This window comes from Marmota flaviventris, chromosome 7 (genome assembly GCF_047511675.1).
Source record: "Marmota flaviventris isolate mMarFla1 chromosome 7, mMarFla1.hap1, whole genome shotgun sequence".
Classification (NCBI taxonomy): Eukaryota; Metazoa; Chordata; class Mammalia; order Rodentia; family Sciuridae; genus Marmota; species Marmota flaviventris.
Genome location: NC_092504.1, coordinates 31904927 through 32031199, shown reverse-complemented (window position 1 = coordinate 32031199; position 126273 = coordinate 31904927). Strand labels below are relative to the sequence as shown.

The 126273-nt window shown below is 36.6% G+C and overlaps 1 protein-coding gene, 1 non-coding gene and 2 pseudogenes across 8 annotated transcripts; 2 read left to right on the top strand and 2 right to left on the bottom strand.

Moving 5' to 3' along the window:
• Positions 1 to 30151: 30151 nt before the first annotated feature.
• N4bp2 (NEDD4 binding protein 2) lies at positions 30152 to 104424 on the bottom strand. Of its 7 annotated transcripts, none has more exons than XM_071614229.1 (20): positions 104339 to 104424; positions 99658 to 99721; positions 97000 to 97099; positions 85534 to 85612; positions 83511 to 83857; positions 78557 to 79718; positions 74755 to 74879; positions 69366 to 69454; positions 64866 to 64942; positions 60397 to 60552; positions 55586 to 57954; positions 54872 to 54957; positions 54288 to 54333; positions 52423 to 52619; positions 51054 to 51172; positions 48296 to 48434; positions 44166 to 44354; positions 42885 to 43053; positions 38428 to 38551; positions 30152 to 37206 (listed from the first exon to the last, which is right to left on the bottom strand). In XM_071614229.1, exons 5-20 carry the CDS (start codon positions 83737 to 83739, stop codon positions 37161 to 37163), a joined length of 5322 nt encoding a protein of 1773 aa, XP_071470330.1. In that variant the 5' UTR covers positions 83740 to 83857; positions 85534 to 85612; positions 97000 to 97099; positions 99658 to 99721; positions 104339 to 104424; the 3' UTR covers positions 30152 to 37160. The 7 variants fall into 7 exon arrangements, with proteins under 7 accessions (XP_071470330.1, XP_071470333.1, XP_071470331.1 ...); XM_071614232.1 differs by having other exon boundaries at positions 30152 to 31394; XM_071614230.1 differs by having other exon boundaries at positions 83511 to 83766.
• LOC114101081 (small nucleolar RNA SNORA73 family) lies at positions 96411 to 96596 on the bottom strand. Its single transcript, XR_003584219.1, has one exon. It is a non-coding gene; the product is annotated as a small nucleolar RNA SNORA73 family (small nucleolar RNA).
• Positions 104425 to 108953: 4529 nt separating the features above from the next.
• LOC114093150 (cytochrome b-c1 complex subunit 7 pseudogene) lies at positions 108954 to 109228 on the top strand (annotated as a pseudogene).
• Positions 109229 to 115737: 6509 nt separating this feature from the next.
• On the top strand, positions 115738 to 116229 carry LOC114093181 (large ribosomal subunit protein uL11-like; annotated as a pseudogene).
• Positions 116230 to 126273: the final 10044 nt, after the last annotated feature.

Below are 126273 nucleotides of genomic sequence, written 5' to 3'. Positions count from 1 at the left end.
CTCCCATTTTATAAATGCTTTATTTATTTTCTTCTTTTCCTTTACCATGCATATGTTTTATAATTTGATGACATTGTACTTATCAATTCTTGGTTTTATTTCTTAAGCTTTAGGAGTCTTATTAAGGAAGTTGATGTCATTGCTGATATGTTGAAGTCTTTTTTTTTTTTTTTAAGAGAGAGAGAGAGAGAGAGAATTTCTTCAATATTTATTTTTCAGTTCTCGGCGGACACAATATCTTTGTTTGTATGTGGTGCTGAGGATCGAACCCGGGCCGCACACATGCCAGGCGAGCGCGCTACCGCTTGAGCCATCCCCAGCCCTTAAGTCAAATTGTTAATGACACTATTTCTTATGCATAATCTGAGCACCACATAAACTTCAGAAATGCCTCCTGAGCTCATCTACTACCACACTATAAATACCTTAAGATAACTGAGAATTTATCCTTTCTTTTCATTTTGCAAATATTAAACAGTTACAATACTATTTACTAAGCATTGTGGTAGGTACTAAAAGATAGCAGGCAAAACAAGAACAAGAAGAGTCTACTTTTATTAGTTTGCACTTACCAGGAAGATAAGAAACATGCGCAATTTAGTAATGCATTGTGTTCCAATGTGCTCAAGGAAAATAAAGCAGAGAAGGGAGATAGGAAGCTTGAAGATGTACATGTTTAAATAGGGTGGTCATGCTGGGCATGCTGGTGCACACCTGTAATCCCAGAAGTTCTGGAGGCCAAGGCAGGAGGATCGGGAGTTCAAAGCCAGCCTCAGCAAATTAATGAGGTCTTAAGCAACTCAGCAAGACCCTGTCTCTAAATAAAATATTAAAAAGGGATGAGGGTGTGGCTCAGTGGTTAAGCACCCCTGAGTTCAATCTTCAGTACCAAAATAAAAATAATTTTTAAATAATAAACAAGGTCTTGGTGGAAAAAAGAGGTAAGGTCTTTTTAAATCATCCAATGATCATCTTAAAGGTTAATGGTTCTTACCATTGGCATGAATCCCTAGGTTTCATGATCATGTTCATCACCATGATCGGCCTTCCCCTGGGTCATGGGAGCCCTGCCTCCTCTCTGGATGTACCTAGAAGGGAGAGATGCGGACCACACAGCTCTGTATGGTAGCTCTTCCCCAATGGGCAGGGGACCAAGTTCATGCTCACCTCTCAACCCCATACCTCCACTGAACTGCTTACCCCTTCACTTTTCTGGTCCTTTGGGTCTCTCCTCCAAATCCCTGTACCTGTTTTCATATTGGATTGCTAACTGACACCTAGAGAAAAATACGGCCAGAGCTCAGGGACTGAGTGGAAAATTCCCCCTAGTTCCACAGTGCTGCTTTCTTCCTCAGTTTGCTGGTCTCTGCTCTGTTCATCTTTTTAACCAAATTCTAAGAATAACTTAATAATAATGGTCAGACTGGTTTACCATTTATTGTATACCTAACATGTGCCAGTTAAGCAGTGTCTAGGCATTTCCTCACTTAATGATCCCCACAAATTATGAGGAAGGTACCAGATCAGACTTATCTCTCTTTGCAAAGAAGGAAATTGAGGCGCAGAGAGCTTAAATATTATGCTTAGGGCTACAAACACAACAAATGGCACAGCCTGATTCCATAGTACCTCTTTATGCTTTTTTCTAGCCAGTTGAATTTAACTAGTATTTTTGGTACCCTTGAATATAGGATAGATCTAAACCATTTAAATATTATTTGCAAGTACTCTCACACAGGTGGGTAGTCAACCTCTCAAGTTGTTTTCCTCCATCCTGATTCCAAATGGCTTATTTGGTGAAGATCTATTTTAAACTTCAAAAATTACCACTATTGGGGCTGGGGTTGTAGCTCAATGGCAGAGAGTTTGTTTAGCATGTGTGAGGCACTGGGTTCAATCCTAAGCACCACATAAAAAATAAATAAAGTTATTGTGTCCATCTACAACTAAAAATTATTTTTTAAAAAAATTATCATTTTTCTCATCAAGAAAAGAGAAGCATTTTCCTTTGCTCTCTCTCTCTGTTCCTTGCACTTTTAAAGAATAGTTCTTTGCCTCTTTTCATATTGTTTATTTTCCTAAGAAGCCTCTCGTTCCCTGCTTTGGTATCTAGGGCACAACTTTCAGTCACATTCATTTTTAGACACCGTATTTTATTAATTATTACCATGATACAAATAAACATGTACTACTAAACAGTTCTGCTGGCAATGAGAAGGACTTGTGAAAATAAATTTTATTTGCTCTCCTGAAAAAGCTCTGGAACTGCTACAGACACGCATTGATTCATGGGTTAGGTGTGTCATTCTCGTCTGAAAACCACACAACTCTAGATAGAATTACTATGGATTGTCAGTTCATGATTTGAACAGGAAGGTCTCTTAAGTGAATAAAATGCATCTTATGGAAACATAAAACCAGCACAAGGAAATCAGGGTACATTCTGAGTTGAAAATAGAAAGACCAATGGTTTTAATTACATGTAGCTCTTTAAAAAAAAAAAAAAATTTTTTTACCCAAATGCCCAGAATATTTATAGATTTTTGGCTTTGAATGGATGCAGATTTTGCTTGTTTTAAAAATTCCTTTTATAGTGTTAAAAATGGTTGAAAAGGGCTGGGGTTGTAGTTCAGTGGGAGTGTATTTACGTAGCATGTGCAAGGCCCTGGGTTTAGTCACTAGTCCCCCCCAAAATTTAAAAAGCAAAAAGTAAACATTTTAAAACACTGCATCAAATCAAATAAAAAACAGCAACAACAACAAATTGTTTACCAGATTGGGTGTGGTGGCGCACACCTGTAATCCTAGAGGCTTGCGGAGGCAGAAGAATTGCGAGTTCAAAGCCAGCCTCAGCGAAAGCAAAGTGCTAAGCAACTCAGTGAGACCCTGTCTCTAACTAGAATACAAAATAGGGCTGGGATGTGGCTCAGTGGTTGAGTGCCACTGAGTTCAATCCCCAAACCCACCTCCCCCCCAAAAAAAAAAAAAATGGTTTACCAAAAAGTAGCAAGCTTTCTTCACTTCAAGAGGTAATTTATATCTTACCTTTTGGTAAATCTGCAACAATTTGGCTAGAGCTTTGGGAAGTATTCCCCCTTCTTTTTTATAAATTAACTTTTTGTCTTGGAAATATTCCCTTATTCAATATAAGTGAAAAATGTCAGATCATCTAAGTAAAAATATGAATTCCATTCACTTTATCACTGAAGCAAATTTCATGGAAACTATCAGTTTGAAATACCTGTTTGAAAGTTTGTGTTTATTTGTAAATTCTAATTAAGCCCATAGATAGAATAAGAAAATAGATAATAAAAAATATCATGTCATCCAGCTGAGACCTGGTGCCATTTGGCAATGCATATCAGAAACAGTTATGGACTCAATGGAAAAGATATAGGTGTGGGCAGTAGAGGCCACCACTGTTCTCTAAGAGGCCCAACTCTCTACTGCTGGTGGCTCAGTCCTAAGAAGCAGACATATTGGCTCTCACTATAAATCAAAGAATCCTCAATGACACAGGAGTATGTTTACAATTTGCTATTAAGTGGGGGTAGGGAGAAGCCTGTTATAAAGCTTGAATTTGGCTGGGAATTGTGGTGCATAATAACAGCTATTACAGAGGCCGAAACAGGAGGATCAGAAGTTTTAGGCCGGCCCAGGCAGCTTTAGCAAGATCTTGTCTCAAAATAAAATAAGAAGGGCTGGGGATATAGCTCAGTGGTAGATAACTCTTGGATTCAACCCCCAGTAGCACAAAACATATGTGCATATATAACATACATACCTAAATAAATAAATAAAAACAAAATTTGAATTTAAGTTGTTATTACATACAAGTATCCCTACGTGCCAGGTCATAAGTGATTTTTATGTTTTTCTTTCTGTTTTTCTGTATTTCCCCAATTTTTTTTTTTATTATACCATCTATTATTTATCTGAACCAGATGAAAAAATTCATTGTTCTTTTTTTTTTTCCTTCTAACTGCATTGAGCAAGTTTACCTAAGTTTTCTCTATAAAGCTTAGTCATTGCTTCAGTTGCAACATTTTACATAACAACCAGTGATTTATAGCACTTCTCAGAGGAGACTCACTGGACCACAGCCAAGTACAGCAAAACTATCTTCCTCATTATTCAGCCTCTACAGGGTCACATGTAGATGATCCCAACCAGGCGCAAATTCCAACCTCTGTAAAGACTCCTAAAACAGGGATTCCACAGGTTTTTGCATTAGACCACATAGAAGACCTGTCTTAACTTTCCCTTAAAATAGAAATCATAGCTGGAAAAGATATCCCGTACTAGCTGAATCTTCTCAGGGGAAGATAAAGAAGTATTCAGAAATAAGGCAGTGAGGTTTCCGTGAAATTAATTCAGTGTCTGAACTCAAAAAGAAAGAGGTAGTGGGAAATGCTTGATGCTTATTTGAAGAAAACATGTTTGCGACAAGTGCAGCCAACGATTACAAGATCTGGTTTCAAACTAAACCTGCTGTTTTCTTCTTATTGTTATTACCTAAATTATTGTGCCTGGGCATATTTTTAATCATTTAGAAGAAAAGGAAGTAGTCTTGTGTATTCTCTTTAATGAGCACTTTCTGCTTAAATTCATTTAAAATTATACATAAAATTTCAATATTAGGGGCTCAGTGGTAGAGCATTCGCCTAGTACGTGAGAGGCCCTGGGTTTGATCCTCAGCACCACATAAAAATAAATAAAATAAAGGCATTATGTTCAACTACAACTAAAAAATAAATATTTTTTAAAAGATAAATAAATTCAATATTAGTTATAAACAAATGTATGTTCTTTTTACTGTTTTACCACACAAATCTTTTAAAAAGCAAAATTCCTATTAAGACACTTTTTTCTAAATAAAATTTTGATTTCTCATGTTTATCAAAAACATCAATTTTTACAATTTTGAGCAAACCTATCTCTACAGAAAATATTTGTTATGCAAAATATAGAATTTTTGCTCCCTAATTCCTGTCTTTTAAATTAGTCTTCTAAATACAAAATGCTTTGAAATTTTTAAAAATATTTTGAAAGAATGTTAACATTACTAAGTTTTATTTTAACTTTGAATTTATATTCAATTTTAAAATTTGATGTCCAAAAGATCACTATAACATAGCAAAACATTATTATTATTATTATTATTATTATTATTATTATTATTATTATTATCAGAATCTTCATTTTATAAATGAAACTCCAAAATTTGAACAACTTATATAAGGGCACAAAGCTAATGAATGAGAGAACTCTCTGGATCAGTGTACTTCTGTAGCATTTTTCCTCCCAGGAAACAAATGACTTTTCCAAATTAATTATTTGTAGTTCAAGAATTACATATAGAATGAAAGAGGGAGATGTAAAAAAGTGGAGAAAATGTCTTACTTTTTTTTTTTTTTCTTAATCCTCTGGACATTTTTTTTTTTTACATGTTGATGGACTTTTATTTTACTCATTTATTTATATATGGTGCTGAGAATCAAACCCAGTGCCTCACACATGCTAGGCAAGTGCTCTACCACTGAGCCACAACCCCAGCCCAATGCCTTACTTTTAAATAACCATAGACTTATTAGTAGTATTAAGGATAAGTTATAAAACTAAACTACTTATACAGTAAAATCCCAATTTTATGTGAAAAAATAATCATACCTGAAAGACCAAAAATAATTATCCCAAACAGTAACAATGTCTTTGAATAGTGTAGTAGAAAATATATTTTTCATTTAATGTTTTTACTAAGCAGATTTTTGATAGTCAATAAAAATTAACTCTGTAATCAGAAGGATAAACATTATAATCAGTGTTGGTTGTTTTTTATTTTGTTCTGTTTCTTTTTTTTTTAAGTACAGGTTTACTAAGTTTAATTCAACTGACAATTTGTGTTTTTAAAAGTATTTAAGTGTTTTATATGCTCAGCTTATTCTCTATTTTCTTCTGTGATTCTCTAATGCATTTGGTTTCACTTCAGGTTTTTGTTTTTTTTGGTTTGCTGGGAATTTTTTTTTTTTTTAATATAACAAAAAGGCTGATGTGGTTTCAGTGTTTAAAAAGCAATGTGGAATCACAGTGCTGTATTTGGGGGGCCTGTTTCTCCATTCTGGCCCATGCAGCATGTAGGGCAGGCTTTGAGAACTCAACCTGAAAACCCATTTCTGTGGTTTTTACATGTCTCCTCAATAAGTCTCTAGGTTTAATATAAATAACTACCTGCATAATAGTCATTTCTTCTTCTTCTTTTGCTAAAAGAACATCTATCTGGAGATGGACAAAATGTCCTGTACCAGAGGATGAATCATGATGTCTGGTGGAAGACAGAGATAAAGAATCTTCTGTTTCTTGGCTTCCTACCTTCCCCTGCATCTGTGAATGGCCGTGGGGCCCAGGCACAAACTCCAGCCTTCCCTTCCTGCTTTGCTCTGGGGGCTTCCAGCAGCTACCTCAGGAAGAACACCAAGAAAACTGCAGAGACAGAGCCAGAAGCCCAACCGTGCTGACCCACCTCCACCTCAATTTTAGTATTTTAGTGAGATAATAAAATGCCTTCATTATCTAAGTCACAATTCATTGTTCTAAAACTTGAAACTGAGGGGTTTTTAATGATGCAGCAACGAATAATGAAAATCTGAAGCCAAAGCTATCAACATCTTGTGCAATATAAAAGAACTTCATTAACCCACCACCTAAATGGCCAGCAATGTAGAATGATATATAGAAATGACTGATAGATTATTTTATTGGGGAATTTCACAGGCATTTAAAAAATAACATCTAGGAAGATCCTGTGGCCATAAGAGCAGATACCAATGATGTAAGGAAAAGAAGAACAGAACTTAGGATGGTGTACACTACAATGACATCCATGCCAAGCCCCAAACAGGAACTGTCTTAGGCGACAGGATGGTCCATGGGTGCTTTAATCCTTTCCTCTCTTTTCTAAATCTTAGCCTTTGTGAGTTACCATTTTTATATTACAAAAAATATCTAACAGCAGGGCATAGTGGGGGGCACATACCTATAATGGCAGTGACTAGGGAAGCTAAGGCAGAAAAATCTCAAGTTCGAGGCCAGCCTGGAAATTTAGTGAGACTCTGTGTCAAAATAAGAGCTGGGGATGTAGTTCCATGGTAGGGTGCTTGCCTAGCATACACAGGCCTTGGGTTCAATCCCCAGCACTATAACACCAAACAAAAAATCAAAGTAGCTCAAATAGGCCATCAGCTTAAATCTCTGGAAGAGTGTGTATCAAATATAAGAATACATTTGGCTTCCTACTGCCTACATGGCAAAATCACATTTCTCAGACTGACATTCAGAGCCTTCCTAACATGGCCTCTGCCTGTCTTTTCAGGCTCCTCTCCCACCACATACCTCACTGTAAACAGTGAACATTCTTGTGTCTCTGTGCGTGTTCTTGCCACAACTTAAAAAGCCTAACCTTATCTGCAAAACTCAAAAGCTAGAAGGGATTTTGAAATTTTTCACCATAAAGAAATGATAGCCAGGCACGATGGTTCATGCTTGTGATCCCACTAATGGAGGGCACGGGGTGCTGAGGCAGGGGGATCACAAGCTCAAGGCCAGCCTCAGCAACTTAGTGAAACTCCATCTAAAAATAAAAAATACAAAGGGCTGGGGATGTCGCTGTAGAGCGCCTCTGGGTTCAATCCCCAGCATGGAGAAAAAGAAAAGAGAAGAAATAATAAATGTTATCACAAAAGGACGGAGCCAGGCACAAACTTCACAGATCAGCAAAAGCCTTTATTCACCAACAGAATCACTCCATTTTCCTGGTAGAAAAGTAGCCACTGGCCAAAGGGGGAGTCTGTGCTTATGTAGGTCACACTGAAAGGTGACTTAATTAATGAGCATGTCAGTTTGGGCACACAGGAATTTGGGGTCTGTTTTCCCAGGCCAGATGGAGGGTCTGGGGTCAGCAGTCAGTATCTGGAAAAGGATTTGTTTGGGGAAGGAGCAATGCTTTGGTCTCTTCCCAGAGACTGTCATTCCAGACTTGATGGATATCTCCTCCCCAGGGCCTATCTTGTCACTGGGAAAGAATGTATTGGGAAAGGGATCAATGCTATCAATGTATTGCCTTCTTTCTCACTCCCTCTCCCCAGGCCACACTTAGGGTTTGTCATTTTCCATATCCATCAATAAAGTCTTGAGAAAATGAACATGTGGAACACAATGTATACCTGTATTGAAACATTACCACATTAATATGTACAATTGAAGTTAAAAAATAAAAACAAATTATTTTGAAAAGTTAGAAAACATAGTTTGAGGCTGGGTGAGATGGCACATGCATGTGATCCCAGTGGCTGGGGAGGCTGATCCTGGAGGATCAAGAGTTCAAAGCCAGCCTCAGCAAAAGCAAGGCACTAAACAACTCAGTGAGACCCTGTCTCTGAATGAAATACAAAATAGAACCGTGGATGTGGCTTAGTGGTGAGGTGCCTCTGAGTTCCATCCCTAGTACTCAAAAAAAAAAAAAAAAAAGAAAGAAAGAAAACATAATTTGATATGGTGGAGATACTAAGTTATGCCCCCAAATCCCACTCCTTAGACATAACACATATTTTTTAACTAGTACATGGTAGCTCAGAATAAGGCTATTTTTTTTTTCCCATCTTCCTTTCAGCTAGCTGTTACCCTATGGCTGAGTTCTGGCTAATGGGATATAAAGCAAAACCCCCAGCACCCTTCAGGAGTGTTCCTGATGAGAGCAGTTGCTCTCTCCTTTGTCTCTCCTTCTTGATGCTCAAGTCTGAGCAGCCATCTTGGACCATGAAGTAAAAGTCATGAGTTCAGCTTAGAGGAACAAGAAAGAAGAACAGAGAGCCCCTGATGCTGGTGTTGCTGCCATACCCACCTTGGACATCTACCTCTGGGCTCCATTTGCATAGAGAAGAGAAATCAGCTTCCCGCTTGCTTGGCCCACCATTGGTTTGGGGTATATGTTACACACAATGCAGTCCTAATTGAAATATTAGTTTACTAGATGAACTAATAGCAAAAATGCTTTTAGAAGAGGGGTAACAACCGTATCCCTGAACTGCTATTGAGGAGAAATGAACTAGCCTTGGGACTAGCTTGCAAAGGAATACAGAGGCTGAAGAGGAAGGGCTGGCAACGCAGTGAGAAGCCAGGGCCCAGAGGAGTATTGGAGGATTGGAGGATGGAGGCAAAGATTTGTCAGAGAATTTTTAAGAATGAGAAAGCTAGGGCTAGGGTTGTGGTTCAGTGGTAGAGCACTCGCCTAGCACGTGTGAGGCCTTGGGTTCAATTCTCAGCACCACATATAAATAAATAAAATAAGTGTATGGTGTCCACCTACAACTAATAAATAAACATTTAAAAAAAAGAATGAGAAGGCTAATGTTAAATATTCTGATCTGTTGAACTCTACTACAGTGTAATTCCCTAGTTTATCCTCAAGTTCCCAGCAGAACTCTAGTACACACAGTCGTCTGGCTAGGGTGAGCGGGCAGTTTTAGAAAATCAAGGAAAAGGCAGAGTGAAACAATAAGAGAAGTGAAACATAAAAAAGCTGCACATTTTGGGGAAGCAGGAAATCACAGCTTCTAATAAACAAGAGCTTCCCTGAAAGCACATGGAAGGGAATACAAAAAGAAAAAGAAAAATGAGGCAGAGCTCATGGACCAGTGATGCTTTATTCAGCACTGGAGGGGCACATCTTTAGGGGCAAAATGGCAGCGGGACACCACAAAGGTCTGGGTTTTACAGCAGAACAAGGTCATGGGAGGAGTTAGTGACTTTGGTGGGCCCTTTTGATGGGCAGGGGACAGAGCCAGGTCATGGGAGGGGTTTTGGTGGCCGGATCATTTAGGGTAGGGGAGGAGGCCAGGTAGGGGAACAGGAATGTAATCTTTTTGGGGCCTATTGTCCGAAAATTCTTCATTTCCCACAATCTCTAGAGGAAAAAAAATGGGTAGAAATGCAATATTGGCCACTCAAGATGAAATGCAGTTCAGAGTCAGTATGTTACATATATTTGCATTTTTTGATAATATATTTACATATGCTATGCCCTAGTTTGTAATGGTAGAGGTTGCTTAGAAAGAACTTACCTGTCCAAAATGCAAACAATATTTTCCTACAATTATGTTTTATCATTCTTTCAAAATTACCCAGCAATGACACAACAGTTTAGATTCTAGTCTCTGGTATCAATTTGCCTGCTTTCAAATTAGGAATCTAAGAATTTGCTTTTGGAAATAATGAGAAATAAGGATAGATGTTCATCATATTATCAGTGATGAAGACTGATCAGCCTGAATGTCCAACAATAGAAAAACAAATCATATGTTACATATTACGGAGTATGTTTGTAACAATTATAATTAATTTTAAACACATGTAAAATATGATCCCACCTCTATTAATTTTGAAGGACATGGAGAATAAGCCCAAGGGCATTTCCCCTATCTGCAGCTACTCTCCCACCCACCTTCCTGCCACTTGTGTGGAGATGTCTATTGTGAAGGATACAGAAAATAACATCCCCCAAGAAAGAGGAACAGCACCCAGGGAGAAAAGGAGGACAGTGTGATCCGGAGGGAAGGAGGGGAAGGCAAACAACAGGCCCTGGCTCTGGCCTTTCATCCAGTAACAATGGGTTTCAAGCTTTTACAACTGTTTTCCTGAGTTAGATTTTTAACCTGCACAACTAGTTTCCTAATGGCCCAACTGGCACTTTGTCCTCAGTCTCTAATGATTAAGTCACACTAAACATTCGGCTATGATTAACTCTCATTAAGACCTAGGAAAAACAGACTCCTCTTGTAACCAGTCACCAATTTCCCCCCTGAAGATGTGCCCTTCCACCGCTGACTAATAAAGACAGCCCGCCTCAGCCAGAGAGAAGGCAGGAAGGGAAAATGGGGAGAAGACAAAAGCAACTCACTCCTGACTGAACTGACTGTCCCCACTGCAATAGGCCCCAGAAAACTTCCCTACCTGTCCTCCTCTCCCACCCTAAATGAGCACGCCAAAAGTAGCTGACCAACTCGTTCCATGACATGGCTCTGCTAAATCCTATAAAACTCAGACCCTTGTCGTAGCCCATCGCCATTTTCTCTCCTGAAAATATACCTTTTCCTTGCTTAATAAAAAGCATAGCTGACCCGTTGAAGTTGACCTCCATTTTAATTATTTTTGCTTTCAAGTTTTATATATACAGAAAGGCTGGACAGGAAAATTACCAAAATGTCAACTCATAAACATGCCATAGATTAGCTCTTTAGCTTCATCCTATAATATCTATTGCTTTGCATCCTTTAGTCTGTATCTCCCTATTCCCTCCCCATCCCTCCCTCAACTCATCCTAATAACAGTTTAATTCTTCATCTCTATAAACTTAATTTTTTTCTTTTTCTTTTTTAATAAATTTCACATATAGGCAATATCATGCAGTATTTTTCTTTCTGTATCTGGTTTATTTCACTTAGCATAAGGACCTCCAGGCTCATCCAGGTTGTAACAAATGGCGGAGTCTCTGTTTTTAAATGCCATATAATATTCCATGGTATATACACAACACACCATTGTTTCTTTATGCACTTGCCTGTTGAAGATTATTTCTGTGTCTTGGCTATCGTACAGAACACTGCAGTGAACGTGGGGGTGCAGAGATTTTTATGAAGTAGTGATTTCATTTCCTTTGGGCAAATCCTCAGAAGAGGGTCCCTGAGGCATCCATTAGTAATGAGTGTAATTTCTCTAGGAGCCTCCAGAAGTCTTCTGTTGTTGCTGCACCAACCTGAACGCCCTCTGGCAGGTGCATAGTTGATCTCTTCTCCACACCCTCCTCAACTCTTGTCACCCCTTGTTTCTTGATAATAACTCGACTTGTTTTGAATGAGGTTAATGAAGACTTCTTTTCTTCTTCTTTTTATTTTAGTTGCAGTTGGACACAATACCTTTATTTTATTTATTTTATGTGGTTCTGAGGATCGAACCCAGCGCATCATACATGCTAGGCAAGCTATCTACCACTGAGCCACAACCCCAGCCCACTTCTTCTTTATACTTCTTTTCGTATTTTCAGTGTTTTCTCACAAGCATTGTTTTTATCATCAGAAATAAGTCAAGGAAAGTTTTGGTTCAAAACCTAAAATCCAAACTCTCTGTTCTTGTTGAAGGATATAGAAAATGACAAACCCCAGGACAGGGAAATGACAACAACCACGCCCCCCCCCCCCCACACACACACACACACTGAAACTGTCTGACCTGGAGGAAGATGGAGGAGAAAGGAAATCATGAATCCTCTCCCAGTAAATCCTTTCCCAGAAAAATGGCCTCCAGGGGAAAAAGCAAACTTTCATCCTTTCCTGGGGTTCATCCCCAGAATTTCCACCAAAAGCAACATCCATCCCTTCCTAACCACAATGGGTCCTAGGGAGGAGGTGGATAATGAAATGCTGGGCTCTGAACTTTTACCCTTTCTTCCCATTGCAGATGAGTCCTGGAAGGAGAATAGCAAATAGTGAAGCTCTGGGTAACAATGGGTCCCAGAGGAAGGAGATAGTAATGAACATTGAGTTCTGAGCTTTTCCCAGGGACAATGAGTTTCAGACTTTTTACAACATTTTTCCTGACTGCTCAAACCAATACATTCTGCCTCAATAACTAATTCACCCTCATTGTAAACTATAACACTCAGGCCCCTTCTGTAATCGGGGGCCATTTTCCACTCCAAAAATGAGCCCCACAGCGTCAGATTGATTGACTCCGCTGCTGATCCATTGAGGTCTGCTTCCATCTCGGTTATTTGTGTTTTCATAATGGTACCAAAATTGTATTGGTTATTTTTTCTTACACTTGTACTTACTTCTGGAGACAGAAAAAAAAACGAGAGAAGAAAAAAGATAGGGAAGAGAGGAGAGGATAGGTGAGGAGAGAGAGAGTTACAATGCAAAGAAAACAAATATAGCTGGTTTGCCAGCAGGGGCAACACACAAACTAATTAATTGACCAGCCCAGGCTCCGCGCAGCAAACACACAGTGGAAATGTGACCAGCTGGTTGACTCGCCCTGGTGTATCCCCACCAATGTCAGCCTGCTTGTTTCCAGGCTTCCTGTGTTAAGGAGAATGCTAGTGGGAATATCTGGACCACAGCTTTACGTTTTCTGTACACTGTCTCCTTCTACAGGGTACATTTCCCTCTATCTCCTTCCATAATTTTTCACTGTGAAGTCTTTCCTGGCTGCCCCAGTCAAAACCGTCTTCTTCCTGTTTCCCCCACATCTCTACTATAGGATTTATCATCAATGCTGTCTCATAGGATAGCCATGTATGTTCTTTGTCTCTGCTGCTATTGCATATATCCTGGAGGGCAGGGACTGTGTCCTCCACACAGCAGAGTTTCACACTGAAATCCTCATCCAGAGTACTCTTTGTCATCGTAGGGTGCTTTCCAGAAAGCCCCTGGGGTTAGGGCAGTCAGTTGGCTTTTGCAACTTTGAGTTGCCAGTTAGCTCACAGTTCTGAGCAATGGAGTGAGGTGTGAAAACAGAGGTTTCCTAACCCAGCTCCTCGGTGGAGACGAGAGGTTCTAGGAGAAGTTGGCCTGATGTGCATGCAATGCCCTCTACTGCTGGCAGGAGTAGAGTTAGATGTAGGTAAAGACCTTCCTTTTTTTCTGGGCTGGAGGATGGGAGGATGAGGAGAATGGGGAGGGGAATAGAGGAGCAAACTGTCAGCATCGAGGGGGTGTCAACTGAACATGTTCTCAGAGATCCCTACAGGGAATACTAGGTGGTGTTTTGCAAAAGACAAAAAAAAAAAAAAGTTCGTAGAGGCAATATAATCAATCATTCAGCAAACATTAATACTTCTTCAGCTAGAAATGTGCTAGATATCAGGAGATTTTAAGAAAAAAATAATACATATTGTTAGGAAAGTTACAGTGAAATACTCTCACAGATTGAAACCCACATTGCAGAATTGAATGGAGTTAGAACTTTAACGTATGAATTTGTGGTGGGGGGGGGGCCTAATTCTACTGAAAACACCCACCAGCATCTTAGGAGATAATCCAAAGCTAAACCCAAATGTCATCAGATCACATTAAACAGCTTCCCTGACCAGGTTGCACATGAACTACTGCCCCCATCGTCCCTGGGAGCAAAAGCAGTGGGGAGGGAGCAGGGCAGTGGAAGGTCAGCAGCTGGAAGAGACCTGGCAGTCTTCCCTGGAGCCTGGCCCCTGCTTTTCTAGCTCACTCCTGCCAGAGGGAATGGGCGCATGGCAAACAGCGAAGGGGACAGCATGCCCTGCCAATTCAGTTTGGAGGAATTTGCCAAGGGCGGAAGGCAGCCCGAGAAAAGTAGAAGCCCTGTCCTTTAAATCTGCAACCCAGCAAGACGGGCTAAAAACATCCAAATGCTTCTTCCAAATTCTAGTATACTGACAACACTGGGGACTAACTAAAACACGCCAATCTGCTTTCACTGAAATACTAAAGCTGAATTCTTAAACAGGTTGCCAGGAAAGCAAATAGATCTTCCAATTGTAAGCAGAAAATGCATTTCAGATCACCAGCTTCTTGCCCCAGTTTCAATCACACCAAGAGGGACTAAGGCAAAAAAGACCCTTGAGCAATCTGGGGATACTGGCAATACAACTGCACTCTTAAATGGCCCATGACATACTAACCCAATTATTTAAGTTAATGTGCAACCTGATACAGATATTGAACAAGAGATTATCTCATTTTGCAGCATCTGGCCAAAAGACACAGCTGGAAAAAATATATATCGTCAACAATTTCTAATTAGAACACAAAAATGGATCAAGTTTGCTGAGTTTATGCAGATGTTCTTAGGAGACATCTACGAGTTCATTTCCTTTTGTATTTGTAATCTTTAGAGAAATTGTCTCATGAACACTTAGGTTGGGAAGTGGAGTGAAGAGGCAAAACACATGGAGGTTTATGATGGGGGATGGACTCAAGGCAAACTCCAAGTAATCCAGTTCTAAATTGTGGTATAAAAAAGCTACAGGGAGCTGGGTGCAGGGGTGCACACTTATAATCCCAGTGGCTTGGGAGGCTGAGGCAGGAGGATCATGAGTTCAAAGCCAGCCTCAGCACAGCAAGGCGCTAAGCAACTCTGTGAGACCCTGTCTCTAAATAAAATACAAAATAGGGCCGGGATGTGACTTAATGGTTGAGTGCCCCTGAGTTCAATCCCTGGTACCTCCCACTCCAAAAAAAAAAAAAAAAAAGCTACAGGGAATCCTAATTCTAAAGCCAATTGGTAAATTCTCTGAACCTCACCAGAAATATGAACCAAATTTTAAAATCATAAAGCATCTAGTCACACAGAAAAATGAAAAGGTAACCCTCTCCTCACCTCCAAGCCACACAGCATTCACTGGCTAATCTCTGACCTCTGGCAAAGTTATGAGGTTCCCAAATATATATACTCAAGTCTAAATTATTGCTGTCAATGGGAAAAGAACACATGGATTACAAAGAAAAGAGTCATCCAGAGAAAACTGGTCTCGTCAACCCTTGCCGGTTCTGGGGACATTAGTGAATTCTGTGACCACACAGTGAGCACATTGTGCAAATGTGACTAACTGGTCTACCTCGTAAGTCTATATCCCCACTGATGCCAGCCTCTTTGTTTTCGGGCTCCTTTTACAAAGGAGAGTATTCATGGGAATATCTTTAACACTACTTTCAAGCATCATGCGAGCAATTCTTGTCCAAAACCTCCAAATTAATAATCCTTGGGATAGTTTTCAGACTCCCTTCTGCTCCTTTCCCCAAATTCATCATAGTGAAATCAGTCTTGAAAATCAGGATCGGGTCCTTGTTCTCTGGGTGTTGGAGATTAAACACCCAAGAAACACCAAGGCAAGAGCAAAACAAATTTATTTAAGAAATAGAACAGAGACAGAGAGAGAAAGAGACTCCTCTGGAGAGGAGGGGGTTCAGAGCTGGTTCCTGAGGGAGTGAAGGGGCTTGCCCCTTTATAGATTTCAGGTTTCCTTTCTTCTCCTGCCCCCTCCTCCTCTTATCTTGCCCATGTGACCAAGAAGTGCTATCTACCCATTTCCTTTTCTTTGATACTCAGCTACCTCTCCTTTGCCCCCATCTCAAGAGTACTAGTGATCAGTAGAAAACCCAAAAGCAATGAAAGCAAGGAAGACAAAATATGGATAATTGGTCCCCATGTAAGTGCCAGGGAGTGCAGAGATGTTACTTTATCACTCATAATAGTTTCCAAAAGCATAAGCAATATTAATACGTCAAGAGGAATGTAACATTTAGACCTCAGAAAGTAATCTTCCCACTATCATTTATAACTTGTCAGACTTAAAACTTAGAAATCACAGAATGGATGTAACCCACTCAGACACTGGCCTAGTTTAGTCCTTTAGAATTCACATGATATGCAACACGGTCACATGCATTCCCTGTGTTTTTCTCACACCGGTGTCATTTTTTTTTTAAGAGACAGAGAGAGAGAGAATTTTTTAATATTTATTTTTCAGTTTTTGTGGACACATCTTTATTTTTATTTTTATGTGGTGCTGAGGATCGAACCCAGCGCCCCGCACATGCCAGGCGAGCGCATTACCACTTGAGCCACATCCCCAGCCCGGTGTCTTCTTTCATTGCATGGAAGATGCTGGACATGAGTGTTTTTATCTTCTTGTTTTCCTCCACCCTTCACCCAAAACACTCTTAATGAAAGCGAGTTACCTGCTGGTTATTTTTACACAACCTTCTGCCTTTATGAAATCACATAGACACCTATTTCCATTGGCTGTGCTACAAAATAGAATTAGATACACTTTGGAGTTTTTTGTCTGTTTGTTGGCTTATTGAAAAATAAAACATCATGAGTGTCCTCTGAGTTAACTGGTATGGATCTGTGGTAGATTGTATTACCCAAAATAGCCACAATATATCTTGTTCCACAGGTTTTTCTAGAACCTGCCACGTTCCTGTAAAAATATGGAATCTATTTCCCCTTTTCTTGAACCTGGGAGTGTGAGAAATACAAAGTCCGGGGGCCCAATTTCAGAAGATGGTATTTAGTCTTAAATGTAGACTTATGGAGGATATAAGAAAATCAGCAGAAAAGGAAATAGAACAATGTTTACCAGCAGTTAACACCTGAGTGTGACAGCTTCACAGCCCCTTGACAAACAGGAGGTGAGGGGGAAGGAGTGCCAAAATGCTTTCTGCCACCAGAGGACAAAGGGAGGTGGAAATGACTAAAGGTCTATTTTTCCCCCCTTGATATTGGGGATTTAACCCAGTGATACTTTACCACTGAGCCACATCCCCAGCCCTTTTTTTAATTTTTAAATTTTGAGACAGGGTCTCACTAAGTTGCTTGGGGCCTTGCTAACTTGCTGAGGCTGACCTTAAACTTGGAATCCTTCTGCCTCAACCTCCCGAGTTGCTGCGATTACAGGCATGTACCACTGCACCCAGCTTAAAGTATAGTTCTTTAAACAACCTAATAGGAGACAATAAAACCTAGGTGACATTTGGGGAGATTGTGCACCACCTAATACTCAGCCAATGAGGAACCAAAGGAGGGACCTTTCTCCTTAGGGGATAAAAGGCTGATAGTGACAGCCGCATGTGCCTTCTCTCCCAGACACTCCATCTGGCAAAACCATCATAAAAGTAGAGCCTGGCTTTCTCTGTACCTTTGCCTCTCAGTCCATTCTTTGGGTTTGGATAGGTGAGCATGTTTCCCACAGGAGAACCTGTCTCTGTCCTGACAAACAGACTGTGACAGCGGTGATATTGTGTGAGCAGGTTGAGAAAGACAGTCCTCCTCTTCCTTCTCCTCCCAGATGCCACAGTGTGAGGCCAAACTGCCTCAGATGATTCTAGCACCTACCACTGATTCCTTTTCAAGCCCCAAGACACCATGAGGAAGAAGCCATTCCATTGTGCTTTCAGTGTCTCTGTGGTGCCTTGTCCAAATTCCTGACCCACAGGATCCATGAGCATACTAAGTTTTTTTGTTTTGTCAGTAAGCTGCGAGGGAACTTTGTTACATGGTGATAGGTGACTGGAACCTAGTGGCTAACTTTCACAGTATGGCTGCAGCAACCTGCTCGATTACCCTTTTGTCGTTGTAATTAGTTATCCATGACACCAGAATGCATTTCGATTCATTGTACGCAAAAGGAGCACAACTTTTCATCTCTCTGGCTGCACTCCATGTAGAGTCACACCATTCGTGCAATCATAAATGTGCCTAGGGTAATGATGTCTGTCTCAACCCACCATCTTTCCCACCCTCGCACCCCCAGCCCTCCCCTCACTCCCCTTCATCCCATCCAAAGTTCCTCCATTCTTCCCTTGCCACCCATTATCAATTTTTCGTGAACGCTAAAGTAAAGGAAACTGCAGACCTCGATGGATTAGTGATGTTATATGAAGCAGCTGAGGAGCACATTTTCAGGAGGAAAAATGGCAACTGGTTACAATAGTGGTCTGAGTTTTATATGGTTCCGCTAGACTTGAATGTGTTGGCTGAGCAGTTTGGAAAGTTCAAAACTCCTTGTTGCTGGGAAATGGTGGAAGTCCAGAGCCCGTGGTTTTCCTTCTCTCCCTGGGACCCATCTTTCTCCTTCTCCTCCTGGGGGTTGTTGATTCCTGCATCCTTCCATTCTCTTTGAGGGCATATTAGTTTATTTCCAGTTTTTGCCACTAAACAGAACTGCAGTAAACAATCTTGTATGTTGAGATTTAAGTCTTATTTCATGAGAATTATAAAGTAGAATTGCTGAGTTTAAGGTGTTTTTTTTTTTTTCCAATGATTTTTTTTTTCAGCCCTGAGGTTTGTAAGGGTTTTATCTTTCTTGGGAGAGGAGCTTTTTGATTTGTCTTTCTCACTGTGTTTACATGTCATTAATATAAGTCTTTATTTTTACTGATTCCTTCCACTATTTTCTCTTCCGGCTCTTTTTCTAACTGTTTGGGATGAGCACTGAGTTCTTGTGTACATCTTTTGTTGGCTCTTGTAGTTTGGGTATATTGGGCTTTCCATTTTATCTTTTACAGGGTTTACAATTTCAATTCTGTTTCTAGTTTGATCCAAGTATTATTTAGAAGGTTGATATTACATTATAATTAATAAATAATTAATTTTTTAAACATTTATTCCTAATTTTGTAATGGCTTTATATATCCCTTGTTGCTTTGAAACTTACATGGTTTTTTTTTTCTTTTTCCCAAACTTCTTCTCCCTGATCTTCTTTTCCCTAACCTTCTCCTTCCTGATCTCTTCTCCCTAATCTCATTTTCTCTGAATCACCTCTTTAAATGCCCCCCACCCCCGTTCCTGCTGATGGGCAGAATCACAGCCTTTGGGATATCTCCTGTATTTCTCCTTTGCTAGCAAAGCAATAAACCTTATTTTTCTTTTTTCTCAAAATCGTGTCCTTGTTATTGGATTGTCAATGGGGACAAGGACCAAGCTTTCAGCAACAATTTCATTGATTTACCTCAAATTTCATCAGATAATGTGACCTGCAAATATATCATTTACGTTTTTTTTTTTTTTTAAAAACTGTTTGCATGTGTGAGTGTGTGTGTGTGTATGTCTCTCCAAGTTCATGATGTTTTTATAAATAGCCAATGGCCAATTAGAAAAACCTGTCTATTCTGTACTTCTCAGAAGAGGATATACAATCAATCAACAAATACATGAAAAAATACTCACCATCTCTAGCAATCAGAGAAATGCAAATTAAAACTACTCTAAGATACCATCTCACTCCAATAAGAATGGCAGCCATTATGAAGTCAAACAACAATAAGTGCTGGCGAGGATGTGGGAAAAAGGTACACTCATACACTGCTGGTGGGACTGCAAATTGGTTCAGCCAATTTGGAGAGCAGTATGGAGATTCCTTGGAAAGCTGGGAATGGAACCACCATTTGACCCAGCTATTCCCCTTCTCAGACTATACCCAAAAGACCTAAAAAGAGCATACTACAGGGACACAGCCACATCAATGTTTATAGCAGCACAATGCACAATAGCTAGATTGTGGAACAACCTAGATGCCCTTCAATAGATGAATGGATAAAAAAAAATGTGGCATTAATACACAATGGAATATTACTCAGCACTAAAAAATAACAAGATCATGGCATTTTCAGGGAAATGGATGGCATTAGAGCAGATTATGCTAAGTGAAGTTAGCCAATCCCTAAAAAACAAATGCCGAATGTCTTCTCTGAAATAAGGGGGGTGACTCAAAATGGGATAGGGAGGAAGAGCATGAGAAGAAGATTACCACTAAATAGGGAAGAGAGATGGGAGGGAAAAGGAGGGAGAAGGGGAATTGCATGGAAGATGGAAGGAGACCCTCATCGTTATACAGAATACACATATGATGTTGTGAGGAGGAAAAAAAAAAAGAAGAAGAAATGTGTCACATTAGATTGGATAGAGAGATGTGATGGGAGGGGAGGGGGGAAGGGAGGGGGGTAGGAAGGAGAGCAGAATGAAATAGACATTACTATGGCTGTATGTATATAGGTGACTGTATGACCAATGTGATTCTGCAACCTGTACAATCAGAAAAAAAAAGAGAAATTATACCCCATTTGATTCAAATGTATGAATTGTCAAGATCATTGTACTGACATGTGTAACTAATAAAAAAAGAAAAAGAAAAAACTGTCTATTCTGTTTGAAGGATGTATTATTCTATACATACTTGTTAAAGCAAATGCACGGATTATACTTCTGTAACAGTATACTTCTGTTGCCAAAAGCTCAGTTCTTGTCCTCAATGCCAATCTAATAATGAGGACACCATTTTGAGAAAGAAGAAAAAGAAGTTTTATTTCTTTGCTAGCAAAGGAGAAACACAGGGGACTCCTGTCCCAGAGGCTGCAATTCTGCCCATTGGAGGGAACATGGAGCTGTTAAAGAAGTGATTCAAAGTCTACATTCCACGTGCTCTCTGTCTGTCCGGGTGGTGACGCACTTGTGAATTGGGGAGATAGTCATTTCTTAGATCTTTTGCTGCTATCCTCAAAGTCTGAATTACTTTGTTCCTGTGGTGGGTGTGTGCTCAAGGACAAATTACTCTGCCTATGCTGGGAAGAAAGGTAAGAAAGGTAATCCTGTCCCCCAGATTAGGGAGAGGAAGATTAGGGAGGGGAAGCCATTAGGAAGGAGGGAGAGAATAAAACAAACATGTCCACTTAAAAAATAAGTCACAGTGGCAGAGCAGCAAGGGCTCTCTATATTCAAAGCATAAAGTGGACCACTGTTACACTTCTATGGTCTTTCTTATTTTTTTGTCTACTAGATCTATCTAGTTCTGAAAGATGTATAGTAAAATCTAATTTCCTTTTTATGAAGTTAAACTTACATTTATAATTCCCTTTTGATTTATTTATCTTTGGTCATTAGGTTGTTTGATGTGTATCTTCATGTAGATCTTAACCCCTCCCCCAACCCCATCTCCTGGGTTTTCTGAGAAATTTTGCAGCATTGACTCCCTTCTCATCAAGCACGTCTCCTTTCTCTTTAGTCTTAATTATCATGTAGAGTGCATATTTCCAGAGAGTCCATCTTCAATCATATTTACAATAAGTGTCATTGTTCACTCATCATTTTTTTTCCTTTCTTGCAATCTCTCTTGTCATTCATTTGCTGAGTCCTATTTTCATTTCTACTGATGGGATTATATGAATGAGATTTTCTTGGAATTACAATGGTGCCACCTCTTTCACTCTGGCCAGTGAATGGTATCCACAGCCCAATTCTTTTCCACTTGTAAATAATTTATTTCTGTCTGGAAGCATGTAAGGCCTTTCTCTTTAACCTTGAGTTGCAGGAATTCTGTCAGAGTATGTTTAGGCATGTGCCTTTTTTCATCAATCCTGCCTAGAATTTATTGAGCACTTTTGGCCTGCAAATATAAGACTTCAGTCAGCTCAGAAAATTTGCTTCTATTAAATTTGACTTTTCCCTTTTTCACTGTTATTACTCACATATTAGATCTCCTGGATCTGTCCTCCCTCTTCCAGTAGTTACAGTGTCCAGGGAAGATTTTGAAAAGGTGGATTAATGCCTTTCCTAAAAGTATTGGACCATCACAGATACCAGCTCAATTTGCTACTGTAGCCCTTGCTGATCTGCCACAGCAACTGAATTTTAAAATGGGCATGTTTCTTTCTCTTCCTCTCCCCCACTCCTCCCTAATCTCTCCCTGTCTGTAATCACAGGGGAAACGTGATTACCTTTCTTCCCATCCTAGGCAGAGTTATCTGTCTCTGAGTACACACCCACCATAGCAATGAAGAAATCCAGACTTTGGGGATGGTACTGAAAAACCAGCCTCTACCTCAGAGCAAAGCCTGTCCAAGGAAGGGGGCGTGACCCTTGTCCTTGGAAAGACCCACAGAGCACTCCTAGGCACATACCCACCCTGCTGAGTTGTTTATCTACAAATAACAGGAGAGATCTGCGGAGTCAGGTGTCCCTGACTCAGTCAGGCTAGGTGAGGACCCATAGCAACCCCCTAGCAACCACCAATCAGCATGAAACAGAGAAAATACCTGGGATGCCAGATGACACCCCAGTAGTTTATGGTGGTCGATAACATGTTGGGAAACCATATAGTTCAGCATGTACTCTCCTCATGGCTTAAACCAATCAGTTCAAATTAATCCCCCTCTTGTACTAACCAATCACCCTTACCCAACTTGTTCTCACCAGTGAATGTGCTAATCATGTTTTAGAGTTGTTTTATGATTTTCCTGAGGTGTGTGATGATTTGCTAAGAGATGCTATGATGTATGTGAAGTCCCTGCCTTCCCCAAAGAGAGAATAAAACTGCTGCAAACCCTGGGCTCGGGGCCTCTCAGTGTCACCAGTTGCTGTGTGCACAGAAGACCGAGCTAGTTCGCAATAAACATCTTTTTGCTGCTTACATCGATCTTGGTCTCTGGTGGTCTTTTGGGGGTCCCGAATTCGAGCATAACAGTACCAGAAGATCTCAGAAATGTCTGTCTCCCAAATTAACAAGTGAATTACAACTCCAACAGAAAACACGTGGAATGTAGCCTTTGAGTCACCTCTTTAAAAGCCCCCTGTTCCTGCTGATGGGCAGAATCACAGCCTTTGGGACAGGAGTCCTCTGTGTTTCTTCTTTGCTAGGAAAGCAATAAACTTCTTTTTCCTTTTCTCAAAACCATGTTCTCATTATTTGATTGGCATCGGAGACAAGGACCAAGCTTTCAGCAACAGTACTAAAAACAACCTACATGGAAATATAATAAAATATCATAATTTATTCTGACCTTGTAACAGTGGTCCACTTTATGCTTTGAATATAGCCCTTACTGTTCTGCCAATTGTGACTTATTTTTAAAACAGGCATGTTTATTTCCCTTAGTCTTTCCCTCCCCCTCTCCAATTTTCTCCTCCCGTATCTGGGTGTGGGAGACAGGATTACTTTTCTCCCCATCCTAGGTAACAATCTGATCACTACACATTGTATACATGTATTGAAATGTCACTGTACTATATGCCAATTAAAAATAAAAATATATTAAGGGCTGGGGTTGTGGCTCAAGTGGTAGAGCGCTCGCCTAGCACACGTGAGACACTGAGTTCGATCCTTAGCACCACATAAAAATAAAATAAAGATATTATGTTCAACTAAAACTAAAAAAAAAATTTAAAAAATAAAAGTATATTTAAAAGAAAAATACATACAATTTGCAGACTAGATAATGCTAGTTATCAAGTATGATTTTTTATTATATTTAAAAATATGCATCTATTGTCTCTTTTTTTAATGTTTTCTAAAAGTGATAGTTAAAAAAAAATTTTAAGACAAAGAAAGTAAAATCTCCCACTCCTCCCTCTGACTCCCCAAGCCTATCCCCATGATAATCTGCTCTTATGTTTCTCATAGAATCTTTCAGAAATTCTTCATGTGTAACAGGAACAAAAATTATTACTGTGGGAGTATTCATGGCTTCCTTCTTCCCCTTACTAAAAATTTCTGACATTTGCTCCCTGACCACTTCCTACCCACTATTCCTTACCTCCCCATTGTCTTATTACACAAATGGGATAAATGGGGAGGGAGAAAAGATATTATAAGTATCAAAGACATTGATATGAGAAATTTACATCCAAAAGGCCCAGAGCTATTCACTACAAGAAAAAAAAAGGAAGGAAGGAAGGAAGGAAGGAAGGAAGGAGGGAGGGAGGGAGGGAGGGAGGGAGGAAGGAAGGAAGGAAGGAAGGAGGAAGGAAGGAAGGAAGGAAGGAAGGAAGGAAGGAAGGAAGGAAGGAAGGAAGGAAGGAAGGAAGGAGGAAGGAAGAGTAACAGTTGAGCCCTAGCACTGGCAAAGGTATAAAAGAGAGTTTTGGTGAAAGGGACAGAGAAGGAAATATGGAGTCAGAGGCTTTGGGGTATCCACAGGATATGAGAGAGGGAGAGACAGAAAAATACCAGGAAAGACAGATTTACAGTAAGTGTTCATACAAGTTACATCTATATAACTTGTTACATAAAACACAGGGGTTTCATTCAAGTTCTTTGAGGAACACAAATAAAGATTACAATTACTTTTATGGTCTTCTGAACATGACACTCTCTAAAGCCAAATCATTAGGGACCCAGAATCTATTCACTCTATGTGAAAGTCTGTACTATGTGTATGTACACATATATACATATGTGTGCACATATCTATAGATACATAAACACACATAGTATTTATATATTTGTACTTAAGATTTACAGTATAGGCAAACAGACATGAGCAGTGGGAACATGAAGTTAACGGGATGATTCTGTGCTGGCTCTGTCATATGCTTTCTTTTAAGAAGTAACTTAACTAAGGCCATTTGGCCCTGCTATTGCTTAAGTCAACAGGATATGTTACTTGTGATGTTGGAGAAATGCAGGCCTAAGACTCTTCTCTGCTAAGAATACAAGCTACCCTGAAGGGAGAACTTCTGTGACCTTTATACAGACCCAAGATTCCAGGACTCAGGAAGACAAGATAATTAAAAGCAAAGCCCCCCAACCATAAAATGTCTAAGAACAATTTCCAGTTAGAAACCAGTGCAGCCAGGCACAGTGGCACATGCCTTTAACCCAGAAGATCTGAATGCTGAGACAGGAGGATCGCAGGTTCAAAGCCAGCCTCAGCAATGGTGAAGTGCTAAGCAACTCAGTGAGACCCTGTCTCTAAATAAAATACAAAATAGGGCTGAACCCCCTCCATGGGTTTCATTTGGGTATCTGCGGTTAAGATCTTGCCCAGTAAGGACTTTAAACATATGATGCAATCTTACTGTCAGTCAAAAGTTGTGATGTGGTTGAAGAGAAAGTAAGGACCAAGAGACGGGTAAGTGAGAAATGAAAGACGGAGACCAGGCTGAGATACACACTAGAGTTTATTTTTCAGAGCTGACAAATAAAGGCACATCTCTCCATAGATGGAGAGAGGCAAAACAGGCTTGGGGTTTGGGACTTTGATGGGGCAGGCTCAGGAATTAGAGACTTAATGTGGGCAGTTAAGGGTTGGGTTGGTATGAGAGAGTGGTGAGCCTTTCTCAGAAAGGCCCTTGGGAGGGATGATGAAACTTTTTCCTTAAAATGGTGACTGTCACTTAAGATGGGTGTCCAGATGCTAAGCAAGGACCTTATAGTGGTACCTGGGTGGAACTCTCTTGTCCCAAGCTACCCTGAAGTTCTCGCTTCAGGGTAGCTTGGGACAAAGGGTACCACGTTACTCTTACAAACAACCTGCTCCCTCCCTCCCTCCCTCACTCTGTAAGGTGCTTTCTTTCCTAATAAACTTTGCTATTACCTTTACCACTTTTCATGTCTTGCCTGAAATTTTCTCCTGCAAGAACACAAGAGTCAAGAAATACACCTTAATCCTGAACCACCACCATTAATTTATCTACCTATATCCTTTCCTTTTAAAAATCATGAATGATGTTATCTCATGAGAGTTCTTTTGTGTCTTACTTTTTTTTCCCTTAAGAATAGATTGATTTTTACCCTGCCTACTTCCAAAAAAGGACTGAATTAGCTTAAATAAAATCACAGGCACAAGACCTAAAATTGTTAACTATGACTCAAGGACAGAAACCAATAAATACAGGAGCCAAGGGAGAAACTATATTCAGAAATTATAGCTAACAATTTAATTGAATATAATACAAAATTAATAAGGTTTTTTAAAAATAGACTCCTAAGTAACCAATGGCCAGAAGTTATTTTTGAAGGGAAAAAATTAATTTTACCTAAGAAGAGACACAGTAATGAAAAGAAAAACAGTCTAGAGCTTAAAAAGATAGTGAACTGTTCTTGCTTTTTTAAAATTAGAGCTTTATAGTTATATGTCTCTTGTTGCTTTACAGTCTCATCCATGTCAGAGTTTTAGCAAAAAGATGCAGAAGAGTTGCCATCAATCCTCAGGCCTTTCTCTAAATAATGAAACTGCAACAATCCAAGATAGGGGATAATTTTAGAGTATATTTTATTGGTTTTTATAAATTCACATGAATAAACAGGAAAGAGGAAACTTCAGACAAAACAGTGATGTCCCACTGCAAAGAACTGATCCAAAAAGACCTGGGAAAATCACTATCTCACCATCCTGTGGGTTCCTCTAGTGACGTTATCCATCTCATCTCTCCAGGTTGTACAAAACAGCAGACTAAAGAATAATAATCCTTATAAATCTTTCCTTAAAGTGTGGCTGCACTGAGTCAGATCCTATCAGTATGAAGGATGGGGACCATGCAAATAAAGAAAACAATTTTAATTCACCCACACTACCAGCGACTGGCTTTCAATCTTCCTCTCTCTTCCATTGCCCGTCACCTTCCTGGGTAATGTGTACACAAAGTGAATGATCCAGAAATTTTATATCATTTGGTGACCTTCTTCACTCTGATGACCATCATCTCTAATATTTGAACTCCGAAATTCTCTCCCTTCTGTTACACCTCTTTCCACTTTCCTTCTGCCTCAAATTTTCTGAATCTGTTTTTTCCTTCAACTATACTGTCACAGTTCACCTCCATTTTCCCAGTCTATCAGTCCTCTTCAGACAGATTCCACTTGAGTCCTTACCCAGGCCATATCTCACTGACAATCACTTCACCCTCCTACACAGAGCACCCTGAATTCCTCCTCTCCTCCCGCATTGACCCTGTCCATACTTGGTTGCCAGTCTATGTCCCTAATAAACTCAGTGATGTCTCTGTTCCTCCTCCCTGACTCCTGAAAATTGCTGGAGAAAAGCCACTTGATATAAAAAGCAAGTCCCAAGAGTTTAGGACACACAGATTTCAGTCTGCATCTGACTCTTGCTATTTATTAGCCAGGAAAATTGGAACAAAATTATATAACCTCTCTGAACATGTTTCCTAATTTGTAAAATAGGGTATATCCTTTATAATATTTTCAGTTGTTATAGAAAGACCAAACAAAAGTAGCTTATTGTCTCCCAAAACAAGGCAGCTCAAGATTGGTTCTAGAGGTCTCTCTCTGTCACCAAGAACAGAAATAGTTTTCTTCTTATGTTCCTCATTCCTCGGTCCATTGATTTGGACCTTTGATTTGTTTCTTCATGATTTCAACATGGTGACTACAATTCCAGGCTTCACACATAGCCCTGAAGCATAGCTGAAAACTGCATTTCCCGCCCCATGCTTCTCTATCCTAGGGAAGAAAACCATTCTATTAGAATTCTTTGGCAAGGTTAGGTATCTACCCTTTAGCCATTCACTAGCAAAGGGAAATAGGATTGCCACAGTTGGCTTGTGACTAATCATAATTCACTCTCTGGGGCTAAGCAGGGTGCATCTTCCCTGAGCACACTTATCACTATACTCGAAAAAATCTGTCGAGTAGGCCAACACTTTCTGCCACGTGAGCAATAACACACACTCCAATGGGCAGTTATGAAGATTATATTGAATACATTTGCAAAGTTTACTTGGTGCTCCCTGGCACACAGTAGGCAGTGATTTTCAAATATGCTTACAAATTCTTTCATACTCTCTCCTTCAAACATGTACAGCTAGCCCTGCTAAGTGGCACATGCCTGTAATTCCAGTAACTCAGGAGGCTGAGGCAGGAGGATCACAAGTTTGAGACAAGCCTGGGCAATTCAGTAAGGCTGTCTCAAAATTTTAAAAAATGTAACAATCAAAAAAGTGTTGGAGATGTAGCTCAGTGGTACAGTGCCACTGGGTTCAGTCCCCACTACTGAAACAAAACACAAGGGTAAAGCTAATGCCCTTACCCTTGAATATGGGCCAAACTTAATGACTTACTTCTAACAAAACTAATTAGGCATATAATGGTGTGAGACCACCACCATCAGGTCATAAAAGATTTGAGCTTGTTTTCCTCTCCTAGATGGCCCACTCAGGAAAGAGAACAAACATGTTTTTGAAAAATCAGCCCCTACCTCAGAGCAAAGCCTGTCCAAGGAAGGGGGCGTGACCCTTGTCCTTGGAAAGACTCACAGAGCACTCCTAGGCACATACTCACCCTGCTGAGTTGTTTATCTACAAATAACAGGAGAGATCTGTGGCGCCAGGTGTCCCTGACTTAGTTAGGCTAGGTGGGGACCCATAGCAACCCCCTAGCAACCACCAATCAGCATGAGACAGGGAAAATACCTGGGATGCCAGATGACCCCTCAGTAGTTTATGGTGGTTGATAACATGTTGGGAAACCATGTAGTTCAGCATGTACTCCCCTCATGGCTTAAACCAATCAGTTCAAACGAATCCCCCTCTTGTACTAACCAATCACCCCTACCCAACTTGTTCCCACCAGTGAATGTGCTTATCATGTTTTAGAGTTGTTTTATGATTTTCCCGAGGTGTGTGATGATTTGCTAAGAGATGCTATGATGTAGGTGAAGTCCCTGCCTTCCCCAAAGAGTGTATAAAACTGCTGCAAACCCTGGGCTCGGGGCCTCTCAGCGTCACCAGTGGCTGTGTGCACAGAGGACCAGGCTAGCTCCAATAAACACCACTTTGCTGCTTACATCGATCTTGGTCTCTGGTGGTCTTTGGGGGGTCCCGAATTCAAACATAACAGTTTTAAGGACAGCCTTTGTAGGGGCCCACATAGGGGGAAATTAGGATTCCCACCAGCAACAAGCAACAACTTCCAAGCCAGGTGAGTGAGCTGTCACCTTGAAAGTGAATTCTCCAGCCCCACGAAACCCTTTACATGATTGATCTCCACGCAACATCTTGGCTGATCCTCATGAAAGATTCAAGTGAGAAGCTCTCAGTAAGGTCACTCCAGAATCCCCGGAAACTCTGAGGAAATATATATATATTTTTTTTAAGCCAACAAATTTTTGGGTAACTCTTTATACAGCAATAGATACAACAGATTTGATGCCAAATAGAGGGTTCTGCTACTTGAAAAAAAATTAATGTGGAAGGTTTGGAACTGAGAAGCTGTAAAAACTTGGAAGAATTAGTGAAAATGGGAAAGCCCTGAAGGGACTGTTTATGTCAGTCTTTGAGAAAACTGCCAGGAAAACCAGTAAAATTTTATAGCTTCCTCAGACAATCTGAGTAAAATGTGCCTTGATTTTCTTTAATAAATTCTAAGTCTAGGCAAATGCCTTAATGAGCCTTTCTGTACTGCAGAGGGTAGAAAGTATAAAACTACATTTCCCAGGCCCCTCCTGCAGGTACGATTTATATAAAAGATAGATTTCACCAATTAGATACACCCTCAGGAGAGGTGGGAGGCAGCAGTAAGTGAAGGTCATCTACCTAGGGCTATGACTCACTCTGCTAATAAGTCACATTGTGGAGATTTTAGGTTTTTCTGAATAACCATCTTCAGCATCTACCATAAGTATGGCCAGTCTTGTTTCAGTAAGTAGCACCATCTACTTTAGCCATCTTATTTTGAAGTAAATCCCAACAATGTCATTTTATGGACATGCTTCGGCATCTCCTTTTTTAAAAGTAAATTCTTTAAAAAATAGAAAACCACATCATCATTCCTAAAAAAATGGGGAAAAAAAGCAATAGTTCTTTAATATAATAAAGCATCCAGTCAATGTTCACATTGCCAATTATCTTTTATTGATACACAGGGGTTTTGGTTTTGGTTTTGCTGAGGCAATACCCAAATAAGATCCACAAATCGCAAATGGTTGATATGCTTCTCAAGTCTTAATGTGCGAGTTCTTCCTTCATCTGTGTGATTTTATTTTCTTCGCAATTGTTTTTGAAGAAAGCAAGTTGTCTAGTTTCCCAGTCTGTGACTGTATCCTGATGAGAGTGTTTGTCTGACATTTTCCGTACTTCTGTCTTCTGGAATTTCTACAAAGTGGTTGTTAATCTGGAGTCTTGATCAGATTTAATTCTCCAAGACAAAGGTGCATTATCTCTGAGAAGACTTGCATCTGTCTCTATCAGGCTGCTAATGGTGACACTATCAGGCTGGGACCCTCTTTTAATGCATTTCATGGCTTGCAGGGTTTTTTGGTCTCCCCTAGTGATATGACTTTAAGCTGTTAATCTGTGAGGACTAGTTATGTTACAACTTTTCAGGATCATTTTATTAATTTATTGGTCTCTTTGTTTATCTTCCTTGGAGTCTTCTGGGAACAGAAAGGAGGGCAAAATTATCTGATCCATCCCCATCACCACAAAGGCAAAGCCTTTTAGTGTACTAGCTTTGTGGGGTGTCTCTTACTAGTATCCAAGTTGCACAGCACCTTTAAGGGCTTTCACTTAGACTTCTCCCATAAGCCCCTACTAACTGGCCAACTATGAAATGTTTTTAGGGTGTTTTTAATTTCCCCCCAACTTTCTTAGTGGGAGGGTCAGCCTTAGTATGTAACTATGAAACACACATGAAATACACATATCCTATACTAAATTGAGACAACAGTGCCAGAAACACACTTTGACTTACATACCTCCTTCCAGGTTCAGCCTCTTATGTCACTTAGTTCCTTTCCTAAGAATCTAAGATCTATGACTAGATCAAGGCTATGATCCTCCCAAATAAAGTTCTCATGCTGTGAGCATGACCTGCCTCAAGTCATTAGATATTGCCAATGCTATTTTCCTTAGAGGGCATAATAATTTCACAAGTAAGGACAACGTTTTAGAACCTCGTTTTTAATAAAACTTCATTTATTCTACCACTAGTATAACAAAACACAACCTATAAGCCTAAGCCAGGTTTAAAATTATTTAGACATATTTTCATACCTTCTTGTTGAAAGAATATTTTCACCAAATGACTTTAAATCCACAGGAAAGAAAGCATATTCAGTTCTGCATTGTGAGACCTGTGGATAAGCATTCAACTTCATCACCCCATTTCTTTGTCCCGTTTTCACACCCTGCAGCCTCTTCTGCATATGACCAGAGATACAACTATTGATGGGTCACATACTCTGTCATTTCTCTACCCCAAAATGTAGTCAGTCCCAAAGTTGAGGAATTTGTTTACATTTTGACTTCACTAGTATTAAAATGCTAATATTTCATTAGTTTAATTCAAACTGAATAACCTCTAACAGAATAAGTCAAGATTAGCATGAAGAGTGCTCCAGAACCTACAAGTACCAAGATTATACCTTTAGTGATGCACAAAAGCCATGAACTTGAAGTGTTTAATCTTTTTCCTACAGAAAGTCATTTCAATACTTTAAGCAGGAGAAAAAAGTTCAGATTCACCACCTCCAAAAGAATTATTCCTCCTCACTTAGTGCATGACAGTTCTGACTCATAGACATAAATGTATTCAATTCTAGTCCATTTTACTAGCTTTAAATATCATGCACCAAGTACTAAGCTTTTGGACATAGTCACAATTAAAAGAGTTTTAAAGGAAAACAAGCCAATATGCAAATACATTTTCCAAGGAGTATCACCAGGAATAACTTAAAAGCCTCATCTAATTGCCACAATTAAATTATCACATCAAAGGTGAACCCACCTGCAATTAAGTCATCAACTGAAAGCCCATGTCATCTATCCCATTGTTTGCTAAGATTGTTTGAATATTTAAAGTTAAAACATATACAGCTGTGATTTCCTTGTCATTATTCCTCATATATGGAAGTCATCAACAAAGATCTATTGAAGAAATGCAACAAGAACTAATTTTCAGTCAAGCATGGTGGCACACACTTGTAATTCCAGTGACTCAGGAGGCTGAGGCAGGAGGATCACAAATTTAAGGCCACTCTCAGCAACTTACAGGGACCCTGTCTCAAAATAAAAAATAAAAAAAGGTGCCTACAGATATAGCTCAGTTGATAGAGTGCTTGCCCAGGGTTCAATCCCCAGCACCACAAAAAAAAAAAAAGAAGAAGAAGAAGAAGAAAGAAAAAAGGGGCTGGAGTTGTGGCTCAGTGTTAGAGCACTCAACTGGCACAAGTGAGACACTGGGTATGATCCTCAGCACCACATAAAAAAATAAATAAAGTAAATGTATGTCTCCATTTACAAGTAAAGAAAAAAAATATTAAAAACCAAACCCAAAAAACTAATTTTCACATTATTTGCATAACATGATAAAAAAAACTAATAAGGTAGACACTGTTATTCATTCTTCTTTTCCGTTTTCTTTCCTTCAAGGACGCCCGACATATAGCTGAACATGTGGCAGTTTGAAATAGACCATTTCCCAGCTTTCCTTGCAGCTAGATGTAACCACATCACTAACCTCCAGCCAACAGGATGGAAGTATAAGTGTCCTATGGCAGCTTCCAAAAATCTTTAAGACCACTGGTACTTTCTCTTTGCTCCCTCCTTCTTTGTCCATTCTTTAATAGAATATAGTTAGGATAGTTGGGGTTCAGTCACCATCCTGGCCTAGGAAAATGAGTGCCATATCCTGGCTATGGCAGCGTAGTGAGCTATAAGGGCCCTAGATCCCCAAACTTCATGGAAAAGAGCACTTCCATCAGTCCTTGGACCCTGGGATTTTCTATTAAGGGAGAAGTAAACCTTTCTTTTGCCATTGACATTGGGCTTTTCACAAAATACCAGCTTTCTTTGGATAAAGGAAGAAGGCAGTTTCATAAATGGCAGGTTTTTATAGACCTATACTGTGTAGCCACATCTCTCTCAGGAGGAGGTATTATATCTTTTGAAGTAATTATCCTAACACTTATGACAGATGCAGCTGCTCTATCCTAGGAATCAGAGAACTGAGGCTGGAGTTGTATCTCTGTCATTAACTGGCAAATCAGTTAACTTCTCTAATCCTATCTCTTTATCCATTAAATTGGGATAGCACCATCTATGTAATAAGATTCTCTTGAGATTTAAAATATAACATATGAAAGTGTTCCAGAGTATAAATCACTATACACATAACTGTTGGTGAGAATAATTGTAAGATTCCTGTGAAGAGAAGCTATCTTACACTATATTCTCAGTAATAAGTGCTCAATAAATATTTATTGAATAAATATTGTAAGTCCCTGTTAATGAGTAAATTATTCTGCTTTCCTGAAGTTCAAAAGTCCTTTCTGCTATTTAAAGTATTATTCGAGTTCCTAACAGACATAATTCTTCATTTGATGTCAATCAAAAGATACAAGGGTGTGAAGAAAAAAAGCCTTACCTAATCCATTTTTCTGGTTCAAAAGTGGATCCCTACTTATTATACCAAAATCAACTAGAAGAAAAACTGTGGTACAGAAATGAAACTTTTATGACCCTTTCCCCCTGAAATTACAAAGTTACACACAAAAATATTCTGTAATATTTAAGTTACTAAACCTACCACATCAAACGAAGGATTTCCTCACACTGGACTGTAGCTAAAGCATTTTATTAAATTAAGTGTGAAATTTGCAAATGGTTTCATAAGAAATTTTAAAAGCAAAGTTATAAACATTTTCAATAAAAAAGTACAGAGTTAACAGCAAAATTACATTTTCTTTATAGTACAAATAAAAACATTTTGTTTCTGATATACCATCTGAAGATCTTATATTCTCCAACTGATAGCTGCAATGTTATATTTTAAGGAAAAATCTCATGGTTAATTCAATCATTTATTAATAACAGGTTCATCATTTGGACCATAAAAGTCAATTGCTCAACTTTAAGGAAAATAATAAACCTTGTCATATTATAACATGAAGTTGCAAAAGGCTCTTCAGGACGCAGATGTGTCCTGGCCTTTTTTCTCTATTAAATTCTGTAAAGAGGCATTAAGTAATACTGTAAACTTGAATTACACTTCAAAAATAAGCACCATTAACATACATTCTACATAAACTTACTTTGCCTTTTAAATGACACTTTTTTGGCCACACAAACAATCTGTTCTTTACATGTAAATAAAAATAAGCAATATTTAATCACTACACAAAAATATCATCAAATTTCACCTCATTGCACAATGAAAAAGCATTGAGAAAAAGCACTGGAAAAAACACCACACATTATTTTTATCTTTTTTTTTTTATGCATTTTGCCATTTTCTTACATTGAGAGCAGTTAAAACATTGTCAGAGCAATTTCCTGAGTTTCAAAAGTTTCCAATTTCCAGCTCAGAACTAACTAACTAATCATGTTATTACATGTATCCTTTTCCTAAGCATACAAAAACACTTGAATTTAAAAAGAAAAAGGCTATAATAAAAAGACAGAAAACCATCCAAAAAAACTGTTTTTCCTTTCAAAATGTTATAATATGCAAAACATTTAGAGTCACAATATCTACTATATAATATGAACCATATTTAAAGGCCACAGAATTGCAGATAGTATTGAAATACTATTAGAAGAAACTTCAACTTGAAAATAACAGAGATATATGAACAGCCAGTAAGTGTATGAAAACATGCTTCTAATTTCTCACATTGGACAAAGGAGATAGACAGATTGCAAACACTGTTAAGAATCCCCTGGCCCAGAGGCATGCACTCTGTGGTTTCTACATTAGTTCTCTTTTTCTCTTTCCTCTGGAAGATACCAGTAAGAGAATACGAATGGATTTGATACTAAAACCTTCCAAACCACAGAAGTGCTATGCTTTTCAAATATTTTAAAGTTTACAAAGAGCTCTTCTAATATACCATCACATGAAAACTTCAATAATGCCCAAGCTATCTTCCCTTCTGGCATATAGGATTTGAAAATGGGCAAAAGAAGAGGGATCATAAATTTTCTTTCCCAAATTACGTGTTACTTAAACTATACTAGGTAGGAGGGCAGGAGGTAGTATAGGTTTAAACAACTTCATAAAAATATTTATGATGCACAAACTCTGCTTGCAAATTTATCAATGGTAATGAAGAAATATTACCAGATTTACCAAAATAAGACATAAAATTGAAGCTGATACAGTATAGAACATAGCTTCTTTCATTTAGGTTTTACTCATAGACTACCATAACTACTTTTGACTGCTCCCCTATTAACAATCATTATCATCATAATATTGAAGTAAATCTGGCCGAAGGGCTCAAAAGTGACATTTTTTTAACCAGGTGAGAAAATAGACACAAAAAGTGAGTATGCAACTGCATATACTCCAATACTCCACATTTTAGTGTTGTTTTTAATCTCTTTTAAATCATATTAATTTATACATAGGGATATTTTTATTTCATTAACAAGTATAATTTTATAATAAATTGTCAAAAGGAATTGCCTATTTTAATGTATACAACACTTCTAAACATTACAAAAGTGTGCAGTTTAGTTTATTGGCATGTTTTCCCATGAATTATTACAAATGTAAGAAAGTGAAAATACTTCACCAGTCATTAGCATTTCTAAATAATAAACATATATTCCTTTTTGTGGAAATAAATTCAAAGATAGGCTTTTTCTTTTAAAAGCATGCATGGACGATTTATGAAAACACATTTTTTGAGTGTTATTTTCATTAAAATGTTTGCTTATTTGGGAAATCATTCTGTATTTCCAGGATATTTTTGGTAACAATCCTATTATTCCTGTCCAAATGATTTTTTAAACTAAATAAAAAGCAACACAATTGTTTGCGAAAATTATATGTTGAAAGTATTCTATATATCAAAAATCAAATTTATTTTAGTAACTATCTCATACTAAAAAATTATACATTACCACACTAAACCTGTATAAAAAAATTATACTTTACATACTTACAGGACTTGTTAGCTAATGAAACAAGAGGAGTCAATGAAAGTTTCCGAAAGTTGGCTCTTTTTCAAAATAAACGTAAAAATCTTTTAAACTGGACAGATTCCTTTTATGATGATATTAAAAATGTCTTCTGATTTAAATTAACAGGATTGTGACCTACTAGTTTAGAAGTTACATGCCCCCAATATAAAATATAGTTCTTTAGTGCTGTCTTTGCTGCCACTCGGGCAAATGGTTGGTTCTGGGAGTCCTAGAAGGCAGTAACAAGTGGCAGACAGCCCACCATCTCACCTCTGAAGACCTTTCAGCCTATGGAAAGGATAAGACTGCAAGATAATCTCAGACCCAACTTTCCTCATAGAAAATGCATACACAGAAGAACAGAACAAAAGGAAAGAGATGAGTCACATACAAAGCAGAAAAAAGTATGACAACGAGTTCCCTTCTGCAGGACATGATAAAATGAAATGATTTTATGTATTTGGCTTCAAAAGCAAAAAGAATTCAAGTGTTGTTGTTAAATAGCCTTTCTTTCTTTACTAATATTAATACACACCTCTGAACTGGTTTGAACCAGTTCTCAAAGCACATTACCTCTCACAGAAGCCTTTAGGACTTTGCTAAATGTCAAACAACAATTAATACAAAGGTAGCATTTTCTCTTTGAGAAAGAATCAGAGCACTTCAGACTTTAAAATTGCAGCTGATAATTTTCTTAGACATTTTGTAATCCATAAAAATTCTCTTTAATATTTTTAACAGGTAACATTACTTGGAATTTGATTCAGTAAAAAAATTAAACTTCTCTTCAATTTTGAAAAACATTTTTTTTTCTTATAAGTGAACATTGTTTCTAATAAAACACACGTTTAAAGCAGAATTGATTGAATTATTTCAAATAAAACTAATTTTAACCTACAAACCTTCATACTTCTAAGTCAAGGACATTTATTTTACTTTAGCATGACTTTCAAGCACCCTGGTTTAATTTCAGAGAACCTGCAGAAATGAGAAAAGAGATGTTTTAAAGATAAAATTTTCAAATTGGCTAAGAAATGTATCTTTTTTAAGTATTTATGCTTAGTGATATTTACTATCAAAGTGCTCTCCTTTGTCTATGTTTATGTTTCTTTTAATCTATTATCAAAACAAATATAACCCTAAGGCTGCGGGTTACTCCTAACTCAATAGTCAACACAATTTAAGATTTTTTCAAAACCTCTCAAAAGCCTTCATGAATTTGGCCTTCATGAAGAAGAGTCTGCTATATGGAGGATAAGACGGAGTCTGCATTACACTGTTTTTGTGCATAAAGCATCAAGAAATCTCTGATAAAGCAGGGAAGTCTGATTCTGGCCATGCAATACTTTCAATTGTCTCATGGTAAAATTTCAAGGAACATTAGGCAATAAAACAGATCATTAATCTCAACATTTCTGGTCTAACTACTCCTTTGTAAAAATATCTGAAATGTCACTTGTTTTCATGCTCAGAAATAAAGCTACCCTTTTCTACACTGTAACCAAGAAACATTTTATTACATGCCATACACAAAATGGCAAAAATGAAATAAGTGGTTACCCTAACTAAAATTGGATGGGAGGCATGACTTAAGAGCATATATCCTCAGGAAATTTATCCATCAACAGATCTTTAATCTTGGACTTGGCATTTTCTGTTGTTGAATAATGGTCACAATAAAAAAGGACATTTTAATGTATGTCAGCAAAAATCATTAATGGAACTTATGAAGACATATAAATTCATATTAACTGGAGAGTTTCTGCTAAAAAGTTTCCACACTGTCAAATTAAACTACATTTTAGCAAAAGTCCAATTCCATTTAAAAATAATTTTTCTTTCAAAAGAATAATTTAACAGCAAAGCTTAATCTATGGTATGTATACATATAATCTAATTACATAATATATTATCAAAGGAACACAAATATATTTAATATATTCTATATTATTTTTTAGAATTTCAAAGTTATGATAAAGTTTTATCAGACGATTTCTGAAAATAAATATGACTTTTTAATTGCTGGTTTATCGCACCACATAAATGTAGCAGGGAAGTTACACCCAAGTATGAATCTAGGCCTAAACCATGAGGTTCAATTCAGTTAACTATTATGATAAACAGACTGAGCATACTGTTACTGTTTACCTAACTACATATGGGCAATTATCATTATTAATACCAGAAATCTGTACCCACCTGAAGCTATGGCTTGTGAGGTATTTAATGACAGCTGGTTTGATGCGAGCAACTCCTCCCTGGCTGTGGTTTCCTCTCCCAGTAATCACAGAAAGATAGGGCTTACCACCATTCTGTTTAAACTCTGTTACAACAGGAATTGGAACAGATAAAATCACTTCTTACATTCTCAACAGAAAACATGCCTTAACTACTCAAATGCATATGAAATGTTCATGATGATTTAGAGGCTCATTACCTCAGAAAGCCCCCAAATTAAAAATATGTTTTAAAACATACACTGCTGGGCTGGGGTTGTGGCTCAGTGGTACAGTGCTTGCCTAGCATGCATGAGGCACTGGGTTAGATTCTCAGCACCACATATAAATAAATAAAATAAAGGTCCATCAACACCAAAAAAATATATTAAAAAAAAAAATACATTGCCTCACAGCAATTTCTCCACCTGAAAAACTTAAGTGGAACTTCTCCTATGGGAAAGGAGGTTTCCATGCATTACTGCAAGTTCTCTCTGAAATGATGGTGACAGCAACAATATTAATTACATCTAACAATTACTATACACAGAGGGTTGGGCATGCTTTAAATGACTTATATTTTTGTCTGAATCACAGTTTTGCCAACAAATGACTGTATGACTGTGCACAAGTTACTTAGCTTCCCCTGTGTCTGTTTTCCTCATCAGGAAAATAAGATAACAGGATTACTTTATAGACTACCCCCCAGGAATAGCTATTAGCAAACTCACTAATTATACCATGAAGTGTAGTCCTACTGTTAAAGATGATTGTTAAGAAATTCTTCCTGATAGATAACAGTTAAAATACTGAATGAGCCTAAGATTTTTGAACAACTAAAGTTCCTGCTTTAGAAATGACCTTGGGAAAGCCAGTATATAAATCTTGAAGTTAATGACATCTGTAAAAGCACAAAAAACAAAACCTGCTCATGATACAAAGTTGATTTAATGAATTCAATAAATATCTTCGTTCATAAATAGCACAAGTTTTGCTCTTAGCATAAAATACATAGAAACATAACATAGCATTTCATCTTCTGCTCATTAAGTTGTCCTAATACACCAAGAAAACCCCATCATATGTTTTTTCAAGTTTTATCATCTCCAGAGCAATGTTAGGCTTAGGAAAAAAAGAATTTTGTATTTTATTTTTATTGATTGACTGATTGATACTGGGGATTGAACCCTGGGATGCTTTACTATTTAGTTACATTCCCATTCCTTCTTGTTATTTTATTTATTTATTTATTTATTTAGAGACAGGATCTTACTAAGTTGATGATGGTCTTGCAAAATTTCTGAGGCTAACCTTAAACTTTCGATCCTCCTGCCTCAGACTCCCAAGTCACTGGGATTACAGGTATCTGCCACTGCACCTGGCTAGGCTTAGAATTTTAAAAGAACACATTGCTCTTGCATTTTTAATTCCTTATATTTGCCTAAATTTCCCATTTCTACTCTAATCCATAGCCATTATTTCAAGCAATGTTGTTAAAACTCATCTCTTTCTGGGTGCTACCTATAGTTAGGTTTCCACTTTATAAAAAGGCTTTATACTACACACCTGTAAATAAGGGAACTGTTGTTTAGGTATGTTATACCCCAAAAGTTTACTTACCAAAAATACCTTAAATCTCTTAACTGACCATAATTCACTCTCACACACTCCTTCATTATTGTTCCCCTTATAGGTTAGGTCATTTATACCACCTCACCTTTCAAAGTTCACATGCTGCCCTGAAGGTATTGTCCAGTTGATTCACATGCCTCAAAGTGGGAGTTCAGAAGATATTTGCTTCATTAATTAATTAAAGCGTATGTTTAACTTCCCAAATTACAGGCTGTTCCTGCTATTTAACACTTTTGAAAAAACTCTTTAACTCACTTTTCAGCACATTCCAGACTATTTCAACTGCAAATATATCAGTATGTATCTCAAAAAAGCACTCTTTTAAAAAATGTCACTACAAGTCAGACACACTGGTTATGTGTCAGTAGTCATAGCTACTTAGAAAGCTGAGGAGGAGGATCACTTGAGCCCAGGAGTCACAGAACAGCCTGGGCAACAGTGAGCCCCCATCTCAAAAAAACAAAAAACAAAACAGCAACATCACCATCTTACAAAATTAATAACTCCTTAATATCATCAGTTTCTAAAAGTTTCTCTCCCAGTTATTTTTAAAATGTATTTTTAAAGTGATTTGTTTGAATCAGGATTTATTTTTTCCACATTTTTACTGGTGTATACATGATGATGGGACTTGATGATTTGTTGGTACATTTTCCTACATGCACACAATATAACAATATAATTTGGTCAATAAATTTCCCCAGCACTTCCTCCCACCCTCCAATCAGGATTGAATGGCTAGTATGTGTATATATGTACACGTATGCATACACATACACATGCATTTTGTTTTCAATACTGGGATTGAATTAGGAATACTCTATCCTGAGCTACATCCCCTCCCTTTTTTGTTTTGAGATAGGGTGTTACTAAGTTTCTCAGGTTGCCCTCAAACTTATAATCCTCCTGCCTTGACCTCCTGAAAAGCTAGGATTATAGGCAGATGCCACCATGCCCAACTTAGTGTTTGTTTATTTGTGGTCCTGGGGAATAAGGATTGGGCTCAGGTGGACACTGAGCTACATCCCAAGCCCTTTTATTTCTTATTTTGACACAGGGTCTCACTAAGCTGCCCAGGCTGGCCTCAAATTTGCAAACTTTCTACTTCAGCCTCCAGAGGGATTATGGGCCATGCACCAGCACTACTGGTCAGCTTGGTATATTTCTTAAGTAACTTTTAATCTAAAGGTTTTTCCCTCCTTTTGTGTTTTTCTTTAAAAAATATTGAGGAAAAAATGATTCATTTATCCTAGATTTTTGACAATCTGGATTTGCTGATGCATCCCCATTCGTGTTGTTTAACATGTTCCTCTATCCCGCATAAATCTCTACAATATGTAATCAGAGCTAAAGGCTTGATCAGCTTCTGGTTGGATTTGGGGGCAAAAATACTCTGTAGGTAGTGATGTGAACTTAAGTCACAAAACACAAGGCCCAGATGTCTCTATTTTTTTTTTTTTACAAATCTACAATTTTGACAATCCTTTTATGTTGTGACAAAAAGCAATGCAGGGCAGAGCAACAGTTTTTCCCCTGAAAACGCTTCTATTCAACAATACTACCATCTGGTGGTGATTTGCAGTAACTACAGGCTACTATAGGTCACCTCATAACAAGATGGGCTTTGGCTTCCAGAAAAAATTTGTATTTTAGCTATGAAGAGGTGTTACCATGGGCAAAGTATTTCTTTTTTCTTACAATTTTTTTAATTGAGATAAAATTCACATAACAAAATATCATTTTAAATGCATAATTCAGTGATTTTTAGTATATTTACATTTTACAACCAATCCCCCTAATTCCAGAACAGAGAACATTTATCATCTCCAAAAGAAATTCTGTGCCTATTAGCAGTCACCTCCAATCACACTCCTTTCCAGCCCCAGACACCATGAATCTATTTTCTGTCTTTATGGATTACCTATTAAGACATTTGAATAAATGGAATCATACAATTCCATTGTATGGATCTACTACATTTTGTTTGTGTATACACACACACAGATTATTCAATGATGTAAAAAGAAGGAAATGTTATCATTTTCAAATATGGATAAACCTAGAGTGCATTATATCAGTTAAAATAAGCCAAGCAGAGAAAGACAAATACTGTATAATTTCACTTATATATGGAATCTGAAAAGGAAAGTCCAGGAGAAGAGAGTAGTGGTAGCTGGGAGATATTGGTTAAGTGGTACAAACTTTCAATTTTAACAGTAAGTTCCAAGGAGCTTGTGTAACACTGGCAGCTATTACAAATATCACTGTATTATATACTTGAAATATGCTAGGTCTAGATCACAAGTATCCTCACCACACACACAGAGAGAAAAAAAGTGGTCACTCCAGGAGGTATTGGGTGTACTGACTTGACAATTCTGCAAAAATCTATCACCTTATTATTTTTATATTTTACTAAATATCAATTAAACAATTTATATCCTATAAATATCTATTGCTTAACAAACATCAACTGAACAAAAATATACAATATTACTGAAATGTCTCATTTATAAGTCACAAAAGATTCTCAGACTACACTACACCTCCCTTCAATAAATATAGCAAATAACCAAGACTGAGATATAAAGGGAAACAATGTGAAAAATGGTCATTCCAATGAGAACTGTCTACAAGAAGGCTCTATGGAAGAATGACGAATATAGCTATGCTAAGCCAACAAGACACTCATATACATATGGCACAGATATCCCCAGCCTGCATGTTCAGTTGCTCCTGAATTTGCAAGTTATATCAAAAGACAATTTCTATTCACAATAGAAAAATGGATCATCACCTCACTCCTACCTTCAGTTTTCTGCTGTAAAACTGTCATCAAATGTTCTATTGCTTCATCCACATGCAGCCCATGGAGGTCTAAGACATTCTGTGGCAGCAGGGAGGCATTAACTTTCTCAAAGATCTCCACAGCAGCAAGGTGGTTGGCTTCTTTCATTTTCTGCTCATGAAGACTGCCCTTTAATTGTCAACAAATCACCAATGGACATTTCAGATATTTTCTACTTAAATGAAGAGGAGACTAACATTTCCTCTGCTCTAAATAAAAGGCAGAACGATAAGCCTAAAATCTCAAATAATCCAACGGGCTAAAGTACAAGAACCACACCAAAATTTAAGTAAATTTCTGCAGATTAATAATGTAGTTTTAAAATATTGAATCATGGTTTCTACCAAATTTTTTGAACCAAAAATCATAAAAGAAGGAAACTAAACACTAGCCATCTCATGAAAGAGCCCACTCATTCAATATTGATAACAAGGTGTGCCCTTTGATAATCTTGGTTTCAGGGTCATTCCCTCTCATCATCCCACAATTACCTCCTACAGTCATCACCAGGGCCCTGTTATCAGGGCTCACAGAGCTATGCCAGCTTGACACCTTTCTGTGGTCAACCACAAAACAGCCATTGTGGAACCACAAAATGAAAAGTAAATCCAGAGGATTTCTTAAAATACCATGCAAAATGAGCCCCGGTGGAAATTTAATTTCCCTAAAAAATATTAATGTCATTTTCTTTTTCTGACCATAAAAGTGATACATTACTAGAGATTCAAATACAACAGAAAGCCCAATACCCACTAATTCCACTGAGATATATTCTGCTTCCTTTCCTCCAGAAAACTTACCCATTTAGAAGTGGCACTGAATGATGGAATCTAATCTTAAAGAAAATATGGACTGTCAGAATAATATGTAATTCACATAGGCTATAAATATGAAACAACTGAGTGGCTGGGGCTCAGTGGTAGCGCACTTGCCTGGCCATGTGTGAGGCACTGGGATCATTTCTCAGCACGACATATAAATAAATAAAATAAAGATTTATCAACAACTAAAAAAGTGTTTAAAAATATATAAAACATAGCATTCAAAGGAGATGAAATTCACACAACCTCATTTTGTTTACATGAGAATGCCTTATTGATATCATTTATATAATCTCCAAACCATGCTCCCTACCCAGTATAATATAATCACAACACAGTACAGGTGTTATCTGCTTTAAGATTATTTAGATACCACCATAACTGACAAAGAAATGAATTAAAATCAGTTTTCTACTTTACCTGCTGGGCATAAAAGGTGGCAACATTTTTCTTCCCCATTCGGTAAGCTTCCTTAGCTTTGCTATAGCATTCCATCCTCTTCTGCTGGTGCAGGAAAGCCTCTGCCCTGTAGTCATCATACTCAGGGTACTCGAAATCCTGGAAAGATGGTTCACTTGGGGTATCTTCAGTCTCCTTCAATTTCTTTGCCTATAAGATATTACATAGTAAGTAACATTCAAAGACAGTAAAAAACACATATCTTCAGAAAACACATACAAAACTTGGGCTCTCTCATTTATCATCTTTCTTCTCAAAAAACAGATTCTACCTTTTAAGTCAGGCATTTATTGACTATCAGTAACTTTTTCATGTCATTAATGTTACCCCCCCCCCTTTTTTTAACCATTCTTACCTCAGGAGGTGATGAAGAGTTCCCTAAAGTTATGAAAATATAATTAGGTCACATACAAGCCAAAAGACAGAATATGAGATATTGAAAGAATAAAACTCATTTATCCAATGGAGGAATTCCAAGTTCATTAAAGGTAGAAATGGCATATTTATCTTTTTAAAAATCCAACTGAGAACTGGTGGTATATCAGTGGTAGAGCACTTGCCTAACATGTACAAGGGCCCTGAGTTCAATCCCCAGCACTGCAGGGGGCGAATTGATACAATAAACTGAACAATCTTCTCTTTAAAACAGAAGAGCCAGTCGTGGTGGCCCATTCCTGTAATCCCAGCAACTAGGCAGTAGTATCAAAAGTTCAAAAGCCAGTCTCAGCAAAAAGCAAGATGCTAAGCAACTCAGTGAGACTCTGTCTCTAAATAAAAAATACAAAATAGGGCTGAGAATGTGGCTCAGTGGTCCATTGCCCCTAAGTTCAATGCCTAGTACCAAAAAAACAAAACTAAAAAAAGAGCTTGAGGAGTTATCATGGCTGGTAGTTAATAAAGATTGTAACTTTGTTCATGGGGCAGTTTCAACCAGCTAATTAGATGAGGTCAGCCACTAGCTACTGAGGTCAATTAGCTATTACTAGCTATTACTCAATTTCAAAGATCTTTTTAAAAAAATTATCATGTGATAATATTATCATATTAAAATTATCATGTGATAATAATAATGCATAAAACAGACCCTTAAAGGAAAAGTCACTGTACTGTAAAGATAATGAAAATTAACTATTATGTAAATTGCCTCAGTGCTCTCCACCAAAGAGGAAAATTACATTTTTAAAATAATATTGTCACATGGTGCATCCAAATATCTCTAGAATATCAAAAAACAGTGTTAAAAAATAAATAAAATACAGCCCAGGCATTGTGGTGCACATTTATAATCCCAGCTTCTTGGGAGGCTAAGGCAAGAGGATCATAAGTTCAAGGTCAGCCTGGGTTCAATGAAAAGAAAGAAAAATACAGTGATTTTTTTATATCCAATTTACCTCATTTATCTTCTTTTGGTGTTTGCAAAGAACTGCCTGCAAACAGCAATTTCGTCTCTCCTAGCTTATTATAGGGGAGGGAATTAATTAATACTACTTAAACTTACTTCCTTAAAAAGTAAAAGAATTCCAAGCAATAAGTGCCACACCAAGTAATTTAATAAACATTTATAGGCATTCAATACCAAAACCAAAACAAATTATAAATTTTAAATATCATAAACAAGTCATATTTTTTCTGATATCATGAACTGAAAGTAATAATGTAGGTTATTTGTTAAAATTTAAAAAGCTGGAAATTGTTATTTTGTTAGAAGTATTATCAAGAGATAAATTATAAAGTCATAAAACAATCCTTAATAACTTTGGCTTAAAATTTTTCTGTAATCTTTAATGTATAGTAAATATTATATAAAAATTATAATGTATTATATAATGTACATGTATCATACTAATTCATTAAAATTTTTTTTTCACATTTCTTGTCTGTGAACAGAGTTCAGAAGCCAAGAAAGACTAGAAAAAAACTGGTATAATATATACTAGTAGATGATTATATAATTTCTCCACTATTATATTTTAGCTTATTTGGACCCTAGAACTATAGAGGCTTGAAAGAATAATAACATTACCATGCTTCTAACTCATTACCAGACCTAAATCAATCAATTAATTTTTGCAACAAACACCCAACTTATTTTATGAAAAAACAATGCAAGGATGCCTCTTTTATAAAAATATTCACAGACCCTATCTTCTTATTCACTCTTGCTGGTGCTTAAGCACAGACCAGTTTATATTAAAGTTCAAATATTCTGAGTGCCTGGCTTACCTTCCTGATAAAATCAAAGACTTCAGGGAGGCAGTTTAATAAAAATACTTTCTACAGCCTGGTGCAGTAGTGCATGCCTGCAATCCCAGCGACCTGGGAGGCTGAGATAGGAAGATGGCAAGTTCAAAGCCAGCCTCAGCAAAGTCGAGGCACTAAGCAACTTGGTGAGACCCTGTCTCTAAATAAAACCAAAATAGGGTTGGGGATGTGGCTCAGTGGTTGAGTGTCCCTGAGTTCAGTCCTCAGTACCCCCCCAAAATAATACTTTCTACAGTGTTTGAAATTTGCACAATGCCTAACACTATGGACATCATAAGTCTCTTACAGCAAGGGTCTCTTTTTACTAAACAATGCAAATCATATTTGGTTCTCTAATAAGAGATCTTTCATTGCCTGTTTTCAAAGAAGAAAAAACAGTAAATGATAAAAGATACTTTCTCAGGTACTCTTTTAAAATGCAGCTGGCATTTATTTTTATATCCATTTCATACGAATGTGCTATATTATAATTTCATTAACAAGAGCCAAGTGAAATATTATTTCTTTCCTAAAAATCCACCTAATAAGTATCACTTATTCTCTTATAAGCCTGATTGATGCACTCTAATGCCAAAATCATTTCCTATGGATAACAAACCTGTACATTTTAATAAAGGCTAAAGAAATAAGTAGTAATATTAAAATGTACAGATTTGTTATCCATAGGAAATGATTTTGGCATTAGAGTGCATCAGGCTTGTTAAAGAATCCTAAAAGATCTTTACCAGTTTTGTGACACCTACCCATATTTTGTGAGCAAGACTAATCTCCAGAATAACTTAAAGGTTAACATTTTGGTCAAGGTTTATATAATTCACACAAACTCCCTTTTCTGATTTTCCAGTCATCTCCCACTTCAAACAATACACCTCTCCTCCCTATCATTTCCCCCATCATCAGAATGACCCACAGTGCCTTGAATACCATTAGGACAGAGAAATAATCTTCATTTCTAGTCTGGCCTACAAGGCCGCATGATCATTCTGTACACTATTTGCATCTTATAATAAATGGCATCTATCTATCATGGTACCTTATTTTCCATATGATCAGAGGCATCAAGGATATCACTTAGATTCTGTTCCAAGAACAGCAATAATAGGTCACATGAATAACAGAATTACCCAAGTCCAATATATCAACTATGTCATGGTGAAATATTCAAAGAAAAAAAGGAACAAGTAATTTATCCCTGAGAATTCTTAGAAATAACAATAATATAGGGCTGGAGATATAGCTCAAGGGTAGTGCTTAATTTTTTATTTTTTGATGCTAGGGATTGAATCCAAACAAGTGCTTTACCACTGAGCTATATCCCCAGCCTGGTAGAGCTCTTACCTAGCATGCCAGAAAGAAGGAAGAAAGGAAGGAAGGAAGGGAGGGAGGAGGGAGGGAGGGAAGGAGGGAAGGAAGGAAGGAGAAAGGAAGATAAAAAGAGCAATATGATAAAGTTATGTAAAAATGTCTACTTATATAAGATTAATATACAAATTTTTTTTATGCATTTACAGTGAACAATACAAAAATAAAATTAAGAAAATAATTCCAATGTAAAATGTGCAACAACTTTGGAAAAAGAGCAGGGTACTTTCTCAAACAGTTATGTTTCAGCCCACATATTTACACTCTAGATCCATTATATTATAAAACCCCACTGCTATTCAATTTTTGGGGTGCACATGGAATTCTAAACCAAATATGCTATTGGTCATTAAATTTCCCATAGTCAATGGTGAGAAATAATCCTTAAAATTATTATGCTTAATGAACAAATCTTATTTTATATATAATTATCTACCATTATAGTGAAAAAGTAAGTAATTGTATACCTTTTTCTCTTTAGTCTTCTGTGCAGTATGAGAAGTGACATTCTCATTTTGGTGAACAAACTCTTGAGCTACAACTGTTTTTACAGGATCTCCTTCGAGAACACAGTTTAAAAATTGCACTGTGTGTTCTAACGAATAGCTGTAGAAAGTTTAAGTACAAATACAATGTCAATATGTAAAAATAAGATATGTGGAGACATTAGCATAAGCAATCATCAAGTATTTTGTAAGAAATAAATTTTCAACACTGAAACAAAATGTTTATTGTGTATTTCAAAGAGTCAAGAATGATCTGCAGGAAGCTGATCAGGAACAGGCTCACAAAAACTAACTTTAAAATTCTTAAAAAATTTCCAAAAGGTAACAATGGAGGGAGGGAGGGATGAAGAAAGGTTGATCAATGGGTACTAAGTTACAGTTAGATAACAGCAAGATGTTCTGATGTATTATTATATAGAAGGGTGATTATATTATCTATATTATCTACATCTATATAATATTAAACCACATTGGATACCCTCATGTTCTAATATCTAAAGAAATTAATTCCAAAGAAAATGATAAATTATTTCACACTACTCATTATTTCAGACTATTTATGCCTCTCATTTCTTCCATTGGCCAGATAATGAAATGTTGACCATATCTGAATATTTTTGAAATGTTACAGGCAGTTATCTAAAATAGTATGTATTAGTACTCTTCAATTTATCATAGATGACTTGTGAAGGGAAGCCATTTGGGACTTACAATTTCGCTTTAATCCTCTCATGATGCTGCCTTAGAAAAGCTCAACACAGAGGGGTTTCTAGGGGCTGAACGCTACTAACAACTATCCAATCTTTTTGAGCCCTTAAAATCACCTACCAGCTGGACATGGTGGTCCACACCTGTAATCCCAGAGACTTGGGAGGCTGAGGTAGGAGGATCATAATAAGACCCTATCTCAAAATTTAAAAAGCTGGGGATGTAGCTCATGGTAGAGCACTCCTGGGTTCAATCCCAAGGATCACAAAAACAAACAAAAAATCATCTGCCCACTCATGGGGCTGGAAGTTAGTCCCCACCACTGGTATTGTTTTGAGGGTTATGGCCCTAGATGATTATACTTCATTCATAAGTATAGATTATAAGATTATAGTTCAAGTATAGAAGTAACTTAGCCCACCTACCCTCCTTACCATAATGAAGCTGAAGCTACTGTTTGCTAAAAGAATCAGCTGTTGGCAGATAACCACCCACTCCAAGAGCCTGACTAACCAATCACTCTGACCATCCCTAGAAAGGACTCATGGAACCCCCTCACCTTGCCTGGGGAATACAACTCTGAATTGTTTCACCTCAAATCCTCTGGCCCCTGCCCCAACAGAGGAGAGCTACCAGATGCCAGCAACACCTCCCTATCCCGGAACCTTCAGAGATCTTAATACATAATTTTAAGAAAACAGTAGGTTGGTAGTAAAAATAAATTTAAAAATTATGGATTGAAATAATACTATTTAAAAACTAATTTAAATGACTTACTTAGAACTTTGCATACTTAACAGAATAATATTCTTTTCAAAAGTACTCTATAAAATATTTATAAAAAGTGATCATGTATTAAACCACAAAGAAAATCTCAAATTCCAAAAAATAGAACTCTTTTTGGCCATTTTCTTTCTTATTTATTTATCTATGCACGCAGTACTAGGGGTTGAACCTTAGGGCCCTCTACAGCTAAATTATATCCCCAGCCCTTTTTATTTTTAGTCAGGGTCTGGCTAAATTGCTGAGGCTGGTCTCAAACTTGGATCCTCTTGCCTTAGCCACCTGAGTCACTGGGTTTACAGGTGTCTACCATCATGCTTGGCAAGAAAAAAATTTTAAAAGGGTCAACCTTACTAGTAATTAGGAAAAGAGAAAGAGAAAGAGAGAGAGAGAGAGAGAGAGAGAGAGAGAATAGAGAGAGAATTTTAATATTTATTTTTTAGTTTTCAGCGGACACAACATCTTTGTTTGTATGTGGTGCTGAGGATCAAACCCGGGCAGCACGCATGCCAGGCAAGCGCGCTACTGCTTAAGCCACATCCCCAGCCCAGGAAAATAAAATTTCAACAATAATGAAATATCTTTTTTCCTATCAGATTGGCAGAAACTTAAAGTTCCTAATATCCAGGGAGGTTATACTCTCTGTACATATAATTAATACAGCCAGTCTTTATTAAAGGAAATTTGCATTAGCTATAAAATTTTTCAATGACACACACTATAAAGCAACAATTTCACTTTTAGGAATTATCCTACAATAGCATTCACCCATGTACAGAAAGATGTATGTTCAGGGATGCTCACTGTAACATGGTTAGAATTTTCTTACCAGAAACAGAGGTATATTTAAATAATTATGGCACTTTGGATTAATCTGCAGGCTTGAACAAGAAAAGAGCAGATCACAAGGACAGAAAAATAAACACTAGCAAAACTACAAAATCAGTACATAAAATACAATCTCTTATTTAAGTGAAGTACACACACACACACACACACACACACACACACATGAAAGCAAATAGGCACATATCATTAGCACATATGTAAGAAAAACATTGAAGAATATGCATTCCCAGGAACTGTTAGCCTTCTACATTATATACATTGCATTTAAATTTGTTTATATATTATTTTTTAATGAGAAAAAATAAACAAAAAAGATTATTTGGCATATGCTTTCAGTGACATCAGAGTAGAAACTCTAGATACTCCTTCTAGTACTCACTTGTGATCCTTGAAAATGTCCACCAGAAAATTTTGGTTAATGGCTGGAAATATCTTAAAGAGCTGCTTCTCCTTTAGTTTAGTGGCACAATCTTTTTCAAACATAAGTGTCTCCCTTTTCTAAAACAAAAACATAAAAATCACCTTTTAAGATGAAATTTATAACACAAGCGATGCTAACCAAAAGAATAATTATTTTGTTGCAAAAAAACTAAGAATTTACAAGCAATCACAGAATTTCTTCACTGATTAATGGTTGAAGTTAGTAGTGTATCATTGCACTATTTATTTATATCCCATTTTTAGAAAGTATTTGAAACCCAAAGGACTTAAAATCAGCATAGTACAGGGACACAGCCACATCAATGTTTGTAGCAGCACAATTCACAATAGCTAAACTGTAGAGTCAACCTAGATGCCCTTCAGTAGATGAATGGATTAAAAAAATGTGGCATATATTCCATATTATGTATATAATGGAATTTTACTCAGCAATAAAAGAGAATAAAATCATGGCATTTGCAGGTAAATGGATGGTGCTGCAGAAGATAATGCTAAGTGAAGTTAGCCAATCCCAAAAAACCAAATGCCAAATGTTTTCTCTGAGATAAGGAGGCTGACTCATAGTAGAGTAGGGAGGGGGAGCATGGGAGAAATAGAACTCTAGATAGGGCAGAGGGGTGGGAGAGAAAAGGAAGGAGCAGGGTAAGGTTAGCAAGGGTGGTGGAATGTGATGGACATCATTATCCAAAGTAACTGTATGAAGACACAAATTGGTGTCAACATACTTTATATACAACCAGAGATATGAAAAATTGTGCTGTATATGTGTAATAAGAATCGTAATGCATTCCACTGTCATTTATTTTTTAAAAAATCAATAAAAGACATTATATCATCTGATGATGCAAAAAAAAAGAAAGTATTTGAAGTTGCTCATAAATATATAACTATATATATAATCACACAGATGTGTATGGGTGTATAAATATGTACACACACACTTATATACATATCCAATACATTCAATCATATTAATAAAAGAATATATATATATATACAGTCATGCACCACATAACACCATTTCAGTCAATGACAGACCACACATACCATGGTGTACCACAGCCTAAGTGTGTAGCCTACACTCTCTTGGCTCAAGCAAGTACACTCTATGATGTTCACTCAACATATTGCCTAATGTCACATTTCTAAGAACATTATCCCTGTTGTTAATTGATACATGACTATATATAAATAAATAAAAGGTTAAGCATGGGGTCCAGTCTAGGAAACAGAATTAAATGAAAATCACAAACAAGCACAATTGATTGAGTCAGAAACAATAGCTTAGTATTGGTACTAACTCATACCAAATCGTGTTTTTCCTGTAAGGCAATTTCTTCCGACATTATTTCTCTGAGTGATACTTTTTTAGTTTGAGTATTCCAATGATCCAACAAGGGGAGCATTTCGGGTGCTGCTAAAGTCTTCAGCAATTTTTTGCCTGTTCTCTGAGATGATTTTTGTTCAGGATTATCAAGACCAATATGTCCAACCAGGGAAGAATCTACAAGAGCAATATAAGTACTGTCAAATAAATCCTCAACAATTAATGTACAAAATCCAACAGAGGTCAAGGAAATGTGCTACTGTTTTTAGGTTTTAATTTTCAGCTTTTAAATATATAATAGCTCTGAAATTTCAAAATACATCTACACATAATTGCAAACAAGAAATAAAATGTGTAAGTGTAGGAATATTTCAAATGAGAGCATTGATCTGAATAAAACTATTAATCAACTTAGCATATAATGGTGACATGTATTTAGGACACTAATAAATAGAGGAAGTTGCAGCCAATGAATTGAGCAACTGAACCCATTGGTCAGTTCTGCCCAGCTACTGCAAGGACTGAGAGGATCAATATTTTGGCAAATCTGAAACTCACTGGAGGCACACAATAAATATTGAGCTAATGATATTCAAAATAAAGAACTGAACATTCTAAGAAGTTCACAGTAACAGAATTTAATGTGTAAAATTTCAGCATCTCTACAGACACATGCTGACATATTGCTTTGTTTTCCCAGGGAGAGAAGAAACAGCACACACTGGCATTCCCACAACCACCATACACTCCAGGCTCTTCTACCCCTCATACCGCTCTAACTGTGGAAACTATGATGTGAGCATAGGTCTGAATCCCAACCTAGAGCTCTATGCCTTGGTCACAGCTGGGAGTGGACAAAAGAGATGCCCGGAGGATTTCATGAACAAAGAAGTACCCTTATCAACACTCTTCCACCCCTCAGCAGAAATCAATGAAGACAATGCTTCCTTAAAGGAATCATCTGTAATCAAGTATTCAAGCTGGTAGGATGTACCAAAAAGCAGGCTGGCCTTTGGGCTCTAATATTTTAACATCAGTAAAAACTTTGAATAACCATGTAATTATTCAACAATGCTCTCAGATATTATATTTTACTGTTCTCAAACCAAAATACTTTTCATTCATGCAGAGCAAAACCTTAATAGGGAACACTTTGACTATATTTATTAGATCATACTTTAGGTGTTTCACAGCACTCATGATAAAGATATAGTACAGAGGTTTTATTCTCCTTTTTTATTTTATATCAAGATTCAATGATGGGGCTGGGGATGTGACTCAAGCGGTAGCGCGCTCGCCTGGCATGCGTGCGGCCCAGGTTCGATCCTCAGCACCACATACAAAGATGTTGTGTCCGCCGATAACTAAGAAATAAAAATTAAAATTCTCACTCTCTCTCTCTCTTTAAAAAAATTTAAAAGGATTATTTAAAAAAAAAAAAAAAAAAGATTCAATGTTAAAGCTCAGCAAGGTAGGGTATGCCTGTAATTCCATAGGCTGGAGAAGCTGAGGCAGGGGGATCACAAATTCAAGGTCAGCAAGGCCCTAAACCACTCAGTTAGACCCTATCTCGAAGTATCAAAATAAAAGATTCTAGGGATATAGCTCAGTGGTAAACCACCCCTGGGTTAAATCCCCAGTACAAAAAAAAAAAAAAAACGAAGGAAGGAAGAAAGAGATTAAATATTAAATACTTTTAAAGAACTTTCATTTACAAATCAAAATTTGAGTAACATATTTTTGGAAGGACATTTAGAATGAGTTCACACACACACACACACACACACACACACACACGTTACAACATTAAGACAAGAACATCAAAAATAAAAATACATGCTTTACCTTGAATAACCTTGCCACAAGATACTTCCTCTTGTCTTTGTCGCTCCTAAAAACGAATGCAGAGCAGGGGATTAACAAAGGAGTGCACTGGTAACCAAGCTCACAGGTTATATTATTTTTCTCTAAAAATCATTTCTTTTTATATAATCGTAAATTGTTCTTACTAACTGTAAGGAAAACAATAAAACTAGATAAATGAAATTATAAATATGGCTATATCTACATACTGTTCCACTTACAGAGCTCTTACGTTGCATTTTCTAAAAAAATGTTTTTGAAATTTAATCAATTCACATTGCAGTGTTTTAGGGAATAAAAACCTCACTGTTTATTTTTTTTTCTTTAAAAAAAAAAAAAATCAACAATCACACTGAGCTCCATCGCTAATTATATAATTGGCCAGTCTGGAAATAGCTCAAATACTGAAAAGAGAAAAACAATCAGTAATCTGTTAACTGGTAAAAGTTCATTCTCTCAAAGTCAAAATTCAATAAAACTTTTATATAGTATGGTAGATTTTATTGAAAACAAAGGTAACAAAATAAGACACAAAAGGAGTTCTTCATATAAAGAAGCCTACCAACCATTACAGATTCTTTCCATTTCTCATGAATCACTTTAGCCAGATTCAGATCTATATGAACCACACAATCCTCAACTGTTAGAGACCCTTGTAAAGGGGAGAAAAAGAAAAGAAAATACATTCATTACTCGTTATATATTTGCAGAAAATGTACTCAACTATCATATGCATTATAAAGCTGATTTGTATTATTAATTAGTAACTTATGCTCATCTATTTACTTAGCCTCTTGGAATATTTTTCTGTTGTCATTGTTTTCACACTTCTTAATTGGTACAATTATACAAAGTTTCATAAAGAATCTAAGTTATTCACTTTCCTTAGTTTCAATACATGTAATTGATTCATTTCCATTAGTTCAGATTTTTCAGTAAGTGTGTTCTAAGAAATTAATTCTTGCTTTAAATGTATCTGGAATAGCACCAGAAGACTCAAAGAAGTTCGTCTGTGTAAGTGTGAGATTAATACCACAGTAAATATTCAATTCACACATGGGATGGATACAAACTACAATATAAATGTTCTCTACTTCTTCAAATCTCTTTTTATTAAATCCTCTAAGACACATGCTGAGCAAAAATTAAGGCACTATGTGCAGTCAGCACCATAAATTACTTTTACTTTTCAGTTAGCATATGAAATAGTTTTGCAATTAAATAGAACCTCTATTTCTTTCACACAAAGACATAATATAGGTAACTTAGTTTTTCCTTACCTGAATCAACACCAACTGGGCCAAATAATTCATTGAGTTGAAAAGCCAGTTCTGGGGGTAATGCCAATTCCAGACAGTCTATGGTCAGAGATTTGGCCATCCCTGGCATGGGATTCAATATCTCAGTTTTATCTTCTTCATTAACTCCAACTGACAAGCTATTTCCTGCCATTAGAATTTTCTCCATTTCCTGTTCATCTACATTCATAAATTCTTCAGAGTTCACAAATTTCACATAATCTTTTGGAAGATTTTCATTTTTCTTTATTTCCAAAGAGTCAGTAAAGTAAACTTCTTCATTTAATTCAAGATTTGAAGTACTTGATACAGAGTTTAAAATATCTGATAAATTTAAAGAAGAACGCATACCATCTTCAGTCTCTGCCGCTACTAGACTGTTCTCTATTTCACTCACATCTTTAGGGGTAGCGGATTTTAGAATAACTGGAAGAGACTGCTTGAAGCTACATAAACCTGATAGTTCTACCTGGCTGTTAGGAAGTATTTCACTATTACTCTTCAGATCTACAGCAGCATTAGGAAATACATTTGTTATTGATCCAAGCTTTTCAGGAGTTATGGCTCTTATTTCTGCCTGCTCTGAGTTTAACTTTTCAGCATTATAGCTAGATTGTGAATTAATATTACTGATACAGATTCCAGGACTAATTTCTGGCACAAAAGAATTAGAATCCTCTACTGTTTCTCTTTGGCTAATAATTTCCTTCAAATTCAATCCCATAGAAAATGGTCCAACTTGTGATTCATCATATGATTTTTGGAAATTGTCTAATTCAGTATCCTCACATAATTTAGTTTCAGAATCCAACAGAAGACTTGTGGCCCAAATAATATCTTTATTACACCTTTCATATAAATCTTTTAAGGCTTCTAATGAAAAAGATCCAAACAGCTTACAAAGGATGTTAAGATTTTCAGATTCATCAGCACTGGTAAGTTCACTTTCTTCAACATACGTGCTTTTATCATACATTACCCTATATGGAATTGTCTCTTGAACATTTGACTTTGTGTTAATATTGAAAGCTTTTGGTTTAAATCCATCTAATCTTCCTATTAATACTTTGATAGAATCTGAAACACTGATTTTATTCTTTTCTATTTTCCATAACAGAGCAAAATCCTGTGGTTCAGTCTGGGTACATGTGCCTACTTCTATTCCGGGGACTCCTCTAGGCATTTCCCCTGGAAATTCAGCTAGAATTTCTGGCCCTACCACTCCAGTAATGGTTGCTGTATTACTAGTGAAAGTTAGAGGCAATGTGTGCTGCCCATGAATCATTTTACTTAGATAAGTTTGATTCTCCTGGGTCATTTCACTGGGTATCATGTCAGCACTTTGTAGAGTGGAGCTCCCCAACAATTTTAGTTCTTTAGGGCATGTGCCCCAACAGGCTTGTGTTGTATATAAGGATATTTCATTCATATTATCATTAGTTCCAAATTCTAGGTTGGGTTCACTTAAACCAGCCTTTGGCATTTTTGATCTATGCTCTCTCTGAGCTAAAGAATCAGATGAAGGCCAGTCACCCACAATATTAAATGAGTTTTTGTCAGGATTTTTATAAGTATCATATTTACAGCTATTGAGAAATTCTGAAGAATCATCACACTGCGACTTCCTGCCATCATCTACACTTTCATATGGAGATCCTTGTTGTTGGATATGATCTGTAATCATGGACACACTATTATCTGATACTTTGCGTGACTGAGGGCGACTATACTTTTTGTCACTTTGTATAGATGAAGCTTTTTCAGATTTTCGGTTCCTTTTTGTTCTCTGACCAATAGTCTTATCAACTGGCCAATCACCAACAAAATTCGATAGCTCATGTCTTGGAAACTTTTCTGAAGGTGTTTTGCTTTTTTGTTTCCCAAAGGCCTTTTTCTTTACTGTTGTTCTTTCTTCTAATATTTCACCAGGTGAAGATTTTTCATTTTGAAGTGGTCCAGTATTTGCCAGATCGTAGTCTTGATTATTTTCACCAGAGCAAATACTTGGTGATACTCTATCTGCATCAGTTTTAATACACTGTTTTTCAGATGTCATTTCTACTTGCTCTTCTTTTTCTCTCTTGTCTGCTACTTGAACTTTGCTTCCAGAGTCTGAAAGATAGATGTGTGCAGCTTCCTGAATGAACTGACTCTGAGTGTTATGATGTATACCACTTATTTCTTTCCTTCCTTTGCTTATATCTGCATGGGGGAGATATGTAATATTCTCAGGCAACACCGTTTCTTTGGTCACTTCAGGATTCTTTTCTTCAATTAACTCTAGATGCTTCAGTGATGAGGATAAAACATTTTCTTCTTTTTCAGAGGTAATATCTTCATTGTCTCTTGGGCTGTAAGATATTTTTTAAAAGTATTATAAGGAAGTTTCTTAGTGTTGGCATTAATACCATGATTTAAGAAGTATTCGACTGAAAGACAGGGCACTTACCACTTATTCTAAAAAATTCTAAAAATAAACTACATTAAAATTACAAAAGCCATGCTAGGGATATAGTTCAGTGATGAAGTGCTTGCCTAGCATACAGCAATTCCTGCATTTAATCCCCTGTGTAACACCAAAAAAAAATTTTTTTTTTCTTTAAAACAAAAGCTAATGTTGATCTTCCCTAATATACTATGAACACATTCATTTGTTGTAGCCTCAAACACTTAGCTAGCATGAGGCTTAACACATCTGAAGCAAATTCTTTGAACTGAATAATAAACACGAGATTTTTCAGTAAAGGTATTCATTATGCACTAAATATTAAAGTCAAGGATGTAAATTTGTTCCCAGGAGAGCATACCACCTCCCCAGCTTCTTTCAAACCTATTTAAACTTAGCATATGTAAAACTAGGTCTACCTCTATATCTATATCTGTCATGCATTACTAAAGCAGCTTCATTTACAAAGTCACAAACAGCCAACCAAGATGATTTACATGATTAAAAGAAATTAGAGAAAGGGGAAGAGATTTCATTTGAGATGGCATCTGTTAAATGTTTTAAAATCATGCTTGATGTTAATTTCAGACTCAGAACACTTTTGCCTAATCTTACACTTTCAACTTCAGTGATTTTTCCTTATTTAATTTGTCCATTTATCCTCCTTTCTTTCTTTATTCTAGGAACCCTCAAAGTCCCAACTCTCCCATGAAGCCTTCCTAAGTGGAATCATACCAGACATTCATTGAACTTTCTATGTGCCAGATTCTATTCTTTACAGTATCCTATGAGGAGAGTGTTGTTACTGTCATTTAGTAATAATGAGATAAAGTAGAATTTGTGATCTATCAAAGATTAGAGCTTTGGGATTTGGGCCTAGGAAATATAGCTCAAGTCCATGCTCTTAACCAACCACTTTGCAATACCATTTCTCAATTAAAAATCATTTATGAGTTTTCTCTTCTCCACTCCCAACTCCCTTTTTTGGGGGGGGCGGGGGAGTACCAGGGATTGAATTCAAGGGCACTCAACCACCAACCACTGAGCCACATTCCCATCCCTATTTTGTATTTTATTTAAAGACAGGGTCTCACTGAGTTGCTTAGCATCTCGCTGTTGCTGAGGCTGACTTTGATTCTCCTGTCTCAGCTTCCTGTGCTGCTAGGATTACAGGTGTGCACCACAGCGCCTAGCTCCAACTTCCTTTCAACAGAGCCTCTCCATCTTTTATCATCATAAAATATGCATAATTAAGACCTCTACATATATCTAGGTTCTTCTTTACTCACTTATTTATCAAATATTCATGTACTATAAATACTTAGTAGAATCAGTACTGATATGGTTTGGCTAAGTGTTCCCCAAAGGTCATGAGTTAACCTTAGTTCTCTGAGTGGCACTACTAAGTAATATGGAACATTCAGGTGAGAAGGCAAGGTTTTTTTGTTGTTGTTGTTTTTATTTTATTTTTTAACCATACGATTTATTTTTATTTTTTTTTTAGTCATACATGATACCAGAATGTATTTTGACATATAATACATACATGGAATGTACATACATCAATCATATTGTCTATTCTATTCTGCTGCCGAGAAGGTAAGTTTAACGGGATATTTCAAGTACACACCAGAGTATGTACTTGAACGAGATTGTGGGACAGCCCCCGACCCCATCCTTGACTCTTCTTCCTCTTTTGCTTCCTGGATATAAGGTAATCAGTTTTGCTCCTCCACACAATCCCACCATGATAAACTGCCTCACCCAGGGCAAAAGCAATAGGGCAACCAAGCCAAAAGTAAACCTTTTCTGTTCATTAGATGATTGTCTCACATATTCTGTTATAGTGAAAAGGAAGCTGACTAACACAAGTATATCCTAGATAGTAAACTTCCAAAGGGCTACAACATATATAACTCAGTAAAAGTATATCATGAATAATTAACTTTTATGAGACTAGCTTGAAAGAATATTTTCAGTAAAATATTAGAAAATTAAGATGTGATTTGGATATACATAAAATAACAACAGTGAAGAGATAGGGAAACACTGGAATAGTAGAGCACATTACATAAAGAAGACAGATGTATTCATAGTACAATCACAAATTCACAAAACTCTAAATACAATGAAAAAACTTTTATATTATCTTTCACATGAACTTTCACTTCTCTAACTTAACCTCAGCTAACTCCAGAGGAGACTGTACCTAAACCCTTAAAAATAACAAAAGTCTACCTCATTTTTAAAGTTAATCAGCAGTAATTTTACAAGCTCCAAAAGTAACCGGTTTCAAAAAATATCATGTTTCAAATTGAATTTTTTTACATAAGGCATTTTAACCTACCTGGAACTTCTATCCTCACAAGAATATGCACATAATTCAATACGTTCAATTTTCTCTGGAACTGAAGAACTCATGATTATTGGCACTGAAACAAAACGTTGATAGTGGTCTAACATTCTTGTTATTTTTTCTTTGCTTATCCCATGAATATTACGCCTAAAAATTCCAGGAAAGAAAAGGTGCAAAGGATATTGGTAATTGATTTTTTTTTTTAAGAAATATAATGTCTAGGAAAACAATGATACATATACATTTCTCTTTTATTCCTTTTTTTTCCTTCACTATTGGAGATGGAACTCAGGGCCTTGAGCAGACTAGGCAAGAATTCTACCACTGGGCTATTATCCCCATTAATGATACATTTCTAACACATAATCTTAAAGTTTATTATGATGTAATATATGCTATTTGATTTTAATTTTCATTTTTGTCAGACTTTTTCATAAATTGCCATTTTCTTAATCATCCCATACAATCTTTTCCAAATACCCTTTATCAATTTGTGAAAAAGGAGGTTCCAATAACTTTAAAAGAATTTGTTCTCAAGTCTGCAAAAAATCTCATAAGCATGTGACTGTCATTTCAAGGTATTAACGAACTATTAACTAGCAAGTAACAGACATCACATTATAAAAGTTTCCCCTTGTGCCAGTATGACAGACCAGATGCCCCAAACTGCCCTCCTACTATAATAAAACTAGATCCCAAGTAAATTAAAATGAACATGTTTTATTAAATTTTAAGTTCAAGCAAAGAACAGACTCTGGATATCCAAATATGAAGTTATTTGTGTTTTCACTCATGGTGGCTTATTTCTTCATGTGTTTTTGTTAGTGAGCTCATATTTAGTTGAAACTAAAACATGGAAATCCTTAGCCCTTAAACTAAAGGAGCTTTCATTCATATGGCATCTGGATCTGCATCTGCCCAGGAGGTGAGATGGTTATGCTTTAGTCACTCAAGTGTCTTGTCTTAATGAAAACATGTCAGCTACAACTCTTCTATCCTAGGTTAGAGTCAAGGTTTCACGTCTGAATCCCAGGGCTAATGTTACTGTTTGCCTCTTGGATGAATCTGGCTTTCATATTTACCTACCTCGATCTTGTCTGGTTTCAGATCACAGAGAAGCAAAGAGATAGAAAATATGAAAGACAGGTTAAGAAACATAGACATAGAGGACAGAGCAAAAAGGTCTAGTACATATCTAATTCAAGTCCCAGGAAGAGAAGAGAGTGTATGGGACAAAATCAACTTAAAGAAAAATGCCGAAAATTTTTCAGAACTGATGAAAGATACCAATCCCCTGATTTCAGGAGCCAAATTCCAAACAAGATAAAAATAAGAAATCCATACTAGAAAACCAGAACTGAAACTGTCATATACCAAAGACAAAGAGATGATATTAAAAAGCAGCCAGAATGTTTTTTAAAAAATTTTTAAGGTAGTCATCTAACAAAGGAACCAACAATTAGAATGACAGACAGCTAAGTTAACAAAAATAGAAATGAGAAGAGAGTTAAATGTCTTCAAAAACAGAAAATAACTATCAACCTAGAATATACAGCAAAAGTATCTTACAAGAATGAAGACAATAAAAGGATTTTCAAATTAAAATTTAAAAAAAAGAGTTTGACACCAAGCATACCTTCATTGTAAAGAAAATTTTTAAAGAAAAAAAATTCAGGCAGAGGGAAATTCCCAGATGAAAGGTCTACAATGCAAGAAAAAAATGAAGCCCAAAGCAATAACTACATGAATAAGTAAAAACAAATGCTGCCAATATATACTAAACAATGATACCATGTAAGTTGGATGGGAAGTAAGTATCATGGTTACAATGTCTTAAAGTTCTTGTACTTATGAAGAAGAAGGCTAAGAAAATGGTTTTAAAGTTTGTATGATAAAACATATCAAGTAACTATCAAAAGAATAAATATAGTGTATATAATCTACAAATTGATAAAGTAAAAAAATGAATACAAAATGTAGATTTAATCAAAAAATTCTAAAATAAAGCATGATAGGAGAAAAAAACAACTATATAATTTCTTGTGACAGAACAGTCACAGAAAAGGTAAGATAAAGAGAAAGCACAGTGAGACAGTAAGAAGGATGATCAATTATATGAATTAACAAAACCACAAAAATAACTAAGTTTATGAGTTAAAAGCCAAGATGGACGGAATAGAATTTTTAAAACCTGACCATAGCAGTTACGAGAGATACATCTAAACATAAAGACATTGAAGGGTTGAAAGCACAAGTATGAAAAAAGAAACACTAAAATACTAAAAGGAAGCTGTCATAGTTCTATTAATATTAGACAAATTAAACTTCACAGCATAATTACTATTAAAAATGAAAGAAAAAAATCACTAGAAAGGTATAAAAGTTTCTTTCATTAGGGTGATATCAAAATCTTAAGCACCTATGAACAAATACTCTCAGTATATATATACAGCAAACTTAGGAAGAAGGATAAAGAGAAACTGACATGTTCAACATAATAGAGGAATATATAAACACACCTCTCTCACACTGGGAGATTTCACCATCACTTTCCCAAATACTAATCTATCAGGCAGGAAAAAAAAAAATAGCAAGCTATAGGTGATGTTAAGCACCATTAAGTAATAAGCATAATTAATGGATATGCTAACATACTATAACCAGTATACATTCTTATCAAACATGGAATATTTATTAAATAATGATCATTGGGCCATAACACATTTTAAAAATATCAAAGAATTAATATGATACAAACCATGTAATCTGATCTCCTATATGTAAATTGAAAATCAATTTTTTAAAAAGGATAACACCTATCCAGAAATTTAAAAACACAGTTCTAAAAACCCAAGAATTAGAGAATAAAATTAACCATATGCAATTTAGAAAACAAATAAGAAAAAAGAAAGCATTATATATTAAAATTCTGATACCAGATAAAGTAGCACACAGGGAAATATATGGCATCAAATGCTCCTATCAGAAAATGACTTGTATGTTCAGGTAATGAAGTTTTTAAAATAACAGAAAAAGCAAAGAAAACAGATATTTTTAAAAAGCAAAGAAGGTAGAATAAAGAGAATCAGAAATTAATTAAACATAAAACAACTTACAATAGAAAAGATCAACCCCAAGAGTTGTTTATTTGAAAGGCTAATAAAATAAAATGTAACAAAAAAGAAATCTGATCTCTAGTGAGAATAATCAAGAAAAAAAAGGAAGATCCTTTAAACATACTAGGGTTGAAAGGAGAAACTTAATTGTTAATGCAGCAGAGATGTAATAAAAGTCTTAATAATTTTGGTGTGATGGAAAAATTTTAATTGAACCTTCTCACAAAGAAAACACCAGATCCAGACAGTTTTATAAGTAAATTTTATCAAATGCCTGAACTTAGATAAACTAGAATGAGAAAAAGAGACAATACTTCCCAATTAATTTTGTGGACCTAAAACTATTGATAGCAGCCAAGGCCAGCCAAAGAAGGAAAAAATGCAGGTCAATCTCACTCATTTATCCGGATGCAAAAATCCTAAATGGACTACAGAAAACCAAATCCAGTAAAGTATCAAAAAGATAATTAAAAAGAAAAATACAGATATGTGCTACAACATGGATGATCCTTGTAAATATTATGCTAAGTAAAAGATGCCAGACACAAAAGGCTATAGTTGTACAACCATTTATATATGATGTCCAAACAGGAAAATCCATAGAGACAGAAAACAGATTAGTGGTTGTCAAAAGGAGGGGGTAACTACTAGTAATTGCTAGCAGTTACAGGGTTTCTTTTTGAGGAAATGGAGGAATTAGTGGTAATGGTCATGTAACATTGTGAATAGTAAAGTTATGTTGTCCTTTAGTTAGTATTAAAGTTAGTTAAAACTACCAAGAGAAAACAGCATGACCAAAATTAAGTTAGGCCTATCTCTACAGAAATACAGAGAATAAAGCAAAACACATTGTATGTCCATGTCCTAAGTAACATTTTTACTCATCAAGCAACCAAATAAAAAAGTATTATCCTAACAGGTGAGAGAGTGAAAATACTTGGATGTGACATTTACTACCTTTTCAATCCTTACCACCCCCTTCAACATTCTAACTCTGCAATATAAGAACCTCCCAGTAGCACACAGTTCAGCTGTGCCAAATCCTAGTCAGTTCTCATTTTAGATATTTATGTTACTATTAAAAGGAAATGAAGTACTACTACATAAAACAATTGAAATTTTTTTGACTATAAACACAATTTTAGAAACAAAAAACCTTTATTAAAAATGGAAAAACCCCATAAACAATACAAAATTTGTTATCAGTTTCTAAGTAGCAAAGCTGAAATCTAGTCAATTTTACTTCATTTATATTCCATAAGAGAAAAAAAAAATCTACATGGATTTTTCTGTTACTGACATGAAATGAAATAACAAACATTTTAGGTAGCCTCTAAGTTTTACCTTGCAAGCTCCTTCGGTTTGAATTTCCACCATGTGTCCGGTTCCCGGAAGAGGACCTTATATTTATGTTTCTGAGACTACAAATGAAAAGACAAGAACACTTTAAAACAATTATTTCTATGAAATTATTATATACATTGTTTCTAAACTCATAGCATGTTAAAAAATGAAAGAACCCCAAAGATTATCTGATGGGTATGTTAAACTGATAAAATGCACAATTTATTTGACCCAGCAATTAACTTACAGAAATTTATGTTACTGATAGCCAATATAAGAGAACAAAGATAGATAAACACACACACACACACACACACACACCACATACACATATGTTAGGATATCCAGCACTATCATTTGTACTAGTGGAAAATACAAATAACTCAGTGAATATTAACTTGGATTTGGCTAAGTAAATGAAGGTATAACCATAAAATAAAGATATTATGCAGTATTTTCTAAAATTTCACATGTTAATAAAAGAAATCCTTAATATAAATTGCTAAGAAAATTAAGACAAAGAATTTTTCACTTGGTTACAAAAGAATTATTCACACATTTGTATGTGCACAGAAACTTCTAGAAAGAGTGTCAAAATATATAGAGCATTTAACTCTAAGGAAAACTTCAGGCACTGTTTTTTGCAATTTGAATATTTATCATATATGTGCATAACTTTTATAATTTTGAAACTCTTTTAAGTAATAGTTTATAACATTTTCAAAGCGCTAATATAGGTATAGACTAAGAGCCAACCTCTATACTTGTACACAAGATCTAGCCCCTCTTTCCTAACCAAAAATAACTGAGAAGGGCAATTCTCCCTCTTGTGCCATCAATAAATCTTCCTTCCCTCCTTAATCAATCCCATAAGTATATGAAACTCCATCCAGTTATTTCTCCCATTTTACTCTTGTCTCTACTTCCACTGTCAGCTATATCCCTATTTTCCTGCTCCCTTTTGTTTAAAAAAAAAAAAAGTCTCAAAATTATTACCATCTTTTCTTTCTCTAATTACTCTATTCTAGCCTCTCTTCAGGCCTTACCAATAGGCATCAAACAAGCAAATAACTTCCACATTGAAAAATGCTATGATTCTCAGTTCTCTCTCACTTGACTCTAAGCCACATCTAACACACTTACTTTATGACACACTCTTCTATTTCATACTCTTCTCCGTCTTTTCTATGCTAGCACTTTCTTTTCAGCTAATGATAATCTCCAGTTATACCAGACAAAGACTAACCTTAATGTCACAATTGATTGACTCCTCCTCCTCTATCCCACCAGTACTAGGAATTGAACCCAGGAACTTGCAAATGCTAGGCAAGCTTTCTACCACAAAGTTATATTCCCAGTCCTTTTTGGGTGGAGGACGGGGAAGACAGAATATCACTAAGTGGCCCAAGTTGACCTCAAGATCCACCTCAGCCTCCCAAGTAGCTGGGATTGCAGGTGTGTGTCACATGTTCAGCAGCACTCCTCTTTCTATCATACATCAATCCAATAAAAAATTCAGTTTGCTCTACTTTCAAAACATATCCCCAAATCTATTTTCATTAGTGCATTACAGAGATCCTATAATATTCAGATGTCACTACTCTGTTCAGAGCTCTCTATTATGGACTGAAAGTTTGTCTATCCCCAGAAATCATATGTTGAATCAAAGAACTGCACAATGTGACAGTATTTAGAGATAGGACCTTTAAAGAGGTAATTAAGGTTAAATAGGGCTAGAAAGGTGTGGCCCTCATCCAACAGGAATATAAGACACCAAAGTGCTTTCTCCCTCCATCATGTGAAAGTACAATGAGAAGATAACCATCTTCAAGTCAGGAAGACAGCCTTTATTAGAAACCAAACTTATAGGAGCTTAATCTAGGACTTCTAACCTTCAAAACTGTGAGAAAATAAATCTCTGTTGTTTAATCTAACTGGTCTATGGTATTTTGTTATGGAAGCCCCAAACTAAAACACCCTACAGATCACTCAAGGTAAAAAAATGCAAAATCCTTATAGTGATTGAGTCCTTAATAATCGGCCCTGCCATCACCCCAATATTCATTACATCTCCCAATATCCATCCCTTCAATTTTATGACAAGATACCCAAAGTGGTCATTGCTATTTTCTTCCATTCCAAACAGAAAAGCCCAAAAATCAACCCAGACATGAAACAAGGAAGTAATATAATGTCCTATAATGTGCCTACTCCTATCTCCTCACCTCAGCACCAAATTTCAAACAACTTATTCTACGTCTGGCAATAGGTTGTGTGTCTTATTACCTAAAGGGGTGTCATGTAGCAACACACAAGAGAGAATGTGAATTTTAAAATCTTTTCAACTCTTATATGATCAGGTAAATGTTATATTATTTGGGGGCATTCTGGCTGCCTTACATCAAGCTTCCCAAAGAGAAGCAATATATATGTTTAAAGCAAAGTAATAAGTTGTGGCAGTTGTCAATAAGACTACTTGACTGCTCCCTAGTTATCCTCAACTCATTACTTAGCTACTTTTTGTGAACGAACAGGCAAAGTGGTAACAGATTGTTCTCTCTGCTCTATTCCACTTCCTGACAGCTCTCTTACCACAAAGTGATCCCCTTCTCTACAGTAATTACTGTATCTACTTTTTGAAGAAAATATGAGTGTGGCACTCCATGATAAGGTGGCATCCTTTATATATTTCAAAGTGCAACTGGGAAGAGCCAAGCAATCAATACAGAAAAATAGTTTCTATATTTTCAATTATTATATAAGAACAAAGGAAAAAGAAAAAATTATAAAAGCCTGAGGCCTAAAAAAAAAAAAAAATCAGAAATTCAGCAAGGAGAGAAGCCTTCTCTATTTTCTACATAGGAAAATAAAGTGTTTAAAACCTTGGGTTTTTCCCACTCCTGGGGATTGAACCCAGGGCCTCAGGAATGCTAGGCAAGCATTCTACCACTGAGCTCTACATCCCCAGACCATTTCATTTTAAGATAGAATCATTCAAAGGTTGCCAAGGCTGGCCTCAAACTTGGGATCTTCCTGCCTCAACCTCCCAAGGAGCTGAGATGTCTAAGAAGACAGCAGGAAGCAAAGGAAGCCCTATGGAGAAATCACGTAAGGTCAAGGGAGATAGTATACTCCTATGATAAACATATTAGCCCAGAAATTAGAACTCCTGGGGCCCAAAAGTAAACCAAATTTCAGCTCCCAGTACCCTAAAATCAAATCTGTTTCCTCTACTGCCCCTACACAGAAAAAAAAATCTCATTTGCTTTCAAAAGACACAACAATTTTCTTCAGAAGGGTAAAGAATCATACCTTCAAAATAGTACAAGTGCACTAGGTACAGCAAAGGAGACAAACTGAGTCTGGATGTGTTAAGAATATAAAAGAGGAAACACAACACTCATTCACTACAGTAGAAATTGCATGTGCTAATGATGGAGAAATAAACCAAAAAATTACCCCACATTCACAAAAGCTTCATTTATGGATTTACTCAATTAATACATAATTAATATATGCCAAGTATAGTGAGTGCTATGCCCTAAAGATCCAATGACAAATAAAACAATGGTTCTACCCATGAGAATAAATTGATGGCTTAAAGCCAAATCCAGCACAAAAGCCAATATTTGTACAGCTTGGAAACTCAGAATAGTTCTTTACATCCTTAAAGGAAAAAGGAGTAGAAAGGACAAGAGAGGAAGAAACAGAGATTATTTATGGCCCTCAAAACCTAAAATATTTACTGTTACTTTATAAAAAAAGTTAGTCTGATCCATGGCCTACTGATAAAAACTGTATGCTTCATGTTACAAAAGAAGTCTCAACATACTTTATATACAACCAAAAATATGAAAAATTGTGCTATATACATGTAATAAGAATTGTAATGCATTCTGCTGTCATGTTTTTTTTAAATCAATAAAAAAAGAAGTAAGTCAGGGTATTATGGGAGTAGAAAAAGTATCTAACTGGCTTTTAACAAGTTAATGACAGCTACAGAAGAGATGACCCCAAAGATGGGCAAAAAAGAACAAGTAAATGTAAACCAGGCAAATGAGGTAGGAAGGTGACATCACGTAGGTGTGCTTCAGGCAAAGGAAGAAGGGCTAGGTATTAAGGAGAATTTGGCAAATTTGGCAAATAGATAATAAAGTTTATAGAATTCTGAATTTCTCAGAATAGCTAAAAAAGTTAGTTTTTGGTTAATTTGTAATTTAATAAACATGATCTTTTCATAAAATATATCAAAACAAAAAAACATTCTCAGAAATTAACATCTGAATTACAGAATTTAAAAATTAAATAAATTTACTAGCTTATGGAAAAACCCAGCTGAATTGATTGTGCTATTTTTCTTATTTTACCAATAACCAGAAAACTCAGTTAGAGAAAGAACAACCTGAGATTCTCAAGGGCTTGAGATTTACTTGGGTAATTAATATCCTCCAATGTTTCCAAACACACTATTTTAAACTTAAGAAAACTTATGGTACAAACCAAAGCAACATATGGCTTCATTTCCCAGGCCTGTAGGTTTGTATTGTCTATTATTATTGGTGATATCTTCTTCTCAAATGCTTCTTTAGCTGAAAAATATAATAGAAAATGACAAATCACCTTTAATAATATTAAGTATTATCTTGATTTTTAAAAAATCTGATCTTGTTTACATAATTTGAAAACCATAGACATAACCTAATTTTACTCACTACTTGACTTCTAAATACCACTTTTGAGGACATGCAAAGCTAAAGTACAGGTCAACGTTGAATAATAAATACTGAAGCTATGTAATCAGAAAAAATTATATTATGCAAAAAAACACATGGACTGGACACAATGGCGCACATCCATGATCCCAGCAGCTCAGGAGGCTGAGGCAGGAGGATTGAAAGTTCAAAAAAAGACAGCATCAGCAACTTAGCAAGGCCCTAAGCCACTTAACAAGATCCTGTCTAAAATAAAAAATAGAAAGGGCTGGAAATATGACTCAGTGGTTAAACGCCCCTGGGTTCAATCTATGGTACCAAAATAAATAAATAAATAGATAAAAACTACATGGTAGGCTATATTAGATTTGGGAACAAAAAAGGACTTTAGTGGAAATGTTAAAATCCAAATAAAGTCTGGAGTTTAATTAATAGTAATGTACCAATATTAATTTGTTTTGATGAATATACCATAGTTATATATAAGATGTTAACATCAAGCAGAAATGGTTGAAGGATATATAGAAGCTCTCTACTAACCTTCCAACTTTTTGATAAATCTAAAATTATTCTAAAACAAACCAAAAAAATCATGTATGTCTCTAAAAAGTACCAAAAAACCCATAAATACGGGCTGGGGTTGTGGCTTAGTGGTAGAGTGTTCACCTAGCACGCGTGAGGCACTGGGTTCAATCCTCCATACCACAAATAAAGATATTGTGTCAAAAGAATAAAATCATGGCATTTGCAGGTAAATGGATGATGGTGGAGAATATAATGCTAAGCGAAGTTAGCCAATCCCCCAAAAACAAATGCGAAATGTTTTCTCTGATATAAGGAGGCTGACTCATAGTGGGGTAGTGAGGGGGAGCATGGGACGATTAGATGAATTCTAGATAGGGAAGAGGGGTGGGAGGGAAAAGGAGGGGGCAGGGGACTAGCAAGGGTGGTGGAATGTGATGGACATCATTATCCAAAGTACATGTATGATTGGGTGTCAACATACTTTATATATAAACAGATAAGAAAAATTGTGGTATATATGTGTAATAAGAATTATAATGCAGAAAAAAAAGTGCATGTATAAAGGCATGAATTGGTGTGAACATACTCTATATGTGTAATAAGAACTGTAATGCATTCCACTGTCTTGTATTTAAAAAAATAAATAAAATCAATAAAACTAAAAAGATATTGTGTCAACCTAAAACTAAAAAATAAATATTTTTTAAACCCCATAAATACATATAAAATATGTAATGATTTGAAATAAAGAAAACATTATGATATACTATTGGGGGGGTTGTTTACTGAGGATTGAACCAAAGGATGCTTAACAACTGAGCTACATTCCCAGCACTTTTTATTTTTTATTTTGAGACAGGATCGCACAAAGTTGCTTAGGGCCATGCTACATTGCTGGGATTGGCTTTGAACTTGCAATGCTCTGGGATCACAGGCATGTGCCACCACGCCTAGCTATCACATACTATTGTAAAGGATTTTTTTATGAAACTAACTTTTTTCTCAAAGAATTAGACCATTCAGGAAATTAACACTGCACCACAACAAGAAAGTCTACAAGAAAATTATTTGTAAATTTTAAATGTTCTGCCAAGTCTCTTACAATTCAATAATGAAAAGACAAATACAAATACTTTAAAATGGGCAAAGGCTATTAACAGACATTTCTCCAATCAAAACTACAAATGGCCAATAAATACACAAAAGGATGTTCAACATCTTTAGCCACCAGGGAAATGAAAATCAAACCACAATGAAATACCTTCACAATCACCAAAATAACTATCATCAAAAAAACAGATAATAACTATCATCAAAAAAACAGATAATAACTATCATCAAAAAAACAGATAATAGGACTGGGGCTGTAGCTCAGTGGCAGAGCACTTGCCTAGCATGCGTGAGGCACTGGGTTCATTCCTTAGCACCGCATAAAAAAATAAACAAATAAAATAAAGGCATTCTGTCCATCTAAAACTACAAAAAAAAAAATTTTTTTAAAGACAAATAATCATTGTTAGTGAGGATATGGAGAGGTTGAAAACTATTAGTGGCAATGGAAATGAAACAGCTACTTTGGAAAACAGGCTAGAAATTCCTAAAAAGATTTGACACAGACATGCATGTTTACAACAGCATTGTTAATATAGCCAAAAGGAAGCAACAAACAAATGTCCATCAATTGACAAAATGATGAATAAAATGTGACATATTCATATAATGGAAACTTAACTATAAAGAATGAAGTACTAAAAAAAAAAAAAGTATTAACACGTGCTACAGTGTAGATGAATCTTGAAAACATTATGCTAACTAAAAGAAGCCAATCACAAAAGACCACATATTACATGACTCAATTTATATGAAATATTCAGAACAGGCAAATCTATCAAGATAGAAAATAAATGGAAGGCTTGGAGTTGTGGCTCATTGGTAGAGTGCTTACCTAGCACCTGTGAGGGGCACTAGGTTCCATCCTCAGCACCACATAAAAATAAATAAATAAATAAAACAAAGTAAAAAAAAAAAAAAAAGAACGTCGGTGCTCAAGAATGAGACACACTTTAAAAAAAAAAAGGTAAACAGAAAAAATAAGGAATGACTGCTAATGGGTACAGAATCTTTTTGAGGTAATAAATATGCTCTAAAATTGATTGTGGTAATGGGTACACAACTTTGAATATTAAATTCTACTAAAAACAATTAAATTGTCCATGTTATGGTTTGGATGTGAGGTGTTGCCCAAAAGCTCATGTGTGAGACAATGCAAGAATATTCAAAGGAGAAACGATTGGGTTGTGAGAGTATTAACCCAATCAGTGAATTAATCCCCACAGGATTACCACCAAGTGGTAACTGAAGTGGTAGGGTATAGCTAGAGGAGGTAGGAATTGGAAGTGTGGCTTTGGGGTATATATTTGTATCTGGCAAGTGAAGACCTCTCTCTGCTTCCTGATCTTTAGCCACCAGGGAAATGAAAATCAAACCACAATGAAACCTCATGTGAGCTGCTTCCCTCTGCCACACTCTTCCACCATGATGTTCTGCCTCACCTGGAGTCCCAAAGAATAGAGTCTAATGTCTATGGATTAAGACCACTGAAACCATGAGCCCCCAAGTAAACTTTTCCTCCTCTACAATTGTGCTGATCAGGTCTTTTAGTTGCGGCAGCGAAAAAGCTAACTAAAACAGTCCAATTTAAATGAGTGAATTGTAAGACCCATAGATTTTTATCCCAATAAAGTTGCTTAAAAGAATTTGGGGGCCGGGGCTGTAGCTCAGTGGTAGAGTGCTTGCCTAGCACGCATGAGGCAATGGGTTTGATCCTCAGCACCATATAAAAATAAATAAATAAAATAAAGGTATTGTGTCCACTTACAACTAAAAAATATTAAAAGAATTTGGGTAGCTGGATGCAGTGGCATACACCTGTAATCCCAGGGGCTCAGGAGGCCAAGACAGAAGGATCATGAGTTCAAAGCCAGCCTCAGCAAAAGAGAGGCACTAAGCAACTCAGTGAGACCCTGTCTCTAAATAAAATACAAAACAGAGCTGGGGATGTGGCTAAGTGGCCAAGTCCTCCTGAATTCAATCCCTGGTATTCCCCCACCAAAAAAAGAATTTAGCCTGTGTTATAAATGTGTTATTTCATCATCTTCATCATCATCATTACTGCTGTGGTTGTTGCTGTAATAAGGCTATGTTGACCCAGTAACATCCTCTTTTATAGACAAAGATACTAGGCCTTGGAGTAAATAAATAATTTGTACAAGGTTACACAGCTAGTAACTGGCAAATCCAGACTTGATTCCCAGTACATTATACTGCCTCTTTTACTTTTAGCTGTGTTCATAATTTCATATTCCTGAGTTCTCACTTTAATTTTTAGCTCAAGAAAGAATATGTAAAAACTTCACAATGCCCAAGGATGCCAAACTCAAGTATCGCCTTCATAGTGCATTTATTATAAAAGAAAAACTAACTAAAATACCATCTGCATGTTTTAATAGAAATTCCCACACATAATTCAAATTATGCAAGTCATTAAACATTTAATAATAAAGTCACCTTCAGTGAATTGGCTGCTGTACTAAAAAGGAAACTAAAGTTTCACCTATGATCATATTTTAGTAGATGATTTTGAAGAGAGCCATTTTTAGACTATCCTCTATAAAAATTAAACCACTATAGGGAAGATCAATGGTTACAAGGCAAATTCCATTTTAGAAAACAAGAACCAGGGGCTGGGGATATGGCTCAAGTGGTAGCGCGCTGGCCTGGTATGTGCAAGGCACTGGGTTTGATCCTCAGCACCACATAAAAATAAATAAAGATATTGTGTCCACCTAAAACAAAAAAAAAAAAAGAAAACAGGAACCAAAGCATACCAGATACTGTAACCTCCTTGAGCAACTGAGATTCAAGCAGAAAAGTAGATTTACTTCTGACAAGATCCCTATGGATTAAATACAACTTAAATGTGCCATACAATATTTCAAGCATTTATGAAAGGTATTTTAATCCTGTGAAATAAAACTATCTTGTTTAACTCTTACTACATACTATGTTTTTGATATGCGACGTCCGCCCAAAAGCTCCTATTAATTCAGGAATGTTCAGAGGTAAAATGCTTGCCTTATGAGATCTGTGACCTAATCAGTCCATCCTAGTTTAAATGGAATGACTACATGGTAACTGTAGCAGATGGGGCATGGCTGGAGGAGGTGGGTCACTGGAGGCATGTCCTGGAAGGGTTATTCTTCCTGTGAACCTCCCTCATCCCATTTCCTGTCCCCCGCCATGATGAGCAACTTTCCTCCACTGGGCCTTCCCCACAATGTGTTGCCTCCTCTTGGCCCAGAGCAATGGAGTTAACCATCTATGGACTGTGACTGAGACTTTTAAAACCATGAGACCCAAATAAACATTTCCTCCACTAAGTTGTTCTTGTCAGGTGTATTAGTCACAATGACCAAAAAAGTTAATAAAGCAATATGTAACATAAGCATGTTAACATAATACTATATATATTATATAGTTACAAAATTAAAGTTAACTATAAATTCTTTAAAGTTTTTCAAAATACAAACACTAAGTGAATTTTCTTTTTCTATTACTCTTAATATTACCCAGAATCTGATGTCTATTCTTACCACGATTCTGGTTCCATTCATGTGCTTCTCCTAAGTACTTTACATCGAACTGGTACTGTCCATTTATATAAAAATAATCATCAGTACTAAGAATGACTCCACTTGGATTATCCTCTTGCAAAGTCCTGTGAATGACAAAGGGAGTTATTTTCATTAATTTTCCTTCCAAAATTGCAGTCATAATTCAAATAAAAAATTTAACAACTCAATTTACAAGAGTAAAAACATCGTAATATTCAAAGAAATCATGCCAAAATCCTCTAAGCATAAGTTTGATTCCCAATAAAACTAGCCTAAGGCAGTTTGCTTATGTAATTTTCAGAAATATTTTTGTTATAAAAACTATTATAATTAACTATAAATGTCTGAAGATTAGTACGTTTTTAATTACCAAGAATATCTGACAACTAAAAATGCTTCAGAGCTCAGTCACAAGCATTCCCCTTGTCTGATCACTTGATACACAATTATCTATTTCACCCACCTTAAGAAAGTCATTTCAAAGCAGGCAAGTACTAAGACAGAACTAATATTTAAAAGTAGATGAAGATGGCCAGGCATGGGGGCACTTGCCTATAATCCCACTTACTTGGGAGGCTGAGGCAGGAGGATCACAAATTCAAACTGTCTCAAAAATAAAAAATAAAAAGGACTGGGATGTAGCTCAGTGGTAGAGCATCTCTGGGTTCAATACTCAATAAGAAAGAGGAGGAGAAGGATGAAGAGGAGGAAAAATAGATACAGCTCTCTGCATATTGCTATTAAACAAGTATACCCAAAACATCCAAAATATCATGTTAATAGATATCAATTTAATCTGTTAAGCAAAATTATACAAACTTAAGATAGCTTTGTGGGTAGGTTTTTTATTCCTAACACCTCTTCTAATTCTGGAATTTACCTGCTATATATTTGAGACACACACAAAAAAGAAACAAAAATTGTAGCCACACTTTGAAAACCCTTTCAATCATTTCCCAGTTCCTCTCCTTCCCTTAACTCATTATCAAAACTTCTAAATCCATCTTCCACCTTCATGGGACAACAAAATTGCTTGAGAGTTTTTGTTTGTTTGTTTGTTTTGGTACTGGGGATTGAACCCAGTGGCGTATAACCACTGAGCCATATCCCCAACCCTTTTTTATATTTTATTTAGACAGGGTCTCACTAAATTATTTAAAGCCTCACTGAGTTGCTGAGGCTGGCTTTGAACTTGCGATCCTCCTGTCTCAGCCTCCCAAACTGCTGGGATTACAGGCGTGCACCACCACACCCCACAAAATTGTTTAACTTATCCCTTCATAACCTTCTTTCCAGTAAATCTGAAAGCCCTGTTTTTCCCCTTATTTTTCTTGAGCTCACATACTAGTTTAATGCCGTGGACCACTGTCTCTGAAAAAAACAGCTTCTATGTCTCCACACTATCCTACTTATTTCTCTCTTCATTCAAAAAATAATATTCCTACATTGGGACAAGCACTTTTTTCTCTTCCCATTCTCAAAGTATAGCTGCCTCTGATTTTAAAGCCACTGAAATCTAGTTCTACAATCCTGTCTCACAGCTCTATACCTTTTAAAATATGGTCCTTCATTCTAATTTCTTTCTCAAAATACAATGCTGTGACTTTCTGCAATATATGCATTATTAAATTGTTTTAATTTTGTTAGGTCAATGAGAACAGTCCATGATTTATCTACAGAAGAATACATTTGTAAATGCATGAATAAAATATGTGAAAATTAGGGTCAGGGTTGTAGCTCAGTGGTAGAGCGCTCGCCTAGCACGTGTGAGGCACTGGGTTCCATCCTCAGCACCACATAAATATGAATACATAAAATAAAAGGTATTGTTGTCCACCTACAACTAAAAAAAAAATATTTTTAAAAAATGTGAAAACTACTGAAGTCTAGACAAGTAAAAGCTATCAAAAAACAAGTGAATGGGCTGAGGGCCTGTACAACCTCCTGCCTTTAGATGTTGCAGGCCCGCTCTGTCCCCTCAGCCCGGCGAACACCCACCAAGCTCTAAAGGGAAAAACCTTCTCACTAACCATGGGATGACCTCAAAGCATCATCCCCCTCAGCAACCCTAAGTTGACAGAGGGAAAATGTCACAGCACTGCAACCATTTTCTCTTTCTCTTTCAACATTCATTCTTTTGTACTCAGGATACAAAAAAAAAAAAGAAAACCTGGTTTGTGCCACTCCCTTCAAAAAGCTCTGTAAACTTTGGGACATGGCATATTATTTGATTCTTAGCCTTAGTGACCTCTCCAGGCACCAAAACTGAAACCCGGCCCATTTTAATGTTCTGTTACAACAGTAATTAATACTGTCACTCTTTTTTATTCCTTTCCAACTCAAACTTCAGGTTTTGTTAATTTTCACTCTTCCAAGGTTTATATAGCTTATATTTGCCTGTAATTATAGTTCCCACAATAAAAGAAACATTTTTTACTTCAAAAGAAAAACAACTGAGGGCTGGGATTGTGGCTCAGCGGTAGAGCGGTCACCTAGCACGGGCAGGACCCGGGTTCGATCCTCAGCACCACATAAAAATAAAAGCATTGTGTTGTGTCCATCTACACCTAAAAAATAAATATTTAAAAAATAAAAAAAGAAAAATAACTGAAATGAGCTAATAAAACACATTCCACAGATAACTATGCACACTCACTAAGACTAAATGTACCCAGGACCAAACAGAAAAGACCCTCCCAAGAAAAGAGGGTAAACAATGAAAAACTTGGAAAGAAAAAAAGTATAGGCAAATAAAATGTTAGGAATAAATCTCTTGTCATTTAAAAGCTAAGGGAAGGGAAAAGGAACTAAGAAAATAGTACTTTTTTTTGGTACCAGGGATTGAACTGAGCGGTGCTTAACTACTGAGCCACATCCCCAGCCCATTTTATTTTTTATTTTGAGACAGGGTCTCAATGAATTGCTTAGGGCCTTGCAATCCTCCTGCCTCAGCCTCCTAAGTCAATTATAGGCACACACCATTGTATTCAGAGAAAACAGTACTCTTGAAGGAGTGCCACTGGAACCATAAATTAAGGCTACTTCTAACACTGACTCTGGTCACCCAGGCCAAGGCACACACCACCTAACTTAACTACAAAATGAACAAAAATGGATATGAGAAAATAGTTGAGAGTACTGTTTTGCAATAAATAAATCCCAGAAAATTTGAAGTTCTTTTACTACCACTGTTCATCCCTTATGCTCTACCTTGAAATCACACATTTCTAAAAATATAATTTAACAACATACTAGAATCTCAGACTCCCTACTACCAGTAGAATTCATGTATTTAAGACTTCCTTTCCATGAATGCAAAATTAATTATGGTTGTTTAACTCCATGATCAAAGTTGAACTCATCTTTCTCCCACTCAAATTAACTCTCCTCCACACAAAGTTATTCCTGTTGATTTCTCAAGGTCAAAATATTGGAACCAGGGCTGGGTTGTGGCTCAGTGGTAGAGCACTTGCCTAGAACACGTGAGGCACTGGGGTTCGATCCTCAGCACCACATAAAAATAAATAGTTATTCAAAAATATATTGTAACCATCTTAATTTTTTCTTCTATTCTCTCAAAGGTATTCTGAGAGGAAATTTTCCAATAAAAATTTCTAGAGAAAAAAAGTGTTATTAGCTACAAAGTTCAAAAAAACAAGTGGAAAAAAAAAATACCTTAGGAGTTACTAAACATCTCCATCAAGCAAAGCATTTTGCATATTCAGATTATCTGTTCAGAATCATGCATAATACTTCTTAGAATTCAATTGAAACCTCGTACCTCGCCAAAAAAGATTTTCCTGATCCCGGAAGGCCTCTGAGAAGAACAAGAACTAGTCCAACATATGATGTTGTCTTCTTTCTTACAACTTGAGAAACCGGAGTTTCTTGTACTTGATAAGCACTTGTTCCCTCTTTGTTTCTCCATACCTTTGTTGGGGAAGTGTGAGAAATGATTGAGGGTGGAAATGTGTAGTTGACGGGTCTCCAGTGTGCAGCTGTGGTTACAACAGGAGCCACAAACCCATGGCTTCCTTGAAAGAGGTCAAAAGCAGGAATCATTGGATTCCACATTGGTGGAGGTGGAGGAGGAGGAAGCAGTAAAGGGAGAGGGGTAAGTACTGGGCAGTAATTCATATCCTTCCCCTTTGGTGGTAGTTCAGTATGTTTGTGTGGCTTGAAATTGAACCCTTCAGAAGGTACAAAAATATCAGAGACAGAAGTAGACCTCTGATTCCCACCAGTATCTGGCAAATCACACCCTGAATTTTGCACAGGAAGGTTTAAAGAAGCTTGAGGTTCATTAGCATCCAAATTTACAGAGGCTTCGGAAAGTTGAGCCTCAACACGCTCAGATTCTAAAAACTCGCTCTGTCTCTGATTGAGATTGCTACAACCCATGATAGAGTCATTTGTTGGATTTAAAGAACTACTGAGATGAGAATCTTCTTGGTAATCATCTTCCAAAGCCAAAGTGTTATCCTTTATAAAACTTCTGGACCCATTCAAAACTGAATGTGAAGTTAATGGGTTTGAACTTACTGTAGAGACAGAATTTTCTAAATTCTCACTGTTGGAATCCATGTTTTGCATAGAATGGATAGGAGTCGTATTACTTGAATGTGAATTTATAAACTTACTTGGGTCATTAAAACTATTAACATCTTGCAAAGGCAAAAATGAGTATACTTGGTCATCAGGAGAAGAGTTCAATTTCTCAAAAGCATTCTGTATTAAGGAATCCAAGTCTTCAGTCAGCTGCATATCCAGAAATGAATCCATCTTCGAATCTTCACTCTCTTCTTCAAGAGGACACTTCTCCATTATTTCACTTCCTGTTTCAACTGGCTGGTTCTCAGAAGCAACAAAGTTTTGTGCAGATGATCCTTCTATCTTGGCATCAGAGGCAGACAATTCTAATAGACAATCCATGGCATTTTCAACTGTACAACAAGAACAACAACAATAACAACAAAAAAATACATATAGATGTTGAAAAAGTAAGACATGACTTTATTAAAATCCAAGGAAAATACTGGATTTTGCCTTGAAAGGAATATAGAGAAATTTATATATATATTCAAGTCATCTTTTAGAAATTAATTTTTTACTAATATAACAAAGACTGCATTACTGAAGAAGTTTTAATAATGGAGACATGCAATGCTGTTCTTTCAGACAAATAATAAACTATCATCCAGTATATAGTCTTCAATTAAGTTGTTGAGTAAAAGTATAAATATGTGGAATAGTATGTATTAGGGTTATTTATAAAGGTCCTAAATTCAGTTGATTTATTCAACAATTACCTATTGCATGTTATTTTAAGTATTGCATATTTAAGTACATATTCTAGTAAGTCTAATTTATAAAGACCATACTACAAATTTCACTTAATACAAAAAAATTTTTATGATCATGTACTACATATCAGAAATACTTTTTAAAAAAACAAATAAGAGTCTTTACTACTTCAAAGGATTTTGCAGTTTAATGGAGATTGAGGACAATTACATTAGAAAATAATTATATCATACTATAAATTAAATAATGCATCGTTTTGAGAGTGTACAAATGCCACAGCAGTGTTCAGGAAAGTAAGGAAAGATTTTACATAAAGGGATATGTAAACTGGCACTTGAAGATTAAAAAGCAGTTTGCAAAATGGGAGGAAAAGGTAAGCCAAGGTTGAAAATACAAAGCATGTTTAAAGTATTGAGAGAAGTTGGTTGGAGAGAGTGAGTACTCAGCAATATGTATGGTGGAAAAGAAGAAGATAAAACTGCAAAGGGAGATGGGATAAAATTGAGAAGGGTCTTATATGGCATGCTAAGAAATATTAATTTTATTTTTTAAGGGAACTTGAAAAGAAACTGATAGTCATAGCATTTGGGCTAGAAGTTTTATACAAATCACCTCACTGAATCCTCGAAGAATACTATGAGGTATATGAAGACATCTATGGAAATAGATGAAGACAATGAAGCTCAAAAAAGTATACCAACTCGGCTCAAGTCACACAGATAGTAAGTGACAGAGCCAGGACTGGTGTGTCTGACTCCAATGCTGAGCTCTTTTTGTAATAACAAATGAGCAACCATTAGAATTTTTAAGTATTTAGGAATGGGGATGTAGGTCATGGTAGAACACTTGTTTAGATGCATTAAACTCTGGATTTGATTCCCAGCACCACAAGAAAAACTTTTAAGCATCTAAAATTTGGGGTTTGTTTTTGTTTTGGGGGTTTTTTTTGTTTTGTTTTGTTTTTTCCTTGATTTGTTTTAAAGAAGATTAATGTGGAAATGGCACAGCACAGCAGGTAACAGCTCTGGTCTGGAGTCAGAACACCGGCATTTAAATTCCTACTTGCTGGCTACATCACTTTGAACAAGTAATTAGCTTCCCTAAGCCTCAAGTTTCTCATTTGTAATATTGGGATAATAAAAGTACCTACCTCATAGGTTGTTGTGAGGACTAAATGAGATAATCCATGAAAAAGTGCTGTGCACAAGGACTGGCACCTAGTAAGCACCCAATTAATGTTCCCTTAAGAAGAAAAACAAAGAGGGATTGGAGGGGGCAAACCTGGCAGAAGGATCAATCAGGAAATCACATTAATACTACAAAGGCAAGAAGCCCTAAAAATGGAAAAAAGGGAAAAAAAAAAAAAAGAAAGAAAGAAAAAGAAAGCAAATATAAGAGGTATTTCTATGAAAAAAATCTACATGATAGAAAAACCAGAAAAGATCAACTTAAAAAACTAGCATGTATATAACAACAACAACAAAAAAAAGACAGCATTAAGTAAAAAGAAATACAAGACCAACATAGATCATTATCAAACAAAAAGAAAAGTCTTAAACAGAGTGTTGGAAAAAATTTAAACTATAGTAGAAAAACAAACAAAAATATGAATGGACAATAAATATAAGAATATAAGAATTAATGAAAAGTCATCTATAAAAATGTTTACTATTTCTCTTTATTAAAAAAACACAAATTAAGGTACAATGTATTACTATTAAAATCTTAAAACAATTCTACATAATGCTGAAGAGGCTGTGGTGAAAGGGCTACACTTATTCAGTGCCAGTGGTATTACAAACCTGCATACCTCATTGGTGGGCAATTTAAGCAGTGTATTTCCAAGGGCCGAAAACTGCTCTTACCCTGTGACGCAGAAAACAAAACTTTGGGACTAAGAAAAAAAAGCCAAAAGAAAGAAAGAGGCTATTTTTACCAAGGTGTTCTTCACAATGTTAATTATTCATGAGAAACTTAGATAAATAAGTTACAGCACAATTCCTCACTGGAGTACTGGAAAACTGCTGAAAATAAACAAAAGGTTGTAGAACACTGAAAAACTGTTTATGTCATATTAAGTTTAAAAAGCAGAATATAAAATGTCATCAATGCTATTATTCAAACTACTGAACATATCAAATGTTTATAACAAGGTCCTCAGAAGATCCTGAAAAAGAGAAATAAGTTATTTGTTAAGACATAGGATAATATAGTTTTCTTATGGTTTCCTGCTCCTATGTTAATGTATATTCAACAAATTTTAAAGACACCAAAATTAGGAAATAAATGTTAAAGTCACTTACAAAACTACACACCATCATTTCTGAGCACCAAGTGTGTTGTAGAAACCTGGTTTTCTGCACACATACCAAAACAGAATAGGTAAAATATGCTCACATCACAGTTCACACAATGACTGAAAATGGAAGTATATCATGTATTATCAAAACCTTCAAATCTTCATTTTATACTAATCATGGTCAATAACAATACTAAATATCATCAAGTAATTTATTCATCCAGTCAACTTTATACAGTCCCTCAGTCTGCAAACATACTTCTAAACAATTTATTACAAGTTATTAATAATTTACTAAGACTTCACCAAAAAAAAGAAAAAAAAACTCAGTCCTCAACCAAAAAGTCCTATAAGATATATGCTATTATTTTTTTATTAACAGATTAGAAAACAAAAGACTTAAGAGAGGTCAGCAGAACTGAAATGCAACCCAGGCCTCTTGAGTCCAAAGCCAATGTTCTGAAACAACACTACTTGCCTCAATTCTTATTATTCAGCTCTTATTTCTGTAATTATAAAAAATTACCTAGTCACTCAATAAATATCTGCTAACTTCTATTATGGGTCATTTGCTCTTTCAGGGGTTAGGAATATAGAAGAAAAATTAAAAGTTTTTAAAATCTCTGTCTTCATGGAGCTTACATTCTAAGACACTGGCTCTCAACCACATATAATTTTGTCTACCAGGGGACAAATGACAAAATAGGGAAATATTTGTGATTGTCACAACTAGGGGTTGGGGTGCTATTGACATCTAGTGAGTATAGGCTAGGGATGCTACTAAACACCCTATAATACACAGCAGAACCATTTACAATGAAGAATTATCCAGTCCAAAATGTCAACAGTGCCGACCTGTTCTAAAGGAAAGATAAAAAAATAAAATGAAGAATGATATCTATACATGCATCTTACATCTAGAACTGTGCATTTCTTAAGAGGAGAAATTTTGCTTTATTCTTCTTCATATTCCTCACAATACCAAACGTAGTACCTTGCCCATGGCAGGTGCTTAGAAAATGATGAACAAAAGGGAAATAGGACAGTTACTTTACTATATTACTACCGATCATGGCATATATATGAAGTCTTCTTATAAGACGCAAAGGGTTCAAACTGAACTTTTTCTCACCTTTGAAATCACATTCAGAAAGCATCAAATACACTACATCAGGATCCAGATCAGAAAACATCTCTGAGATACTGGTGAAGAGTTCTTCCTGATCAGTGTTTGTCTCACACACGGAAGGAAGGGTAGTGGTTGACTCCTCATGACTAGCAAGACTGGATACGACAACTTCCTTAGAGTTTGCAGTCTTCTGAATAGGATTTCCCCCAAGATTTTTCCTTTTCCTTGGCATTCTGACTTCCAAAACTAAAATTTTTCCCTTTTTTAAAAAAATTTAAGATGTTTGATATTAAATCATAATTCAAAGAAAATAGCGTTAAAAATCTTGCACAATCCAGTGGTAATAGGACCTAAAATAGAAAGCAAGTAAAAACACTCAGGCTATGTAGTTATATTTCTAAAACTGGAATGACATTATTATTTATGCTAAGAAAGTACCAGACTCTGGCAGCAAAGCCAAAAAATAGTCGAACAATTTCTCTGTCCAAAATATTCCAGTGTTTCCAGAATTGAACATGTTAAATAAAAATTAAGATATTAACAAACGTAATGTATTTCAAAACAGTGAATACACTGTGTGAAACACAGTGACTACACTGTTTTAATACCATTATTTCATTTTAAACACATAAAACAGCATCCATAAATACAATTATGATGCCTATTGAAACTACACTCAGATGTCTAATAGGCATCATAAACATGTCCAAAACTGAGTTCCTAATCAAACCCTTTGAACCTGTTCTTCCCAGTCTTTCCCATCTCTGTTAATGTAACTCTATCCTTCTCATGTCATAAATCTTGGAATCATCTTTGACTCTTCTCATCCCACATCCAACTGGTAAGCCAATTTTGCCAGATACAACCCACAAAATGTATCCAGGATGTGATCATTCTTTACCATCTCCACTGCTACCACCCTAGATTCAGCTATCTCAGACTCTCCCCTGGATTAATCAGACAAATCAATCTCCCTGCTTCCACTCTTGTCCCTTCAGTCTACTTAGCACAGCAGGCAGAGTGGCTCAATTAAACCCTAGGCTGGATCATACCCCTTTTCTCCTATACTATCCACCAGCCTCCTGTCTCAAGATGAAAGCAAAAGCCCTTAAAATGGCCTTAACCCAGACACTTGTTACCTCTGTACTGTCATCTCCAGATCCTCCTTCCCTTGCTCATGCAATTCCAGACACACTTAGCATCCTTGCTTTTCTTCAAACACATCAGCCATGCTCCCAAACAGGAACATTTACACCTTGGTTCCTAATATCTGAACTACTTTTTACCCCAGGTACTTTTAAGATATATTTCCTCACCACCTTCTTATCATTACTCAAATGTTACCACCTCAGAAACTCAAGTCCTCTAATTCCTCCTCTTGTTGATTTTTTTTTTTGCCTAAGACTTATCTTCTAACATGGCATATGTTCTATTAATACTGTGTTTACTATCCACAATCCAGTAAAGTGTAAGCTCCACAGGGCAGTGACTCATGTATTGGGAATAAAACTACAGAGAATTTACTTGTTTTCTCTCCTTGGATGTAGTCAATAAACACTTCAGATTTAACATATTTTCCCCAAAATCCACTCTAACTATCTGGTCTAACTACCATCATCTACCATTTTTGTCTCCTAACTAGTTAGGACTCTTGTCCTAACTGGTTAGCACCCTTGTCCCCTAAAGTCTATTTTCAACATACCTGCCAGAATGATCTTTAGACAACCTAAGTCTAATTGAATCAGGATCTGTTTTAAATTCAAGTTGTTCTCCATGTCACTTGGAGTAAAAGCTAAAGTTCTTTCAATGGCTTACCTCCCTGCTGACTCTTAATTTACTCTTCCCCAGACATTTGCATTACTAACTCCCATACTTCCTTCAAGTCTCTGTTCTAGTATCATATTCAATGATTTTTTTCTAATTGTCCAATTGAAAATCAAATACCCCACTCCCTCTGCCCCAATCTCCTCCCTTCCTGCTGACCACCCATTGCCCTTGTCACCTTCTAACATACTATAAAATTTACCTTTTAATTAAATTTGTGTCATAGGCTCTCCACCTTCCAGAATTGCACTGTCAATATGGCAGCCACCAGCCACATGTGCCTATTTAAATTTAAATTAATTAAAATTAAATAAAATTACACTTTTATATCTTAGATATAAGTAGAATGCAAAGAAATTACCAGAGACAGAAAAAAGAGTAGGTAAATAATGATAAAGGATCAATCCACCAGGAAGACATAGCAAGCCTAAATGTCCACATACTTAATAAGAGAGCTACCAAACAGATAAAGAAAAAAACTGATAGAACTGGAAAAAAAAAAAAAGACAAATTCAATACTGCTCCAGTAACAATTTACACAATTAGACAGAAAATCCCAAAGATACAGAATTCAACAATACCAACAATTAAGAAATCTAATCAACATTTCTAGAACATTCCACCCAACAACAGCAGAATATAAATTCTTTTCAAATGCCCACAGAACAACTACCAAGGCAAACCATAACTAAGCTACATAACAAATCTTACCAAATTTAAAAGAACTGAAAACATACAATTTGTTCTCCACATAGAATCAAACTAGAAATCAACAAGTCAAAGGATAACAGAAAAATCTCCAATTTGGAAACTAATATTCTTCTAAATAATCCATGGATCAAAGATGAGGTGTAAAGAAAAAATTTTAAATACACTGAACTGAATGAAAATGAAAATATATTATATTGAAATTTGCAGCACACAGCTAAAGCAGTGATGAAGGGAAATGTATAGTGCTAAATGCATACGTTGGAAAAGAAGAAACACCTCAAATCAACAGATATGCCCCCATCACAAGAACACAGAAAAAATAGAAGGAAATGAAAAGATAGCAACGAAAACAAGAGAACAACAGAGAAAATCAAATTTTAGAAGTACAAACTAGTTAATTAAAATAAATACAATCCACAACCCTCTAGCTAAAAGAGAGAAAACACAAATTATCAATATTAGGGTTAAAAATGGAATATCATTACAGACCCTGAAGATATCAGTAGACTAGTAAACTACAAACATTTATACACACAGAAGACCAGTCTACCGTAACACACTCAATAGATAAAAGACTTATAATTTACCAGGCGTGGTGACACATGCCTATAATCCCAGGAGCTCAGGAGGCTGAGGCAGGAGGATCATAAGTTCAAATCCAGCCTCAGTAACTTAGCAAGGCCTTAAGCAATTTAGTGAGACCCTGACTCCTAATAAAAAATAAAAATGGGCTGGGGATATGACTCAGGGGTCAAGCAGTCCTGGTTCAATCCCTGGTACCAAAAAAGAAGGGGGGGAAAAAAACAACCTATAATTTTTAGTTAAATTTAATTCACAATTTTAAAACTAAATACATACACACACACACACACACACACATCTCAGTATTAAATGAAGAACTCTTAACAAACATTTTTAAGAAAACTCAACATGATTTCTACACAATCTCTCCTAGGAAATAAGAGGAAGGAACACTTTCAATTCATTTTATGAAGTTAGAACTATCCTGATACCAAAACCAGAGGCTGGGGATGTAACTTAGTGGTACAGCTTGCCCTGCACACCTGAGGTCCTGGGTTTGATCCCCAGCAATATCAAAAAGAAAAAGCCAAAACCAGACAAAGTCAAAAAAATACATACCAACTTCCCTCATAAATGTAGATACAAAATCGTTAAGAAAACATTAGCAAATAAAAGTCAGCAATATGTTTTAAAAAATTATATACCATGAAGTTTATTCCAAAGATGCAAAGCTGGTTCAATATTTAAAAATTAGTGTAATCTACAATATTAACAGGTTAAAGAATAAAAATTAAACTATATCAATCAATATTGGAAAAAGTGACAAAAATCAACACTCATTCATAATTTTTAAAAAACCTACCAGAAAAAAAAAAAAAAAAAAAACAGAAATAGAGGAGCACTTCCTCAACTTGATAAATAACATCTACAAAAAACCTACAGTTGGCTGGGTGGCCAACCGTAGTAGTATGGTGGCCCATGCCTATAATCCCTGCTATGGTAAATGAGGCAGGAGGATAGCAAGTTCAAGGTGAGGCTGAATAACTTAGCAAAACCCTACCTCAAAATAAATTTTTTAAAAAGTTTGGAGATTTAGCTCAGGGGTAAAGGGATTGCCTAGTTTATGCAAGGTCCTGGGTTTGATCCCCAATACCATCATCCACCAAAAAATTTAAAAAAAAAATAAATTTAAAACCCTAGAGTTAACATTATATCTAGTGATAAAATACTAAATGCTTTCCTCCTAAAAATCAGGAACATAGTAAGAATATTCACTCTTACCACTTTTATTCAATATATTGCTAGAAGTTCTAGCTTGTAAAATAAGGTATAAAAAAAAAAAAGAAAAGAAGCATATATAGATCAGAAAAGAAGGAATGAATCTGTCCCTAATAAGAGATGATGTGGTCATTGAGGAATCTACAAAATATCCAACAAATAAGTTTAGCAAGGATGCAAGACAAAAAGAAAGAACACAAAAAATACAACAGTTACCTCTCCTAGCAATGTACATGGTTGCAGAATATTCACAGTCACTCCAAAAAACTATGAAATACTTAAGTACAAATCTAACAAAAGAAATGCAGAACTTTTATGCTGAAAATTACAAAACAGGGATGAAAAAAAAAACAAAGATCTAAATTCATGGCAAGACAGCATGTTCATCGACTGAAATGCTCAACATGGCAAAGATGTCAATTCTTCCCATATTCATATACAGGTTTAACACAATTTCTATCAAAACTCAAGCAAGACTTTTTTTTACAAACAGACAAGATTATTCTAAAATTTATAAGAAAAAGGAACTACAGCTAGAATAATTTTGAAAAAGAATAGAGTGGGAAGGGATCAATCAACCTTATTTCAAGAGTTCATAAACAGCTACAATAATCAAGTCTGTATGGTATCAGCAGAGTAACAAATCTGGGAATAGAATAGAAAACCCCAAAACGGCCAACATATATATGCCCAACTGGTTTTTGATGAAGGTGCAAAAGAAATTCAATGGAAAATATACAGCCTTTTCAATAAATGATACTGGAACAAGCAGACACTTAGAGGCAAAAAATATAAAGCTTAACCTAAGTCTCACACTTTACAGAATAATTAACTCAAAATAGATCACAGATTTAAATGTAAGAAATAGTGGGGTGCTGTGGCGCATGCCTATAATCCCAACCACTGGGAGAATCAGGCAGGAGGATCACAAGTTTGAGGCCAGCCTCAGTAATTTAATGAGATCTTACATTGAAATAAAAAAATAAAAAAGGCTGGGAGACTGTAGCTCAGTGGTAGAGAGCTCTGGATTCAATCCTGAGCACCACAAAAAAAAATTAATTAATTAAAAACTGATAATTTGCACTTCAAAATAAAAATTTGCTCCATGAAAAATCCTTTTAAAAAAAGAAGAAAAAATTCTCAAGAGGATAAAAAGACAAGCTACATACTTGAGAAAGAATATTTACTTATTACATGTATGACAAGGAACTAATATCTAGAATACATAAAGAACTCATGAAAATTTAACAGCCAAAATTAACAATTCAACTAGAAAATCAGTAAAAAAGGAGAAAATGTTATATGAAAGAAGCATACAAATGGCAAATAAGCAAATAAACAACCTTTGATGTCATTGGCCATTAATAAATGCAAATTGAAACTATAATGACATATTACTTACCTATTAGGTTGGCTAAAATAAAACAAATTGACAACATCAAATAATGGCTAAGCTTCAGAGACACTAGATCCCTCCTATGTTGTTGATTGGAATGTAAAACAGCATAGTCACTTTAAAAACATTGGCAATTTCTTAAAAAATTAAATATACAACTACCATACAAGTTGCACTTCTGGATTTATATCCCTGAGAAATGAAAAACTATATTGGCTCAAAACTCTAGGCAAATGCTTACAGCAGCTTTATTCATAATAATGTCATTCAATGGGTAACTGGTTAAACCAAATACGATACATCTATTCCATGAAATACCAGTCAGCATAAAAAAAAAAAAAAGACCTGATACATACATTAACCTATATAAAATTTCAGAGAATTATACTGAGTGAAAAAAGCCAACCCTACAAGGTCATATATTAAATGATTCCACTTATATAATATTCTAGAAATGACATAATTATAGACATGGAGAATAGATTAGTGATTTCAAGCCTTGAAAAAGGAGTAAGAGAGGGAAGGAAAAGTAGAAATGGGCAGAGCACAGTGGTGCATGCCTGGAATTCCAGCAATTTGGGAGGCTGAGGCAGAGGACCACAAGTTAAAAGCCAGCCTCAGCAGCTTAAGGAGACCCTAAGTCTCAAAATAAAAAAATAAATAAATGAAAAGGGGTGGGGATGTGGCTCAGTGGCTAAGCTCCCCTAGGTTCAATCTCTGGTACCAAAAAAAGGAAAAGGAAAAAGAGGAATGGATATAAACGGGCCACATAAGGAATTACTATATCTTGACTATATTAATATTTGTATCCTGGTCGTGATCTTGTTCTATATTTTTACAAAGGGATACCTATTCAGGGAAACTGAAGTAGTGGGGCAGGGCAAAGAGAATAAGAAACAGTAAGGACATAGAGTTGAGCCATGCAATAAACATAACTAGACTTAATATCTATTCAATAAACTAATAGATAAACTGGGCTGAGGTTGTGGCTCAGTGGTAGAGCGCTTGCCTTGAACATTTGATTTGATTCTCAGCACCACATATAAATAAATGAATAAAAGAAAGGTCCATCAAGAATTTTTTTTAAGTTTTTAAAAAAAATATATATATATATATACACACACACACACACACTGCACCCAAATAACCACAGTATACACTTTATTTTCAACTGCACATGAAATCATGCTAGAAATCAGCAGCAAAGTATAATTTAAATAATAATTATAATAATCAGAACCCAATTGCTTGAAAGTTAATTAAGTACAACTCTATAAGTGAGTCAAGGAAGAATTCACTATGTTGATTACAAAATATTTTAAACCAAATACTTTAGTTGTATACCACAGGTTAAGATATTGTAAAGTCATGCATAGAAGACAATATGTAAAAACATGTATATTAGAAAAGAAAAATGACTGAAAAAAATCAATGATAGTAGCATCTTATTCCCAAGCAACTGGGGAAAAACAGTGAATCAAATTTAAAAAAAAAAAAACTATACAGAATAAAAACAAAAGAGCAAATAGAAAACAAAAATACACAAAAGGCAATCAAAATTAAGATGACATTGGGCATGCACCTGTAACCCCATCTACTTGGGAGGCTGTGACAGGAGGACCACAAGTTTAAGGCCCGCCTGGATAACTTAGCAAGACTCCATATTAAAAAAAATGGTCTCAAAAAAATTTTAAAGGGCTGGGGATGTAGCTCAGTGGTACAATCCCCCTGAGTTCAATTCTGAGTAATGGGGCAAGGGGAGGGGGATGATAAATCTCAGCCCAAGCAGGCATGTCCAGAAGAAGCTGAGGCGGGGAGATAGCTTAAGTCCAAGAATTTGAGTTTAAGACCAACCTGGACAACATAAGGAAGAAAAGAAAGAAAGAAGGGAAGGAAGAAGGAAAGCAAGAGAAAGGGAGGGTGGGAGGAAAAGACTTCTTAGTTCATTTTATGAAGTTAGCCTAAGCTTGATACCAAAACCTTAACAAAGACTTTCAAAGAAAGAAAAATATCTAGGCAGGAGGTATAGCTCAGTGGAAGAACACTTTCCTAGCATATTCAAGACCCTGGATTCCATCCCCAGAACCACAAAGAAAGAAAAAGGAAAATTACAGTCCTGTTTCACTAATGAAAACACATGCAACTTTCCTAAATAAAATTTTAAAGTAGAGATGAATAAATTATATGAGTGATAGGTTACCAAATATCAAAGTTACATAGAAAAAGAGTAATGCATCAATTTATTTTTAAAATACAAGATTGTATTAACATTTGGAAATCACTGTAATTCCTGACAATAAAGAAAAATCATATAATCAACTCAGTGTATACTGAAAAAGCATTTGAAAAGCCAACATTCCACTTATGACAACTCAACACAAACTAGAAATAAAATGGAAATGATAAAAACACTTATCAAAAACAAACACACAAAAACCCTCACAATTACGAACTTGCTGAAAGTTTTCCCTTTATAATCAGAAATGAAACAAGAATTTCTGCTATCACCACTTCCATATTCCATTGTTGTAAAGGTCATACCCAGCACATTAAGACTTGAAAAGGAAAAAAAAGTTGTTAAGAATAGGACATGAAAATACAGAACTACCAGTATTTATAGATTTTTGTGTGAATACAAAATCCAAAAGAATCTATACATTAGTAATCAGATAGTTTAGCAAGGCTGATAAGGTGTATTTGTTTATACTAACAAACATCAGAAAACAAAATTAAATCTGAAGGTCAATTCTTATTTTTTCAGATCTATCACAGCAGTACTTCCACACCTGATGGATCATATTCCATCCTGAGAACTTACTCTCCTCTCCTGAAGACATTGCCTCTCTCAGGCTTTTCAACTCAGGCTTTCTCAACTCTCAATTTGAAAACTGCTCTGAGGCTCCAACTGAGCCTGGGAGCCTCTTCTTTCTCACTGACCCTCACTGATCCAGACTCATGGTTTTAAACACATCAACCTGCTAACAAATTAACACCTCCAATAATACTTCTTTCCTGACTCCAGACATCAAACTACCCTCTGAACACTTCTACTTTATGTATCTAATAAACAACCCAAATTAGGCATGTGTAAAAAGTGATCTGATCCTCCACTAAAGAACTGCCCTAACTAGTCTTGAAAATCTCAGCTAATGGAAGTTTCCAGTTGCTGAGGCCAAAAAGCCAAGAGTCATTCTTGCCTCCTCTTCCCCTCACACCTTATATCTAATCATCACTTAGCAAATCCTGCCAGTTCTAACTTCAAAATACAATTAGAATCCAACCATTTCTCATTACCTCCACCCTACCTACCTGGTTCAAAAGCAACAGCATCTCTCATCTGATTTTGTTTTTAAGCGTATTAGCTCCCAATTATCTTTTTGATACCAGTTTTATTAAATATAATATATAAACTATAAAATTCACCATTTGGGGTTTCTCTCTTTTTTTTTTTTCCATGTGTGTGTGTGTGTGTGTGTGTGTGTCTGTTTTGCAGAGGATTAACCCAAGGCCTCACACATATTAGGCAAGCACTTTATCACTGAACTACCCTTAGCCCAAAATTCACCAAATCTGAGGTACACACAATTCAGTTGTTTTCAGTATATTTATGGAGTTGTACAACTATCTCCACAACATAATTCCGGAACATTCCCATCACTTCTAAAAGAAACTCCATACCCTAAACCCTGGCAATCACAAATTTACTTTCAATCTCTGTAGACTTGTCTACCGTTCTGGGCATTTATATAAATGGAATCATACAATGTGATCTTTTATGAGTGGCTTCTTTCACTTAGTCCAATGTTTTCAGTTTACCCAAGTTGCAACCAGCCTGTATCCTTCATTCCTTTTAGTGCTAAATAATATTCTACTGTATACCACATTTTACTTATTAATCAGTTAATAGATATTTGAATATTATGAATAATGTTGCTATGAATATTCATGTATTAGTTTTGTGTGGACATATGTTTTCAAATTTTTAGGTACATACCTAAAGGCGGAATTACTAGATCATATGGCACCATAAACAAAAGCTTTGGTTGATTAGTTGGTTGGGGATTGAACCCAGGGGTGCTTTACCACTAAACTTCTACCCCAGTCCTCTTATATTTTATTTTGATATAGGGTTTTCCTAAATGGCTGAGACTGGTCTCAAACTTATGATCCTCCTGCCTCACAGCCTCCCAAGTTGCTGGGATTATAGGCCTATACCACCGAACCTCGTTCTATGTTTAACCTTTACAGAACTACCAGACTTTTTTCCAAAGGAATTGCATAAATTTCAGTTTCTGCTAGCAATGTATAAGGATTCCAATTTCACTACATCCTTACCTATACCTGTTATTACCCTTCTGTTTAATTATGGCCATTCTAATTGGATCTAGCTTTATCTAGTTGGTTTTTATTTGAATTTCCCTAATGACTAATGTTTTCTACCACAATTACAGATGCTTATTGGCACTTGTATATCTTCCCTGAAGAAATGTCTATTCAGATCATTTGCTTGTTTTTTAAATCTGCTAATCTGAAACCAGATTTGTCAGGTTCCATAAAATACAGTATCTCTTTAGATTCAAGATGGAATTTTAGGCAGCCATTAAAGACTATATTTTGAGCTGGGTCCCTTTAGTCCTAGCTACTTGGGAGGCTGAGGCAAGAGGACTGCTGAGTCTAGAAGCTTGAGGACAGCCTGGGCAATACAGCAAAACCCCATCTAAAAAACAGAAACAAAAAAGACTATGTTTTGGACAATATTTAATGGAAACTTTATTAAAGGAAATGTTAGAATACAACCTTCACAGACACCCAAATGGGACTGAATTACACAAGAATGGATCCCAAAAAAAAAAATTATAGGTGATTTTTTTTTAAATACTACTTTTGGATTTTTCAAGTAATCTATAACATATACGTTTTTCATATCACGGAAAAAACAATCATTATCATAAACTAAAGATGAGTTTTGGACTTTCCTTTATGCTTACTTTCACCAGTGTACAAATTATATATCTCCTAACACTCTTTTCTTTCATTTTGTCTGTTGGTATTAAAAAAAAAAATCTAAATACATAGGTAATCTGAGTATCCAACTAATGTTTTGTATAGAGAAAAAAATATGATATATAAAACATACAAAGCTGGCACTACCTCCCAAACACCATTTTTGCTCTATATATCCAATTTATTTAAGTCCCACTTATTCCACTATAAATGATGTTCATGTTTAACTCTTATACAATCTGATCTCACATATCATCATTTTTCCAGGAGAGTCTAATATTAAGACAAAAGTTTAAAAAAGCATATACAGTTTCTTCACATATAAACCTGACCTTAATTGAGTATCCTAAAAGGATATGTAAAATAAGAATGAGTAAGGTTTGATATATTTTAGAAATATACTCATATTAGAAAATGGCTCATATAAAGAACCTAAAAGTAGATAATTATTAATAACAATACTATGAACATAAATTCCACATATACAACATATACACATTTTCCAAACCCTTCTACCTCTAATATTCAATTTTAAACTGATAGAGAAAATAACTGATAAATATTTACTCCCTGATAATCATCATAGCATTCCAGCACAGTAAGCAGAGGTCTTATCAATTCTAGTTTTGTTTGTTTGTAGTACAAGGGATTAAACCCAGGGGCTTGTATATGTTAAACAAGTACTCTATCACCAAGCTACACTTCCAGTCCTTTTAAAATTTTGAGACAAGTTCTTGCAAAGTTTGTCCAAATGTGCTGGGTGCAGTGTTGTACATCTGTAATCTCAGCTGTTTGAGAGGCTAAGGCAGGAAGACTGTGAGTTTGAAGCCAGCCTGGGCACCTGAGCACCTAAGCAAGACCCTGTCTCAAATATAAAAATGACTAGGGTTGAGTGTAGTGGTGCAAGCCTATAATCCTAACACGTTTGGAGGCTAAGACAAGAGGATCATAAATTTGAGGCCAGTCTCAGCAATTTAGCAAGACCCTATTTCAAAAGAAAAAGGGCTGTGGTCAAGTGCCCTTGGATTAAATCCCCATCACCAAAAAGAAAAAAAAAAAAAAAGGTGCCCAACTACACTAGAGTGAACATAAACTCTATAGTGGTATGGCAATGGTCAATACTGCCATTAAAGTAGACGTACGAATAATACCACTTAAAAAAAAAACCTCCAACTAAAAATCTCATCATCAACACAAAAAATTTCCCATATAATTTTATGAATAAATCTGTTGTTACATGTATATATTGTCAGGACCAGTAACTTTAAATAAGCTTACCATTGTCATTGTGAAATAATATGTAAAAAATAATATTTTTCTATAACAAGAAAAATGTTCTGGTGGCTGGAGACACAGAACATTTGCCAAGGACGCACGTGGCCTTGGGTTCAATCCCCAGAACCACACACACATATACCAAAAAAAAAACAAACTTCTATTTAATACTCATTATCAGCCATTTAGGAAGAACAGGCTTAAGAAAATTGATACTAACAACCAAATATATGAATAATAAATTAGCTCTTTAAAAATCATCAAAATACAAGAATACCATCAAAAAAAAATTCCCCTATAAAGTATATATAGGATCCAAACACACCATGATTCCAGACAGATCAGAAATCTCCCTCAAAAACAAAGGCTACCAAAAACCAGCACAATCCATCTTTACTAAGGGTTAGGTTACCTAAAAGATGATTTCAAGTGTACTGTATGATAAGGGTAAAGCAGATACTAAAATCTCATGAAAGTACAAAAGGCATATCACTACAAAGACAATATTTACAAAAAAAAACGTAAACAATCACCTTAAAAGATATTTATATGTCATAAGAACTATTTCTTATAACTGATAATTGAAAACATCCTAAACACTGATGGAAATGAGTATGGTAAAATTATAGCAAAAACATCCTTTTAAAAATTATGCAGCAGGTTAAAAAAAAACAGAGGTGTGTAGAAACCAGACAGAGCTCTGAGACATGTTGCTAAAGGTAAAAACCAGTTGCTGAATAATTTGGTTTTCGTTTGAAGAAAGGCAAGAAGATGGATTTCCCTATAACCCTTCAATATTTTCTATAATTTTTTACCAATTATTGTAACACTAGTCTTGCTTAATGATTTTAGAGCCTTCCATTATTAGTTTTACTGACATTTTTTTTTCACTAACATGTTTTCTACATGGTTTGTCTCCTCAGTCGCAAAGGATTCTGAGATGGTATAGGAAGATGCAAGCCCAGCTTCACCTCCGACATTGTGGAAAGAGATTATACATCCTGTGGCAGAGCCCCATGCTCCCCTACACCACTTAGACAGGGCTTGGAGAGAGTGACCTCCCAGGATGTCTACACTGGAATCAACTTACAATTTCATCCATATATGTTTGTCTCCCCAATTAGCTATATTCCTTGAGAACACAGATCATAACATATACTCCAAACTAGCACTTAGCATAGTTCCATGTATAAAATAAGCCACAAATAATTATGGATGGCTAACAATATATAAAATATCAATAAGCAAGAGTGGCATTTTAGAGATAGAGAAACTAAAACATTCAATGAATAGAAAAACTGGGACCACATTTAGATTCTCTAAGATGTTTTATACAACCACTAGCTCCTTTAGGAATTCTAGTAAAATAAATCCATGATTATTTTCCTTCTCATGAGACATTGTTCTTTTAATCATTCAACTATATAAATGAAAGCTTGAAAATCTACATGTAAAATACCCTACAATTTTAATAATACTTACCGTCTATCTGGCATTGATGCTATTGACATGCTTAGTAAGACCACAGCTGATACCTGCAAACTCTACACCTCTTCCTGTTATCCAACATAAAGTCTTCTTACTATAAAATAAAATATCATACATTAAAAGCAAACTCATATCAAATTATAACCTTAAATGAAATCAAATCCAATAGAATGTTTATAATGTAAATATACATGACATTCCAAAGAGAAAGCCATAAAAAGAAAGACTTCATTCACCACCAATGGAAGGGTCTATTAGACTCCGAAAATGGTTATATAAAAAGAAAGAATTAGGCATTTTTTCTGCCTTTTTATGAAGAATGATATTTCAAAGTAATAAAGTAGACCTAGTTGATGAGGGAAACCTTTATAGAGGCTAGCCTAATGCAACGTTAAAAGAACAACAAAATCCAAAACAAATCACCATTTTGTAACCCATCATTCTGATGATCACATAATCACTGATCAAGAATCATCAATAAAAAGAGAATAAAGAAGTCCCTGTTTTATTGTATTATGTTAGAACTGTTAGTGTGTCTGGCCATCAGCCAAGCTCCTAGGCCTCTCCTCTGGCTCCTCCTCCTACTCACTTCAGTTACCCAGGGCTGGACTGTCCCCTAGTTCTATGACTGGTCTAACCTGTTATCTTTTCATCTGTTAAAGAGGAGAATGAAAACAATGAGAACAAAAAAAAAAAGAAAGAAAACAATGAGAACAAGACAAAAAACAAAATCTGTATGCCAGGGTTTTTGGTTTTTTTTTTTTTTAATCACTTGTTTGTAGTTTCACAAATAAGTGAAAACAGAACCTCCAAAAAAAAAAAAAAAATCATCAATGAATGTTAAAATCATTATTAGGTGAAAAGCTAATAGAAATTAACCTGATGAGCAGGGGATGAAGCTCAGTTGTAAAGCATTTGCCTGTATGTGTGAAGCCCTGAGCTCAATCACCAGCACGGCCAAAAAAAAAAAAAAAAAGACAAAAAGAAAGAATTAATCTGGTGCCAAATTAGCATACAACAGATTACCTGCTCAATGCAAAGAGAGAAATATAACTTGACAATGAAAAATCAATGTCACTACCTGACCTTGATGACCAGATAACATTGTAATAGTACAACAAGATATTACATGCCTCTTAATAAGAAAGACTATTAAGTACAGAGTATTACTAAATGAAATACTCTTCTCCAATACATTTTACCTAAATCTACTTGTTTGTAGTTTCACAAATAAGTGAAAACCTTTATATCTAACTCCAAGTTTACAAGAATTACAGGGAACAGAGAAAGCAGTCACATTGCATTATGAGGAAACAATCCAGCAACACAAATGTAATATGGTCTCAACAGAGTTATCAGGTCAGTAACACAGAGGAAGAAAGGAAGGTATAGGAGTGGGTGGGAGAGTAAGAAGGACAATTCGAACAACCAAATGCAACTGGTAGCAGTTGATCGAAATCTGGTATTTAAAAAAACAAAACAAAAAAGCAGCAATTTTTGGAACAATTGGAGAAACATGAATATGGTAGGATTAGTATATATGAAGGAATTATTGATAATTTTACTAGAATGATAACAGAAAATAGAATATGATGGCCAAGGGTCAGGGGGAGGGAGAAAAGAGAAGCTGTTCAATGAATACAGAGTTTCAGTTTATAAGGTGAAAATGTGCATATAGTTAGCAAGACTGTACTGCACATTTTTAAATGGTTAAAATAAGCCAGATGGGGTGGCACACACCTGTAATCCCAGCAACTCAGGAGCCTAGGCAGGAGCTCATTGCAAATTAAAAGCCAGCCTCAGCAGCTTACTGAGGCCCTAAGCAATTTAGTGAGACCCTTGTCTCAAAACAGAAAATAAAAAAGGCTGGGGTGTAGCTCACCAGCTCACTGGTAGAGTGCCCCTTGGTTTAATCCCCAGTACCACAGGCACGCACACAAAAAAGTAAATGTAAAGAGTTAACTACAAAGAAAAAGAGGTGGTGGGTTAGCAGGGAAAGAGAATGTTCACTTCAGAGAAGTAGAGTTAGAAACAGAAAAGAAAATCACAGCAGAAATCCTGAAAAATGAAAAATAAATTTTATTTCATTGCAACTACACAATTAATTACCAACTTTGGATCCCCTAACAAATAACTTTACTAGATCTTGATAGCTCTGGAAATGATATGCAAAATTTACTCCATCTGTTACTTTGTATTCCTCAATAAGAATGCAAATATCATATCCATCCATTCTCCCTATTCAACTCGCCCCCTACCTAGGGAGCTTTTCCCCATTTCCCCAGGTACTCTCTATTTCACCTACACCTAATTATTTGCTTCCCTCATCAAGTAGGCCAATATGATATCTCTGCCTCACAAATGCTCTGTCCAGAAGTCCCTATTCCTCATCCAACCAAAGTTGTACTCCTGTCTCAATTAACTTTACTTCAGGAAAGTTTTCTACTCTCCCAAAATCTGACTAAGCACTTTAAGCTCCTACTGTATTCTATGCATACCTTTACCTTAGCACCTTTATATTTATTTGTTTAGACTACTAGCCTAAGCATCTTACAGATACGTGTCTTATTTAACAAATGAGCTCAACAAACATTTAAAGTATGCTAGCACAAACCAAAATGCCAATTTAGTTCTCTAAAATATTGTATTTACCATTTCAGTCTCAGGAATACTCAGGTCCATAAAACAGAGCATCTTCTTCCTACAAATTAAGTACCTACAAAGATAAAATTCATAATCAGAAGAGTAATTATGAATTAGAGGGCTGGGGCTGTAGTTCAGTGGTAGAGCACTTGCCTAGCACATGTAAGTCACTGGGTTTGAGTCTCAGCACCATATATAAATAAATGAATAAAAAATAAAGGTCCATCAATATCTTAAAAAAAATTTTAAAAACTTACACACAAAAAAAAAAGAATTACAATGGAGCTGGGCTTGGTGGTGCACACCTATAATCCCAGAGGCTTGGGAGGCTGAGGCAGGAGGATCATGAGTTCAACGCAATCTCAGCAAAAGCAAGGTGCTAAGCAACTCAGTGAGACCCTATCTCTAAATAAAATACCAAACAGGGCCGGGGATGTGGCTCGGTGGTCACGTGCCCCTGAGTTCAGTCCCCAGTAACAACAACAACAACAAAAAAAAGAATTGCAATGGAAAGCCAGGCATGTTAGTGCACGCCTATAATCCCAACAACACAGAGGAAGAGGTAGAAGGATTGCAAGTTCAAAGCCAGGGCAATTTTGTGAGGCCCTAAGCAACTTAGCAAGACTTTGTCTCAAAACTTAAAAGAGGGGGGTTGGGACCGGACAGTTAAATGCCCATGGATTCAATTCCCCGTACCAAAAGAAAAAAAAAAAATTAGAATGGAAGCCAGGGACAGTGACACACATCTGTAATACCACAGATATGGGTGGCTGAGGCATGAGGATTGCAAGTTCAAGGCCAGCCTAAGCAACTTAGTGAAATCCTATCTCGATTTACCTCCCTCCTTTGTTATAACCTAACCAGTAAAAATAATCAATCACAATGTGATAGGAGAACAGAGTCCTAGGGAAATAAACTGGAGGCTCATGTAATAATCCAGATATATATCAAAGAAGACTTTTTCATGGAGGTATTGCCCAGAACTACAACCTGAAAGACAAGTATGAGTTAACAAAGCAAAAGAGGAGGTAAGGAGAGATCTAGGTAGGTATTCAGGCAGACAAGCTTCTGTACTAAGGCCTATATATTTAATGAACTCAGTATCTTAAGGAAGAAATGCAAGTAACTGAATAGGACTAGCATACTGAGGGCAAAGGGAGAACGTGACAAGAAAATGAAGACTGTAACTAAAAGCCAAATCATGAGGGTTCTGAAAGCCAAATCAAGTTCAGACTTTATCATTGCTTTCATTGAAAGCAATGAAAATCCACAAAAAAAAAAAAAAAAAGGTTTTAAGTAGAGTGTGTTAAAAGAGATGACTCTAGCTACAGTGAAGGAGAAAAAAATTGATTGCAAGACAAGACGAGAAGCAGGGAGGACCAGTCAAGAGGCCACTGCAGCAACCCAGGTGAAAGATACCAACCATGAAATAGAATGGTAGCAGTAGAGATTAAGAAAAGGAACAAATTCAAGTGACTATTATAAAAGAAAAAGATACAATGGGGTTCAATGATCAATTGGAATGTGAAAGAAGAAAGAGAATAAACATTAGAAGAGCGAAGAACATACATAACTAAGTGGTAGAACATTTGTCTAGAATGCACAAGGCCCTGGGAAGGAAAAACTAACTACAAAGTAACAGCAAAATTAAAGAAAAATATTTTCAAGAAAAAAAGACACTAAAAACCGTATTTTGGGGACTTGCTCAGTTTTAAGAAAAAAGAGCTTGATCCAATAGATGATCAAAGGTTATAAACATTTAGAAAAATGTTATATACATTTAGAAAAACAGGATCCACCATTAGTGTAGTGAGGTTTAGTGAAACTGGTACACCCAGGACCTGTTCTCAGCCAAGTGTTAACAATGTGGGTTCTTTGATCCAGTAATTCCATTGATTAGTAGTCATAAAAATCTAGTTAATTTAAGATGGGCCAAGTAGCCCACACCTCTATAAACTCCAGCCACTTGGGAGGCTGAGGCAGGAGAATGGATACTTAGCCAGACTCTGTCTCAAAATAAAAATGGCTGGGGGTTGGGCTGGGGCTATAGCTCAGTGGAAGAGCATTTGCCTAGTATGTGTGAGGCACTGGGTTCTATCCTCAGCACCACATAAAAAATAAATAAATAAAGGCATACTGTCCATCTACAACTATAAAAAAGTTTAAAAAAAAAAAAAAGGCTGGGGGTGTAGCTCAATGGTAAAGTGCCTCTTGGGTTCAATCCCCAGAATGTGGGGGAAGGGTAGAGTACGGGGCTTCAATCTCTTAATTCCAAATGTAAATTACTTTTAAAGGCATATTATAGATATTTACTGTTTCATAAAGCAAACTCAAGTTTCTTCCCAAATTTTAATGTTATTTTGTATATAAAAAGCTGAAGGCCTGGTGCAGTGGCACAGGGACACATAATCTCACCAACTCAGGAAGCTGAGGCAGGAGGATTTCATGTTGGAGGCCAGAGTAACCAATCTAACAAGACCCAGTTTCAAAATAAAAAACAAAAAAAAGGTTAAGGAATGCAGCTCAGTGGTAAAGCACCCAGTTCCTGGGGTGGGGGAAGTGTCAAGGGAAGGCAAAGCTAGGTAGTTATTTTCTAAAATTCACATTGACTAATAAACTGCATATCAAAAGATATGCATAATCATGAATAATCATAAAAAAGGGAAGGTTTTTTTGTTTGTTTGTTTGTTTGTTTTTGAGACAGGGTCCCCCTGTGGGGCCCGACCTGGTGTTTACCCAGGGTCTCAAGCACTGCATCTACCTACAGGCCAAGCTGGGCTTGAAAGAGAAGTGTTATAAGGAAAATAATTAGCATTTTTTAAAAGAAATGTACCTGCACTTATACTTATTTAACTTCTATAAGACACCGTGCCTACTTTAATGAAGAAAAACATGCCTTTACCATAACTCAAGTCATTTTTTTCTTTTTTTTTTTTAATATTTGTTTTTTAGGTGTAGATGGACACAATGCAGTGCCTTTATTTTGTATGTGGTGCTGAGGATCGAACCCGGGTCCTGCCCATGCTAGGCAAGTGCTCTACCGCTGAGCCACAATCCCAGCCCAAGTCATTTTTTTCAATACAGTTCAGTACTCCCATTCTCTCCCCTTCAAAGCAACTAAAATCAACAGGTGCACTAACTGATACTCGCAAGTACTGTATGATGATTTGTAGAGTTGGGGTTTTGTTGTTGTTGTTGTTATGATTATTGTTGTTGTTGTTCTACAGGCTAATCATTTTTTCTTTAATTGTAGCCTCCCTGCAGAAGAGCAGCCATTTCTTTCCTATTCTCCCACCACCTCCAGCATAGCCCCTATCCTCATATAGCACTTTAAAAGGCTCTGGCATAGGAACCAAAAATTGATTTAATTCTGACCTATAAAAAGGAAAGATGCAAAAAAAAAAAAAAAAGAACCACGCTTGCCAAAACACAAAATACACGTTTATATTTCTTGAAGCGTGTCAAGAATTCTTCTGGGGAAAACTGAGGTTAAAGGGGTGAGGTACAAAAGAGAGATGGTTTTAGAGAAAACACAGGAAACAATAAAAACGGGATGAAAAGGTTGATATTGGCAACAAAAGATAACCGTTTTTGTTTTTTAAGAGGAAGAAAAGGCAAGTGGAAACCAGTCATTGTTTTCTAAGAGGCCAGGTTCATCTTCTAGATTTTCTCCTCCGAGCTCAACCAATCCCCACCTTTTCTGAGTTAACCAGTCTCCAGGCAAGCAGCGCTTCTTGATTGGCTTAAAGATGTCGAGTAGAAAAGCCAGCCAATCCTGCCTTCAAGTCAGAACTGTGCTATGGAGACATTACAACCACTGCATGGCGAGAATGTGTACAAACCTGTCGGTGCTACAAAGATCTGATACTAGTTCTAAGAGGGTTGCCGAAGGGAAGATTCTTCAAAGCCAATACTGACCATGATCTGACATCTACAATTTTTCATTCCTCTAGCTCTCTTAAGGGAAAAACTCTTGTAACCAAAAACGAATGAGGATAAACAGTGTCCCCGGTGAGATGACTCACTCTATCGAAGTCGGATTTCCAAACCGAGAGCTGGGAGAGGGTCCCGAACAGAGAAGAGCTCGAGAATGGTCCCAAAGTTGCGGTGGGGGTGGGGAGTGGACGCGGGTCTACGACGCACAAATACTAGGGAAGGGGAACGTCTCCCTGCAGAATCCAAAACCCTTAGGTGTGGAGTGAGTGGCTGTGTGTTTGGATTTGGAAAAGTGAGTAAATAAACAGCTCTGCTAGGACTACGTGCTCGGGAAGGTGGCCTCAAGTTCCCAGAAGGCTCCGCCTGGGAAACACCGAAGGCGCGCGGAGGGGTGCAAGGTCAAGCCCCGGCGGAATCGGAGGGGGTGACCAGGGGGGCAAGAGGGGCGTGTCTGGGGCCTGGAGGCCCGCCAGGCACTGGGAGGCCGGGAAGCAGCCGCGGCGCCCGCCTTCGCCCGGCCTCGGGCTGAGTGCCAGGGCCCGCCTCTCGCCGACGCCTCACTTCCCTTCTGTCCCGCGGCCCGGCCCGCGGGCCGGACAGCCCGCGTCGGCCCCCTCGTTCGGAGCTTTGCTTTTAGTCGTAGCGCCACCCGCCGCTGCCTCAGGCCCTCCGCTTCAGCTCGGCGCCCCGGGATCCTTTCCCTCCCCGGCCCCTTCCCGGGCCCCGCCGCCTACCTCCCGCCCAAAGCCTTTACCTGCTCCTGGAGCGGGCGGAGGGCACCGAAGCCGGAGCCGCGTCGTCGAGTGTGCGACGCGGCACCGCGGGTCCGCAGCCCTTTCCCGCCGCCGCCACTGCGCTCTCCGGCGCCGCGCAGGGCTGGCGAGCAGCTGCGGCCGCGGGGGGGAGACGCGCAACGAGCGCGCGGAGCGGGGAGACACTGCCGCTCTCTGTCCGACCGGGGAAGAGCAGCCTCACAGGAGCCAGCCGCGAGAGGGCGGGTGGGCGGCCGCGTGGGGAGGGGTCTCTAAGAGTAGGCAATGGCTGCCACGTCGCCCAGGTGGATTGCCGCCCTCCGCCTCCCCCACACCCGCCGGCTCCCCGCCGCGACCTCTGGTTCGTTCCGGGGCTCCGCCAGGGCGCGTCGACCCGCCCCGTGGGGCCGGCCCGGGCGACCCGAGCCCGCCGGCGCTCCACCTCTCCCGCTCCCTCAGGAGAGCAAGCCCCGGCCTGGCCGGTTCTACGGCGTGGGGCCCCCAGCCCCCGCGGGCTGGCTCCAGCCTGTGGCTTTCCCCTTCCTAGTCAGGGGCACCGGAAGGAGCAAGCTTCTGTCCATTTATCAGGTTCTGGGGGAAGGCTGGAGCCGTTTCGCGCGGTTGAATGTAGCGACCCGGGGTCGGAATTCCTGCCAAAATAAGCAGTTGCTGAACCACGGCAATTTCCAGCCCTCGTTTCTCTCTCCCAAGCCCGAAAATCAAAACAAACACAAGGTCGTACTAGCCGGCCGAGCTGAGGGAGGAAATAGCAGCTGGGGCGGGCCCGCCAGCGTGGGGTCCCGGCTGCAAGTTGGGAGGGACGGCGGGCGGGCCGGACGGCCCCGCACTGCTCGCAGGGGCTGCTCACTCCGGGCAAAGAAGGGCCGCAGCCGTGGCGCCCAGCGCGGAGACAAAGGAGACGGCGGCCGGACCGAGGCTGCCTGCTCCCTACCCGCGCTGCCAACGTGGGTCTGAACTCGCTGGCGGAAACAAACGTGCAGGCACATTTGCATGTGGAACTGTGGGCACCGGCCTTTGCCCCCTGCAGAGCTTGAGGGTTTTTTTGTTTTTGTTTTTTCCTTCGGATGACAAGAAAAAGCAAGAGTATTCTCTTCCCTTTTGCGATTTCTATATTATTAGCCTGTCCTCCAAGCCTGCTCCATGTGTCCCCGTGAACTCTGTCTTCCCCGGTTTATTTGTTCTGTGTTCTGATATGAAGTATTACAGGTTATGAAAAATTCCCATCTTAGCTTTCTGACTAGTGATACTGATGGTTGTGGTTTTGCTTGGTGTTTTGTTTTTTTCCTTCCTCGGTCCCATCTCTTTGCAGTTACTTTGTATCCCATTTCGCAGAATAGAGAAATGAAATAAACTCTTGACCAAGTATTCCTTTTCTTCCAAAAGAAATGGTCTTTCAATATTGTTAGGACACTTGCTATAAACTGAGTGTAAATTTGGGGAAAGTGCAAGTGAATTTTTTTCTTCATTTAGATCTAATTGGTGCCCCAACACTATTCTATTGATTTTTCTAGAAACCTGTAAACAGGGAACTCAGGATGGTAAATTTTCTGATAAAATCACCCACACGAGGGGGGAGGGGGAAGAAGGGAATTTTTTTTTCCTCTCTTCTTTTTTTTAGAGATCTCTTGAGTTCCAGTGTTAAGAAATTACTATGCAAACACCTTTCTTAATGCTTTTACTAAATGTCAAAAACAAAAAATTGTAATAACCCAGAATCTCAATATATAATAGCCATTGCTGAGAACCTAATATTAGCTTTGCCTCTCAACAGCCCTTAATAGAGGCTAATAACTATAATATATGCCACTTTTGAAATGAAAGAACCCTAGTAATTATAAACTTCAAACAAGTCTAGCAAATTAATGTTAATTTCATTCATATGAAATATGTTCAACATGATAATAAAACTTGCATTTAAATTCTTTGTTTTCCTTTGAACATCTATTAAGGATTTATCACATTTTAAATCTGAACAATAAGAAATGAAGTGTTTTTAACATTGGAAAGAATATTTCAAGGCACAAAGACAACATCCGAGCTGAATAATTTTTTTTCCTTACTCTGCCAGTAAAAAGAAAAACGTCAATACCATAAAATTCTGAAAGTCAGACTCAAATGAAGAACAAAGCAATCTTTACTCAACATTCACAAGGCCAGCCTTCCTTTGTGGATGTTTATAAAGATTTCCTCCTCCCTTATTGGTTCAAATTCTAAGCCAATAGGAAAAGTACAACACATCTTTCAAAGGGAGAGGCAGCTTTAGGTTGACAAGGAATAAATGGATTGTTTTATGCTCATTCACATTCAAGATCATGTATCTTGTAATTTGTAAGAAGAAATTTTAAAATCTTTGAATTATTGAGTATCTTTATGTGGGTGCTACTCCATCTCACAATCTGCTCTCTGTAGAAGTCCAGCTGATTATATTGGTTATGCTATAATCCATTGTAACATTATTTAATTCAGGCTTTTTTTTTTTTTTTTTTGGAAGAATCTCACTTTGCTGCTCAGGTATTGGTCTCCAATTAAGGGATCCTCCCACATCAGCCTCCCCAGTTAACTGGGACTGATTACAGGTATGGGCCACCACACCTAGCTGGTTCTAATGTTTTAGATAAAAAGACTAGCCTTTAAATAATGAAGTTTATGTTTTGAAAAATGTCTGCAACTTTTGTAGATAAAATTGGTAAGGCATTATAAATAAACCTTTTGTATTTGTCTAATGCCACGTTTGGTCGAACATGATTTCCTTCCAACTGAAAGTAATCTCTGCCACCTTTATATTCTTATGGCTTTGACTTGGAGTATTCTAGTTAATTATAATTATTTACATGTTTACACTCTCCCTCACTAGATCACTAATTCCTTTAAGATAGGTCTGTTTCCCATTCAGCCTTGTATTCCTTGCTGCCAAACTCATCATACAAAATAAACGCCCCATGGATGTCTGCTGAGTGAAAGAATGAATAAGCATTTACTCTTTGACACAATATATGGCAAATCAAAAGAAAATCTGTCTCAGGAAGTTTTTCTCTTTTACATGTTAGTTCATAAATTGTTTCCATTCCCAATTAAATTTAGGATAAATTTGTTGCAAGAACTTCACTGAAAGAAAATAGGACCAACATATGTTGGAATGCTTATGTTTTTAAATTTCAAATCTGATGGAAGCTGAATAGTATGTAATATTGCTGTTATCCAAAGTGAGTGAGTTTCAGTGAATTTGCGTAAGATTGCTTTAGCGCTTGGGAGATTGCTCAGTGGTAGAACACTTGGAGCCCCTGGGTTCAATCCCACACACAAAAAAGAAAGCTGAGGCTGGGGATGTGGCTCAAGCAGTAGCGCGCTCGCCTGGCATGCGTGCGGCCCGGGTTCGATCCTCAGCACCACAAATAAACAAAGATGTTGTGTCCGACAAAAACTAAAAAATAAATAAATAATTTTTAAAAAAAAAGAAAGAATGAAAGCTGAAGGGAAGGGAGGTGTCACACCTGTCAATCCCACCTTCTCTGGAGGCCAACGCAGGAGGATTGCAAATTCAAAGCCAACCTTGGCAATCCCTGTCTCAAAAAAAAAAAAAAAATGAGAGGTAGGCAATGGGGAAAATGGAGGAACTGATTAGGCAAATAGGAGGGAAGGGGAGGGAAGGGAAGGGAGGGGGAATGAGGGCAGGAAAGATGATGGAATGAGGTGGACATCATTACCCTAGGTACATGTATTGACTGCACATATATATTGCGCAATGCTACATTGTATATAACCAGAGAAATGAAAAGTTGTGCTGCAATTGTGTACAATGAATCAAAATGCATTCTACTGTCATATATACCTAATTAGAATAAATTTAAAATTTTTTTTAAAGAGCTGGAGATGTAATTTAGTGGTAGAATGGTAGAATGCTTGCCTAGCATATGCAAGCCCCAATACTACAACAACAACAAAAATTGCTTTACCACACTCAACAGGTGCTGCAAGCTCTATGGCTTTGGGGAAATTACTTAAGCTTAAGACTCTGTTTTCTTATCTCTCAAATGGCATAATATCTACTTTCTGATGAATTAAAATAATACCTGTAAAAGTAAAGACTTATGGCAGTTATTATTACATATACTAGTGTACTTAGTCATGAGCAAAAAGTAATTTTCTCCACTTAATTACTTATCTATAAAAGACAGACAAAGTCAGTTAAAAAATAATAATAAGGAAATAATTAAATCTCCTGAGGGAAGGAATAAGGTACTAAGAACATCCAAGAAGAGGTAACTTTTCAGAGTGAGGAGAATGAAGATACTCCAGTCGGAGTTAAAACTTAACGAAAAACCAAATCTGACTATTTCTCTTCTGAGAGACTTAACTATTTACATTAGCTTTTCTCAAAAATTGTGAAAAAATATATAAGTAAAAGATAAATAAGTTATACATTTCTTTTAAACTGGAAGCCTTCTCATTGCCTTTCCTTTGAATAAATTCTCACTGCTTTTATGAGATAAGTGTGTTTATAAAACTTGAAGAGAGGGCACTGGCCCGGCGCATCCTCTAGGACATACCCAGAAGGCAGTCAAGAATGGCTGCTGTTGCAGCATCAGGCCCGGTATTCCAAAATGGTATTACAATGCTGCAGGATTCAATAAACTAGGCTTAATGCAAGATGATACGATATATGAGGATGAAGATGTAAAAGAAGCCATAGAAGGCTTCCTGAGAACCTTTATGATGACAGGATGTTTTGCATTAAGAGAGCACTGGACCTGATCATGAGGCAACAGATCTTGCCTGAAGAGCAGTGGACAAAATATGAGGAGGATAAATTATATCTTGAACCATATCTCAAAGAGGTTATTTGGGAAAGAGAAGAATGGGAAATGAAGTAATCATGTAGTTGAAATCTGTGGATATAGCTGTCCTCATAATATTTTTATGAAGTCGGTTAAATCTGAAACATACAATCTAAAAATTATTTCATCTGCATATATATTACTTTAAATAAATGTCTATCATAATAAAAAAAAATTAAGAGAGGGCTGGGTGCAGTTTCACACACCAGAAATTTTAGGGACTTGAGAGGCTAAAGCAGGAAGATTGCAAGTTCAAGACCAGCCTCGGCAATTTACAGGCTCTATCTCAAAAGAAAACGTTTTTAAAAGGCTGAAGGACTGGGGTTGTAGTATGTATAAGGCACTGGGTTTGATCCTCAGCACCATATAAAAATAAATAAAATAAAATAAGTTTGTTATATCCATCTGCAACTAAAAAAAAAAGTCTGAGATGTGAAGATAAAATCTAAATCCCTCAATCCCAGCCTCCAAATCCTGTTATTCCTGCAGGAATGGACCTGAAATAGGCCTTAAACCTAAGTCTTCTGAGGGATGCTCTTGAGAAGTAGACCTTTGTTTGACTCAGTTTCACTGTGTGTAAATGGATAGGCATGAGACAGTCTCCAAACTTGAAAGGGTGGAAATGTGATTGCCAAAGAGTATCTAAAAAGAAAAAGAAAAAAATCTTGATAATGCCAAGGATGGCTTCCTCATTACTAGGATAATCCTCCTCTGTTATATGATACATTCACAGATACTTCTGTATCTTTGCGAGGGATTTTATAGGAAGCCATACCTCAGGCTGGAAGCATATTGTAGTAGCTTCCAGCTTTATGTCACTCTAAATTTTCATGTAGTGACTGAGGATGTAGCTTGGTGATAGAGCAGGTACTTCGCATGCACAAGACCCTAAGTTCAATCCCCAATGTGCACATGTGGGTGAGCACGCACACATGCACACACAAAGTCAACAAGTATGGTTACAGGATATAAATTTTCCTTACCGGCAAAGGATATGCTTTGCGGGGCAGGTTGCTAAAGAGCAAACCCAGTGCCTATTGACATTTGACAAGTTTTGTCAGTCATGACATTCTGCTATTTGAGACAATCACACTCTTCCAAGTACATCCTACTTCCAGTGATGGTGAAACCATTGGCCCATATAACCATTCTCATTCATTTATCTGTGTCTGTACAACCCAACTCAAATGTTCTTCTTTATATAAAATTTTCCTGATGTCCCAAACACAATGAACTGCTTCTTCCTCAATCCTCCAGCAATTTGCATACATCTCTCTCATTCATTCGCAATAGTAACTATTCATTGGTGTACATCTTCACTAGAACTGTGAGCTCTTTTCCCCTAAAAAAGCAGCAGATATACCCACAGTAATTAGAAAATGTGTTTTTTTTTAAAGAGAGAGAAAATTTTTTTAATATTTATTTTTCAGTTTTCGGAGGACACAACATCTTTATTTTATTTTTATGTGGTGCTGAGGATCGAACCTAGCGCATGCCAGACGAGCATGTTACCGCTTGAGCCACATCCCCAGCCCTAGAAAATGTTTCTTACACATTGAAATGTAGTATACCCACTTTCAGGTACCTTCCTATCTCACAGTTTCCCTGTTAGTTGTACTTACTTCCATTCTACAAGAATGGACTTGAGAAATTACTCTCCCTCCCATGGCCACAGTTAATTAACCATGGTTGAATGTCTTTATCCAGTTAGCCCCTTCCTGAAAAATATCAGACTTGGGACAAAGGCTATTAGTAAAATCAAAATGGAAATGATAAACAAGAAAAAAAAAAACAGCACAATTTGCCATCACAGACAACAGGCTGGTTTCTAAAATATATAAACACTTAGAAATCAGTAGGGAAACCATTAGCCAGGTGTAGTGCTAGTACAAGCCTGTAATGCTAGCTACTCAGGCAACTGAGGCAGGAGGATTGCAAGTTTGAGGCCAGTCCCAGAAACTTAGCAAGACTCTGTCTCAAAGTAAAAAACAGTAGTTGTTTGGTATAGCTCAGTGGTAGAGCACCCCTGGATTCAATCCCCATTACCACACAAAAAATAAGGAAGAGAACAACAACCCAATAGGAAAAAACAGTGGACAAAACATAAAAAGGAATTCTCACAGCAAAAGAAATATAACTTGTTCTTAAGCATATTTTAAATCACATATGTTCCTGAGTTTTTTTTTTTTTATTGCAGCATGATTTGTAATAGCAAAACATTGGGGAAACCTAAATGTTCATCAATAGGGAAGTGTTTAAATGCAGGATTACACCAAAACAACAGAATCCTATAATATAAATGAATGATGGCATTCTCTAAGTGCTGATGCTTCAAATCTCCAGGATATATTTTCTATGGAAAATATGTATTTATTATGCTGCCATTGGTGTAAAAAGAAAAATGGAGAGAGGGAAATAGATAGCTAGATACATAGATAGATTTTACCACATGTACATAAAATACTTCTGGAAGGAGATGGAACAAACTGTTCCATTGGTTGTCTTTGAGAAAGTGAACTGAGTGACTAAAGGAAAGAGGATGGAGAGATTTTTCACTATACAGTCTTCCCTTGGTATCCCACATGTGATTGTTTCAGGACCCTTTGTGGATACCAAAATCCATTCAAGTCCCTTGTATTAAATGACATAATATTTCATATTATGTAGTCAATCCTTCTCTATGCTTTAAATCATCTCTGGATTATCTGCAAAACCTAATACAATGGAAATGCTATGTAAATAATTGTTAAACCATATTGTTTAGAGAATAATGACAGGGGAAAAGTCTGTATATATTCAGTCCAAATGTGTGGTTTTTGTTTTTTCTTTTTTGTACTGAGGATCCAACTCAAGGGTGCTCTATCACTGAGCTACATCACCAGCCCTTTTTAATTTTTATTTTGATACTCAGTCTCACTAAATTGCTGAGGCCAACCTTGAACTCCTGCCTCAGCCTCCCAAGTCTCTGGGATTGCAGACCTGCATCACTACACCCAGTAATTTTTCTTTTTTTCCTGAATATTTTCAATCTTCAGTTAATAGAACTTGCAGGTATGAAGGGTCATTTTGAATCAAATGAATATTTTCTATGTAAAAGTAAATAGCACTTGGACTGGGGTTGTGGCTCAGAGGTAGAGCGCTCGCCTAGCATGCATGAGGCACTGGGTTCAATCCTCAGCACCACAATAAAAAAATAAATAAATACATAAAGATTTTTAATAAGTAAATTGCACCTAAGTTAGCATAAAAGATTTAGGATTCTAGAGAAATTTGGTTTCTTTGCACCACTGAGTCTGTGGGTTTAATTCATGAACTGGGAACAACTGCATTGCGCATGGGAACTGGAGAGGAAAGGAAGCTGTTTTAAAGAATGAAGCCAACAAAGCAAAAAGATGAAGAGAAAACACTGGTCTCTGAACAACTTGGTTCCAACTCTTTCTTGGTGCCAGCTCCCCTTGGTTTCTTCAAAACATTCTTGTATTCTTATAATAAATCTCCCTCTTTTTTGGCCTAAACTAACTTGAATTGTTTTCTGATAGTTTCATCCAAAAGTATCTATTCTGGTAGTTTTCTGTAAATGCTTGTGGAAATGAAGTGAAAAAAATCTTTGTAATGGAGTTTATTTGGGTTCTCAAAATTTGATTATACGATTAAAGGGGGGGAAAAAAAAAAACTATCCAGGCCAGACACGGTGGTGCACACCTGAACCCAGGCACTCAAGAGGCTGAAACAAAAGAATCTCAAGTTTGAGCCCAGCTTGGGCAACTTGTGAAACCCTGTCTCAAAACAAAAAATAAAAATATGGGAGCATAACTCAGTGGTAGAGAATAACCGGGTTCGATCTGCAGTACAAAACCAACCAACCAACCAACCCCTCAATGGAAGGAAGCCAAATCTAAGGCCATTCTGAAAGACATTCACCCTAAGCTAAGGTGGTGTTGGCTAGTGGAAAATATAAGCTGGACAGGGGACAAGTAATACATCCACCTTTTAGACTTTACTTTTAGTCCCTGCCTAAGAACTTGACTGATCAATTAATGTTTGGTGAAGGCCTATCTGAAAGATAAACTCATGAATTTTGTTAATCAGGATGAAATTTAAGCATTAGGGAAAATTTTTATTTGTTTGGTTTGGTCTGGTGTGTTTTTGGTAGAAAGGCATTAAGGACAATTCCAGGTAAAGAGACCTTGGCTATCATCGTTTCAGCATATTCGAGTTTCCAAGGTCTAGGACTACTAAACACTTTGAGGCTAACTCCTTCAGAAGGTAATGTCCATTTCCTTCTCTCTCTACGTTTTCTAACCTACAGATGATACTATCTTCTTCTACTATTTTTGTCATTCTTCCCAGCACCAGCTAAGAAGTTCTTAGGGAAATTTCTGGAAGGCCCAGAATTATATTTACAAAGAAACTCCTAGAGTTAATGAAGTTAGATATATTTTGTATGAGCATGGTATCACAATGTATACTCCAAGAATTCAGTACAGAAGTTTCATGTATGTTCATGTATCTTTTACATAAGGTGAATTTAAACAATGACAATATTTTATCTGATATGAAATAAGTCAGAAAATAATTGCAATATGAACACTATAATGTAGAAGAGCACAATTTATTTCTTTTTTCATAGCCTTTTATTAATAACTTTTTATAAATAACCTACAAACTTTCCTGAAACAAAAGAAAAATGAATGTTTAAAATTAAAATAAAATTTCATTTGAGTTATGATTGCAATTAATAATTACAACAACAATAATAGCTAACACATAGCATCTTCTATGTGCCAGGTATAAGTCTAAGCACCTTATTTAATTTAGGGCTGGGGATATAGCTCGTGGTAGAGCAGTTGCCCAGCAGTGCATGGACCCTGGGTCCAATTCCTAGTACTGAAGAAAAAACACACACACACACAATTTATTTCTATAAATTCCACAATTTATTTCTATCACTGAAATTCACTGAAATTGAAAGATAGTGTTCTATAAATACTATAAATAGGGCTGGAATTTGTAGCTCACTGGTAGAGCACTTGCCTTGCACTCGTGAGGTCCTGGATTCAATCCTTGGCACCACATAAAAATAAATAAATAAAAATAAAGCTATTGTATCCATCTACAACTAAAAAAATTTTTTTAAAAAATACTATAAATACCAGGCTGTTATTCTCCATTCAACCAATATTTCTTGAAAACTTATTAGTAGGGATATTATAAAAGTGTAAGACATAGTACTTGGCTGTAATTTATCTGAAATAAGATATAGAAATACAAGTCATCATTGTTGTTATTTTTCTAAGTATATAGTAACATATAAGAATATATATTCCTGTGATTTGTGTTAGAGTCTTGAGGGAGCCCAGTAAATAGCATGCCCAGATTGAAAATAATGGGCAAGCATGCTGAGCACAGTAACCTACTCAGGAGGCTAAGGCAGGAGAATCACAAATTCAAGGCCAGCCTGGGCAACTTAGCAAGACCCTGTCTCATAATAAAATTTTAAAAGCACTGGTGGGGTAGCTCAGTGGTAGAGAGCTTGGCTAACATGTGCAAGTCCCTGGGTTCAATATCCAGTACTGAAAACAAAACAAAAGGTGTGTGATGGGAGAGGGGCAAGCATAAGGTAAATTAAAAGTTAAATATCACCTTGAATTGGTAAGGATTAGCTGGAATATACAGTTCATGAGAATCAAACTGACCTGTCACCTGAACTCTGAGATGAGATGAACTCACCCACCCTGTTCCACAGGCAGCACAGGGCCTCATTATGACTTTCATGGAACTGGAGGTACTTTTGCTTTTTTACTTGAGGAGTCCTCCGCCCCCATAAAAAAATAATATTTAAATTTTTATTTTGTGACTACATTGGTATAAATACAAATAAATTATTACATATTAAAACATTTTTTTCTTTGACTTAAAAGTTCATGTTTTTCTTCTGGTTTTAAAAGAAATTAAAACATTTTCATAAGCCTCTGAAAGTAATATGGACCCTAGACACTGTGTCCACTGTGTCTAATGGAGAAGTTGGCCCTAGGCAGCACACTGGACCAGGTAACTTCCATCCTGGAGGAAAACCTACACTCTGAAAGCAGGCTTACTCTTAAGAGGAAATGAGCCCAAATTGCTAGGTTGTTCTTCCTCTTTTCTCTTTCTCCTTCGTGTGTGTGTGTGTGTGTGTGTGTGTGTGTGTGTGTTGCTGGGGATCAAACCCAGGGCCTCTTGTGTACTAACCAAGTGCTCTACCACTTAACCATATCCCCATCCTCTACATTGTTCTTCCTGAATCTACCAAACTGATAAATTACTCTCTCCCTCCCTAGGAGTAAAGAGATAGCAAGGAGTTGCATCGTTTCAGCTCACCCCATACGAAAGAAAACTATCAGGAGAGAAAAAGAAACCCTTTCTTAGCAATACTTATTACTGAAATGGTTGCATTTGGTTTCCACAATTTTATAAGATTACCCGTCTAGCTTCGGAGGACGTCAAAGTGCAACTTTCTTTGGTAGTCCCAAATCCAGGTTTATCCAACACCAGCCACCTCCACCATGCTGCCCAAGTTCGACTCCAATGAGATCAAAGTTATGTACCTGAGGTGCATCTGTGGCAAGGTCAGTGCCACTCTGCCCAGGCCCCCAAGATCAGCCCCCTGGGTGTATCTCCAAAAAAAGTTGGTGGTGACATTGTCAAAGCAACTGGCAATTGGAAGGGTCTGAGGATTATAGTGAAACTGGCCATTCAGAACAGACAGGCCCAGATTGAAGTAGTACCTTCTGCCTCTGCCCTGATCATAAAAAAGCCCTCAAGAAGCCACCAGGAGACAAAAAGAAAACAGAGAAACATTAAAAACAGTGGAAATATTACTTTCGATGAAATTATCCAACAGATGCGTCACTGATCTTTAGCTAGAGAAATTTCTGGACCTATTTAAGGAGATTCTGGGGACTGCCCAGTCTGTGGGCTGTAATGTCGATGGCCACCACCCTCATGACATCATAGATGACCTCAGTAGTGGTGCAGTAGAGTCCCCAGCTAGTTAAGAAGTACATGGGAAAATATTTTAATAAAGGATCTTTTGACAACAACAAAAAAAAGATTACCCATCTAGCTGGTCACAGTAGTACTTACCTGTGACCCACCAACTCGGGAAGCTGAGGCAGGAGACTCACAAGCTGGAGGCCACTCTCAGTAATTTAGCAAGGCCCTAAACAACTTAGCAAAACCCTGTCTCAAAAAATAAAAACGGTTAGGGATGTAGCTCAATGGTAAAGTGCCCCTGAGTTTAATCCCCAGTACTAAAAAAAAAGAAGAAGAAAAAATTATCCATCTAAAACTTCTTTCTCCAGATTCCTCTACCAGAAAATTTTCTGATTATAACTAAGCTTTCCATGAAGCTATTCCTGCAAGGAAAGAGTGTCTCAAGCAACTGATAAAATACACAATCTGCTGTCTGGTTACATTTCTCATTATAAATTAATAAATTAGCATTCTAGTCTATATATTACTCTCACAGGAGACTGGATGCCTTGAGAATTCATGGATTCATTTAACTTTTTTTTTTTAACTGTTATTGAGCCCAAAAAGTTAAGTTTCAAAATCTGAACCATGTCAGCATGATCTAAGTTACAACAACCCTACCAGACTTTCTGAGTAACCAGTAAGATTTTATTAGCTGAAGTTCAATTCTTCCATTCTCTAACAATAGCACTCCCCACTGTCCCAGACTGCCTATCATAATCTCAAATCCTCAAATTAGTCAAGAGGGTGGAAGAAGAAACACTAAAGCAAAATTTTTCTGCAGCTATTGTTTTCTTCCAGTTCTATTCAATGACAAGTTATTAAAAATACATGGCTTTTCTCCATGGCTTATAATTAGGGAAGGGTTAGTCATTAGCAGTTAGTTCTTTGTAAAATAAATCGTATATTTTATGAAAAATTGTCTCTTAGAAATTTTTATGAGGGTTTCTTTGTTTTGGTTTTGGTTTTTTGTTTGTTTGCTTTATAGTACTGGAGATTGAACCCAGGGGCACTCCACGATTGTGCCACATCCCCAATTCCATTTATTTATTTATTTATTTATTTATTCATTTATTCATTCATTTATGATAAAAAGCAGGGACTCACTAAGTTGCTGAGGGTCTCACTAAATTGCCCAGGTAGGTCTTGAATTTAACAATCCTCCTGTCTCTGTTACTCCTCCTCCTGAGTCACTGGGATTATCATTATCATCAGCACAGTGGGCTTCATTTGTTTTTAAACAACCTCCATGGCCAGACAATGTATCATCTTGAATGACACAAGAGAGGACTGGTGATATAATAAAGGTTGGAATGGAACATCTTAATACTTTTATTCTTTCATTAAACAGAGCCACTGAAGTGCCAGCCAGTTATGTGCCTAACCTAATTGAAAGTTGGAAAGCATTATCTAGCTGTATGTCCAGAAGGAGAAGGAAACAGATTCCTTTGAACACTTATTAATCTCTGTCTCAATAACTGAGATTATTGTTCCCATTTTCAGAAGAAACTGAGGATCAGAGAGAATAAGTAACTTGTCAAAGTCACACAACTAGAAATCATGATATAATGTAGTCATGATTCAAACTCAGGTCTGGTCAATAAAGATTTCTTGAGTTCCCCACTCAGTGGTAAGCCCTATGAATTGGCATTGAGAGTACAACCAGGGTCTGCCCTTGAAAAATTCCATCCACTTCCTGCCACTGTGCCAGTAAGCCTACCTCCGCTACCAACCTAGTCCTTGGTTCAGTGGAAGAGACTTAGCGCCTCCTTTTTCTACGCTATAGACCACATCCCTACCCTTTATTCTCTCTCTTTCTCTCTCTTTTTTTTTTTACATTTTATTTTGAAATAAGTTTACACTTAACAAAAAAAGTCACAAAAACCATTGAGAGTTCATGTATACCCTTCACATAGCTTCCTCTATCATTAACAACTTGCATAACCACAGTGCAATTATTAAAACCAGCACATTAACATAGCTAAAATACAATTAACTGAACTGAACAACTTATTCAGATTTTACCACTTTTTCTCCTAATGCACTTTTTTTGTTTCAGGACCCAATCTGGAATCCCACACGACATTTGTTGATGTGTTTCCTTAGTCTCCACCAATCTATAATCGTTCCTCAGCCTTCCTTGATTTTCATGACCTTGATACTTTTGATGAGTTTTATTATAGTCTCTGGCTTACAATGGCTCAATTTGTAATTTTTCACCTTTAAGATGGTGAGAAAATGATCCACAGTCAGAAAAAAAAAATGTATTTTGGATTTTCATCTTTTCTTGAGCTGGTGATATGTGGTAGAATAAAATCCTGGGATGTAGCAGTGGGTGAAGTTCCCATTCAGCCACATGGTGTTGGGGGAGGGACAGACCACCAACACTCTATCTAGTACTGTGTTGCTAAGGTAAGATATTCAGAAAGTTAGATGAATTACACACATTTTCAACTTAAAATACTTCCAACTTTTATGTATGAGAGTTCACCAGAGAAACAGAATCAATAGAATATGTTTATATTTGAATATTGATTTATTAGGAAATGGAGTCACAAAATCAGAGTGAAATTTTCCACAGTGACTCTCTGCAAGCTGAAGAACCAGGTAAGTCAGTAGCATGGCTCAGTCCAAAAAAACAAAAAGCTCAAAACCAGCAATATTGTTAGTGTAGTCCCCAGTTGAAGGCCAAAGGCTCAGAGCCACCAGAGGACTGCTGGGGCAAGTTCTAGTTCAAAGGCTGAAAAACCAGAGTCTGATGTCTAAGGACAGAAGGAGGAACCAGAGTTTCCCCATTCTTGACCTTTCCAGTTCTATCTGAGCCCCAACCCCCACCCACACTAAGGATCTATCCCACTCATTTGCTGACCCACATGCCAGTCTTCCCTAGAAACACTCTTACAGACACACCTGAAGTTATCCAGGCATTCCTTAATCCAGTCAAGTTAACACCCCAAATTAACCATCATGGATGGGCTAGCCAGATATTACCAGCCTGAGTTCAGGAGCATCTGTAGTCATTTTGCAAAATGTTTCTCTTTATTTTCTTGTAATTAGACTTAAATCATGAATTGTTGGCAAAAATATCACAGAAGCAATACTGTGTTCTCAACAGATGATATCAGAGGTCAGTGTCTTATTTGGGATATTAGTCTTGATCACAGGGTTAAGCTGATATTTACCAGGCAGTAAAGTTACTGATGTTTCTTTTGTATTGATATAAATATCTTGAAGGAGATACTTTGATATTATGGAAAAATGCTGTTCTTAAACTTTCCACCACTAATTTTTTAAAATTTATTTTAAATCGGTATATATTATATGAGAATGCATTTTGATTCATTGTACACAATTGCAGCACAATTTTACATTTCTATGATTGTACACGATGTAGCATCACACCATATGTGCAGTCATACATGTACCTAGGGTAATGATGTCCATCTCATTCCACCATCTTTCCTACCCTCGTGCCCTCCCTTCCCATTTGCCCCATCAAAGTTCCTCCATTTTTTCCCATGTCCCCACTCCCCATCCACTTATCAGAGAGAATGTTTGGCATTTGGGCTTTTGGGATTGGCTTACTTCATTTAGCATGATGTTCTCCATCTCCACCCATTTACCTGCAAATGCCCCCAAATTTTATTCTCTTTTAATGCTGAGTTTCTTTATCCATTCATCTATTAAAGGGCATCTAGGTTGCTTCCATGAATTCAACAAAGTAGCAGGATATAAAATCAATACCCATAAATCAAATGTATATCTATTCTTCAGTGATGAATCCTCTGAAAGAGAAATTAGGAAAACTACCCTATTCACAATAGCCTTAAAAAGAAACAAACAAACAAACAAAAAACTTGAGAATCAACTTAACAAAAGAGGTGAAAGACCTTTACAATGAAAACTACAGAACAGAAAGAAATTGAAGAAGACTTTAGAAGATGGAAAGATCTCCCATGCTCTTGGATAGCCTAGCCCCTGGGAGGCACTGGGTTCAATCCTCAACACCATATAAAAGTAAATAAATAAAATGAAGGTATTGTGTTCAAGTACAACTAAAAAATAAAAAAGATTCAGTGGTAGATGGTGATATCAGTGGTGGAAAGAGGTGGCAGAGGGAGGGGGCAAGTAAAGACTGGACAGGTTAATAGCAATAAAAACAAATCATGTTTACATGTGAGAATTAGAGTTGTGGGAGGGAATGTAATTCTGTTATATTTCCTTGCTCAAGTTTCATACCAGATGTACTGATCCATGAAGTATTTGTTTCATAGTAGATGAGATAGCATTCCGCTCTGAACTAAAAGTGATTTTGGGGGTGGGGTGGTGCTGGGGATTGAACCCAGAGGTGCTTTACCACTGATCCACATTCCTAACCCTTTTTATTTTTTATTTTAAGACAGTTGTTTAGGGCCTTGGTAAATTGCTGAGGGTGCCTCAAACTTCCAATCTTCTTGCCTTAGCCTTCTAAACTGCTGGGATTATAGCCATGTGCCCAGCTAAAAGGGATTCTTTAGAAACATAACCTGCTTACCAATACCTGTCTTTGACTCATATTCTACTTTCAATAAAGCATGAAAGTGAAAAACTTGCTGCTCCTGTTGTGGAAAAGTGTCTTCAGATTTAGACTCCCCTCCCGCTGGAGGCCTGTGTCAGTGTTGGTAAAGGAGAGGCATCTGCATGTCTCCTGCAGTGAGCAAAGGACTGTCTCCTTGTTCGCTTCAAAGGCTTTCTGACTTAGTACATTTCAAAAAAGCAGGGAGAATGTTCCTTACATGTGTATCAGCTTCCTTCAGTTTGGCTTTTATTCATAAGTGGAAAATCAAATATTCCTTGTAAGTAAGTATCTGAAGTACATTTGAATAACAGACTTCTCAGAAAATTTGTTCTTCCCATTCTCCAAGTCAGCTGTTTCTTGGATCTTGTGTGTCTCTTTAAAAGGATTCTTCTGAAATGCCCTGAATGAATCTTTTAGATCACTTTGAAAAAGAAAAAAAAAAAATGAGTTTATGGATGGGTGTGCTATTTTATCCAACTCAAGTTTATTGTTATTAGCAACAAATAATCAAAGCAATACTCTTAAGAATATCAAAGGGGGCTGGGGTTGTGGCTCAGCAGTACAGCACTTGCCTCGCACTTGTGAGACCCTGGGTTCGATCCTCAGCACAGCATAAAAATAAATAAGTGAAATAAAATAATTGTGTCCAACTACAACTAAAAAAATAAATATTTAAAAAAAGAATATTAAAGGATGTTTAAATTAAAAAATTTCAGGAGTCTTGTTAAGGCAGTCAGGGTCTAACCTAACATGATAAAGATTTGGGCCTACTTTTTCCTCTATTAGATGCAGGGTCTCTGGTCTAATTCCTAGATCCCTGATCCACTTTGAGTTGAGTTTTGTGCATGGTGAGAGATAGGGGTTTATTTTCATTTTATGGCATATGGATTTCTAGTTCTCCCCGTACCATTTGTTGAAGAGGCTATCTTTTCTCCAATGTATGTTTTTGGCACCTTTGTCTAGTATGAAATAACCATATTTATGTGGGTTTGTCTCTCTGTATCAGTCAAGGTTCTCCAGAGAAAGAGCACCAATTAGAATTATAAGGAGAAAGATTTTTTTTTTTTTTAATAAGGAGAAAGATTAGTCACATCCCTAGTCCTTTTTGTTTATATTTTATTAAGACAGGGCCTCGCTAAGTTACTTAGGGCCTCACTAAATTGCTGAGGCTGGCTTTTCAAATCGTAATCCTCTTGCCCAGAAAGATATTTGAGGGAAATTTTAGAGGAAATGGTTTATAAGACTATGGAGGTGAGAAGTCTCACAAAAGGCCACTGCATTTTGGGGAACAATGAGAGCCAATGGTGTGGCCCAGTCCAAATTTTTAAAAAATCAGAACCAGGGACTGGGATTGTAGCTCAGTAGTAGATACTTGCCTAGCACGTGAGATGAACTTAGTTCGATCCTTAGCACTATATAAAAACAAATAAATAAACAAAGATATTGTGTCCATTTACAACTAAAAATATTTTTTTTTAAATCAGAACCAGAGGCTGGGGATGGTAGAGCACTTACCTAGTGTGAGAGAGAACCTGGTTTCCATCCCCAGCACCAAAAATAATAAATCAGAACCAGGACAACCAGTGGTGTAACTCTTAGTCTGAGGCCAAATACCTGCAATCCTGGATGACCTCTAATACAAGTTCCAGAATCTCAAAGCCAAAGAACTGAAATTCTGACATCTAAGAGCAAGAGATAGATGTCCCAGTTCCAGAAGAGAGGGTGAATTTGCCTTTCCTCTGCCTTACTGTTCTATCCAGACCCTGATCTCATTGAATTGTGCCAGATCTTCCTCATCCAGTCACTGATTCAATTGCCAATCTCTCTTAAAACACTTCCCAGACATACCCAAAAATGATGCTTCACCAACTATGCAGGAAATTTTAATCCTGTCAAAGTGACACCCCAAATTAGCCTTCACTCTCTTCCCATTCTGTGGTTTCTTGCTACTTTTCTGACTGATCCTTGTTGGTCTTCTTGGAAAATTCTTTTTTTTTTTGCACAGGAAATTGAACCCAAGGGTGCTTTACCACTGAGCTACATCCCCAGTTCTTTATTTATTTTGAGACAGGGTCTCACTAAATTGCTGGGAATCTTGCTAAGTTACTAAGACTAGCCTTGAACTTGAGATTCTCCTGCCTCAGCCTCACAAATTGCTAGGATTACAGGCATGCCCCATTGCACCCAATGTAAATTCCTCTTCTTATCCCTTAAATATTGATTCTTCCCTGACTCTTTCATCAACCTGTTCTCTCCATCTGCACTCCCCAGTTTCATGAATAATCTCATTGTAGCTAATGACTTAATTATCACATATATAAAAATGACTCTAAAATCTGGAAGCATAATTTAGCTTTGTCCAGTGGCACTAGAATCATATATGTAAGTGCTTTTTAGTCGATCTTCATTAAACACCCTGAAAAAAATTCAGGTAAACAAGTTCAATAATGGTAGTTCTATGTAATGTATTGAGGAAACTCCATACTGTTTTTTATAATGGATGTACTAATTTTCATCCTACTAATAAGGTACAAGGATTTCCTATTCTCCACATTCTCTCTGGTTTGTTTTCTTTCTTTCTTTCTTTTTGTAACAACTGTTCTAAAAGGAGTGAGAGGATACCTCATTGTGGCTTTTGTTTGCATTTCTCTGATGATTAGGTATGTGGAGCATTTTCATGTAACTCTTGGTAATTTGTATATCTTCCTTTATAAATGTATTTTTGTCTTTTTTTATATCAGGTCATTTGTTTTTCCTACTGTTCAATTATTTGGATGTTAACTCCTTATCAGTCAGATAGGTGGTTTGCAAATATTTTCTCCTATTTCATAACTAGTCTCTTAAATTATCGTTATTTGATAGGATGTACAGAACCTTTAAGTTTAATGTAATTACATTTGTCTATTTTTTGTTGTTGTTGTGCTTTTGGGTTCATATCCCCCAAAAAATATCACTGTCTGGACTGTGTATGCTGATGCACATCTGTAATCCCAGCTACTCTGGAGGCTGAGGCAGGAGGATTACCAATTTAAGGCTAACCCCAGCAATTTAGCAAAATCCTAGCCAGGCATGGTGGTGCATGCCTGTAATCCCGGAGGCTCAGGAGGCCGAGGCAGGAGGATCACAAGTTTAAAGCAAGACTCAGCAACTTAACAAGGCACAAAGCAACTTAGTGAGACCCTTTCTCAAAACAAAAAATAAAAAGGGCTGGGGATGTGACTAGTAATAAAGCACTCCTGGGTTCAATCCCTGATACCAAGAAAGAAAAAAGGGCAGGGAATGGTTAGGGGATGTAGTTCAATATCCAGAGCCATAAAATTAAATAAATCAAAATTAAATTAAAATTTAAAAAATAAAAAGGGTCATCAGGCACAAAAAGGCAAATATATAGATGTCACTTACATGTGGAATCTAAAATACTTGAAATCATAGAACAGAGTGAAATGGTGACTACCAGGGGATGGGGACATGGAGGTTAAGGAGATGTTGCAAATTTTCAGTTAGTATGAGATATTCTGGAGATTTATTGTACAATTTAAATTAGTGTCTGTAGTTATAATATTGTATCCTGTTTTGAAAGTTGATAAGAAAGCAAGTTTTAAGTATCTCACCACAAAAAATAAATGTTAATTAGCTTGATTAAGCCATTCCACAATGTGTATATATTTTAAAATATCATGCTGTACATGATAAATGCATGGAATTCTTATATCAATTTAAAAAATGATATTGAAATTGTATTCACTTGAAAGCTTTGCCACACTTTTTTAAGTATTTTCACTAACTTTTTGTCATCATTCAAGAATTATGCCTTTTTAAGTTAGTGCTCTATAGTTAAGACTACCAATAGTTTAAAAAAAAAGTGAAAGCTAAAAATGCATTTTACAAATTTATGGCCAATCCACCTGTAAGAACATTCTCTCATATTCCTTTACTTTTGATAGTTCTATTGAGATTTTTTAAAAACCATATAGAATTCCCTAGAATATTATTAGAATGAGTAACTAGGGTTTACTTCTTTGTTTGGGGGTCTGTCATCTACCTGGTTGCATCAAAAATAGTTCTCTTTTGGAAAAGCTCAAAATCTTAACTTAGAACATATATTCAGTGATATTAACAGTCACTAATAAGATGTGACTTGCTCTTTTTATTGTATTTTTTTAGCTGTATGGACCTTTATTTTATTCATTCATTTATATGTGGTGCTAAGAATCGAACCCAGTGCCTTCCTTACACATGCTAGGCAAGTGCTTTACCACTGAGCCACAGAATCAGCCCCTGTGACTTTATCTTTTTTTAAATAGTTTTAATTATGGTGGACACAATACCTTTATTTTATTTAATGTGGTGCAAAGGATCAAACCCAGTTTATCACCCATATTAGGCAAGTGCTCTATCACTGAGCTACAACCCCAGCCTGTGACTTAAACTTTTATAACATTTTTTTTCTCTGGAAAAAAAAATAAAAAGAGCTGGAAGTGTAGCTCAGTGGTGGAGCACCCCTGGGTTTTATCCCCAATAACACACACACAGACAAAATAACAACAACAATACTGTTTGGATCAATGTCATGGAGCTTTCCCCTGTCTTCTTCTAGTAGTTTTATAGTTTTTAGGTCTTACATTTGTCTTATCCATTTTGAAAATGGAGTTGATTTTTGTATATGATGTGAGAAGAAACTTTAATTTCATTCTATATGTGGATATCCAGTTTCAACAAGTTATTAATTTATAACCCATATCAGAACTGACTGGTTTTCCCTTGGGGTCAGACACAGTAGAATACATCTGTAATCCTAGCTACTCAAGAGCCTGAGGCAGGACTATTGCAAGTTCAAGGCCAACCTGGATAATTTAACAATAGCCTGTCTTGAAAATTAAAATAAGGACTGGGAGTGCAGTCAGTGGTAGAGCACTTGCCTACCATGCACAAAACCGTAAATTCAATCCCTAGTACTGCTAAGAAGAAAAGAAAGAGAAGAACTGATTTGCTTCCATAATTTTAATTTCACACTTTTTTTTAAAAGAGAGAGTGAGAGAGAATTTTAATATTTATTTATTTTTTTTTAGTTTTCAGCGGACACAACATCTTTGTATGTGGTGCTGAGGATTGAACCGGGGCAGCATGCATGCCAGGCGAGCGCGCTACCGCTTGAACCACATCCCCAGCCCTTCACACTTTTTTTTCCTTTTGTGTTTCTCTCTGGGGATTAAACCACTGAGGGGCATCTCCAGTCCTATTTTTTTTTTAATTCTGAGACAGGATCTCCCTAAATTGCTGAGGCTGACTTGGAACTTGGGACTTTCCTGCCTCAGCCTCCTAAGTCACTGGGGTTACAGGTGGGAGCTACTACACCAATTCAAATGCTTTTTAAAACTTCCTTTTCTATTCAATTAGTTTAAGACCTCAGATATAAATAAATTAATCCTTTTTCATACTTTTTAATAATATTTCTGAAATGTGACACACATTGTTAAAAACAACACTTGCTCTTATATCTAAATCACAT

Bases quoted from the DNA above. Each gene is read 5' to 3' on its own strand.
- N4bp2 (XM_071614229.1), bottom strand. From the start codon at position 83,739: ATGCCAAGGAAAAGGAAAAATCTTGGGGGAAATCCTATTCAGAAGACT. The intron at 51,173-52,422 runs GTATGAGTTAGT...TTTTTGTTTTAG, and splicing joins TACAGGAAAAACACGATTTG to AAAAGGGAGACACTTATGTT. The intron at 48,435-51,053 runs GTGAGTACTAGA...AACTTTCTACAG, and splicing joins GACATTTTCAAGGATCACAA to CTATTCGTTAGAACACACAG.